This window comes from Eubalaena glacialis, chromosome X (assembly GCF_028564815.1).
Source record: "Eubalaena glacialis isolate mEubGla1 chromosome X, mEubGla1.1.hap2.+ XY, whole genome shotgun sequence".
NCBI lineage: Eukaryota > Metazoa > Chordata > Mammalia > Artiodactyla > Balaenidae > Eubalaena > Eubalaena glacialis.
Window position 1 is genome coordinate 100835820 of NC_083736.1, and position 144179 is coordinate 100979998.

Consider the following 144179-nt stretch of genomic DNA (forward strand, 5'->3'; position numbering starts at 1 on the left):
TCTTCTCCCCCCTCCTCTTCCCTATGCATTCCAGCCAACTGAGGTCACAGTGCACTGGGATTCAGATGTATGTTTGCTGGAAGATGTTTTTTCCTGGCACTAATCTCACAGTATCTGAGTTATAAATTGTGCTCATTAAATACTTTCTAGAGATTCAAACGAAATGAAAAAGAAAACAAAGTGCCTCCTACTTTTTTTCTGTGAAAATAGAGAGCTTCTTATCTTAGTCCAAATAGGGTCTCCTCTTTTAGAATGACTAAACTTGGAGGTGGTTCTCTGCCCTTCCTTAGGGTTCACATCCATGGTAGTATACATTCAAATGGCCTTTTGGTGATAGCTGTGTAGTGAGCAAAGCTTATTAAAGTTACTTCCCAGGGGCCCCCTCACAGTGGAATTAGGCTTGAATAACCCTAGACATTGGTCATCATCCTCAGAGGTATAGTCATTCACTAATTTCTTGCCCAGGCAGAACAGAGTGAGCTTTTCCATTGCCTCACCAAGAGAAGATGCCAATCTTGGAGCCCTTTGCTCCTGGGTGGGAGAAAGAGAAAACAGTAAGTATACCTTCTCCTTCCTAGGCCTTTCACAGGATTTCAATATGAATGATTCCAAGCCCTGCAACATCATGATACTCCACCAGCAGTTTGCAAATTGCTAAACTTTCCTGGGTCGTTGAACAAATAAACATTATTACATTTGTCAGGATTCCATAATTACAATTGCATAATGTTGCTATTTACGAGGTTTTTACAGATTTAACAAAAAAAGAGGAGGCACATTAATACATAGGTAATTCTCAACTTACTAATGAGATGTGTCCTAAACATTTATAAGTCAATGACTTGGAGTTTGGAATGCCTTGCTGCAGAGAAACTGTGTTACATATGCGGTGGTCAGGTTTCTAGGCCAGTACACAAAGGCTGATTTAACCCACATGAAGCAGAGTTATATTAGCGCTCTGGCTGAGGTCCTAGGTCCTGAGAGTGGAAGGAAAAGCATTCTTTCTTCCCATTCTTTAGGTCCAAGGAAAACCCAAAGCAAAAGTTTTAAAGTAGAGGAATCTAAACTGACTTTTCCACCCTCATACTTGTTTCACCCTTCACACATCTCCTAGGGATCCATTGCTCATGTCTTGTCCCAAGCCTTCCACTATAATCCTTCATTCTTCAAAACTGCCAACTCCTTCATTTCTCCTAGTCCTGATGAAAATGAAACTTCCCAGTCCTCCTGAGCATCTAGCTCAGTTCACCTTCATTATGATATTAGTGATGAATTGCCCCTTACCCTCCAAAATGTATACCTATGGTTGGAAGAGGAGGCTTGTCAACCCCAAATGAACCCCAGTTGGTGAAATTTAAGGGAAAGTAACAACCTCTAGGAAGTTTTAGGAAGTGGTAGATATTGGAGGACAGGAGGAAGGAGTTACTAGGTAGACAGCAGGGTGCAGCCTGAAAGGCAAGCCCTGCAGTCACTTCGCCACAGCTATACCCCCTTTCACAGCATCTTTCCTTCCTCCCTGTCTGACACCACAATGCTCTCTCAAGGTTTCAAGTGTCTCCTCAATGGCTCCCATGGTAGCAGCAGTGCGTGTGAGGCATTCCTAGATCTTGTGGGTATTTTATAAGTTGAGTCTATCTCACTAAGAGTCAGCCTGAAAATTCATAGAAAGTTGGAAACATTCTGGAATAGGTGGTGTTAGTCGGTGGCATCAACATAGGACATTTAATAAAAGGTAAGTGAGATGTCTGGGAGCTCTTGGATTTAGGTCAAGCCTTCTGAAATTTGTTAAGGGGGCTCTTTTTGAGGACTTTTGTGATTTGTACAGCCTGCCAAGGCCATTGTGGTCTATTAACACGCTGGTTAAAGCACAAGTGCTGATGAGGCCAGGATGAGAGGTCAAATCCACTTTGGGGCCAATTGGCTTCAATCTGTTTCACAGATGCACAGCCCATGGAATCTTGTCCTCTGTCAAGGGGATCCAGATGAGTGAGTGTAAATGGCCTCAGCTACATCCATCTCCAGTGCTGGGAAAGCGCTACCAAGCACACAGCCAATGACGGCGAGTCAGCTGCAGTGTTTTCTGCTGCAAACTCCAACACATTCTTAGGAATGGATAGGTTCTTGTGAGGTACCTCCAGTGCCTGTGCCACCCTTCCAGAGGGAAAACCCTTCAAGAGCTTCCAAACCCTTTCCTGCTGTGAGAGAGAGACAGAGGCAGAGGCAGAGGCAGAGACCGAGACTGACCGTGTGCTGTGTGTCTTGGGTGTTTCCTTCCCCACAGGAAAGAATGTCTTGGAGATTGGATGAATGTGTGTCCCAGTTGATTATCTGCTTGTATTGGTTAGGAGGAAAGAACAGAGCCGGGTCCCAGGTGGCAGGGTGGCAGAGGGTGGTGCAGGGGGCCGCAGGGCAGCCACATGCTCAGTACAGAAGCTTTCTGAAGCATAAATGTTATGACACATAGAGGGTACCTGTGATAGTCACAGAAATGAGGATGCATTGGGTTTTCTTAGGAGAAAAGCAGTCATCGAGAGCTGACAAAGTCAACAAAGGCTAGTGGAAATATAGGAAGAATGTGGATGCCTTTGGTAGCTGCTGTTGGAATTGTGATTATTCTGGAACATGTTAAAAAGACAAGGGAGCAGGAGTGTGTGGAGATGCCCTAATGTTTACTTTAGAATCGTGTGATTTCCAAGGATATGTGGAGAGAGCAATGGGTCTGAGGGTCAGTGTCTCCATGAAAGAGAGAATAAGAAAGCAAGATAAAGAAGAGAAGAGATACTGACAGGAGCCCAATAAAGCAATGGATTCCTCAGAGATAAATACATAGGGAGAATTCTTGATAATTAGGCTGTTGTTGCTGCTTCGGAATGATACCCTTCTAGTAGGTGAGGAGGGATGAGGGAAATTGTCCTGAATTCAAGCCAGGCAGTCAAGGAGTTGCCAGTCTTACTTTGGTTGGCAATACCAACCTCAGAAGCAATTGGGCGGGGCCTGCAGAGGAAATGACATAAGCATCCCCTCGAAGATGATCTTGCCAATAGATCCTGGGAAAAGGGGGTTGTTGCAATATTGCTGTGTGGCTTAAATAGAGGTGAGTCTCTGAAGACCAGAGGTGGCTCACCGTGAGGCCCAAGTGCTCGACAATGAGACAGATGGGTGCACCTGCCTGATAACTGGATAACAAGGCCAGCCTCATTAACATTCAAATACGTTATCAGTGAGGAGGCGAAGATCTCTCTAAGGCCGGGGCAGCTGACCTCCCTCAGATGCAGCTTGCTCTGCAACAGGCCTCCCCACAAGGTTTTTGCACAACTCAGTGGAGCTTGGAAATTCACCAACTCCATCACACTCTGCCAACAGAATGTAGGCTGAGACTGGCACCCATGCCAAAGGGAGCCCCAGCTTTGAATATTTGGCCAGTTCCTGGGCTCTGTTTTCCTGCTGGCCATTACCTTACGGCTTGTTTCTCACCAGCTGCTTTTCTGCTTTTCTTCTTTGGAAGGCTGCAATCTCCACTGGTTGCAGGCCATGGCCCACTTGCCTGCGGGGCAGGAGAGACACAAAAATAGTTAACGAAGAGAGTGTGGCAGAGAGGGGCATGGGAAGATGCTAACTAAGTGTGATCTCCACTTACCCATCTTTGCCCACTGATGGAGGCACGGGAAGGGGCTTCGTGAAGCCTTCTTTTCCAACCAGCCAGAAGGTCTCTTCTGTGTCTTTGCCCTTATTATAGAAAATACGGAAAATCTTAAACGTGCTATAACCAATCTTCCTAAAGAAGTCCTTGTGGTCAATAAGGTGCAAACATTCTGTTTGGCTCAGAAACTGCCTCTGCTTTCCCCTTATCACCACTCCCTGGAGTCTTCCTTCCTACACGGCTTCTTTGCCATATATACCTAAGGCTCAGACAAGCTCCATAAGCTGCCACAGTGGCCAGATGAAAAGCGAACAGCATTTCAAGCTGTCATCCAGATGTTTTGTCTACCCGCTGCCACGCAGCTCCATCTTTGGGAATACGTGGATGTTTTGCTTCATAGCAACCAAACATCTGTACGTTCAATCAAAGATTCCGTTTGTCATTTTTGCCATGATCTTTTGGAATTAGGCAGCCCATTGTCTTTTGTATCTAGAGTACATACGTTCAGAGTCCACCTCCATCCCCAACACTCCACCATCCAATGGCCCTCACAAAACCCAAAAAGGGAATAGAAATGGAAAGCACGCCATGCAACTTTGATCTTAAGCCCAGGGCATCCTGGCTGCTTTGAGAAGTCTGCATTTCTGCAATGTTCTTTTCTTCCTGCCAAGGGAGTCTTACAGAGAGAGACCCCGGGGAGGCCTCCACCTACAGCCCCATTAGTTGACTGTCAAGAACCACAGGTCTGAGAAGAGGAAGGGAATGTAAACTCAAGTTCATTGCCCCAGAGCCTGAGTGATGACCTCAGAAGAGTCAAATTTTCTGCCTCTGCCCTGTCCTCCCCTCTTTCCAATCAACCCTCCTCAACAATGTGGTTCTCTCTCCTCCTTTCAATTCTCTTTTCTCTGTCCTCTCGTTTTCCCCAATCCGTAAGGAAAAAATGTGTTTACTAAGACTGAGAAAAGTAATGGGATGTGTTTCCAACTCATTAATCTGAAATATGGTCTCACTCTTGGCAGATCTCATTTGGAACAGTTCTAAATAGTTTAACTTAGAAATTCCAATTAGGTTTGCCCCCTTTAAATATCAAATCCATTATTCTCTATTTTACATCACATATATACATCCCTTAACAATCACGACAACAACCATAATAATAATTAGCACATTTAATTGGAGAATCACAAAGCATTTCGCAAATATTTGGTTCAAGGCTCTGAACGAGCCCTCCATGAGGCGAGTAGGAAGAGAATAGCACAACAGCCCAACCTCCATGAACAGGCAACCAACCCACCATAAATCTAAACCTCAAATAATTGGACTGTTTGGGGCCACTCTGTTTCCAGAAGAAGTGAGCAACTTGAAAATATGCTCCCATCACTCATTCTTACATTGATTCCACCCTTGTTGTGTCAGGGCTGGGAATACAGAGATGGCTCTGTCCTTAAGGAGCTCACAGTGTAATTAAATAAAAACAATTATCAGGCCATGTCTTGGGCCCTAAACAGAAGCCCAACCTTTCTGCCTCCTCAGCTCTTTGTTTTCCTTACAGAACCTAGTACAGTGTCTCGTACAGAACAGGTGCTCAGTAAATAGACTGTTCCATTAACTGGCACTCTCATTCCTTGAGTACCTTGGAATACTCAAGGTGTCGTTGGACCTCATTTTGGTAAAACATACTCTCAAAACTTGACCCCAACCCCCAGCCATAGTTGACTGTTTTTCTTGAGCTCTAGGGGCTATCAGGACAGCTTGCCAATCCCCAAGGGAGATTTGCAGATGCCAGGATTGTCTAGATCTTTGGGTGAGTCCTGGGACATACTGGCATGCCAAAACTAATGGTTGCAAAATAGGATGGAAGTGTTATGGACTCAGGCAAGCTTCCAAATCAAAGAGTATGCTGGGGAGCTCCAGGGGCTCTCTGAGGTTTTGGAGCCCATCCAGGAGAATTCTTAGAATCCTAGCTCTCTGTTTACCCACCCTACTTTCAAAAGTCTGATGAAGGTGGGGGGGGGGAACAAGTATGCAACAACTGAAGCCTAAAGCGAACTCTCTGACTCAGTATCAATCCCTAGGCAGTCCCAGAGACCTCCCAAATAATAGCACCTTACTTTGGCCTGACACTTTTAAGATACTTTGGCACCTCCTGTCTTATTTAATCCTCACAAAAACTGTGGAAAGTAGGTTTATTATTAACCTCATTCTGCAAATGGGGTCCCTGAGGTTTATGGTGATAAAATGACTTGTCAATAAGCAGGCATAGCTGGGACTTGAACCCAACCCTACTAGACTACAAATTTTATTTATTTATTTTTTATTATGACTTTGCTATATTTTATTGAGGTAGAATTGACATACAACATTATATTAGTTTCATGTGTACAACATAATGATTCAATATTTGTATATATTGTGAAATGATCACAACAAGAAGTCTAGTTAACATCTTAGACTCCAAATTTTAAGTGTTCTTCCCTCTACACTGTATAGCTTTTCCAACACACTGGAGTCAAGGGGCAGGTCTAGAGGCCAAAAAGCAACTGCGGGGAATTTTAAAGCTTGTGATTAATGATCTTCCTGATAATCACAGGTCAGAAGAGGCCTCCATGTTGAGAAATGGAAGCACAGAGAAGATGAAGTTACTTGTCCAATGTCACACATTGAGTCATTGATGGGACAAGAATTACAGACCAGACCTTCTGACCTTCATGACTCTGTCAATCCAACTCATTACTTCTTAGCTCAGTTGCTGCTGTGTAAATGTCCACCTCTGGCAAGGACAACAGAAACCAGCTAAGAACAACCATTTGGGAAAATCTTTTCAGAATGTCAACCTACCTAAGAGGCCCTGGCAAATATATGTGATAAGCCTAGATACATACAAAGTCTCAGCAAGGAGCTTCAAACTTGTTAGGAAAACAGTAACTGAAACAAGACTCATTCATGTAAGAGAAGAGGTAATAAGATGACTTATCGCCAGGCCATTAGGAGAAAAATATTGAAAAAAGCAGAAATGGCCAGTTAAGCACTGATGATTCTGTGCCAGTATAGTACAAGAGGAGGTTGGAGTGGGCAGGGGAACAGCTTCCCAGAGAGTATGAGCTTCTTGTCTCCAAATGTGTCCTCCTCTAAGCTTCCTCATTTTGGTCTCTTTCTTTGTACCCCCCTCCCACCCAATTACTCAACTTCTCTGTGTTCTCCTCTCTCAGCCAATCCAATCCACATCTTTGATCCCACTAAAAGAAACAACTTAAAGCGTCATCACTCCAGTGAAGGAAATGGGATGGGGGGTAGAGGGGGGAAGAGTGTTGTTGTTACTGGATCCAAGCCTTGAGCTGAAGAGAAGAGGCTCTGATGGAGGAATTTTAAGCCTCAGCCAGCTGGAAGGAGAGGATGTTTTTGGCCATCAGCTTTGAAATCACACCTGGCTGGCCATCAAATGTAGTCCTTCTGACCCAGGCACTAGAGCGATTCTTGCTTTCCAGCAGCACAGTTTGGATGGGGGAGGGGGGGGGCGGGGGGTGATGGAAATGTTGAATCAGAATTTCTAAAGTGTGCTGGTGATGTGGTCTTATTGGGGATATATTGCATGCCCTCAAGGGACAAGGAATCTTCTGTCCCCAAGTCCCTACTAGGTAATAGCCAACACCTGCCTCTGGCGGGGAGGTAGAGGTACAGAGACAGAAAAGATCTCCCCTCCTCTCCCTTCCTTTCTGTGGGTCTTACTTCCTATCCTTATCCTTCTTTTCATTGGCCCTTCCTTTCCCCTGGGGCACCCTCTGTTCTTCTCTCTCAGTATCTCCCTCTCAATCTCTCTTCCTCAGGAGGCCCCTGCCACCCCAATAACCAAGGCCTGACATGGCCTTAGGGGAAGCCTCTCCCAGCCTCTTCCCCCAAATTCCCTGGGGTAGGGGAAACTGTGAAGTTGCAAAGGGCCCTTTTGAAGTAGTCCTGCTTTTGTATGTGAACCACCCAAAGATGTGATTGCTCCTGACTGGTATTTGGGGGGTAATAAAAACCATGGGGATGGGGGTGTATTTTTCCTTTTCAGTTTCAAAAGTGGCACCTCTTCAGCTCTTAAATTCTCTCTTAAATGAGGGAATCTGTGTCTAATAATACAGGCAGGTAAGTGCTTCAGGAAACCAAGCCACCTTTGTCCTCTTCTGCTGAGAAATGACCAAATATATAGAGGGATCACAAACGCCTTGGGTGATTTGATTCATTGCCTAAGTAATATCGTCACCCACATCCTATCTTTGCGTTCTCTGCAGAGGTGGGAAAGAAACCTCTGTCCCCTAATAAGTGACCCATCTCCCCTGCTAGAAGATATTAAGGATCTATTGGAAGGGACAAACTAGGACTAGCCATAAAGGGAATTAATTGATCAACTAGAACCAGGCCTTCTAATCTTTGACTTCTGAAATCCTTTTATATGTAAATTACCACTATTTGGGGTAGGCATGCAAATGACAGAAACAAATTGTGCATCATTCAGTGCCCGGATTTTGCTTTGCCCAAGAATAATCACTGAGGAAATAATTTTCATGGACAATGGTATCATAGAAAGACTACTGAATGGGAAGTCAGGCTTCCTGGGTTATGGCTTGACTCTGCTATCAACTGACTATATGACCCTGATCAAATTACTTCACCTTGGCAAATTACTTGGCCTTGGCTCTTCATCTGAAAATGGAGTTAAATTATCAAATCTCTAGAGTCTCTTACAGTTGGGACAACCAGGGGCCCTGGGGTACCCAGAGGAAGATGAAAAGAATCCAGTGGAAATGGTGAAAAAAGAAAAAGGAATATTACTATAATCCTGAATCCCAGATCGAGTGATAGTCTTAACAGAGAAAAGGCACTATAAAATGTTTGTCTTTCATCAGAACTGACTGGTCCTTGAGGAAAGACATAAAGCCTCTCTGTAAACAGGGGGTCAGTGTTGTGGATGAAAAATCAGAAAGGAGAGCCACCAAGCAGATGGATAGAAAACCCAAACTCCCCAATACTGTAGCACTGCCACATACTAAATGAAATGGAAGTTAGAAAATGTAAATAATAGTGCCGCTCACTGAAATGCCAAATTCTGGGCAATTTTTTAAGAGAGAAAAATGCAACTCCTAGTCAGAAAAATGCAGAGGGATTTTAACGATCCTTCTCACTGTAGCCATATTTTAAAGGAATGAAAAGTGAGGCAAAAAGGAACAATCTTTTGGGAACCAGAAATGGAGCTGGAAATTCTGCCCAAATTATAGTCAGACACCCAGGTAAACTCTTTCAGCAGACCATGACCTCTCCAGGAGCAGGTATGTCCAAGTGGTTTGACTCAAAAAACAAAAGGACATTATACCTTGAGCTCTGTCCTTCCTCGAAGCTCCACTTCATAGCCTTCACTCAGGGTTCGAAGAATTGTCACCGTGCTGTGACTGACGTGAATGCGATAAGCTGTAAAAGCAAGAGAGGCATGACTTTGGATCTTTTCAGGTAAAATCAGTGAGAAAAATATTAATGTAATAAATGCCCCCACTTCTAAATGAACTAGACCCTAAACAAAGTCCCTGAGAGAGAGAGAGAGAGCTTTAGTTAGAGTTTCACAGGAGGAGGGGAGGGAGATGGATGGCCTTCCTCACCAGGCCAAACACCAAATAAAACATTAGCTGTAGCACTTATCAGCCTCCTAGACACTATCTCAGATGAAAGACCATGAATAGAAAGGTGTTCATTCAACTTGAGGTTTGAGATGAAGAAAAAAGCAACCACTACTTTGCTCTCAGCTGAAGCGTGACCTCCTCTGAGGGAAGTTAAGCTTCAGCAGCCACTCTCACAGGCTGCTGCCGGGACTGAACCCCCAAGGTTTGCACATCCTACTTAAGAGGCAAAAGGGTGTCTCTTCCATATACATCCATCCAACTGTCTTTCAATATTGCTGAACTTAAAATAAAACATCAGTGAGAAATGTCCCAAGACCTCTGCCGACATTCTGTGGTGACTACATCTATAGCTGTCCTTTGGGTGGGTGCCTCTAGCTGTGTACACACATGAATGGATTATTTTACAACTAATAATCCCAACTTGGGATGAGAGCTTTATATGAGGAACTATGACTAAAACTTCTTTTTAGAAATTAAGTGTAATTCTTTGGTGAAGAACAATCATTTAACTGAGGTAGGATCCTTAGCTGTCCTGAAAACTGTCATCCTATGAAGTAAGACCTTGTTCAAGTTGTGTTCAATAAAAGTCCAAGACAGTCTCACACACACTTGAGAAAGTAATTCTTTTAGAATCTGTGTAGCAAGTCATGGCTGAAAAGAACTGCAAGAAATTTCTGCTGTGTTCTACAATGACTTTCCTCCTCTTGACAGCTCAGTATTGTTTGTATCTTCCTCACTACCTCATGGTCACCCAAAACCTCTGCTCCAAAAAGCTTGTCCCATCCTTAAAATTCACCTGGTGTGTCCCTAGCCAGCCCTATGTGTGACATTCCACTAGCATCTTGTTATGAGGGAACATTTCAGTAGAATAATCCTACTGATGGGGAACGCACAGCTCAATACAGAGAGATGGCTCATTCCAACCACCGTCCAGTTGTGTGGCAAGGAAGATCACTCCAGGGCTGGGTTACTAGTCACTTCCACTCCAGAATCAGTAGATTCAACTGAGCATAGAGGAGGTATTGATGAAATTGATTTTTTTAAAAAATAGACCTATGACACGTCCTAGTCTCACATCCAACATGAAGTTAGTCTACCTCTTTACAGATCTTCACTCAGGAGTGGCGCTTAATGTCGTATTTCAGTCACAGTCATTAGCTTCCAGAAAAGCTCTCTAACCAGTTCCTGTAGTGCAGAGACCACATATGTATGCTTCTTTGTATCCCTCACAATGCCTTCCTTGCATAGTCAGTGCTTAATATACACTGCTGTGCATGATTCACTCCATTTTCTCCTTCCTAGCTGATCACTGGACAAGGTGCTGCCTGAATCCGAAAATTCACTTTCTGCTCTCAACTCTGTATTTCCCACGTGAAATGTGTGGAGTGAGTTTCCCTGGTGAAGACCAGAATATGACTTCAGTGTTCTACAAGCTTACATCAGTCCAGAGTACTGTGCCAAATCTGCATTGCGTTTCCATGATCAATTTCACTTCATCTAGGATTGCACTTCCAGAGCAAAGTTATATGCGTGCAGCAGTTCCTGGATGACTCCTTCCATGGCCTCTGCCATATCTGTGGAGTTCGAAGACTTTCCCAGATGTCAGAAAATTTATTCTGACAACAGCTTCTAAGTTCCATGCTGCCTCCTTAATCATGGCTGCACAGGCTAGATTGACTAAGACTGGACCCATTGTGCAAGGCTGTTTCCACACATGAGTGATGAGGAGGGGGTCAGACAGGGCACCACCTACTGTGATATAGGCCACCATCATCAGGGACTTGTTTACGTATACTGCTGACGTTTGGGAAGAGCTTGTCTTGCTTAGTAGCTGCCAGAGCCAGCGCTGCTAAGGGCTTAAGTGTTTTTTTTAAAATGTAAAATCCATGAAAACTATATATAGAATCTATTGTGGTTCTTGATGCTTTTTTTATACTAGCTTGAACGAATCGCTTTGCTCAACCATAATATAGGTAAAGCACATTTTGATTCTGACATTGCCTTAATAGTAGCAGGAAATAACCAAGGAAGAGTTGCCAGCAGCGCACAAATGACATAATGGTTTGTACAGTTTTCTTCTCAAAGAGGTAGGGAGAAATGGTATCTTTGATACCATGCCTGTTTTGGTAGAAGCTAAGAGTTTTATATACAGGCAAGTTGAAATTAATTATTTCAGAATTCCAAGCTCCTCAGATTGAGGGATTATTGCTAGCTAAACTTGAGGGCGCTATTTGATGAAGCCAGGACTCCTGGGGTCGTAACGAGTTCAAAAAGAGGACTAGAGCAGCAAACAGCAGCTGGCTGGGAGACAGCTGGCTCTGGGTGTGTCTCCACAAACTAGCTGAAAAACTGAAAAATGTCAGTCCCTTACCTATTTCCTTTTTCAATATGACGCTCCCAAACCCACCGGGTTGGCCAATTTGTTCCTTTACCCAAAGGATTTTTTTGAGTTGTTTTGATCAAATTGTCTGGCTGTTTCAGCGTCACCTAGCTACAGCTTCACGTCTAGAACAACATCATGTTCAATCCAACATCACCCCCTGCTGGTTTGCCATTAGAGACCAAAATAATGTGTGTTAAATCTTCATCTTCTCAAGTTATCTTTGATTTTTCTTTGAAACATTAAAACATCTCTCTGCTCTCTTTCCCCTCTCTTTTTTAAGAAAATATTTATTTATTTATTTATTTTATTTGGCTGTGCCGGGTCTTAGTTGTGGCTTGGGCGGTTTTTAGTTGCGGCACGTGGGATCTTTAGTTGCGGCATGTGGGATCTAGTTCCCTGACCAGGGATCGAACCCGGGCCCCCTGCATTGGGAGCGCGGAGTCTTAATCACTGGACCACCAGGGAAGTCCCTCTTTCCCCTCTCTTGAGGAAGAATCACTTTGTCACTAACAGGAGGTTACCATCCCATCCATCCCTCTAGAAGTACTCACGTAACCCTGTTGATTCCATCCGAGAAGCTGTGTTCACAGTGTCTCCAAATAAGCAGTATCATCTGGGCATGGTGAGGCCCACCACTCCAGCAGCAACCGGCCCTGTAGAGTAGCAGGCAACTGGGAGTATAGTCAACAGGTATGCATCCAATGCTAATAGAGGAACACTGCCAAGGGAAGGAATGCAGCTGCATAAAAGAATAAAGTTGCCACTAAATAGCTCTGGGCATCTGAAGGAAGTCTTACAGTGAGTAATGAACTCTTTGCCCTACCAGAAAGCAAATTTATAACAATGAAGAAATGATTACCCTTCTGATTTATACCTTTGTTCCAAGTAACAGTTACACCCAAGATGCTTATATCTGTCAACAGGGACAAATAAGCATTAAACCCAATCAGAAAAGCCTGGGCAGGGATTCAGGATCCAAACATGTTTGTTGCAAGGGAAAAAATGTGACTCTTTCTTGTGCCTTAGGGTTGGAAGGAGGGATCTCATAGGGCTGTCTCCCAAATTGTGTCTATAAAGAGAATTATTGCTAAGACAGTTGGAAAATCTGAAAAGAAGTAGAGTTGACATTCAATCATTTGTGTTAGGGGCATGGAAGAGTAGTATATAAAGATAATCTGAGAATACTTTCTATTTGCCCTTAGAATGGTTTTTGTTCTTACATTTTAATACGATCATGTTAAGTGTTCAGACAGTGAACATTACTTGAAAAAAATCTCAGCAACCATACTGAAAACCTAGTTCAAGATGATCTAGACATTTCTCCACCTTCACCTTTCTGGTCTCTGTTCTGTTTCTATGTGAAAAGTGGTCAGCATTATCTTTTTGCTGTTTCCTGAATTAGAGAAAATAATTAAGTGTTTTTGCTTCAAAAAGTTCTTTCTGAACATTAATTTTTAAGAATAAAAGTAAATAAAAGTAAATAAAGTTATGTTTCTCATTTTAATTCATTTCTCACCCATTAAGAAGCATTCATTAAGCCCTGAGCTAGGCACCAAGGGGAATAAAAAGTGTAGCACATGGTCTCAGTTCTCCAGGAGTTTATAATCTAATTGAAGAGAAGAGACTACCAAACTGGAAGCAATTAAGCAAAAACCCAAGACAATGTATGGCTGAGGCAAGATAAATGGCACAGGCAGAAGTGCTCTAATAGTTTAGAAAATGGGGGAGGGGTTGCTTATTAAGACCTGGTTCAGTCAGAAATGGCCCAATGGAGAAGGTAAGATTTGATTTGGATCTTCATGGGGGGTAGGATTTGAGTAGGAGAAAAGGGACATAAATCAAAGGTTTGTGGTTGGGACTGAGCATGGAATTTTGGGAAGCTCTTAGAGAAAGCAGTCTGCTTAGTTCAGGTGCCTAAGGAGAAACTAGAGACAAGGTTGGCTATTGGGTTGTACAAGATGGCGGACCTTGAATCATTAGAGAATTTTGAGCAGGGAATTACATGATGAAAATCCTTTTTCTTTTTTTTTTTCTCAAGTCAGTGTATAGAACGCGTCGAAAGGGGAGAAAGTAAAACCAGGGAAAACCGTTAAGTGTAATAGCAGTAATTCAAGCACAAGGTTGTAAGTACTGGAAAGGAGGTGATGATGGACGGAGGGCAAAAAGGAGTGATAAAAGAGAGACATTATCAAAGGAGATGTGTTGACTGTCTGATTGACAACCATGAGGAAATTGGCATGGGCTTACGAGCTTACACTGGTTTGTGGGAAAAGATGACTTGAAGCTTTAGATATGCAGAATTTGAAGTAATGGTGAATCATCCAAGAAGAGATGTGCTGAGGGGGGTTGTTGATGTGAAACTGAAGCACAAATGGGAGAGGAAGGCTTTTCTTTAAAAGAAAAATACTGAAAACCTGCTATGTGCTATGCATTCAGGATACAAAAATGAGTAAGATCTGGTTCCTGCCATCAAGGAGCTTACAGTCTAATGGAAGGACAGGCAAGCAAACACAGATATGGTGATGACCATGAGAAGGATGTATAGAAAGAAGCAAGAATGGAAGCAAGAAGATGCTATTGCAGTGATCCAGGCAAGAGATGCTGGTGGCCTAGACTTAAGTAGTGAGAGTCAAGAAGAGAAAGACAGAATCAAGAAATACTGTAAAGGGGCTTCCCTGGTGGCGCAGTGGTTGAGAATCTGCCTGCTAATGCAGGGGACATGGGTTCGAGCCCTGGTCTGGGAAGATCCCACATGCCACGGAGCAACTAGGCCCGTGAGCCACAACTACTGAGCCTGCACATCTGGAGCCTGTGCTCCCAAGAGAGGCCGCGATAGTGAGAGGCCTGCGCACCGCGATGAAGAGTGGCCCCCACTTGCCACAACTAGAGAAAGCCCTCGCACAGAAACAAAGACCCAACACAGCCAAAAATAAATAAATTAATTAATTAATTAAAAAAAAAAAAAGAAATACTGAAAAGGTAAAACGTTTAAGACTGGAATAACTAGGTGAATGGTGGTGACACCAACTGAAATAGAAAATAAGTACAGGAAGAGGAAGCTGTTTATGCGGGAAGAAAATCATTCTGTTTTGGGTCTGTTGAGTCTGAGGTCTGTGTGGAACATTCAAGTGGAAATGTCAGTAGCAAGTCTGACATATAGGGCTGAAGCTTAAGGGAGAAGACCGGTGCTGAAGTTGTAGAGTTGGAAGTCATCAACACACAAGTGGTAGTTAAACCATAGACATGGATGAGATGATGCAGAAGAGCATATAAGGGGAGAGAAACAGTGGATGAAAGACAGAACCCTGAGGCATATCAATATTTAAGGGACAGATAAAGACAGAAGAGATTATCAGACAATGGTAGAAATGGAAGCCAGGTTGGAGTGGGTTGAGAAATGAATTCGAGGTCAGGACATACAGAGAGCAAGGAGATCACAGCTCAGAACTTTGCAGAAAATGTGGGAGCAGTTAGAGAACAGGGATTGCTAAGAGAGCCAGTAAATGAAATGGAGAAGAAGAATTCAGAGAGTGACGAGCAGGTCATAAAAGCCAATTGAGGGAGAATCGTCAAGAATATCAAATGCTGCAGGGATAAGGGCAGACTAGGACTGGGAAAAGTGGTGAGGGCTAAAGCCAGATTGCAAAGGGGCTAAAGAGGCAATGGATAGTGAAGAAATGGCATGATAAATGTCAATCATTCTTCTACAAAATTTGGTAGGAAAGGGAGGAAAATGATGGGAGAAGAAAAGGAACCTAGAAGAACAAAGCAAAGATAAAGAGGAGGGGAGTAAAGAGGGGAGCAAGAAGCTAGTAGGTGAGAGACCTGTGAAGATACCTGTGAATGTGAAGATAGGTGGAAAGGGTACAATGAAGGGGAGTCCTGAAGACGTTCAAGCAAGTGAAGAGGCGTGTGGGAGAAACATACTCCAGGAGTTGAGATTTTAACGAATTAAAAGAATTATCCTAAATACCACATGTGCAGGTTGGTCTTGTATCATAGTCAAACATGGAACTGTTGGCTCTAACAAGAAAGGTAGACTGGAAGGGTTTGGTACCTAGAACAAGGGCTGCTGCCCACTGGGGTAGGGCAGGTGCTGGGAAGAGAGTAAACTTGGGGAGACATAAAGGAATGATGTAGCACTAGACACCTGGATAATCCAGCTGCCAATAATCAGGGGAGAGCTACCCTCTTCCTCCCGTTTCTAGCCTTCCCTTGAGGTGCATGGGAATGTCTTCTCTTGCTTTAGCTGCTGGTTGTTACCTGAGTGCAGGCCTATTCGAATCCGGACTGGCACCTCTGGCATGTGCCGCATCTTGAAGGTACCCACGGAGCTGAGGATATCTAGGGACATGTTTGCAATCTCGGCTGCATGCCTCATGCCATTCCTCTTTGGGAGGCCTGAGGCCACCATGTAAGCATCTCCAATGGTCTCTACCTGGAAATCAGGGGAAATAGAATTAGCAAGTAAATAACGTGTGTGTGTGTGAGTGTGTGTGTGTGTGTGTGTGTTTTCACAGAGCTTAAAGGGTATGATGGAGGCCAAGTGTTCTTCTTGTAAAGTGAGAAAGCCAGAGAGAGGCTGTGCTTCACAGGCCTGCCTGTACATTAGAATCACTTAAGGAGCGTCACTTAAAAAAATACTGATGTCTCGGTCCCATACCTGTAGATTCTGCAGCTACTTCTCAGGTTCCTGTCTGACCCTAGAGAATTATCAGGCTCCAAATAATTCACCCTAGGAGAAGGTGCTTTCCCAGCAAGCATTTCTCTAGATGATTTCGGGTCAATAAGCTAGAACAGCCTTAAGGAAAGTATAGGGAAAAGGAAAAGAAGGAGGTGAAAGATTCTGTTCCTTCTGCTTTGCCTCGCTAATATGATGGAGTTAGTTTTGCAGTCTCCTTGCGTGTGAGAACTCAGTCTTTTCCCACCAGCTCCCTCCTCCTGTCCTAGTGCTACTTCTCAAAGAAGCAGCAATACTAGCCCTCAACTGCTTTGCAGGGGCAGTTAGAGCTGGACACCTGTAAATAAAGGCGAATGAATCTGTGCTCCTCGTCTTCCCCACAGAAGTGTACTCACTCTTTTAGGTGATTAGTAAGGTGAAACTTTTCAAGTAAATCCAAAAGATAAGTAAGCTGAGGGGACTTCTATGAAATGTGCCTGTCAGACTCTGCTAGTACAAGTCTGGATCCAGTTAAAATCTATGTTCTCCTAAAGAACTGAACTCACAGAGTGCCATAGTTAAGAGCATGAAATTCTGAAGTCATATAGCCTCGTTTAGAACTCCAGATGCACCATTTACAAACTGTGTGGCTTTAGTCACGTAATTTAACCTCTCTGTGCTTCAGTATCCTTACCTGTAAAATAGGGATAATGACAGCACCTACCTCCTAGAATTTTCTAAGTACTAAATAATATATGTCAAAGCACTTAAAACCTGTCTGGTGGATAATAAGTGCAAGCCATTAGCACCACCGCCATCATTATCACCACATCATCATCGTCAAACTGACGTGTCTTGAAACAAGTCATAGGATTGTGCCTATGACTCAGCTCCAGAGAAAATTTCGTAATTGGCAATAGGCCCCTCATCATGACTTCCTATGTAGCCAATAACAGTGATCCTTTGCACCTATGGTACTTTGTACCTCAGGATGCTTCCATTCAGGGCCTCCTATACCTGGTGCAATTTGAGAAAAGGATCCCTGCTCTCAGATAAGCATGCCTGCCTGCACAGAGGAAGGCAACAGTACAATGCAAATACTATATGGGAGGGAGAAACTCACTGGCTGGCCATTATCATTGACTGGTGGTTGACACTTCAGCTTTAATGAGTCGGTCATCCAGGAGCCCCCAGGAATATGGATGGGAAAGTTAGAAAGGCACGGAGCACGGGCACTGCTTGGCCTTGGTGTGAGACTGCTGTGGGGAACTGTGGGTTGTATAAACCAGCATAAGGACACAGAAAGGGAAGAGGAGGTATAGAAAGGGGTCTGGTTGAGATGGAGTGGTAGTAGGAGAACTGAAACTGAAAACCAATCACTAACTTCATAATTTTGCAGCAGCCTTCTTACTTCCATTTCAGATTATCAAGTGCCAGGGGAGGTGATTCCAATTTTACAGGTAAGGAAAATGAAAACACAAACGGTTTTGGTAACTCGCTGCTGGTTCAATTTTTATTTCCTTTGCACTGTGTTGTTTTTATTAAAAATGACTGAAAACTTAGATTCCATTTTTGGATTTATATAGCCCTACCCTGTCCTGAAAACAGCCCACTAGCTTCTTACTGCAGCCGTGAAGTATCAAAATACCTAACAACCTCATTCCCAAGACCCCCAACAATTGTCTGAACAGTATCAGTTGGACTGATTAAACCAGTGGCTGTGTTACTGCCCACGCCGAGTCATCTTTGATTTTAGTTTCAACTGAATTAGCTTTCAGTGATTTGTTTTTCTCTTCAGGCTGCTTGAGTTCAACAAGTTAAGACAGGTAGTCTGATTCCATGGATTTTTCCTCCACCGTGGTTTCCATGTGTGCTTCTTGATTAGTTTGCAGCTCCTGCTGATTGACAGGTATGATGTCTGTTTCTGAGCCCTATTTAGGCAGCTTGGCCTAGCCCCGAGGCTCTCTACTTGACCTGAAAGGGCCCTGTCTAATCTGAGATAAACACACTGCCCTGTGTGTGATTTGAGAGTTGGAACATTTCAGACTACTGTGAAGGATCCAATGAATGGAGCTACTCATTCTCCAGCTCTACCTGGGTTCCTGGGACAGAGGAGCTGTCTAAAGTGTGGGATGCCTGGGGCATCTTTCTCCATCAATAAAACAAGTAACCATGTTGCAGACGTGGAAATGTTCCTATGTAGCTATGAGATTTTTAGTCATTTTCTGCCTAGAGACAGGACGACACATACAATCAAGGGTAAAGAAGCATGGCACTGAAATGAGTGAATGTAGTCATCTGTTCTGTACTCATCTTCTGCAACCTTTGAAAGGAAGAGTGGAAATTGACAGGCTGGAGGGGTGGGGGGAAGTGGAAGCAGTGGGTTGCAACCTCACAATTAATCACTTCCCAAGACCTCAGACCACTAGGTGGGCTTTAGGTTACCCTATAGCAATCCCAGAGAGCCTCAGGTCCAATAGCTCTTTGACATGTATAATGCCAGAGTTCCCTCCTGTATAAAAACGGTACCTAAAGGAGGAAACCAAGTTTTAACAGCATGTATTAGATGTACACAAACTTTACCAGGATGAACTCTGTCATAGTCATCAACTATGGGCCAGACACCAGTACTTTCTGTATCCCCTTCCGTGTCTGCACTGTGGGTACTTGGAAACTGAAGTGCAATAATGCTTTTTGGCCCCAACCTCTTCTTAGTCCCAGTTCTAGAAAATAGCTCAAAAGAAATCTGACTGGCAATCTCTTGCCGGGTTGAGATTGTTGTTTTGGAAAGTGTGAAATTCTATGCATTCTATTTGGCCTTCATTTCCAATGGGAGACCAATGGAAGTAGTGTACTATTTACATTTTAATTCCTAAATAACAGCATTCAATACAATTGCATCCTTCCTTCCATTTTGGAGTACACATAGGTGAGCCTCATATCAAAATTTCTCTCTGGAATATATTGCTCTCCTAAGTAACGTACCTTGTAGACATCATGACTGCCAATGATGGCATCAAAGAGTGTGTACAGGTCATTGAGAAGATCCACCACCTCGATGGGCTCACTCATGGCTGAGATGGTGGTGAAGCCCACAATGTCGCTGAAGTACAAGGTGACCAAGTCAAAGCCCTCAGGTTCAACCGTGCAGCCCTTTTTGAGGGATTCAGCAACTGATCTGAAAACAGACACAGCTATTCCTCAGAGGACACAGGTCTCCCTCCAGGCCACACAAAACATCTGCTAGAACACAAGTTCTCCAAAAATCACTACCAAGTAAGTGATAAGGAAGAAAATGTCACCTGGATGCAAACACTCATTCTTTCATTTATTTTACAAATAGATATTGAGTGCTTACAATGTGCCAGGCACTGTGCCAGGTGCTGGAATGCAGCATTGAGCAGAGAGCCCTGATCTGTACCTTTGTGGAGTTCTTTTCAACTCTCTATCCTTCCTCAGTTCCCCTCCCCCACAACTCTACCCCACCTGAGGGGGAAATGTTCCCAGGCAGCTGCCTTTGCATGAGACTAGCTTCCCCAATTATCTCCTAGAAGATCATGTTACAACATGATAAGGTGCCTTGGAAATTTTGGAAATTGTAGCAACACATAAGGCTTTCACCTAAGGAAGGAAAAGCGTAGAAAAACAACCCTGCTACTTTCCTCTAGGAGCTAAAAAAACTGCCTCCTTTTAATTGGTCAACTTCCAGGCAAAGTCATGAAGTGACACATAGAAAAACTGAGGCATCAAAAACTTAAATGACTAGCATGACCCACAAGCAGTGGAAAATTAGGAAGTGTGCTCTGCTCCCTTGGCTTTCCAATTCTTCTTTGATTTGAAGGTGTGACTCAAACCTACTGGGAGTAGAGAGTGTACAGGACAGGGGGAGGGAGCAGTTAGTTGATGGGTAATTTTTTTCTATTTTTAATAGAACACATTGTTACAAGCATTCACACTCCTCAGGTGTTCACACATACGGTGGTAGCATCTGTGTTAGAAGCTTTTCCGTTTTCTGTTTTTCAATTTCCAGCTCTTCAGTCCGCTCCCGGATCAAATCTTCCAGGTTGCTAGAATATTGCTCCAGCATCCGAAGCATAGAGTCAATAATATTAGTCTTCTTCCCTTTATTGAAAGTTTTAAACTGGAAGTAAACAGAAAGAGGAGCCAGGGAATTCTTACTTCTTAAACTTAGAGATGATGGAACAGGACCCCCTTATCATAAATCCCTTCCTCTAAAATGAAAAGGCAGGAGAGGTGAACCCAAGTATAAATAGGAAAAGTCACTACCCACCTTTATTGTCACCCTGGCCCACTCACAGGGCTCTTTTTCCCTGAGTAGTTCTTCCCCTACCCTTCTGGTTCTTTCAAGTCTAAGCAAAGGTGCTCTCCAGGCAGGATCCTTCAGTTCTGAGATGCTAGCACATGAATAGTTAGCCACTTCAAAGGCAGCAGGATTTGGTCTTGAGCTCAGGCCAGTTGTGAGTGGGGTCAGGGGAAGAGGGCAGGGAGTGCTCTTTTACTCTTCTACATCATCAACCTATAAAATCATCCTTATCTTCTAATGCTACCATGTTGCCAGTTCTTGGACAGTGGGAGGTTCTTTGACCTCTTAAATATGACCCAAGATAGACATGGTAAGATCTACCCCTATTTCTTACCATGGGGTCCAAGAATAATGGTGTCTCCTAGCACTTGGCCTTCATGTCAGTCAGGGTCATGTAAAAATTCAACTGGTCTTGCCCCTGGTCCTTTAGAGGTGGCTGCATGCCACAGATTTTCAATAAGCCCTCCTGGGACCCTGTTCATTTACAGAGACAAGGAGCTTGGCATAGCGTTGGAATCACGAGGGGTAACCCCTCCTTATTGCTGTATTCAGCATGCAAAATGCTGGGTTGACAACAAGGGAAGACTGGTGGTAATTTTGCTCAGCAGATGCCTAGGAATCTGTCCCAATGAACCCTTTTATACAGCTGAGCCACACGTGCTCTTTGTAGCACTCAATGCCCCAAGGCTAACACTAGGAGTTTCCTTCTGAGCCTGGTCCACATCTACGTGTCCACCAAGGTCCTACAGGTAATCTCAGTAGCCAGCTCAGATGCTTTGGGCTCCCCCTATTGCCTAACCCAGGGAGCCTCCCTCTCTTCCTCTTCCCATTTCAGTTTTATTAGCTGCAGGGAGTTGGGAGGCTACCCTTGTCTTTCAGACAGTCCAAACTTCCACTGAAGCATTTCAGTGAGGGCAGCTCCAAGCAATCTTGTTTGAAGGTCGTATGATGTGCACTCCTTCTATCTATCACCAGCTTCTCTGCTGCCTTCTGAAATAACATCTCTAGCATCAACACCAGGGCAAATGCTTTTTCTCCTGCCTCATGGTAAGTTTTCAGAAATTTGACCTTCATGGTCCTTTGCCTTTTCCATACTATTGAATACCTGTTTGAGTGTCCTCAAAAAACTCAGCCGGGCTAATGGAGGCATTGTTACCTGGGGACACGGATGACTTCATATTCAGGGCCCCTCAGGCTTTCAGTCCAAGTCTTTCTTTTTTCCGCCTCAGATACCTGCCACTCACAAAGCATCTCAGTGCTGTACCCTAGCCAGGCTCAAAAGCCTCTCCGCCAGAGCTGACACAGCACTCCCAGAGAGCACCCTGAGCTTCGGTATCCTGTAGTTTGAACAAATCCCTCAACAGCATGCTCCAACAGAGGAACCACACCCTAGCAGGGCTCCCTTAGCAGGGCTCTCTCCGTCTGCTCCTCATTTTCCCCTTTTAATCCCCAACTCTAGGGAAAGCGTCAACCTCTTTAGAAACTCAGTATCTTAAGGAGAGAGCTTATCACTTTTCGTGCACTCCATTGCCTCAATTCGTTCCCTAGAAACCTAAGGAATCCCCTGCTTCTGTACTCCACATTTGCACTTCCTTCCATCTGGAACACCGTTTCAAACACCCCATATTTTCCCTGACCCTCCAAAAACAATCTGGCTTCACTTAAATGGGATACTCATCAGAGTTCTCTGGAATTTCCAAAGCAAAGGGGGCTCTACGAGGATCCCCATCTAGTCCAGGATACATCTATTCCATCTTCTAATGGTCTCAATGCCATTGTCTTGCAAGTGCCTAGTGGTTCAACTCCATCTTTGAAAGGTTAGTTAGATCGGATTGTGGATGGTCTGGAACAGAGGTTCAGATAAAGAGCACAAAACCCTATCCTTGTGCTCTTGGAGGATGTGCTGGGGATGCTCCAGCACCAAAGGCCTTCAAATAGCCGATTCCATGCTTCTTCCCCAAGACGAATGTCTTTTTCTCTTGCAAGAGGTTCCACAGTATGATGAGAACCCAAGGAGTTCATTTTAGGTAGGCTGGTTTCAGGATGGCGTCTGGGCTGTGAGTGTTAGGATTCACGGAGTCCTTACCTGGTTAAATATTTCATCGAAAGTTGGTCGCTGTTCTGCAGCCTCAGCCCAGCACTGCTTCATCAGCTGGAGACATTCTGGAGGGGCGTGCTCAGGAGGAACCGCTGGTCTGTAGACAGGAGGAGGCTTCTTAAGTCTGTCTATGATTTCTGTCCAGAAGCAAGAAGAAAAAGGTCTACAGACTGTGGGGAAAGCACCAAGATTTGGCAAAGATAATTGAGTTTTAGCCAAGAATAGCGTTGGTCAGGAGAAATTACAAAAAGGCCATGTCTTTTGCTTTCTCCTTAGGTGGCCTGAACATAAATTGTATCTGAACAAAAGCTACATCAATCAATTGAGGAAGGACTGAGAAACTAATCGATTGAGCTATTGGTATCATTTAAGCACAGCTTTATTCTGATTCTGCTAGATATTATTTATGTTTTCATTGAAGTATAGTTGATTTACAATGTGTTAATTTCTGGTGTGTGGCAAAATGATTCAGTTTATATATATATGTATATATATATATATACATATATATATTCTTTTTCATATTCTTTTTAATTATGGTTTATTACAGGATATTTAATATAGTTCCCTGTGCTATATATTAGGACCTTGTTGTTTATCCATTGTTTCAATGATCTGGCTCCTTTCACCCACCCCCAAATCATCTAAGCCTCTCAATCCCTACAGTAGACCCAATTAGCCCCCGCTGAAGGCCCAGGCCCAGCCCAGTTCCAGGCTATGGGTCCTGCCTGGCCCCTAAGGTAAGGGAATTAAGAACTCCAGTAAAGGGACTTCCCTGGTGGTGCAGTGGTTAAGAATCCACCTGCCAACACAGGGCACATGGGTTCGGTCCCTGGTCTGGGAAGATCCCACATGCCGTGGAGCAACTAAGCCCGTGCTCCACAACTACTGAGCCTGCACTCTAGAGCCCACGAGCCACAACTACTGAAGCCCGCACGCCTAAAGCCCACGCTCCGCAACAAGAGAAGCCACCGCAATGAGAAGCCCGCGCACCGCAACGAAGAGTAGCCCCCGCTTTCCGCAACTAGAGAAAACCTGCGCACAACAATGAGGACCAAACATAGCCAAAAATAAATAAATTAAAAAAAAAAAACTCCAGTAAATAGTTCAGGGCCTCATTGGGATCCTTCTGGCTGCTGGTACTTGAACCCCACTTTCACTGGAACATTAACTGTGTATCAGACTATGGGCTGAGCACTTTGCATGGTCTCTCTGCTTCCAGCCTCGCCTTCAACAAACCATTCTGAAAACATGGATTTGGCCATGTCACTTTTTTGCTTAAAATCCCTTCATGGATTTTTATTACCCACAGGATAAAATCCAAGCCCCGACTATCTCTTCAGCTTATTTTTTTTTTTTTTTTGGTTGAAGAAAGATTTTACTGCACATGGAAGTTGGAGCTTCCATTTTCAAATTTAATGTTCCACATTTCTCAGAATAGCTTTATTATTTATCAATTTTTTACTGGTGTATAGTTGCTTCAGCTCATTTCTTATCCCTAGCCCCCTCTCCACACCCTTGACTTTAATATCCTCATCATGAACCAAACCTTGCTTGCACCACCAGTGTGCCTTTCCCACCCCTGCCTTGGCTGTAACACTCCAACAGTACTGCTTTATACCATTATAAGTGTCCCCTTGCCTCCATGAAAGAATTTCAGTTGTTGCCTCTGACTTCTCAGCTCCTTGTGACACCACACCTTCTGCTCTGTTAACCCAGGTTGGCCCATACCAGTAATGGTTTCTTCATCACATCTCTCACCCTGCCCCCAGTGCAATAGATTCCACGGAAGTCGACCCCTTGGAGTGCAACTGCCCCATCCAACTCTCTGGTAGAGGGAGTCCCTTTCTCAGAATACCAACGAGTGACATAGGTCACCTCTCTGCTTAGGCCCAGCATGATTTATGTCCTCGAGGAGCTCACAGTTCAATTGGGAAGATAAACAATGACCAGCAAAATAAGTGCTCTAGCAGATATATGCACAGGAGAGCACAGAGGGGACACCTGACCCACACTGAAAAGGTCAGAGAAGGTTTCCCAGTGGAGGTGACACGAGTTGGATGAGGCAAGGTGGGGAGAAGGTAGGGGCAACACGTGTGGAGGCACAGAGGTGGGAGAGACTGTGGTGATTTCAGGGCACTGCCAGTCACATGGCTTAGCTGGAGTATGGGGAGTGACAGAAGATAAGCCTAGAGAGGTGGCTAGGGACCAGATTGTGAAGGGCCTTGTACCTCATGTGAGGAGACTGGGCTTCATTTAACTTGTGATGAGGAAATGTTGGGGAGTTTTAATAGAGGAGTGAACTAAAACTCCGAGTGGGGCAAAAGACAACTAAGTATTTTAGGTTTGATTTGGTTTGATTTTGCATTTTTTAAATCTTTTATTTCGAAATAAGTTTAGACTTCCAGAAAAGTTGTAAAAATAGTACAATAATTGCCTATATATCCTTCACTTGGTTTCCCCCTAATGTTAGCAACTTATTATTTTTTTTCTTTTTTGGCCATGCTATGCGGCATGTGGGATCTTAATTCCCCGACCAGGGACTGAACCCGCGCCCCCTTGCAGTGGAAGTGCGGAGTCTTAACCACTGGACCACCAGGGATGTCCCCGAATGTTAGCAACTTATAAAACTGCAGTACAAAGGAAGTTAATATTGGTACAATACTATTACTAATCTAGAGTCTTTATTTGAATTTCATCAATTTCCCCCTAATGTCCTTTTTCTGTTTCACAATCCAATTCAAGATCCCATATCGTACTTAATTGTTATGTCTCAGTCTCCTCCAATCTGTGATGGTTCCTCATTCCTTCTCCGTCTTTCAGGACTTTGACACTTCTGATGAGTACTGGCCAGTTATTTTGCAGAATGCCTCTCAGCTGGGGTGTGTCTGATGTTTTCTCATGGTTAGATTGAGGTTATGCATCTTGGGGCAAGAATACCACCAGGGTGGTATTGAGACCTTCTCAGTGCATCATGGCAGGGGTACATGATGTTGATGTACCTTGATCACTTGGTTAAGGTGGTGTCTGCAGGATCCTCCACTAATAAACTCACTCTTTTTCCATTTGTAATTAGTAAATATCTAGTGATTTCATACTTTTAGAATACGTAAACATCCTGCTTCCCCTCAAATTTTGCCTGGTCGCCAAAGATTCTGATGGGAGATAAGGATGAAAGACTATGGCGTGTCACAGGGAAAGAATGGGAGGACTTTGACATCCAGGAGCATCATTGAGGGGGCACTGAAATATCTGGCAGGGGGTGTCTCAAAGGAGTAGTAGGGGGCTGCTAAAAAAAAAAGGACTAACATAAGTCCTGTAGGCCCTTGGCTTATGTCACAGTTTGGAAAAAGACCAGCTTCTTGGGTGAGGGTTATTTCTTCCAAATGCCTAAAGCTGTCTGGCTCCAAGTCCCACCTGCACACAACAAGGGCTGCTTGCAGACCAGCCGGCAGTTAGCACAAACACGGAATCGTGTTCACTCTTCTGGCAAATCGCAGCAGCCTGGGTTGGCCTGATGATCTGGGTCATGGTGGGCTCCTGGTACCCTTTCCTCACCTCCCGCTTACCTTTGGCAGGCAGATCCATCATGCAGAATGGGGCGCCCCGGACCATCACTTCTTGCATGATGATGGCAAAGCTATAGACGTCTCCCGCAAAAGAACGTAACCTGCTGCCCCTCGGGGCTCTCAACAGTTCAGGGGCCATCCACAGCAACTCTGAAAAGAAAGCATTGTGTAATGAATACAGGGAGGATTAACCGACAGCGTTTGCAATGCCCTCGAGGGCTCCAAGGGTGCTGTTTCATTGACTGCTTTATATTTTTATTAAGACAGACTGGCATGCTAGTGCCTCCGTGCCCCCCCTCCCCCTGGAGTCTGAATTTATGAATCTAAGGAATTACTCTCAGAGAAAGCATACTACTTTCCCCACACCAGGACCACGCAGGCAGACAGAGCGGAGGTGTGGGGAAGGGCAGAGAAGCTCGAAATAAAAAAACTATCAGGTGCTGACATTCTTGCTCTCTTGAGCCTGCAAGTAGCAGTTGGCAGGCTTCCAGGGAAAGGCGAGTGCACTGCCCGACTGGTTGCCATGGATTTGCTGTGTGCTGAGATCTATATGTGTCTGATAATTTGACTGTGCTGGGGCTCGAGGAGTCACAAGTTGCTTTCTCCAGGTCTTATCTAAGAGGATTAGAGGATCCCCAAGTCTCCTCTGTTCCTTGCAGAGCAAAAGGGTGCAGCAATTCCCTCAACTCAGTTCTGCAAATATTTATTGAGGATTTACTATGTACCAGGCACTGTGCTAGGGACAGGGGCAGTGTCAGAGATGAATTAGACCTTGCCTTTGCCCTTGCAGAGTTCACAGACCAGTGGGCAAGACACACACGTGTACCCCTAACTGCAATACAACAGAGATAGTGATGAGGGCCACTATATAGTGTAAGGAAATGAATCTATTAAAAGCCAATATTGAGCACCCACTGTGTGCTCTGCTGCATTCCAGACCCCAACAGGGAAAAAAAAGATATTATCTCTGCTTTCAGAGAGTTATGGCAGAGACTGAGAAATTTGGGGCGAGGGCCCCTTAAGCAATATATAAAGAAATACCAGTTAATAATATAAATTGAGTAGTCAAAAGTTGGAGGGAATGCTTCATATTGAACCATATGAAATTCCATTTCTGTAGATCAAAAATGGTTCAATATTGGCAATTCCATGAGGTTCAAGCTAACAAAAACACTGAGCTGATCAAATTAATCCAGGAAGGCTTCCCGGAAAAGTTAAATCTTAAAGGAGTTTGTTAAGAAGGTCAAGGATGCAGTTTCCTAGAGCCGACGACAGGGTAAGGGCTTTGCAGGGAGAAAGAACAGTATGTGCAAAAGAACAAGAGGTAGAAAGGAGCAAATTGCGGATGGGGGTGCTGGTAAGCAGATTAGCTTGGCTGAAGAGAAGGGCTCTGTTAAGGAATAATGAGAAATGAGAAATGGGGTTGATGAAGTGGGGGAGGGAGGGTGGCTGGAAGAATGAGGGCAGAAGGTGAGAGGCCCTGAGAGCCAAATGAAGGCATTTGGAGCGAATACAAAAGGCAGTAGGGGTGCTGGAGCTGGAGAGGGATTTGATGAAAGCCGTGTTCGGGAAGATTAATCTGGCAACCTGCACAAACTGGATTGAAGAAGGAGAGAGGCTGGAATCAGGGAGACCGGCTAGGAAGTTATTACAGTAAGAGCCAGAGGCGAGGTGAAAGGGGCCTGAATGGGGGCAGGGGCGACAGCAGCAGGATGGGGAACGAGATACATAGGTAGGCTACAATGGACAGGGAAGGGACAGGGCTGGGGATAGGCTCAATAAGCTCTTCCGAGGGGAGAGAGGTGGAGTAAACAGCAGGTTGATGTCCAGATAGGGAGGCTGGAAAAGAGTGCCTCCTGAGGGTGAGGGAATCCCCAGCCTTTGTCTCCCAACTCGCCTGCCCCATCACCCCTGTGAGAGTCTCTGATACACTCACTATAGTGGTTTTGCCCTTCTATCTCCTCGCCTAGGAGAACTGATATTTGCAAATAAAGCCAAAAAGATTGAATAATACTTTAGTCAAAGGAATACGTTTCTGACCATGGGATTTCAGGCATACGGTTTTGGGGGGAGGGAAAATGGTATGCAGCTGCTTCTTCCTGGCATCCTCTCTCCCTGCACATTTAAAAGCACAAGAAGGAAAAAAAAAAGCACAAGAAGGGAAAAGAGGACATGACTCTCTGGTAAAAAGCTGGGTTATTAAATACAATCACTACCAAATAGTATTTTCAGAGAGCACTTACATGTATGTTGTTAATGGCTAAAATGAGGCTTTATCTGCACTATACTTATGTAATTGAGAGTGGGCAGTAATGAATACACTTACAACCTGCCCCCATTTCCCATTCCCACTCCAGAGCCAAGTAAGAGCCACTACCTACCATTAGACTTGAACTCTCAGGAAAAAAAAAAAAAAAAACAAACCTAGAAAAATCACTTTGGCTTGTTTTGTGTTTGCTGGAGCTACTACTAACTCTTGAGCCCTGCTATGGTGATAAAATCAACCTTGGAGAGCCAGTGTGGTGTGGTACAAGAGAACACAGGGTGGAAGTCAGGAGACCTGGGTTCACAATCTCAACTCGGTCACTAATCAGCTCACCTTTCTGGACCTCAGTTTCCCCATCCGTAAAATGGAAATTGAGCCAGATGATCTCCAAGGGCCTTCCAATTATAAGATTCTATTAGCCCTGTCGTCTAAGGTAGGGAGCAGCAAATTTCTTTATTTTATTTTATTTTATTTTATTTTATTTCATCCATTCATTGATTCAACAAACATTTACTCCACCAAGTATTGTGAAAGGCACCGAGGGAGGCAAACCTGTTTCTCACCTTCACAAAACTTACAGTTTGGGGAGGGAGAGAAGACAGCTAATTAAACATGTAATACCAACAAAATGTGGTATTACAACAAAGTTCAAAGCCTTAAAGGATCATAAAGAGGAGAATTTAGCCAAGCCTAAGGGGTCATGGAAAGTCTCTTGAATCAGTGGTATTTAAGTTGATCCCTGTGGGAGGAGGAGAATTTAGCCAGACTCAGATGAGGGGGTAACAGAGTAGGAAGGGAAGAGTGTCCCAAGCAATGGGCACAGCATGTGTGAAGTTCTGGAAGTAAGAGAGAGCCTGGTGCAAATAAACAACTGGAAGGCAGTCAGCATTGCTGGAGCATAGAGACAGAGGAGGGAGTGATTAAGCACAAGAGGTCCTCACGGCCCAGACCTCTGAAGGGCTTGTAAGCCACGTAAGAGAGTTTGAACTTTATCCTAAGAGCAATGGGAAGCCATTCAATGAACTTTGGCACAGTTGTAACATGATCAGATTTGCAGTTTAGGAAACTCCCTCTGGCTGCAGTGTGCGAAGAATGGATTGAGCATCCACATTGCCCTTGCAATTTGGAGAATGGAATGAAACGTGAAGAGGGAGAAACAGGGAAAGAGACAGACACAGTCCAGCAAAAAATAAAATAAAATAAAATAAAAATTAAAAACACCCACTGCAGCTATCCTTTCCTCACTCTAAAACCAGAGTTTCTTAAGTTTGAAAGTAGCCAACCTGTGAATTCAATGGAATTCTGGGAAGCTGGACATTGTGTTTTATCTTTGATAGATGAGTAATTTTGACAGGAAGCTAAGTACTTCCCACTCTACAGCTGTCGTCCCAACATCCTAGCGCTAACACCAGGCAACTACTCCAAGCTTTCAAATTGGGATTAGCCAAATAATAACCATACGACTAAGTCATCAACAAGAACAGGTCCACAGAGAGAAATAGAGGAAGAGAGAGACAGAGACGGAGAGAGAGAGACAGAGAAACAGAGACACAGAGGAAGACAATAGCACATGTTTCTATCGTGATTACCGGGAGCTTCAAGTCCTTCAAAGCATGGATGGGCAGAGAAAGAGGAAATTGTTATTAAATGTTTTAATTTAGCTGGGTGTAGGAGCTAGTCTTCAGAAGATCTGAACTGAATTCCTGGAACCGCTTGCTGCTAAGTAGCTGCACGATTTGGGCAAATCTTGAGACTCAGGTGTCTCATCTGTTAAATGAGCAAGTTGGACCAGATGACTCCCTAAAATTTCGTATTCCACTAGCTTTGTAAAGCTCAAAGATGATGCCACTGATGACTGGACTGTGTCTCTATCCGTGCATGTGTCTCTCTGTGTCCTCCACTCTTCATTTCTCCTATAAAGTCAGCAATTTTAAACTTATTACACCAAAGACCATTTTAAGAATATCAGTATATGTTGTCATTTTGCATCTCTCCCTCTCTGTGTCTCTTCTGGGTTGTCTGTTTCTCTGTGTTTTTGTGTCATTTCTCTTCTTCTCCCTTGCAACACCGGTTAAAACTTTTAATGTGCAAATTTCCTATATGTATTTAACCTTACTCATTTTCTCTCCTTACTCTTTCTCTTTCTTCCTCCCTCCCTTCCATCAATTCATTCCCTCATAGTTCTCAATCACCCACTCCCGAGCCCCATCTCAGATTTCTATTTCTTTGATCTGTTATGACCTCTACAGGCATTGTTTGGTGTTGCCACGGGTGCACTAAATAGAAGACAAAAACACAAAGTGGACATTACAGGCATGCCTACTGATTTACTAGAAGGCCATAGTTCGGTCTGAAGCCATCCCACACAACCCACAGAGCATTTACTTGCTGGCGACCCCCCCTCCTTGCTTCTTTCTCTCTGACAGAGACAGTGAGGGTAGGCTCTAGTGACATCCCATTCCAGAATGGGCTTTGTGGGAGTCCAGCTACCAAATTACCTTCCATTCAATCTGACAAGTATTTATTGAGCACCTACTGTGTGCCTAGCGCTCAGCAAGTTCCTCCAGGGACACCTGGGGTCTCCACACAATATAACCTAATCCTGCCACAGCAGGAACTCAACATTATTGCACTGGCTTTGTTCAGAAGGCTTGGCTGCGCTGAGATTACAGCCTGCAGACTTCATTCAACTCCTTTGGCTTGGAAATGAGGCTGCTTTTCAACAAAAGTGGGGAGTTGAATCAGCCTGAGGCTTTAATTCAGGGCATGTTCTCATTTGAACTTTGGAGTTACCTTGTGTGCATCAGAAGGGTACAATACATCACTTACCTTCCGCAGAAGGTTCCTCTTGGGAGAGTCTTAGCGTTTCCAAGATGTCATTAAAGCCATAATCTGTCACTTTGAGTACAAAACGCCCATCCACCACACAGTTCCGAGACTTCAGCCTCCCATGAGCAAACTCTCTGTGATGTAAGTACTTCATGCCCTGCAGATGATACAAACAGGATTTATTTAGCAACTTATTTAACTATTTTGTGCTTTTAGAGCCACTTTCTGAGATTGTTAATGGCATGAGCTATTATGATCTAGAATTCAGCCTTTTTCTCTTACACACAGGCAAAGCAAAACTTTGACAACAAGAATCGTTTCCAGGTCCCTTCTAGCGCTAAAATTTTACGTTTTGATGAAGAATCATATCTTGTGGGCATAAAGAACTGTGTGTTATTGGAAGATTTATTGACATTTCAAACACAGGACAGATCTATACATATAAAATTGCCAAGAATTTGAAGATTCTGATTTTCTCCCAAAAGGTCTAGCCAAACTCTCATCTACTACTGGCAGGAATGGAAATTGGTACAGCCTTTTGGGTGGGTAATTTGGAAATAGCTATCAAAATTTAAAGTATGCGTACCCTGTGACCTAGGGATTCTACTTCTCCAAAGAAATGCTTGAACATGTGCACATACACAAGAATGCTCCTTGCAGCTCTGCTTTATATTATATAATTGGATGTATAATAAATATCTATCAAGAAGGGACGTCCAAATTGTGGTACATCCAACCTATGGAATATTCTGCAACAATTAAAAATAATAAGATCGATTTGTATGTACTGATAGGGAACCATATCTAAGCCATAAAGTAAGTGAAAAGGAGTAAGTTGCAGAACTATGTGACAGTATGTATTTTAAACAACAAACAAAATCTATAATGTATGTAAATACACAAAAAATGAATTGCAAGGCTAATCACCAAATTGTCAACAGTGATTAATTTGGGGGGAAGATATGAAGGAGGATTGAGTAATTGTCAGTATTTTCCCAATATATTTATATCACTTGATTTCTAAATTTAATCGAATGCATTATTTTTATAATTAGAAATGTCTTATTTTTATAATTTATATAAAATATATTAAAATTATATAAAATATATACAATGTATTTTTTATATATTTTTAATTAAAAATAGACAATAAAAAAGAAAGCTGAAAGCAAGAAAGCTGATACTGACTGCTACAGTTTGCTTGGCAACCTTATATGACATTCAAATGTGATCTACCAGGACTTTACCAGATGGGTTTAATCATTCACATATAAATACATCCATTTTCTAGTGCAGTCATCTCGGGACTGTTTATGCTGAGTCCTTTTAAGTATCTGGCTCTATTTTGCAGCCTGACACCCCTTTGTATTTGTATGCTTTACATCTTGCACCCTAGGAAATTCTGTAGTCCCCAGTACTTCCAAGCAGAGTCTACAGTGGGGGAGATTTCTCCCTAGCTGTCTAATGCTTGGGTTTCATTCATCATGGGTCTGAGAGGACTCATTTAGAGGACTCTCTCTTAACTCACGGGACTTTGCTTACAGAGTGAGTGGAAAGAGTATTAGAATAGCAATTAGGAGATTTAGATTCTATTATTAGCTCTGCCACTTAATAGCCAGCTGGTAAATGTTTATTGAGTATCTACTATGTGTGGTAGACACTATATAACAAAAACCTCATTTAGTTTCTCTGAGCCTCTGTAAAAGGAGGATAATCACACTTCTTTTATGGAAAATTGGAATGAGATAATGTCTATAAAGCTACCTTGAAAAGAGTTAGGCCACAATACAAGGGTCAAGACTGTGATTAATATACAGGAAGCTCAATGACTATTTGCTATCCAAATCAGCCCACTACAAGTGCACATAGACACAATTTTCATATCACTCTAGGGAGTTCATGGACTCCACTGAAGCCCATCCATGGACCCATCTGTGAACCCTGTTGGCTGTTAATAGTCCTTGCCTCTGAGAATGGAGGTGCTGCCTGATAGAACCGATGGTCTTTTGGCTTTCTGGTCATGCTGAGTTCCACATCTATACCTATGGTATAGACCTATGCAAAGACCCATCACCTAGTCCTAGACTGAACCACCTTTTAGAATGTGAAAGCCAGGAGATGGGGCTAAGCAGAACCTAAGAGCCTGGGAATGAGCACTTTCCCACAACCAGAAGGCAGAGAAATGGGATGGAAGAAAAGATTGCTTAAGGCAGAAGAGTGCTCAATAGCTATAGGAAGTAAAGACAAATCTGGCCCTCAAACGGGGTGGGGGGCAGGTGAGGAGCAAGCAAATTCTTTCTGTATCAGGACCTTATAACATATGGACAAAGGGGCTATGAGAAGAAGTGAGGGCAGACACAGGGAAGGAAGGTGGAGGAGTGAGAGCATCACAATGACCCAAGGAAAGTGAAACATCCCAAAATATCGAAGTTCTAATCTACAGGGAAAACCTTGGATTTTCAGTCTTTCCATTAACCTTGATGAGATCCAGCAGGAGTGATGATTTAAACATCCAATCTAGTTTCACATCCTGATTTGTCAGTATGTCTTCCAGGCTCCTTCGGAAACAGAATTCTGTCACAATGGCAAACATCCCCGAATCATAGAAGAAGCCCACTAAAGGGTTAACATTCTCATGATGTAGGTCCTTCATCTGGAAACAGAGAGAGACAAGAGAGTCACAGCTGTTCTGTCTCAACTGGAGCTGGGGCCTTCTTCCTGATTCTTTAGGGACACTGTGGAGTGGAGCTCAGTGACCCAGGAATACTAAAGAGGTTAGTACAGTAAGAGGTGGAATAGATTGTCTTTCCGTGAATATTCATCTATGCAGCATCTATTAAAATAAATAGCTTACATAAACATCAGGCCAAAGCTTACAAAATTTGTTTCAGAAGAAACCCTTTGAATTTTGACTACATTTTACCTTTGTATCCACTCATTTTTTCCACTAATGTGAGAAGCATTTAGTGTGTCTCAACAATGTCCAAGGCATTGGACTGCATGCTAGTGATATAGAGATAAATAAAATGAAATCAATATCCTGAAAGAGCTCACATCCAAAGAAGGGTGATAGACAAACAAACTGACAGCTGTATTTCCCTGTGAAATGGTTTCTTATGGGAGAACGGGATGCTGGTAGAGTTCAGATGGTAAATACCTAATTCAGCCTGGGAGATCTGGCTTCCCTGAGGAGGTAATGTCTAGAAGATCATGAAGCGCAAGTAAGAGCTGACCAGTGAAGGTGACGTGGTGGGAGGGGTTGAGAGTGAGAGCATGTTATGCTGAGGAAATTGCAACAGGTTTAGGGTGGCCAGAACACAGTGCAAAGGAAAGAATATGAGACACAAGTCTGGAGAGAGAGGTTTCCCTGGTGGCGCAGTGGTTAAGAATCCGCCTGCCAATGCAGGAGACACGGGTTCGAGCCCTGGTCCGGGAAGATTCCACATGCTGTGGAGCAACTAAGCCCGTGCGCCACAACTACTAAGCCTGCGCTCTAGAGCCAACGTGCCACAACTATTGAGCCCACGTGCCACAACTACTGAAACCCGTGCACCTAGAGCCTGTGCTCTGGAACAAGAGAAGCCACCGCAGTGAGAAGTCTGTGCACCACAACAAAGAGTAGCCCCCGCTCGACACAACTAAAGAAAGCCTGTGTGCAGCAATGAAGACCCAACGCAGCCAAAAATAAATAAATAAATAAATTTATAAAAGGCTGGAGAGATAGACAGGAGCCACATCCTGTGCAGCTTTGAGAACCGTGCTATAGAATTCGAAATTAATATTACGGTCACTCAATAATTGTTATCTATTATTATTACTTTTTAATGGGGGATGAGAGAGAAAAGGGCCCCATTATTGCTTCTAGATTTCTACTTGGATTCCTGGGTAGATGGCAGTGATATACATCAATATAAGAAATTCAGGGATGTTTTAGTAGTGGATATGTTGGTGCCCCACCCATATCCCCTTTACAGTGCATCCTGTAGCTGCTGTAAATGTTGGCTGATAACTCACAGTTGCTCCATTCTCTGGAAAATTGTCCTAGAGGCTAAGCCAAAGGGGAGCTATCTTACTTGAAAGGTTAGGGCCCACCCACAGACCTCAGCTAATGATTGACTGACTGGGAAAGGTACAAAAGTTCAACTCCCTCACCTCAAAGTGGAACTCATGGTATAACTTGTGCTCCAGTATTTCTCCCATAAAATCATACTGAAGCTAGTCTCAAGCTGAGATCACATACTTGCCGAGCTTTTACTTCTGCCTTATCCTGCATCCTCACTCCTTTTCTCTTGAGAGCATTCTCTCAATGAGTAATTTGAACAAGAATCTCCATCTCAGGCTCAGCTTTTAGAGAATCTGACCTAAGACAGTGGGAAAGCAAATTTTGGGTGATGGGGACAGCTGATTAATTCAGTTTGAGACATATTAAGAATGAGGTGCCTGTGGAACATCAAGGTGGAACTATTCCAAGGAGATAGTGTGTTCTAGATAAATAGACTTGGGAATTGTAAACATGTAAATGGTAGATGAAATTAATGGGAGTGAATGAGATAACCCAAGGGAAGCATATAAAATAAAAAGAAAAGGGGGGGCGGGATATCAACATTTAAAAGATGGGAAAAAGAAGAACATCCTGCGTAAAGACTTAGAAATGAGGCTAGAGAAGTGGAGAAAGGCTTATTTAGAACAACATTATGAACACCACAGGAAGAGTTTCAGGGAAGTGAGATAAATGCCAGAAGGAATTTCAGGAAAATGTGATAAATACTAGAGAGGTCAGGTAAGATGAAGACAACTACACCTAGACACATCATAATTAAACTCCTAAAATCTAAAGATAAACTTTTGCAGGCAGTCAGAGAATATACAAAAACCTCTTCATGATTAAAAAAAATGCACAGAAAATCAGAAGTCAAAGGGACATGTGTGAAAAAACCTTCAGGTAACATCAAACCCAATAGTAAAACATTAAATTCTTTTCCTCTAGAGTCAAGAGCAAGACAAGGATGTCTTCCTTCACCATTTCTACTCAATATTGTATAATAGCATCAAAACATTGATGAGAAAAGTTAAAGAAAACTTAAATAAATGAAGATCTATACCACATTAATGGACTGGAAGATTCAGTATTGTTAAGATGTCTGTTTTCCCTAAATTGATTTATAAATTCATATAACCCCCTATGAAAAATTCCAGAAGGCTTTATTGAAGTAATGGACAAGTTTATTCAAGAACTTATTGAAAATTAAAATGAACTACCCTATCCAAAACAATCTTGAAAAAGAACAATTTGCGGGAGCTTACACCACTTAACTATAGGAGTTACTCTGGGGCTGTGATAATCAAGAGAGTGTGATATTGGCAGTAGGGTACACTAATGAGTTAGTGAAATAGAGTAGAGAGTCTAAAAATATACCCACACATATACAGTCAGTTAATTTTTCACCAAGTTGAAAAGTTAATTAAGTGGAGAAAGGAAAGCCTTTTTAAAATAATTGTTACTGGAACACTGGATATCGCTATGGAAAAAAAAATTAACCATGACCACTATCTCAGTCCATACACAAAAACTAATTCAAAATGGATCATAATCCTAAATCTAAAATCTTGGAATTGGCAAAGATTTTCGAGCCACAAAATAAAATCATAAATTAGATTTCCTCAAAATTAAAAATTTTGCTCATCAAAACCATTAAATAAACAAGCCACAGACTGAGAAAAAATATTGTAAAACATATATCTGACCAAAGGAAGGCTATATAAAGAACGTCTACATTTCAACAATTAAAAGGCAAAACTCTCAATTTTTTTAAATGGGCAAAAACGTGAACAGATAATTCACAAAAGAAGATATACAAATGAATTATAAACACATGAAAAGATGCTCAATAACATTAGTCATCAAGAAAATGCAAATTAAAACCACAATAAGATAACATTTTATACACCGTAGAAAGGCAAATATCAAAAAGACAAATGTTGCTGAGAATTTAAAGCAACTGGAACGTTTGTACATTTCTGACAGGAGTGTAAAATATTGTAACCAATTTGGAGACCTGTTTGGATGTTTCATATAAAGTTATACATACATCTACTCTATGACTCAGTTTGTCTATTCTTAAGCATTTACTGAAGAGAAGTGAAAATATATGTTCACAAAAATATCAATACTTGGACAAAAATGTTTATAGTTGCCTATGAAGAAATACTCAACATACTAATCATCAGAGAAATGCAAATCAAAATTACAAAGTGATATCATCTCCCACCCATTAGGGTGGTTACTATGAATTTAAAAAAAAACAGATAATAACAAGTGTTGGCAAGGATGTGGAGAAATTAGAACTCTTGTGTACTGTTGGTAGGATTGTAAAATGATGCAACTGGTATGGAAAACAGTATGGAGGTTCCTCAAAAAATTAAAAATAGAACTACAATATGATCCAGAAATTCCACTCCTGCGTATATATCCAAAGAATTGAAAGCAGGATCTCAGAGAGATATTTGCACACCCATATACATAGCAACCCAAATGTCCATCAAGAAATGAATGAATAACATAAAATGGAATATTATTCAGCCTTTAAAAGGAAAGAAATCTATTCACACTTTACCACATCGATGAACCTTGAAGACATTATGCTAAGTGAAATATGCCAGTCACAAAAAGACAAATACTATATTATTCCATTTATATAAGGTGTCTAAAGTAGTCATATTCATGGAAACAGAAAGTAGAGTGGTGGTTAACCCAGAATAGGGGGAGGGGAAAAAAGTGAGCTGCTATTTAATGGGTACAGAGTTTTATATTTGCAAATTGAAAAAGTTCTGGTGATGTGTTTAACAACAATGCAAGTATATTTAACACTGCTGAATTGTACATTTAAAAATAAAGATGGTAAATTTTATGTTATGTGTTTTTTCATAATTAAACAAATATTTATAGTTGTCTTATTCATAATGCCAAAAAACAGGAAACCCAGCCAAATGTTCATCAACAGGAAAATTATAAACAAATTGTGATATATTCATAAAATGAAATACTACTCAGAAATTTTTTTTAATGAACTGCTACTGATACCTGCAAAAACGTGGATTTAATCTTAAAAATACTATGTTGAGAGAAGAAAGTCAGGCACAAAAGAGTATATAGTCTATCATTCCACTTATATGAAATCCAAGAATAGAAAAAATATTAATTCATGATGATAGATATCAGAACAATGATTGCCTCTGGGATAAAAGAAATGACTGAGAAGAGAAACAAGAGAACTTTCTGGAGTGATAGACATATTCTGTATCTTGTTTTAGGGAGTGGTTACACAGATATATGCAATATATGCAATTATCAAAGTTCACTGAACAGATAATTCATTCATCAAATTATACATAAATAAAAAATGTCTTTCGAAACACAATGAGACATTATACTAAGTGAAATAAGCCAGTGACAAAAAGAGGTATCTAAAGTAGTCAAATTCATAGAAACAGAAAATAGAATAGTGGTTATCAGGCGTTGAGGGTGAGTGGGGAAAAGGAGAGTTTTGTTTAATGGGTACAGTTTCAGCTTTGCAAGAGAAAAGCTGTGACAATGTTGCCAAAAAATGTGAATATACTCAACACTTAGAGATGGTAATTTCTGTCATTTTATCATAATTTAAAATTAAAAAAACACAATGAGATACCCATAGAAACCCACTAGAATACTAAAACCAAAAAGACTGACAAGACTACATCATTGGTGATGATGTAAAGGGAGCTCTCATAACTTGCATGTAGGAAATTAAAATAGGAAAGGTTTGATAGTGTCTTATAAAGTTAAACATATACTATATTTTAACATAGAAATTCCACTCTTAGGTATTTACCCAAGAGAAATTAAAATATGTGTCCATAAAAAGACATAAAAAGCATATTCATATCAGTTTTATTCACAATAGCCAAAATTGGAACCAGCCTAAATGCCCATCAGCAGGAAAATAGATAATTACATTGTGTTATATTCATGCAATTGACTACTACTCAGCAATGAAAAGAACAAGCTATTTATACACACGATAACACGAATGAATCAGTCAGTATGCTGTATGATTCCACTTGTATGAGGTTATAGGATAAGCAAAATTAATGCAAGATAGACCAAAAACCCAGAACAGTGGTTTTCTTTGGTTGGTGGGGCGCGGGGGGGAGGGCGCAATAATTTACTAATGAACACAAGGGAACTTTCTTGAGAGAAAGAAATGTATTATATCAGGGGTCAGCAATCCTCTTCTGTACATATAGTAAATATTTTAGGCTTTGCCAATCATGTATAGTTTCTGTTGCATAATCTTTGTTTTCTTTTTTTACAACCCTTAAAAAAATGTAAAAAACATTCTTAGCTCCCAGGATGTAAAAAACAGGCCAGGATGTAAAAACTTTGCCGACCCCTATTCTATATCATAATAGAAGTCTAGATTATATGGGCATATCTCTTCATCAAAATTATACATCTATGATATGAGCATTTCAATGCGTGTAATTGTACCTCAGAAATACAGAACTGCAAAATAACAACAACAACAATAATAACCAAGTTAGAGATGTGAGAAGTGGGTGGAGGTAGAGATGAAATAATAATGGTAGAATGTTGATAATTGTTGAAGTTGGGTGACGGGCATATGGAGTTTGTTTATATCATTCTGTTTATTTTGTATGTGTTTGTTATTTTCCATAATAAAAGTTTTTTAAAAGAAAAAAAAACTTCCAGGATGTAGCTGAAGCAGTACTTAAAGGGAGTTTTCTAGCTTTAAGTGACTGTATTGGAAACTAAGAAAGGTTAAAATCAACTATAAAAACTTCCAGCTCAAAAAACTAGAAAAAGAACAACAAATTAAAAGCAAAGAAACTAGAAGGAAAGAAATAATCAGAATACAAATCAATGAAATAGAAAGCAGACGTACAATAGAGAAAAATCAACAAAGCCAAAAGTTGATTTCTGGAAAGGATTAATAAAATTGATAATCTTCCAGCGAAACTGATCAAGAAAGAGAAAACAGAAATTATCAATATCAGAAATGAAAATGGGAGCATCACTACAGATCCTAAGGCTACTTAAAAGATTGCATGAGCATATTATGTACAACTTTATGCCAGTAAGTTCAACAACATATATGGAATGGACAACTTCCTTTTAAGCCATAACTTACTGAGACAGGTATAAGAAGAAATAGAAAGTTTGAATAGTCCAATATCTATTCAAGAAATTGAATCTGTAATTTAAAATCTCCACACAAAGAGAAGAACAATAGGAATCTAATTAAAGAGATTCAAGCAGAGAACTGACAAGATCAGGTTTGATTTTGATTCAGATTGCAATGTGGAGAAAAGATTTGACAGTGGTAAAAGTGGATATGTGTAAAGACAATTGCCAGTGGTTGCCAGGGTTTAGGGGGAGGAAGGTGTGAATAGTCAGAGCATAGAGGATTTTTAGGGCATTGAAGCTATTCTGTATGTTACTATAATGGTAGATACATCATTATGCATTTGTCAAAATGCATAGGATGTACTACCCTCTGAACACTAATGTAAGCTATGGACTTTGGGTGATAATGATGTGTCAATGTGTGCTCATGGATTATAACAAATGTACCACTCTGGTTCAGGATGTTGATAGTGGGGGAGGCTCAATTTTGCTGTGAACCTAAAACTGCTCTAAAAACTAAACTGTCTCTTTAAAAAAAAAAAACAAACAGACAATTGCAGTAGCTCTAGTGGGTGATGATGGTGGCTTGGACCAGGATGGTAACAGTAAAAATAGAGGAAGAGAACATTGGACTTTTAAGGAAAATGGAGAAGCTCTGAAATACAGGTTGTAGAAAGTGAATTAACTAATGAAGTATTATAATGGACTTAAAGGACAATTTTAAGGGACATTTTAAGATGGAAACAATATACCTTGTTGTGTGACTTTCTGCCATAATACTCAGCTGTTCAGATGCAGGCACAAAGAAAGTTAAGAGTTAGGGTCATCCTGAATATGAGTTTTATAAGTGTGTCCAAAAAGGCAGAAATAAGAATGTGTTCAAACGGTCAATTATGAAATCTAAGGTGGGCATGAAAGAAGATAAAAGAAGGGCTTGTGGGATGGGAGAAAGTAGAGGGCAGTAGACAGGAAGACCCGATGTAAAATATAGGCACAGTTGAAAGAAGAGAAAGCTATAGTCAGAGAGTGTGATGTTTGAATCTATGATTTTGGAAGTGAAGCATTTTCAGTAGCAATTATAGATAATGACAAACCCCAAGGTATAACGATAGTAGTGGATGGCCAAAGTGAAATGGAAGAGAAGATGATTAGAGATTATATGGCAAGGAACTAAATAGCCAAGGTATTAGAACGTACAGGGAGTATGCCACTCAGTTCCAGATGATGGGAAAGAACATGAGACTGGGAGATAGATACAGCCTGATTTTCCTGCATACACCTTTGCAGAAGTTGGGACCCTAAAAGATGTTGGAAGTCATCAGTCCTTTGGCCTTCTGACTCCAGCTGTTTCCCTTTAAGGAATATCTATCTGACTGTACACGACTCCCTTCTATAGCTGGCTCACCAAGATGTGTTTTCCAGTCTGACCCCTGATACTCAGTCCCAAAATTTTAAAATTATGAAGGCACATAGTAGTCAAAGCAGTGCTGGACTCACAGTGATAGCATCGTCAGATCCACTTCCTGCTTCATAAAAGTACTAGAAAGGAATTAGGGCCTTTCACATGGTAAATTCTGGAAAATTGGCCTTCACCCTAGAATTGAGTTACTATCTGCACCTGACATAGTAACACAAGTTAGTAAGGGGACACAAAAAGATGTCATGAGGATAATGGGAGCCAGTTTTCTAACTGGCTGGAGAAAGGAGTTACAAATATGGAAAGGGAAAGGATAGAATGAACTCTGTGGCATTCAATTACAATTGGAGGTATTAGATGGATGATAGATAGATAGATAGATAGATATAAATGATAGATAATTGAATAAAATTAAAACCACTGGTATAAATGTATGAATAAATAAATAAACAGTAGAGAAGGTAAGGCTCCTTCTTACAATACAGAGCCAACAAATAAACATAGAAAGAATGCTAGAGTTAGAGAATCATCAATGGATGCTAAAATTAGTAGGTAAAAATTTGATTAGAAAAACAGGATATTTATACAGACTCAAAGTATCTCTCTACAAATTATGTATTAATTACAATGAGGAAAAAATAACAGTAGCTCTACAGTGGCAAAATCTGGTAGACACCACCTAAACCAAGCGATAAGAGTTAATATCACTAAAAATGGGACAATCAACATTATGTGCTTCCTAATACAAAGCACTGAAAAGAACACTGCATCACTTCTGTAGCATTCTGGCTGAAGATGCATAAACTAAATCTAACCATGAAGAACATGGAAAAAACCCAAATTGAGGGACCATCTACAAAATAACTCACCTGAATTCTTCAAATAATATCAAGATAAAGAAAAACAACAACAACAAAAAGCTGAGGCTCTGTTTCAGATTAAAGGCAACTAAAATGACATGACAACCAACTACAATGTGTGAACTTGCATTGGAAACTGGCCCAGGGAAAAATTAGCTATAATGTATTATGACTAATGATAAAATTAAAATATGAGCAGTAGTTTAGATAATATTACTGTATCAATGCTAAATTTTCTGATTTTGATGATTATACCACAGTTATATACAAGAATGTCTTTGTTTTTAGGAAATAAACACTGAAGTATTTAGAGGTAAAATGGCATGATATCTACACCTTACTCTCCAATGGTTGAGAAAAAAAGAATATATAGTCATCCCTCAGTATCCACTGGGGATTGATTCCAAACCCCTGAGGATACCAAAATCCATGGACGCTGAAGTCCCTTATATAAAATGATAGAGCAGTACTTCCCTTGAATTCTCCCTTGAAGTGGTTGTAATATCTTCCTGATTCCCTTATATATTTAATGATTTAAACAAAACCTTTGACATGTATTCATTTTGTATTTGTGTGAGAATCATGATTTTATCCTTTAAAAAAATGATAGTTAACACATAATATTGGTTGTTATCAAACAATGTAATAAATACTTGTCAACTTAAAAAAAACAAAAATAAAATAAAATAGTACAGTGGGCCCTCCATATCCGTGGGTTCTGCACCTGCGGATTCAACCAATCTGAAGTTGGTTAAATCAAGGGGTGCGGAACACATGGATTCTGAAGGCCGACTGTACATAAATTTATAAATAGAGAATGAAAAGCACTAGGCAAAATGTAAACAATTGCTGAATCTGGGTAGGATATACAGTAGTTCCTTGAATTATTCTTGCAGCTTTGCTGCAAGTTTGAAATTATGTCAAAATTTTAAATTACCCAAAAAAAGGTATCATGGACACACTCCACCTTGGGTCTTCTTATTTCCATACTTCTAGTTTATCAGCTCCCCCAGGTTTGGCCTTGTTTGGCTCCATACTTTGGATCTAGCTCTCTGTTTAGCATCCCAGATCATCAAACCAGTGTGGAACTGCTTATTCTAGCTCTGACCTTAGTCCCCCTTCTGGATTCATCTCTCATTATTTTTCCTTCAGCTCCAGGCATCAAAACCACATGTAAGGAAAATACCAAATCATAACATCTCATTCTGATCCATGGGGCACATTGGGTCCCTCATGGGCTGCACCTCTTCCATTTCCCCATTTCCCTTGTTTTCTCACTTGTACAGCAGTCTGGATGTAGCAGGTGTCTCATTCAAACCTATTGGGTTGATTTGAACTTGCCTGATTCATAAATGTGAAGAAATATATCATTATCTTCTAGAAATCCCACTTTCATGAGTCTGAAGGAACCAGAGACAGTCTCCATAAATCTTTTATGAACTCAAAGTTCAAGGAGGAGCCAATTTTAAATGGTTTGAGAGGAAACATCATCACCTCTGCCTTATGTACAGACTGCGTCCTTAAACAAACTATCCAAGGACTTTTTTAATATAATTGGTGGGATTGGGAAATCACCAATTTTCTTATGTAAATAGAAATTACCAGATGACTTTTCCAGGCCTGGCAAATGGAGATTTTGAATGATTATGGGATATGTACTTAATAATATTCAGATACCTACCATTTTACAAAGAAGATATATGTCAGGAAATGTGCAAGATGCTTTACATGTATTACCTCAACCCTGGGAGGTAGACATTAATATACTCCTTTTACAAATAAGGAGAGTAAAGCTCAGGGAGTTTAGGTGACTTTCCCAAGTTAATGTATCTCTTAAGTGGTAGAGCTGAGAAGTGAATCCTTCATGTCTTTCTGACTCCAGAGCCCATACTTTTGCCATTGCATCATATGGTCGTAACGAGTCAGTAGCCACCCTATAGTTTCCCTGCACTGACCTGTTAAAGGATCTTCCTAACAGCTGGTATTAGTTACTTTGGAGAAAGGATTGGTGGTTTCGGTGGGAATATATATAAGAGAGGGTTTCTCATACCATTTCAAACATATCACTTGCACTTGATTTGATGGATTTAATGTCTCCAAAATCTCCAGAGGGGAACTTTTTCAGCCACACCCAATCACCCTAGAAAGAAAAGGTAAAGATTGTTGGTGAGCCTTAGTTGTCAGCAGCTTTAGAGCAATGTCCCTTCCACATGAAGAGTTTATAGTTAGACCATCAGCCTAAACAAGCGTTGTTCCTCCTCTCTCACCCTCCACCCCATGGACATTCTGTATTCGGAGCTAAAAAGGAGGTCACATAGAGAAGTTAAAGTTTAAAATTCCAATTAACTAAAGCAGGGAAACAATTGCAGGGATGCAGATGCCAGAAAAGGAATGATACTGCTTTCTGCAACGACTTCCTTAACTAACTGCAGAAAGTGCTGGGTCATTTCACTCATTCATAGCTAAGTGATGTAGCACCAGGTTTCCTGCGATTAATGGTGATGGTTAGTGGTTGCAATTCTCACCGCCTTGAGGCGTCTATGTCGAGAGATGTAGGGCAGGAGATGTAGTGCAGCAAATGTTTCCTGCATTTACCTTGATCCATTTTTCTCCTGTGGGACAGGCCATTTTGGGGGCCTGTTATGCTTTAATCATAAACTGATTGGCTTAAACATCGATTAACCATTTTTTATTTGGATGTACAAATGTACTACCATAGTAATAGAGTAATCTAGACTCTTTCAGAAGTCTATTTCTGACTTTTTAAGCACAAAACAGCTATTTCTAAGGCTGCTGTCAAGTCAAAAACAACAATTATTTTACTGTCTTCACTTTAATACCAGTGCCTGATAGATAATTTTCTTCTACGTGCATAGCCTCAAGGATTCATCAGTCACCAAGCCCTGTTTAGTTCCTGTCCAACCCAAATCTGAAAAAAGCAATACATAGATTCCTTTTTCTCTGTAATAATAATAATAATGCCTTACATTTGCACAGCGCTCTCTCCTCTTCAAAGTGCTTTCACGTCTATTACCTATAGCCTGGAGATTCCATTTCAGGCTGCACCAATTTGTCATCAAGTAGAGATAATAAAGCAGAGAGCTCTGTACAGTCAAATTCCGAGAATAAGAGAGTGTAGCCACTCTCTTATTATGGAATATATCCAACTGTGGCACTACATCTGGAGACCAGCCGGAGGCAAAGGCTAATAATGGGAGCTGCAGGCATCTGAGTTACTCGCCGTACTGTGTGTTAGAGGGTATCTTCTGGCCAAGGAGCTCAAAACCCTTTAACTAGGAAATGGCTTCTAGAGGCCTTCAGCAGCTGAACAAAACTGTGCCAGCCAGGCTCATGCCCACAAAATTCAGAAAGGTAGTCCAGGACCAGTGCCTGCCTGTAGCAGAATGGTCAAAGTACCAAAGGCAGGTTTCCTGGTCTCTTGCCCAGCAATTCCCTGAGTGTGACCCTAGACCAGTTACATCATAGTCACTTAGGAACTGGTTAGAAAGGCCCATTGTAAGGCCCCACAAAATCTAAAGGATTTTGCCCTTTAGAGGGATCAAAGGCTGAGGCTTAATCTGAAAGAATAAACTCTAACTGGGAATTTACAAAGTCAGCCCATGTGTGGGTTATACACTGATGTGTATATAGTAAAGCCTTCCCAGCACCTTTGCAATTATATTACTTGGACCATGGTCACCGCTAGCCTCTATGGCACCTTTGTGCTAATTAGCAAAGGGTGCTTTCCCTCAAGTAAAAAAATGTGAGAATATTATTTTGCAGCCTGTGGCAGCCCTGTGATGTTGGGCAGCAGCCCCAGCTGTATATATCTGTGCATGTACCACACTCTCATTGACTCATACATCCTCCAGACACCAGGGAAAACACTCCACTAGCAGCTTCAGTATTCTGCGTACCACCAAGCCCTGCCTGCCAGGTAAAGCCTCTTTGTCAGGTCCGCCACCTCATTCCAGAACTAGGCTGAGAGGCCAGAATCTCTTTGCTCACTCCTGCACCACTCTCATATAAGTTACTATATGTCTACAATGTGAATAGTACCCTCTTAGAAGTGGTTCCCTTGTGCCGTGTACAGCCTGAATATCAGTACTGGCAGCCTTGACTCTGCCTATAGCCAGTGCCTAATACCTTCTTCCTGGAGTCCGCCCTATTGCAGATATGGGTCCGCTTTCTCTCTTGCTTATTAACTTTTACAAGTAGTTAAGCAGAGCTTTTTTTCCTCCCAAATCACCGAATTTGAGGGCTTCATATTTAAAGAAATTGAAGCCTGAAGAGATTAAATGACTTGCCCAAGGTCAGAAGGTTAGGTAGTAACAGAACCAAGGTCTTCCATCTCCCACTTTGTTGCTCTTTCCTCCCATGGTCTTTCTTTGGTTTGGGGGATTTGTGTGTGTTTGTTTAAAGATTTAAACAATTCTCATGAACTTTATAAGCAAATGTTTATTAAGTCTGTGTGTATCCTACTTTATGAGTAATGAGGAAAAGGGAGGATATGGGCAGGTTTTATCTTTACCGAGCATGCACTATTTGTTTTGTTTTTTCTTTTAAGAGAAAGAATGATAAAATATTTCACTCATCATTCACTTTTTAATTAAGAGGAAGAAACATCAAACTCTATCCACTAAAGTTTTTAGAAGTAATTTAAAGTCCATCAGTTTTGCACTAAGGCCATGTTGTATTAACTAAGAGTCAAGAAAATTAAGTCCTAGACCTGGCTTTGCCTCAAATTCAGGGGTGGTCTTAGGGTAGCTACCTCATTGGCCTGAGCCTCAGTTTCCTCACTGATAAAGCTGGACGACTTAGATGATTTCTAAGGTCCTTTTCAGCTTTGATGATCCGATTCTGTGATGAGAGAGAAAAGATGGTTGGTGCAAAGGAGAGGAGTGGAGAGAGAGCTATACGGGATATAGAAGGTGGGAAGATAGAAAAAAAGGCTCTGGAAAATAGAGATGAATGGGGAGGGTGTGCGGGGGAGAGACAGAAATGAGACAAAGAGAAAAACACAGGGAGAGGTTGAGAGACAGAAGGAGTCAGAGAATAAAGAGGGAGGATCAGTTCAGTGGGTTCTCTCTGAGTGTGTCAGGGTTGCACTACTGCCCACCTCACCCCTCTCCTCTAGACTGTGGCTATTAGAACAGATCCTGACACATCCCCATTGCATCAGCCAGTCATAGCTCTTTCTCCCCAGCAGTCTGCTCAGCTGGCTTTCCTTTTACATCTCACAGAGTATCTCTGAGATAAGGGCTGATTTTCCTGTACAGTTCCGAAGGCTATGCATCTGTGTGTCCCATCAAAGTGTGAATTTGTGTCAGTGTATACAATGTTATGGCATGTCCTAAAGAAGCCTGTCCTTTGTTATTAGGTATCTGCTACTCCAGGCACATTGTCTGGAACTTCCACACCTTCCAGTAAAAATTCTTATGAAAATCCGGTTTATTCTAAACAGAAACTAGATAATGAATCTTTAAAACACTCCTAATAGAGGGCTGTTTCAGAAGGCACACTGGACCTCTTTGTTTGGTCTGTTGATTCGATTGACTACCGCTCTCTCCTGGAGTCCTCTTTAGCTCTAGCTAGGCAGTTTTCTAGCTTCAACTGTCTTCCTTTGCACCCTGCCATCAGCCTAATCTTGACCTCATGGTGTGGTATTATTCTCACTAACACCTTCCTTTTGTGCAGATAAAGTCCCCCTTTGGCCCACACAATTCAGAAACACCCATGATCTGACTGACCAACAACAGTCATTATGGGAACTAACTCAACTGTCTGCTTCCTTCCAAAATGAGGAAATATCTGACAAATTCTTAAAGGCCAATTACATACAGATGTTTATTTTCTCCCTTCTTAATTCTACACTATCACCTTCCAGCTCCACCAAATAAAACATACCACAATTAAACACATAAATTCTTCTGCAGAATCAGAGAATCATAGCATATCTGAGCCAGAAGAGGCCTTACTCTTAGTTCAGCAATTCTCAACCCTGGCTGCTCATATAGGGGAACTTTTAAAAGAAATACCAATGCCTGGGCCCACCCCATACCAAATGAATCAGAGTTACTATGCCTGGGCATAGGTATTTTTTCGTTTCCCACAGAGATTCTAATGAACAGCCAAGATTAAGAATTTAGTTCAACCCCTCAATTTACAGATGAAAAACCAAGAGACTGCCTTAGGTATTGAGATTTACTTCAGAATCTTAGAGATGTCAATATATTTGTAAAGCCATCAGCCCCATTCCATTTGACATTCAGAAGATTATCTTGAGATTATCTTGCCTTTGGTCTCTGAGAGAGTAGAACTGTCAATTCCCCAATACCTCAAGTTTACATTTGAATCAAATCTCCTCTTTGATTAAATTAAGTTCAAGGCAAGATCCAGAGGTTTTCTGCTCCAAATTAAAGTCAACACACTTCAGGTACACTGAGAAAATATATGCCATGCTAATCTTGGCGTTTTTATGTAGTTATAAATTATTTATCCAATGAAGGAGAGCATTCACTTGGAAAATCCAACGGTGGACAACCTAAAAACTCATTCTGGCCTGTTTTGGACTTTCTTTGTAGTTACTATTGAAGTTGAGAGTGTTTGCTGCTTTTGGGAGTATCTTCAAACAAAACAAGGAAACCATACTGGGAAGGCCTTACTTAGGAGGGACAGAAAGGCAGTCTAGTTTCCCTTTTACCCCCTGCTTAACTCTTTCCTGCTGAGAAGAAACAGTTCGTCTCTCCAACTGATTCAAGATTTGTTCTGGTTGCCAAATTCCAGTATCTTAGAACAAGGGGTTGGGGGTGGTCTCTTAAAGCTCGAAAGACAGAAATTTAAGTGAAATAAAAAGGATTTCTATTTTAGACATCAGAAGGTAACCTTTTGCTGCAAGAGGAAGTACAGGCTGAGAAAAGGAAAGAAATAAATAATTTTTTAAAGATTTCAGTAATATCAGAGAATAACAGGTAAAGGAAGAACAAGCAGTATTTGAAGGGAAGAGCTTGCCCCAAGCCTTACTCTATATAAGCATGTCTCTAGACATCCCATCACAAACAGTTCACTCAGGAAGTCATCTCTTCTATTATTATATCTATGTCTTCTGGAATGAGTGACATGGTTAAGTGTTTGGGCCTCACGAACTGTTTTCCGCATTCATAGTAAATACATGGTGTTGAAAGATCAATGAAGTTGGAAGTAAGTAGATTAGTTGCCGAGGAAAATCATCGTCAAAAATGTCATCCAAACAAGTCTGTAAGGGGATAATGGACAAAAAAAACTTATCAAAAGGAAAGACTTACCAAAAGCCTCAATATTTTGGCACAAAGACTAAGTAAGTCCTACGTCACTGCCTCATTTTAAAACCCAAGAAGGCAGCAGATTAGATAGCTGTTGGATATCCTACCTCATAAATCGCTATGTTGGAGTTTTCATAGGTAGCTGGAGTTAGGCTCCCTGAAGAAAAGGAGAGCCTTGGGGACCTTCCACTTTGGACCTCCAATGTGATCTGGAAGCTTACACTGGCACGACTTCCTCTCTGTGAAAGGATTAGAAAAGAAAGTTTATGAACAAAATTACCGTGATTGAGGACAGAGCATTGAGCTATGGTATAGACACTGTGCTTACATGGTATTTTTTTCTTCTTTAATTCCTAAGAGAGTAGCTCTATGAGTTGAGCTCTATAAACATGAGATTGATTAATTTTTCCTATCCCCAGCATTTTTTTATGCTAGGATTCGTTCTGTGCTTCACCTCCGTATACCACAATTCACCTCCATATACCACAAAAGAAAGGCAAAGCTTTGCAGATATTTCCATCTCCTAGAGAAGATTAGAGCCGTGGATTTTGGGGGACAAGAAAGAACGCCTGTCATAATTTAATTTGGGACCCTCATTTTATAGACAAAAATGAGAAAAAGATGAGAATCTAACATTTTGAAAAAATCAATAGAAAAATTAGGACAGAATCCCACTGTTCTGGCTCTTAGGCCTAGCTCTTTATATTATACCATCTTGAATGGCATCCTTTTTTGTGCAGGCAAGATTAATGGCAGAAGATATCTCAGAAAGCTATAAGATGGTAGAGAGTGAGAAGATCATCTGCCCATGATTTATAAGTCTGATGTTTAAATAGGCCAAATTTCTTATTTCTTTATTTGTTAATTAGTACACATAAGCCTGGTAAGAGAGGGCTAGGAAGTGTACAGTTGAATGACAAAAGGAAGGGTTATCTCCAATCTGTGTTAACTTTTAAAATTGAACATCTTCAACTGAACTTAATATCTTCAACTGAACCAGCAGACGTACTTCATATGAAGAAATAATAAGTCAACAAGTTCCTCATATCCTTCTCCACGTCTCTAAATATGCCTTTCTTAAAATTATAGCAATTCAGAGTTAGCAGTTACATTTGGTATTGTCTAGTCCATTCCCCACCACCAACTCCAACACTCTCATTTTACAATGAAGAAACAGAGACCTAGAGAGGGACTTAGGGACTGGAAGAGGAATGTAGATGTTATATTTCCGGTCTTGTGTTCTTTGTACCACATCATGCTTTGTTTCACTCTTGCTTGCCAATAAAAATTAATCTTAAGTAGTTTCACACACTCTGCCCTTAACAATCTTTGATAAACTGAAGATCACCAGCTGATTTAGCCCCGAGTTCAGTTCATTCTACCAAGACAAGACTAACACAAAGCTCCAAGGCAATAGTAAACTATACTTAGCTCCTAATGTGTTGAAGTCCCAACAGCTCAAGATTCAGACAAAATGGAAAACTTGACTCTTCACATAACCCTTGCATCAACCTGAACTCTCCTCAACAGAGCAAGGCCAGAGAGGAATCCACTTCCCTTTCATTCTTTATTTTCATATCTCAGCAGGAGCACCTAGATCTGTATATTGAGATATAAACCTCTCCATGAAGGGCAAAGGAGAGAGCAAGAGAATCTGCCAAAATCCACATATATTTGGGCTTCAGCTTCACTTTCTTCTAAAAACTTCCTTTCCTGACCTGACTTCTACTGACCTGCCAATTTTTCTAGACTGAATTAATTTTTTATTCACCAAGAGTTTACACTTTCAGACATTCCATTTGGATGGAATTCTTGGCTTGGCTTCTTGACTGATTAGACACAGCCAGCTGCAAGTTTGTGACTACACAGCAGTTAAGGAAAATATATGCTCCCCTTATCTTCTTCCATCAGAACCCATGATACAAGCCAAGTGCCAAAAAGGATCTGGAGGCCAACGGCTATGTTCTTCTAGGTAATGCCATCCCTTTCCACCTGGGCCAATATAGTAAAGAAAAAAGGAGAAGAAGAAGAAGAAGAAGGAGAAGAAGGAGAAGCAGCCCTGTAAGGCTATCTATCCCTGTTGCTATTCATTTTTATCACTCATATGGTGAGAAGTGGTGATGATTGTATTTTTTAACTCTCATTATGTCAGAATTTATGTACAAGCGAAAGAAAAGATCTATTATCATGAACAAGATTTTAAAACCTTAGGCACTTTGCTCATCTGAAGGTAGCACTGTTCTGTTATTTATGGTGATTTTGTGAGAACTGGTATGAAACCCAAATATATTTAGTGTCTCAGTAGGAAAGAGAGAAGGCATAGGTGGAAGAGGTTTTATATTTACTGGACTACTACAAGGCCTATAAGAAGGAGAGGCTAATTCAGTCCAAAATTGAGCTATGTTTATTGTTTTGACACTTTAGACCCAAAACATCTAGTTATATTGAATATGACAAATCCAGACAAATTCCACCACTTGAGTTCCAGTGTCCTCTGGTGGCTTCAAAAATAGAGACTAACATCAATAAGTTTTGATGGCATAAGGGCAGAATGTAGCTTTCAGCCACAGTGATCATTTTGGCATTCAGCAATACATTTCCAGGAACATGATATCAACCTTACAAAAGGATCTGGTGATTTAAACAAGTAAGAGTTAGGGTTGTAATTGAGACTTAAAGCAAACAGCTGAACTTTTCATTTGATTCCAAATGCACAGGGTATTATCATGTAAATCCACTCTCACCCAGCCAACTAGTTAAAGCATACCTTTTAGTGTCACATTTAGGCAAGTGATCAGTTCTGTCACAGAGATAATTAATTCTCAGATCTGGTATGCTGGTGTAGCAAAAGTAAATAGCACATAAGAACAATGTGAGGTGTGGGAATCCTCTCCCTACACCCTGCCACCACCATACTAGAATTTGCAAAGACGAATGTCTTATTTTGACCACATATACTGGGCACAAAGAGGCACAGTCTCCTACTACTAGCTGCCTTGGACAAAACTCTTCCCTACACATTTTCTTTTCCCAGCTCTTGTTTGTGCTGTTTTCTCTGCCTAGGAGGCCTATAGGGGTGAGGCAGGTAATATAAATTGATGAAATAAGTTGAGTATAAGACAATAGAGAGTGATGGGAAATGTGTCAAACTGCAGACACCGTTTTTGCAAATTCTTCCGAAAATGGTGACTACTGAAGAGTTTCAGCCAGTTGCCACAATGATGCCCAAAGTTGATAGATCTTCCAACCTATAAAGAACATCCAGAAATCCAGGTTTTTATGTATAATCTCACAATCCCAAAATTCTGGCTACAATTTTTTAAAACCATAAAGGTCAGACAAAAGTGGTTACCAGTTTGTGACCTGGGACCTAGACAAATCCTCTCCCGCCTTCTTTAAGACCCAGATTCGGTGCTGGGTCTCTAAGAAGCCTTCCTCCACTGATCGATCTCCTCTTAAGTTCTACCATATTTCTAGTGTCCTCTGTGCAATATGGCATCTACCGACTCGTATGGTATGATTTGTCTCTCTGACTTGACTGTAATCTCCATGAAGGCAGGGACTACATGCCATCTCTTACAAAGCGTAGCCCAAGGCCAGGACATAGTGGCAGGCACTCAGTGAAAATAGCCAATTACAACACAATCACAATCAGAAGAGAGCCCCTGGTGACACTTAACTTTCTTTCACTAGTTGATTCATTCACCACTTTTAAGAACACCTATTACACTATCAGCACCGCATCAGGTGCTATGGGCTAACATTAAAACAAAAAAGATGTACCTCCACCCTTGAGAAACTAGCAATCACATGTTGAGTCCAAATGTACAAAAAAAGGGCTATATGACTTCAAAGCTACACTATTGCTCAAAGTGCGCTGCATCACTTTCTCAAAACTAAGACAGCACTATCCAATAGCAATGTAACATGAGCCACATATGTACTTTTAAGTTTTCTAGTAGTCACATTAAAAAACCTAAAAAGAAACAGGTGAGGTTAATTTTAGTAATATACTTTATTTAACCCAATATATCTAAAGTATTATCATTTTGACATGTCATTAATATTTTTTAAAATTTTAATGAGATATTTTACATTTATACTGTCTTCTAAGTCCAACGTGTATTTTACTCTTACAGCACATCTCAGTTCAGGCTAGCTACATGCCAAGTGCCCAATAGTCACTTGTGGCGTGTGGATACCAGCTTGGGCTGTGCAGTAAGAGAAAGGGATGCTCCTTACCTTACTGCCAAAGTGGGGATTGATAAACGTCACATCCTCCAAAGTCAGTAGAATTCTGTTGGGTCCTTTAATCAACTGGATTTTATTTATACGACGTCTGAAACAAGCATACAATCAGAAGGTCACAGGGGGCGGGATGTTTTGCAAACCAGGGGTAAATTTGCCCTATGATAGAAGTTAAAAAATATACAAGATAATTGAGAGAATAACCACACATAGATGTTTACCACAGTATCCACAGCAAAGAGAGAGAACAAGCCTGGTCCTCATAACTTGCAATGTTACAAAGACCAAAAGAGAAAAGTGAAAATGCTATTAAAGAGGTATCAAAAGGGAGAGTGCTGCATGGGGATGGTATCTCAGACTAATAAAACAGTGATTCCACATCGAGGGTACATTCAAAACAACACCTCTGAATACTTTTAAAGAACTCAACACCTTTTGTCATATGCCATAGTATATATTCTGATAATACCAAGGCCAAGAATCATTAATCTCCATTTTATAAATACAAAAAACACATTAAAGAGACAAAACAAAATTAAGCAAATTATGTGAGATCCCATAGCCTGAGGCAGAGCTGGGACTTGAATCCTTGGTGTCTGGCTGTGGGCCCAGATTTCTGCCCAAAAGACCACTTGTCTTGCAAAGTTGCATCTATACGTTGCCAAAGCAACAGGTTGAAAAGTGGAAAAATTCAATCAGTTGGTTGCTTTGTCTACATGATTCCAAACAAGTGGGCTGACTGAGTTTTTTTCCTTTGACTGAATTGGTCTCTTGTTTAAAGAGTCTTGTCTCACAGTTTAAACCTGATTCTCTCCAAACATGCCCATTAATTTGCGGTGAATGCAATTATTTCTTACAAATCAATTACTAGACACATAGGAGTTTATGATGTCTACCCACACAGCCAGGTGGGTCCTCAGTTGAGCTAACTGAGCAACCTGAGGACCTGAAGGGAACCTTGGATTAGTCCGTGTGGTTGTTTTGTTCTGTTTTGTCTTGGGGGCTCTGATAGCTACAGTTTGGCTTCACTTTTTCCATAACCCCTTAATGGTCATCCTGTGGAATGTATTAAAGCCGACAGCCAGAATGGGGAAAACAACCACTGAATGAAAATGCTTTGTCAAGTTGCTCTAAGAAGTCTACAGTGTCACTGTAGCTTTAAGTACCAGCAACCCAGACAGTTTTTCTCAGTGATTCTACTGATTTGTAAACAAACAATTAATGTGTTTCTAATTGTCTGCCAACAAATATGTCCCTTATCACTGTGGGAGCTGCTGCCCTGCAGAGAAAATTAAAAGAGCCCTGTAGTGAATTCTTGGGTAGAGCACATGAATCTTTTGGCAAAGTAAAGCATCACTCCCTAACTCATCTATTTCATATGTGCAGTGAATTGTCTTAAAACAGGCACACCTGTAAAAATAATCATGCTACAGAATACACTCTAGTAGAAAAAAAACTGGACTCTCAATCTAGAGACCTGGGGTGTAGTGCAGATTCTGTCATTAATTAGCCAGATTACCTTGGATAAATAATTTAACCTCTTCATGCCCCAGTGTCCTCATCTATCTAGCCAGATAATAGTCCTTGCATTACTCGCTTTATAGAGTTGTTTTGAAAATCAAATGAGATAATATATGTGAAAGTGCTTCGAAAAGCGCGAAGCACTATGAAAGTATAAGAGCTCATTATTTTCATTATCATCATTAGTATTACAAAGCACGGGAGAGCTTTATAGAAAGGCGAGGCAATCTGGTTCAGAGTAGGGAGAAAGGAGGAGTTCAAAGAATCCTTTGTTTTGGGTGGTTGGGTTCTTTGCACGTCTTTCTTTCGGAAGAAAAAAAAACTTAAACAATCAAAACACAGAGAAAAGGAAGGAACAGAGAGCCACTCTCCTGCAAGTAATCACCATCTATTACAGAAACTCATCAGCCGCTCAGCTCTTCTGATTGCAGCCACGGTGGGCAGAGAGAGGGAGGAAGGCAGCAGAGAGAGGGCATCTTTTGTGCTTTGTTAACTGAAGAACCAAGGCCCAAGTGACTCTGGGAAATGATGTGCCTCTCTCCCATCTCTGAGTTTTCTGTGACCACTTGAAGTACCAATTGTCTCAAACTCATTTTCCTCTCCAATCATCTTCCTCTCCAGTCTTCTTTGCCCTTCAGCCCACAAGATCCAAACAAACCCCCCCCCCCATTACTTTGTTTTCTTTTTTTCCTTCCCTTCCTGAGAATTGCAGGTTGGGCTCACTCTAAGCCCAAAAAACCAGTCAATTCCATGAGAAAGACCAGTGAGATCAGTCATTTGGGGGAGAGTGGGGGGGGGGATTGACAAATAAACAGCTAAGTGACTCCATTTTCCACCTTGCCATGGCATCTTTTGGCATTGGGGAGCCAGAGCCTATTACTCTTCAAATCTCCCTAGGGGGGAAGATTTTGATTGGAGGGCATTTATTTTCACTAAGTATCTCATGATGTTAATTAAATACTTTATTCTTTGGCAGCAGCTAAAGACATTAAATTTCTGTTCTGAGCAGAGATATGTCACAGTCATAGAAATTGAAAGAAAAACTTCCTTTGAACTACACTATTGTCTTTATCAAGTGTGCTTTAACAATGCATAAGCTACCTACTATTTTGTGTGGCTTTATCAAGTTTCTAATACTGGGGAGATGGATAATAGTGGTTTTTCACAGCGATGCTAACATTCTAACACTAAGAGTAACACCTGTTATAGTTTCAATCCAGGATTTTGCAGACTCATTAGAACATCAGAGCTGGAAGGGCTCTTAAAGATCATCTAATCCAATTCCTTCATTTTACAAATGAGAAAATTCTGGCCAAGAGAGGTTTAGTGTCTTGTCCAAATTTACACAGCTACTTAATACACTCTAGACATTTTTTTTCTTGGAATTTTCCAAAATAGCTCCACTCCATTCCCTACCAAGTTCTTGTCATATTGTTGTTAGGACCACCCACAAAGAGATAACAAAGGTGTGGTTTGCAGGGTGGAAAGGGTAAAGTGGGAGGGGTATGGCTGATTTCATTTTTCATTTTTCCCAAATCATCCTAATGTGGGGAGGATCCAACTGTTAAAATGCAAAGATTATAAGAAAGGGGTGTCATATTAAGCCATCTTCAGCCATTTATCCCTGATCCTGAATTAGTTCATCAGAGTAGTTGGTCATGTATTAAATGATCTGAGGGAGAAAAACAAGGACTTGATGATGTTGATGATCAGCTAGGATAGTTTTTGTCCAAGGAAGAAGGACAGTAAAAATCTGGAATATGATACCCTGGGCAAAAGAGATTACTGTCAAAGTGAGGATCCTGGGCTCCCAACAATCAGCAGGAGAGTCCCACGTGCTTGGGAAGGAGATGAGATTTACTGTTTCTTGAGCACCTACTGTGAGTCAGGTATTGTTCTAGGTACAATACTTGCTTCAGTTTATTTAATCCCCACTACAGTCCTGTGAATTAATACCATTATTCCCAAATCTTAGGTTCGAGCCAAAGTCTGCCTAATTCTTGGAACTTGTTAAAATATCCCAGTCCATACCTACCACTCCATACCATTTGAGGAAGGAAGTGGTTATAGGAGACTCTGCCAGTGGAAAAGGGAGCACAGCTAGGGAGTAGGCAGGCCCTAAAGTACTAGTTCTCTTATTTCACGATAGTGTTGAGAGCCAGATCTACTCACAGGCGACAACACTGACAACACAGCTGAGGAAGTTATTCTTGGCATCATGAAAACACTTCACTCTAAATGGGGCCGGTAGGGATGGTAAATCACTACGGAAAAAAGAAAATCAGTGGGTCATGTAATGAGGCAATTGTACTGAAACATGACTTCCCAGAAATCAATATTAACAAGGCTATAATGGGCTTGTGTTTTTATATACAAAAAGAAAAAAATGTACCTTATAAAGTAAGCAAATCCATTAATAGACAGCAGGGCTATAAGCAAGGCAAGGCAGACCATCACAGCGAAGGCAGGGTCGATGCCTGCAGAGAGGAAGAGGAGGGGGAAGAATGGCATCAGAAAGAGGCTGTAAATAAAGGGCACCACTGAGCGACTCCTCGTGCTTTCTGGTGACTCTAAAATCAAGCTACATCTACCTAACTTAATTCTATTTTTCTCCAGCACAGTCTGTCTTGTTGACTTTATGGACACAGAAAGCAATTTCACTGTTCTGAAGCAAAACCACTCACCACTCTGACAATAACAAATCACATGAATTAAGGCTGACCTGGGTGTTTCCTTGGAGAAAAAAAGTCCACGAATGGAAAACTTTGAGTACTTTAATTTAAGTTGGACAGCAATAGAGTTCTTGAGAATAAATATGTTATCTCACCTGCGAAGGGTATTATGTTGGCTTCATAAAATAAAAGACCTTTTTGATTCACCTGAGCCCATAGACCTCGTGAGTTATAGATGAAAAATGTAACACTTGTCCTTCAAGGGTGAGTCTGGTTTTGATAATTAGTGTTTTCACTAGGATGTAAATTGTCCTCTGTAAAATCTAAGTATTTGGATAGATTACTAAGATTTCAGAGGGAAATATATGATGAGGCAAGTAAAGAGGTACCTGGGTATGTCACGCTAAAACAAAGTAGAAGTTGAAGTCTATTTCAAATAGATGCATTTGGTTTTAGAAGGGTGTGGGGTACACTTGCATAGGAATAGTATAGATCCTTCCAAATTTCCCCTCTGGCTCTCAGAGATTGGATGGAGTTTCCCCTCTTCCACAAACTAGAGGAGTTCCATCAGTCAATCAAATGCAAGTATTCATGGGATGCCAACAGTGTTGGTTGGTTGGAGGGTATAAGAATTATTAGCTCTGGTCCCTGCCCTCAAGGAGCAGTCCATTTGGGAGGAAGAGACACAATCAATACACAAGAAACAACTGAAAAGCAATTTTGTGCTAAGCTGTGAGGTACAGACTTCTAGTTCAACGGGAGTTCAGAGAGGAGAGGGTGGAAAATGGTATTTCTGTGGTGGAACCTGATTGAAAGGATTTGGATACATCAAGGGAAGGACAGGTGAATTTTCTAGCAGGGCGAACAGTCACAGATCACAGCCTACAAAAGACCAAGAAAAAGCATCATGCCTTCCTCTTATTAGAAAAACCTCTTTGGGAGTGGGATCCTTTTAAAAACAGGTAGGGGGGGCTTTTAAATTGTGGATGGTTATTCAAGGCTACAAAGTACCTATCATGGTCCTTATTATTTTAAATTAACTATGTAGAGTGCCAAGATGTTTATGTCACCTAAATGCAAATGATTGATTCTATGAGTGTCCCAATATTAAAATATGCCTTCTCCTAAGAGGTTCCCTGTAACCCAAGCTGAGCCAAATTGACTACCATTGATTTTCTATTCCTTACCTCCTTGGCAGATCTTCCCTTCTGCAAACCAGCATTTTGCATCTGCTTGAGGTGGCCTGCCACCAGGGAAGTGAATTGGGGTCTCTCTGAATCGTAGCAGCTCTGTTTCCATGTCCACAGTGTAAGTACTGTGGAGTTCCCATTCTTTCCAGTTGGTGTCCAGGATTACATAGTCTGAAATTCCATTTCCATTTGAATCTGTCCTTATCAACTGGTTGAATCCATAGAACTGCATGTTTCTGGAATGCTGAACCAGACTGGCAGCACTGGCCCGTCCATTTTCTTTCATAGCATTATTCATGGCTTGTGCGATAAAGTAAATTGAATTGTAGATGGTTCCAAACAACGGTGAAACCTATTTTTAAAAATTACAATTATCTTGAGCCCTAGTCACCCTAGAGCAATCTCAGAGTGTATTCCAAGCCTGTGTTCATTATTAAGGGCTGCACGTCTGAGTGGAGGTGAGCTATGAAGACCCAGAGGAAAAAAAAAAAAACAATTGTTTCTCAGGACTTGCTTGGTTTCTCCCCTGAATTTTTCTATTTTTCTCCCCCAGGCCTTCACATCCTTCAATATATCAAATATGACAATTTTATGAGCAAACCAAGTCATACACAATATATTTTTATGCTCCTAAACTAAGATAGTGATTTAGAGTTATAAAGGGCACTAAAAAAAAAAGTATGAAATAGACAAGAGGCACGCAAAGGAAATTTACCAGGTTAATTACTAGTGCATTATGCACGGTAAAATCATTTGGTTGACACTACTAGAGTGGTAGGTGTATGTGGTAAGACTATAAATAATGTGTCTCCACAGTCCAGGTCTGTGTCCCGACTTAGTTCAAAATGGCTATTCTCCTAGACACGTGCTCCCCAGAGAAAGTGAACAAGTTCAAAATGGCTATTCTCCTAGACACGTGCTCCCCAGAGAAAGCGAACACTAGAAAACAGTTTTAAACATATACCCCAACTCATACACATGCAGACATGCACACTGACACACACACCCACAAATACAGAGCCAAATGTTTTTGTGTATGGAGAAAGTAGGTTTTAATCAAGAAATCCCATAATCTATTGCTGTGCAAAGTGGCAAAGCTTTGGTGAGAAGCCACTGTAAAGCAACAAGGCTGCTACAATGGACAGCATGACTCTTCCTCTCATATAAATATGGTAAAAGCAACAGCATTTGTGTCCTGTGTCTGATACCCTGCTCATTAACCTTGTAAGTTTATTTTTGGAACAAACCTTGTATCCTTTTTCCAAAAAGGTGGGGAAGAAGAGCAAATGATCCCTCCATGCTTCCTCCCACACTGGCCATGGCTTCGTGGCTTTTCACAACATTTCACTTCTAGGATGGAGTTCAAGAAAGCTATGGTCATGCCATTTTACTAAGCTTCAGGGAAAGCTGATACTTGCTACTTCAGTTTCACAAGGTCTAGAAAGCTATCCTCCTGTAACAATCTGCATCTGAATAAAAGGGTTTAAGATTGAGTGAATCATTTTTGTGCTAGAAATACAAGTCAAGATGCAGAGTAGTGTAGCAGCTAGCAAAACACTGCCATGCCTCGTAAATGTAGAGCAGAGGGTTTTCAACCCTGGCTGCACATTAGAATTACCTGAGGAATGTCAAAAATACTAATGCCAAACACAACCCAGCCAGCAAAATGAGACACTTTAGGTTAGGAACCCAGTAATCAGTATTATGAAAAGCTCCCCAGGGATTCTAATATTCATACAGGATTCAAGACCAACAGTATAGAAGAAGACACACTGGCCTGGGGTCTTTTCCTAATGCCGGTATGTTGGGCGAGTTACTTATTCCCTCTCTCTGGACTTCAGTTTCTTACTCTCTAAAATGAGGATATAGAATCATGAATGTCTAAACCTTGGGAGTCATCTGGTCTAGCTATCTTACTTCCTAGATATTAAAGAGAGACCCAAAGGAGTTAAGTGATTTGTCAAGGTCGATTAGCAAACACTTGGTCCTGTCCAAAATAGTCATAAGATTTTGGTCCATGCCAAAATGCCCTTGAGATTTGGTCATATTTAGTCCTATCCAAAATGTCCATAAGACATTTGGTCCACACCAAAAGGTCCTGGAAATTTGGTCCTACCCAAAATGTCCAGGAGCATATTTGGTCCATGCCAAATGGTTTTGGAGAGGACCAAATATCAAGGACCTTTTGGCATGGACCAAATGTCTTATGGACCAAATGTTGATGGACGTTTTGGTCAAGACCAAATATCAAGGACTTTTTGGTGTGGACCAAATGTCTTATGGATATTTGGGACAGGATCAGATGTCCTGCAATGGTCATGGTCACTCACCTAGGCATAAAATCAGGACTAGAACCCAAGTCTCTTGGTTCTTAGTTTATTTTAGCATTCTTGATTGAAATAGATGTTCTCTGTGGTCTCTTCTAGTTCTAAGCTCCTGTGAAACTTCCCAAATCTTGATCTAGTCCAGGGAGCAAACTTAGCTTGCAGACTTTTTTGTTTGGTTTGTTTATAGTTTCTTCTTAATTTCTCTGATCTTTTAACATTGGCGTGCCACACAACTCAGTCCTTGGTCCTCTTCTCTATCTACACTCACTCTCTTGGTGATCTCTTCTGCTCTCATGGCTTTAAGTACCACTCTATGCCATAAATGTCAGGTTTACACTTCCAGTTAAGACCTGTTTCCTAAATTCCAGAGTCATATAGTCAACTGCTTACTTGGTATCTCTACTTAAATATTAAGTTTCAGTGTACCCAAAATCAAACTCCTGATCTTTACCCCAAATCTTCATGCTCCATTTATGAGTCTTTCCCATTTTTGTTAAAAGCTACTCCATTCTTCCAGTTGTTCAGGCCAAAGACCTTGCCCCAGTAACAGAGCATCTAATAGCAGAGCAGAAATCAACATCTCAGTCTCCTGAGTTTTATTCCAATGATCTCCCTTCACCCTGCTTTAACACACACTATAGATATAGGCATGGTGAATGGGTGACATGTGCTGCCACCAAGGCATCCACAGTTAGTTGCCTAGCACACACTGAGGTCCCTTCAGGGGTTTTTACTAACTCCCACTCCTGACATTCTCAGATGATCCATTTAATTGTATTTAGGATTGCTGCAAGAGTCTGCCTGTTTTCTGGGGCTTTGGTAGGTTATGACAATAAGTGAAGGCTGGAAGGTAGAGTATAAAATCAATACTAGTAAAACAAATGAGTAAAAAACCCCAGGGCAGCAAGACCCTGAGAGCAGGGAGAATGCTAGTATTCTGTTTTGAAAGGCACAGAGCCTTCTGGGAAAGGGACTGCATCTAACCTACAACCAAAAGCAAAGATTAAAACTCTTAAAAACATCATCCTCACCTCTGAGCTGACCCATCGCACAGAGTTTTCAGCTGGCCAGCCTATGCTGCCCTTGGTGCTCTTGGATTGACCCCTGTTAGAGCTGACTGACAGCAACTCCCCAAGATGAACGAAAGCTGAAGCTTGTTCTTCAGGATTCTCCAGCCTCTACCACATACCACACACATACACACACATGCATGTGTACACACACACACATACACACACACACACACGCAGAGCCACAAAAGTATGGTAGGGGGACTTGAAGCTAGGAAAGAACATAGCTGTAGCAACAGCATTTGGTTGCAAAAGAGGGGCTGTCCCTATGCCTCACTCTCGTTGTGAGGCCTTAGATTTGTGTTCTAGCTGGTCTGTGTTGCCGTTTTACCTGCTGTGCTTTTCAGCAATGGTAATTGCCCCTTCCCATAAGCCAAAGGCATACTCTGTTAGCGTTGGTAACAAAAGTTCTGTAGTTGCAACTGCTGCAAATAATGAGAAAAAGAAGAGATAGAGGATGGGACAAGGAAAGTAAGGACACTCTTTACAACCCTCTGTCTTGGCTTCTGACTATAGTTCTAAAGAAGCAAGACAGGATTGGCAAGACCCTCTGTCAGGCAGATGGCCTTGTTATATCACAGGCCAGAATGGTGAAACCACTGATGACTCAGTCTATTGGTTTGGAGTGCTGTATAGACCTGAGCCTGAATGAATGAATGAACTGTGAATAAATGAATGATAATTGAAACTTATCTTTCATTGTTATTCAGTGACTTTAGCTAGCTCTACCCTAGGCTTTTTTGGAGCTTGTATTCAAGAGAACAAGGTCTGGGTCAGGAGCAGTGATATTTGAATTTGTTCAGTTTAATGGTTCATGGTGTCGTCAAGTTGACTATCATCAGTTCCGATTTACTGTGCTTAAAAGACACAAAACGGGTTTCCAAAGAATTTTGTCCTTGGAAGTATACATTAAAACACCTGGCTTGGAAAGCACCAGTTGAAGGACAAAATGGCAACATCACCTTTGAAGAAAAAGCCAGGTGCATACAGAGACCAAGAAACCAAAGGGTAATTGAATTCTTGTTATTAAAGGTGGTACCTCCAATAATGCATGATCTCAACCCTTGGACTTAGCCAAAAAATGTCTAATAGCCTAATCTGTTTGATATGATACTCATGAAGATAACACTCTTATTTTATATAGAATGCAGTACAAAGACAATTGTAGCCACTGTGAGCTGCAGGCAAGCTTTTCTGACAACCTGTCTAGTGGGCCCCATCCTGGAATGTTCCAGTCCTAACCACATTGCCTTCGGCCTAGCGTCCCCCTGCCAAGCACCCATATTTATAGTAATGGAAAACAATAGGTGTAGGAGCTTAAGGTCCCCCGGGCTGGCTGAGAAATCCAGAGGATTTCTTTTGCTTAGCCAAATAAGGCCACATTTGGAAAAAATATCCAAAATGTGTGTTCTAGCAATATGCATTTGTAGCCAATAGAATTTCATTGAAAACAAGCATTGGGAATACAATGAAAGAGAAGAATGCAGGAACTAAAACCTTATTTCAGAAGTCTTTTTGTGCCAACATATAAAGGTACAAAGTGATGATCTTTGCCCAATCATGCTGAGACCAAATTAGGAAGTTTTTCACTGATGTCCCACCCCCTCAATCTCTCCATTCTGATTTATTTTTCTCTTTTCACAGGTCCTCATAAAGCCCTATCACCTCCTATATCAGAGGAAAACAGTCCATTCAAATCAAATACCCATTCAAATCAAATACCCATTCAAATCAAAGTATTAGTCACTTAGCAATGTTACTTTGAGTAAAGCACTAGACATGGGACACGATGTAATTTTTTTAAAAGGCTAATGTGTGGTTAAATGGTCAGGTTATATTACTTCAGGTAGTAGACTTGGGTTGGAATCCCAGCTCTGCCACTTGCCAGCTGTATGACCTTGGACAAGTTACCTTGAGCCTCAGTTTCATCATCCATAAAATGGAGTTGATAATACCTAATTTGTAGGCTTGGTCTGAGGATTCAATGGAATCATTTATGTAAACTACCTGGTGCAGAATAATCACTGACTACATGATAGCTGCTATTGTTTGCATTTAAGAAGAGGAACACAGGGCTCTGGTAATATCATCATGGAAGTTAGTGTTCAAGACCCTTGTCTCAGTCTTGAATTTGTCACAAATATGTAATAGAGTCCCAGTTTTGGACCCAGTGTCCTTAGCACCCTGAAATGGTAAAACTGTTCCCCTTCACTGGAGGAAAGACCTTGCTTCTATTTTGTTTTCCATTATATCACCAACAGAGTGTTTAGAACATCATAATAATAAAAATAACAACATTAACAATAATAATGAAAAACATTTATTGAGGAATCATTAGGTGCCAGGCAAGCTCTTTATGTGTATTAACTTATTTAATTCTCACAACAACTCTGTGAGGTAGGTACTATTATTGTTCCCAATCTAAAAATAATGAAAAGAAGATACAGAGAGCTTAAGTAAATTTACAGCAGTCTGCCTTCAGAGCCCATGCTCTTAACTACCATGTTATATCTGAGCTTAATAAATAAATGCTAAGTTAATTCATGGACTGTCATTAAACCCACCAATAAAAGAATATCATATATACCTTTTGTAACATCTTTTTTTCCTTTCATGACTTCCCGATTAAAGACAGCAAAATCAAGATTTTTTTCCTTCACTCTCTTCCTCCTCTCAAACATCACTCCCAAACAACAAGGAGAACAAGAAACAGAAACAATAAACCTCCATATCTAACGGCACTAGAAGACAAGTATAATCTCGACCACAGAATATGAAGATAGAAAGCTGCTACAGGAGTGGTAACTGATTTAGCAGAGTGGAGGGTGATTAAATCTAAGTATCTGAAGAGGGGAATATTGGTAAGCAACAAGCAGATTTGCTCCCTGTGAATCCTGGAAAGGCTTAGGAATTAGAGGCACTATGTACAGAAGTGGAGGTTAGGCAGAGCACGAAAAGAGGGATAGCTTTGAATGTCTGTGTAAGGAACAGTTAGACTTCTGCCATCCCACTTCTACGAAGGAGAACCAGATCTCTGCAGGAAACAGGTTAAACTGATTCAGAGCAGCTCCAGAGCTGGGACACTTGACCCAAATGACAGTGAGAGTGAGGTTGGCCATAAAAAAAGAGTGATGAAGTTAAAGTCTTCATACTTAATGATGAGAATCCCAGCCTACTTCCCCCAACATGGCTCCTAGAATAGTGACAACCCGGATTACAACTCCCAGGAAGGAGATTGAAACATTCTTCTCTGAAGAAAGTGACTAGCTCAAGAGGCAAGATCTACAGGTATTGGGGAAAAAAAAAACAACAACAGCTCGCAAGCCAATTGCCCTATACTGAAGCCTACAGGTCAACATAACCACCATGTACATACACTTTCAAATCCTCCTTTTAAAGCTTCACTCTTAAAAACATACAGATAGCCAGGATCATCAGACATTTAAGGAAAGCTTCCAAGATTAAATAGAAAGACCAAAACAAAGAAGCATGAAAAATTAGGAACTGAGGAAAACACAAAGAGCAGAAGAAAACTTCAAATAAATTATAATGAATATCTTCAGAGAAATATAAGAAAATACCATATTCAAAAAAAGGATGCTATAAAAATAGAATAATCAAACAATAAGAATCAATTCTTGGAAATTAAAAATATGATAGCAAAAAATTTTTTTTAATCAGTAAAAGAGTCAGAACACAAAATTGAGGAATTCTTCCAGGAAGAAAAGCTAAAAACAAAGATATGGGTGATACAAGAGAACTAATAATACAATTAAAAAATCAACCCAGGCAATCTTATATCCAACTAATAATATTTTCAGAAAGAGCAAAGACAATGTTGTTGAGGAAATTATCAAAAAAAATAACATAAGAAAGTTTTCTAGGCAGAATGAGCTTCTAGATTGAAAGGTCCCACCAAATATACAGCATAATACATGTCAAAGACCCAGACATAATCATGAAATTTCATTACTTCAGGAATAAAGAGTTAACCTTAAAAGTTTCCAGGGGAGATAAGGAGGAGTGAAAACAGGTTGCTTCAAAGGATCAGGAATAAGAATGACGTTGGAGTTCTCAACACCTATGGTGGAAATAAGAAGACAATGTGCCATGTCTTCAAAGTGCTAACAGAAAATAATTTTTAACCTAGATTTATATATTTATCAAACTATCAATCAATAATGAAGCTAGAATAAAGACTCTCAGTGCAAAATTTCAAAAGTTTACCTCCAGTATACCTTTTTCAGAAGTTACTAAAGGATGCGCTCAACGAAAATGAGAGAGTAAACAAGAAAATGGGAGTCATGAGAGTCATGAATAGTGAATCCGGCACAGAAGAAAGAGAAAGCGAATTTCCAGGGTGATGAAAAGAGAGATCCTACCATAACAGCTGTATAGCAGCCTTAGGGAACAACAAGTTTAGATTGGAATAGGAGGACAGAGAGCCTCAGGATAAACAAATGAAATTGATAAGGGATTTAACAGATTTTACTGTGTATAAAATTGTTTTGAGAGGATTCTACAGCTTTATCAGACAGTACAGAAAGACTTAGAAATCCAAATTAAGGTAAACAAATTAAAAAATAAAGCAATTATTAACTCCAGTAAAAATCAAAAGTTATACTTGAAATGAATTATTACCATAGTATACCACATGGATCATCTATGAATGATATTTAGACAGGTATAGTGTTAAAAACACAAAATGTGAATTTAACTAAAAATTGTGACATAACTATATTGAAGGTCTGAAAGAGGGTAAGGAAGTATATAAGTGCTAACAATCCTCAACTATAATGGGAAGTCAACAAATAATGTCCAAAACTGAGTAATCAAGAAACCAGTAGCAGTATGGTATTTAGAAATATAAATACCACAATAAGGAACTAAAAGACATGAAAGTGGTTGTTTCTGATGAAGAGTGGGAAGAAGGCCTAGGAACTTCTTTGTTGTTGATACAAAACGTTTTAGCATTTCTTGACTTTTAAAATCGTGTGCATGCATCACTTTGATAGTTTTTTGTTTTTTATAATTTTTGAATAGGCAAGTATATAAACTAAAAGAGGATGCAAACCACTTCTATAAGCAATATAGCCTATATATAGAAATTTCAATTCCACTGGAAGTTATTGGGCAAGGGAGAAATACAGCCATCTTTCTCATACATTTGTTTACTCATTTACAATCTCTCTTTCATTAGAATTTAAGCCCCATAAGAGCAGGAACAAGTGATATGCTAGTAAATGTTGGCAACAGCTCTATGAAAGGGAAAAAGACTCTTATTTGTAGCATTTACCAATTTCTGTGGTGTAAATACTCTCAATGCCTGATTCGAGCTACCAACATGATGCCACTGAACACAGTGTTTGGCAAAGAGGCACACAATTGGCTTTTATGAACTGGCTCCAACACACTACTGACAAAAATCCTGTCTTGTTTACTGTTCTATCTGAAGTTCAGCATAGTGCATGGCACATGGCAGGTGCTTAATAAATAGTTGTTGATCTGTTGACTGAATAGGAAAAAACAACAGGAGCCAAGGGATAAGCAAACATTGAGCTACATAATTTGATCTGAGAAAATACCATTTGGAATTCTGAAAGTGAGACAATTTTGAAAGCTGGAACTATTGAACGATTCTGTGCCAGTAATCATAAAACTTCAAGAGAGTAGGAAGTTCAGGTCAGACTGTAACTTAGATGCTAGGTCACCATCAACCAATAAGGTCATCCTGGCCCCAAAAAGAAAAGGTGGAAAGGAAGTAGCTATAAGCCAGGCACTCTGCTAGTCACTTCACACGTATTACTTTGTTTAATCTTCACAATAATCCTAGAAGCTGTAGATCACTAACCCACTTTACAGATGGTAAAATTGAGACTCAAAAATCTAAGTAACTTGCCCAAGGACACGCAGCTAGTAAGAGTGAGAGCTGAGATTTAAACCTGTCTAACTTCTTATCATATGTTCTTTCTGCTATACTAGCTCCCTTCAAAAATACCTTTTAGCAAGGTAATTTAGGAAAAAAGGGGGTTTTGTTTATCAGAGATGTGAAAACAATTGTCTCACTCTTCTATCATTCTTTGGTTATGAAAGTAAAGCCAAGGCACCTGCAAAGTGGGGGTGGAAATGTATCCAAAAAAGCTTTTTTTTTTTTTTAATAAGCTTTAGAGTCTTTGTTTTCACTCCCTCTATTTCCTTGTCTAAAGTAGAGTACAGGCTGCCTAGCAACCACACTAATGGCGTCTTTTTTACCTTAATTACCTTATGTTTTCCACAAGCTCAAAGAGATTGGATCAAACATTAAGAGTAGAAGGTCTGAATTTTTTGTATCAAAATATCTGCTCATACATATGATACACACACGCACACACACACACACACACACCTTTCTATTTCCCTCAATCCTGTGATTAAAGTAAAAAGATGACTTAGTCTTGTAACTATGTGATGCCATATCATTGGATAAAAAGTACAAAAGTTCACCATATGATTGCTTGCCTATAAATACACCAAACAACTGGTTTGAGCAATCATTCTTAGCAGTTTGAGGGATTCTTGCCTTTCTTGACCAAATCAATGAATTGTTTTCAATTAAACATGTGTGTGTCTCCTAAAAGAAAGATTTATTACAAACATATCTGTGGCAATAAAGTTTAAATCCAACACTATTAATATCTCTGCTGGTCACTTTTTTTTATTAGAACAAGAATCTGCAAAATCTTTGCTATCAATACTCAGGACAGAAAGAGATTAAGAAAAACTAAGTTTCATCTGAATCATTTATTCAGGTAGAGAGGCAGTGCACAGGATAAAGGAATAAATAGTATACAAAAAGGAGAAGATCATGGAGAATGTGAGTGTTAGGCACAACCACCAGCCTACCTGATAGCCTTCTTCCTTGCTAATGGAATCTCAATTTTTTGCACACTTTTCCAGCAGCCATAGGGTCAGTCACGATGGTCTCATTCCTCTTTCTAAATTATTAGTTTGGGTATGGGTATGGGACACGATTGTGACCAGGAAAGTGTGGGGAGAAGTCTGCTTGAGGAGCATTTGGGAAAGATTTCCTCACTCTTAAAAAGAGACACAAGAGAGGGACATTCCCCATTTTTGTCTGTAGACAGTTGCACTTGGACATGATGTCTGGAACTGTGGCAGTCATCTTGGGACCAGGAGAAGAACCAGATCATGAGGGCAATCTAGCATGCTATGATTGTAAAGTGGAAAGATGAAAAGAACCTGGTTCACTGATAACATCATTGAGCAGCTGAATTAACTGACCCTAAAGCCCCCATATCTTCCAGTTTTGAAAAAGAAACCAATGACTTGGGCCATTTTGTGTTGAGCTGTCTCTTAGTTACAGCCAGAGCATTATAACTAATACATTGTAACTAATGTATTAGTTATAACAGAGCATTATAACTAATACAATATGTTAGCAAATGCTAGAATTTTTAAACTTATTGATGGGCCATTCTGAAAATGACTGCCGTCTACATCTGGCCTCTAACCTATAAAAACCCCCTCTGTATTTTTTCTAATCTATCTTTGGCCTTCCCATCTTCCTCTCATATTCCTTGTCTCTTTTGTATTTTTCCCTCTTTGTTTTTGTCTTTTGTCCATTTTTTGGTCCATTTTATTTTTGTCCATTCATTTCCTTGCTTTCATCCTGTCCCCACTGCTTTTCCTTCCACTAGCCCTCAAATGGCTGTGATTTGATCTGAAATATGTTTATACATATATTCATGTATACATACATAAATATTATTTCTTGTATATTATTAGGGAGGAATTCTTCCCCATTCCAAATGATTCCTTTCATATAGAGATAGCTCTACTAGCAAAAAACACCTGACCTCTTCAACCCCTTACTCATTCCTTCCCACAAAGGAGTGACTTAATCTGACTGGTTAGTTGGGAAGGAGAACTAAACATATGTAGCCCAAGCCCTCCTAACTTCTTTCTCTTGGGAGTAAGCTCCATTATGCTCTTTCAGGCTGTACATTTTACAAAAGGCATGCCCTCACGGGGCAGAAATATAGGGGTCCAGCAATGCTGGTAACTAGATGGAGAAGTCTGATCAACCCTCAGATTCAATACTGGGAAACTCAAATGCATATAGACAGAAGCCGCATTCTCCAGTACCAGCTTTATCAATAATAATGGTAATATCTTCCTATATACCAGCTCTCTTATTGTTGAATTGGTTCCAAACTTGGGTCAGAAACAAGATTTCTTTTTACTAGGCCCTCTTGAATGGCACTAGTATATATTAAAGTTTTGTTTCCCTGTTCTTAAACACATTTTATTTCTTCTTCATGGTTGTATATGTTATCATTGCAGGTTGCTTGAAGATAAAAAAAAAAAAAAAAACCTCCAATAATGTATCTTTGTTTTATAAATGTTTTCTGCAAACAAAAGGTGTTTTTAATTTGTGTGTGGTTGCCTGCTATTGACTGAGTTTCCTATGGAATAGAGGCACTTGATAGGAAAAATATTTACCTTCCTGATTTTTGAGGTTTTCTGTTCATGATTAACTTGTGAATCTGCACTTACTTGATCTGACTCCAGCTTCTCAGGAATTTCACCTCTAGCTGCTGCTTCCATAAAGGCTTGAGAGAAGGTCTTTTCTTGGGACTCCACTGTAATGGTCAACACAGCATCATAGGCTTCCCGGAGTTTTGGATTGTTCCTTAGAACCTGGTAGGGGGTATGCTTATAAGGTAAACTGTAGAGCAGGGCGTCATAGGGAACAAAGACATAGGTTCCATCAGTCATTTTCAGATCATGAGCCCATTCCAAGAGATGTGTCTGAGTCTCTCCCCCAATCAAGGTCGAATGCATACACATGATGATTACTGAAACCGACAAAGCAGGGAGGTTATGGTGGCAATATGTTAGTAAAATATAGTACCAAAAACTACAGATTGGGAGAAACAAATAATTGTATTATAACCAATTTTTAAATGATATCTATCTTATGTCTTTAAGATGAACAAGATGTTGAAACCCTGAGTTGAGGCTGAGGTATTTTCAGGGACGCTGATTAGGCAATAGGGAAAAATCAGACATGTCTACAGGCTGCAGAGCCTAGTACTAGACTGGAATAAACAAATATAGCAAGTGGGAGGTAGCATAATGAAGAGGCTTTGGAGTTGGAAAACCTAGGTTTATATCCTAACATCACCAGTTACTAGCTGTATACCCTTAGGTAAATTACTTAACCTCTCTCTGCCTCATTCATAAAATGGAGATAGTAAATAGGTACTTCATGGGGTGGTAGTGATGACTGAAGGGGGAATACATACAATGGGCTTAGCACACAGCGCTCAATAAATGGTAGCTATTAATATACCTAAGAATAAAAAGGCTAGAGGGAGAAGATGGGTGATATTCCCATAGCCACTGTTGCTTTTTATTGCCTACCTCCTACAGACATACATTCTAACAGATGTTGACCAACTGTTCCCACCCTTACCAAAGCCATTATAGACAATGAATGGCACTAACTCACACTCTGCTGTAAATGCTACTAATATTACGGGTGATTTGTTCAATTTTTAAAAATCCAACTTCCCTATAACTGGAATTACTTTGCACTCACTTTAATTCTCCCTAGACTTATGAAACTATGTTGTTTGGCAAGGCTATGCTAGAATAGAGTGGATTAGTGGAGGCCACGGTTGAAGAATGGCAGCTAGATCATGAGAGTGAAAGTCTTATATCCAATTTCGCCCTTGGCATGCTAAATGAGTTTAGTTTAAGCCCACTTGTGCTTCAGTGCCCACATCTTTAAAATGTAGAGTCCAATGCATTTCACAGGTACATTGAGTAGTTTAATTAGATAATGCCTGGCAAGTATTCTGAGCTCCTTGAAGAAAGGCAAAGACCCTACTGCCTTTGGTAAATATTAATTATACATACTTACATGGAACCTTTAATCTCAGGAACTGAGTATGCTTAAACTACGTTCAATGACTGGTCTTTGGTATTTACGTATTGCTTCATCTATTTTCAAAAACCTTCTTTGCACTTGTTAGATACCCTCAGAAAATTTCCCCTTTGAGCCAGAGCTGGTACCCTTTACTTTTTAAGGTGTACCTAGTAAGTTATGAAGTTGATTTAGATACCAAACACACACACACACACACACACACACACCATAACTTGAATTTTTAAATGACCATTAGCTCCTTCAATATAATTACCCTGAGAGGCTCTACATGTATTCTGATGCGCAAAGTATTCCTTTGAATACTCTAGGGAAATCTTTGGAGCTAGTTCTTGAGCCACACAAGGAATTCAGCCTCCCTTGTTCATAATCACGCATTGTATGATGGGAAAATGGAGTGACAGAGAGGTCCAACAAGGCAATGATTGGATTTAGAAAGAGAAACTAGAACCGAAGGCCCCTAACTCCCTAAGTTTGGCTACACCATTAAACATGAATCACTTTGGTCAAATTAATTCAGTAACATGTCCATTGAGGGGAAACACTGAGTTTAGTCAGGTGCTTCGGGTAGCTGGTCAGTTCTTCCAACAGTATCCTTGGCAAGCGGGTCAGTATTGGGATCTTCTACAAAAACAGAGATTAGATTATGAGACCAAGGTTACCCAATAGAGATAAAATTCATCTAATTAACTTACAGGAATATTAAAATTACTTCCCTGAATGGAAAATATTAAATAGAACTAAGTGCTTTGTGTTGGTTGAAATACAGCAAATATTTTAACATATACTACGTGTATTGGGCGCTGTGGTGTGCCAGTCAGATGCAACCCTCAAGAATGAAGCATTCATTCTCCTAGCTGCTGGGAATGTTTGGAGATAATAGCCAATACCTCTCAGGGAATTGCCCTCAGCTGAGGAGAACCTCTCCCAAGGTTGCATCCCCTCCGTAGTGTGTTGGAGCTGGCTTGTGCTGGTTCACAAGAGACTATGGTTAAATTTTCAGGGATATTATGAACTAGTAAATGTCATGTTGGTAGCTTGAAATTGGCCATGGTGGGTGTTATAACACCATGGAAATTAACAAATGCTACAAATCAGGGCTTTCCCCTCCTCCCCTGATAAACTGGCTATTAAACAATTATTATCACATTGCACCCCTTTCTCTGTATCTGCCTGTACCCAATGACTGGTCAATACGGAGGCATAAAGGCCAACACTCCTTAATTCTGGACAATACTGAAGGGCCACCCCAGCTCCAGAGCTCCCACTGGGACTGGCTGGGACCTTTGTTGTGACTGCATGACAGTTTAATTTTTCTCTTTTTCCTACTGCTGCCTCTCCGTCACAGGTGTTGTCCTTGAAAGCATTCCCCCAATAAGCTTCCTGCACACAGATCTCCATCTGCCATTCTTTTTACTAGGGTACCAACTTGTGACACTGGTTTAGAGCCCCACTCTACCCTGAACTGACTTCTGTCATGGCAGTTACAAGATTCATTGCCCTTATTTATTTATGTCAGCCTCTACTATGAAACCATGAGTTCCTTGAAGTCAAAAACTGTATTTTATTTCTGTATCCTGGTACATATTATATACCCAATGAACAAGGAATGTTTGAAACAATTTCAGAAAGAAGTTTTGTATCTGGGTATCTTTTGTGGGTTCCTTGAGATGTGAGACATGGGCATTTTGGATTGTTAGTATGGAGGAACGATTCGAAGGGATATTTGCTGGGCAGGTAGATAATAACATGCCTGTGTTTAGTAGATAATAACATGCCTGTGTTTAATGTTTAGTGTCATTAACTGTGCTCAAGACCTTACCCTCCCCTTAATTTTCCTTTCATTGGCCCACACAGAGGACATTTTGGGCAGAGTCAGAATTTTTATTACTGGAAAGACCCTTTGAGACCATCTAGCCTGTCTTACTCCCCCATTATTTTACAGATGATGAAATGGAAGCCTCAAGAGGGAATGATCACAAGCTACTCTATTTTTTGCAAGGTAAGACTTTGCCATCGAACACGATTAAAACAGAAAGCATAAATACTGAATTCAAACAGCACCATCTTAATTTAATAGATTGAGTGCTTTGTCAATAGGGATTTGTAGATGCATCTGTTCTACATGATTATTTTACTAAATAGCTTTATTATCTCAAAATGACATTCATTAAAATGGGATTTTACCTGTAAGTTGTCAGGAAAGGATTAGCGGACAGAAACCTTAAATCCTTGACAAGACCTGGGTCAACAGGTGATCACTGAGTAATATTAATTTGTAAGTTTCCATCCTGATTGTTCACAGTCAAGCCACTCTATAGCCTAAACAAGGACCAGGAGATACATCCTCCTGAGATCCCATCTCACTAGGATATGATATTAGCACTTTCTCTGAGCCACCTGAGCCCCACTTGAGTTGTCTAGTGGCTATGTCTTCATACTGTGGTACCCACTATGGCAGGCTGCTCAGGACCCTCTCTTTCACCCTCAATGCTAGCAGCAGGAAATGTCTAACTCTAGGAGAAGCCAATTCCTAAGTCACTCAATTCCTACCTCTCTTCCTATATTGAAATACTCTATCCAGTACTTCCTTGAGGTAGAGGAACTGTGTTTCTCCAAAAGCAAATTTTATTTCTCCCAGATTACTGGCTATGGAGCGCATGGTGGAGGAACCTGAGCCCAGTCTCACACCTTGTGAGATGAAAATGGTTTCACTAGCTATTGCTGAAGAAGTTCTTAGAAGTCATATTCATGTTGTGAGCCCACAATACTGCTCCCAATCCACAGAAACCCTCCATTCTATTGTCCTTAATTTTCATTTTAATCCTTTTGTGACATTTCCTACCACTAACCTTCATTTTAACCTATTTCGTGTTAACAAGTGTTGAGAGATGGGAGAGTAAGCAGGCCAGAGGAGGAGGGGGACATACAGTGTGATTTATCCCAGGTCTCACATTCCCCCAGGATTCAGCCCCATCTGGCCACACTCTGAAACAAGTAGATTCACACCTTCCTCCCCTCAGTTCTCCCCCATGCACTCTATAAAATGGATACATAAAAAGAGGGTGGGAGGCTCTGGAATCTGCATGTTTCCCAACCACAGCCCAAAGTGTGATTCAGTACAGGAGGCCCTCAAACCACACTTTAAGAACACTGTAGTACACGATGTGTGGCTATTTCTATCGACTGAGGACACTGCACACATTTTTGGCCTTAAGTCCTGAGACCACCACTTACTTACCTGCCACCAGTGTCAAACTGGTCCAAGTAGCTCAGCATGCTGTCAGACACATATTACATTCAATGGCCATTCTGTCTGCATCAGATCGTGTTTCTTCATACCCAGTAAAACTGTTATTACAAGTACTTTTATTGCTGCCCAGCTTATGTTTTTAATATTTCTCCATACTTTGCAACGTATGTTTTCTTCAGCTTTTCCTAAACTGCTATGCAGGTAAGGCCTCTTAAACGCAGGAAGCCTAGATGTTTAGAGATTTCCTCCTGGGCTGGGCCTTCAATAATTATATCATTACTGACAGTGGACCCATTCAAGAGAGCAAGTTGTCCTTTCACCATTTACATTTACTTACATTTATCTATACCAAACTGTATACCAAATTCCCTATCAGCACTAAGGCTCTTGGCCATAGTATTACAGTATCACTATTCTTATTACTGTAGGAAAACTGGGGCGATACTTACCTTGAGGCACTTAAAAGAATTTCATCAGTGGGCCCAAAAGTTAAGAGAGAAAAATGGAAGGGCTAAATTATACACCATGGGACACAGGATGTCAAGTGAGTATGCTTTAGGGGCATCCCTCAAGTGGACAGGAGGCAGGAGAGCATAAGTCTTTCATTAAACCAGTGATGCTCAAAGTATGATCCCTGGACCAGCAACATCAGCACCACCTTGAACTGGTTAGAAATGCAGATTCTGGTACCCTATCCCAGCCCTCCTGAGTCAGAAACTCTGGAGGAGGGACGCAAGCCCTCCAGGGGATTCCGGTCACACTTAGGTTTGAGAGGCACTGCTTTAGATCAACCTGAATACATATCCTAGTTTCCCCACTCACTAGCTGTGTGACCTTAAGCAAGTTATTTAACCTCTCTCAGCCTCCAAAGTCTCATTGGTGAAGTGCATTAAATAGTAATTGGCCTTACTTTACAGGGAGGTTGCAAGAATTGAATGAGATGGTCCATATAAAACCCTTGCAAAATGACTAGCATATACTAAATTCTCAATAAATATTAGCTATTATCATTGCTATTATTATTATTGGGTTTTTTTTTTATGTCAAGAATCTTCAATAGATGGAAGAGGCCAGCCAGGTCTCTGACAGTGAGGCAGTAATAAAGTATCTGATTTTGGAAGAACAAGAGAAGAACATTCTGACTGTGTCCTAGTTACCGAACATGATACTGTAATGAAGCATTCCCAATTTGGAAGGATTTAAAGGAATCCCCAAATGGTTCAACAACCTTGTAAACCCAAATTGAAAGGATTTCACAATCAGCCAAGCATTGATAGGCAAAAAGGTGAGGAGAAGGGAGGAGGGCTCGAAATAGCCATTTGAAAAGTTCTCTAAAGAGCTTTTTAGTGGGGCCTCCTGCTAGTCTTTGTGAGAATTAGCAAAAGAACTTCTGGGTAATTGCAGTCCCCCAGGTGCTCTGCCTGGTGAGTGATGCTCTTTTGTGCCATTGGATCCAAATCTCCAACAGGACTCATGGTTTAAGGGGCAGAGAGCGAACTGAATTGTGGCCCTCATGCCCACTCAGCTAGATTCCCTTGGGCAGGGAAAACCACATACAGCAGCCCTGCCTGTACGCTGAGGCCTTTGTCCTTGATTAATATCTCTCCTATATGACTTTGTCAGAAACAAAGATAATTGGTAATTGCCTCTGAAGCTTAAAGGAAGTGAGCTGACAATCTGGGAGAGGCTGAATCCTGAATCCCCCCTTCTCTGGGACTTCATTTACCCCATTCTTTGGTGTTAATAATGTATACAACTACCTACTTGTTATGTGAGATTCACAGCTGTTGTAAAACTTGGAAGAAAATACCTTGCTCCTGGATAACCCTGAGGATTAAATGACATTATCTATATGCAAATACCTTGTAAACTGTAGAGAGCTGTTCACATGTAAAGTGGTATTATGGTTGCTTTCATTGTCTCAATGGCAGCCTCTAGTAACACCCCTGCTGTTTCCCTTTCCAAGAGCCCACAACCATTATTATTGTTATGATCATCTTTACTATTAAATTTTATCATTGTCTTCCTGTTGTGTAAGCAAAATTTAGACCAGTTTCTGAGAAAGACATTCCTTCTGACTCCAGTAATGTGCCAGTGATCATTGGAAACATAAATTTACAAGGAAGAGAAGTGGCATAGCAGCTCTACCCTCCCTCCCCACCACTATCTCTCACTGCCGCCACCACTGCCACTGCCACATGGGGCTTTGGTCACTGTTATCGTGAGTAGGTCAGACAAAACCAGTCTTCCAGCTATTTCCATTACTTCCAAATATTGCCAGTCCTCTCCAAAGGAAGGGATCCCTTTCCACTATATTTTGTACATCATAAAAGGTCCTTCTCTGAAGGTTTACTTGGGGGTCCACAGTGTTAAGAAGTAGCCTCATACCCAGCAAAATAAGGAAGAGGCCAGGCACTGCCTTCCTCAGCCCTTCTCAGCTGAGGTCACCACAAAAACCTTAGTGCTTTTTCAGTCCCAATAGTCAACAGCTAGGAATACTTTCACAGGCTCAGTCCTACCAGTTGAAAGGGGCTAGAAAATCAGCTAGAGATTTGATCGAGTAGATGCTGGATCTGGTGTATTGTAACCATCCTCACTGCTCAGTTGGCCCAATCCATACTCATTAACTTCTAGCTCAGTTTCTCACCAGATCTCCCATTCTCTGATTGGACTGGAGATGTGCCCCGAACCCTAGGCCTCTCGGCTAAAGTCCTGATACTCGATTTATATTCATACTCTGGATCCTGCTTCTCATGCTCCTATTGGCTGGGGCACTAGTCTCAATGGATGATCAAGTGGACAACAGGCTTACCTCGCTTTAAGACTCACTCCCCTTCTGCAAGTCCTCCTGTCACATCCCACCCATCACTTGGAGTGCCCTCAGATACCAAAAACTAGCTGTGCCAAGTGTGGGTACCACACGCTTTTGGTCAGTGCACACTCAGGTGCCCGAGGTCCTACTCAGGTCGCAGCTCAGCCAATGGCTCAGTTTCCCTGCATCCGCCCCAACCTACCCACGTTCTGATTCATGACGCTGAGGTCCCAGCACGCCTCACCTGAGTCTGTCTATGTCTTGTCAGAAACCCGGGGCAAAATCTTGGAGAGCAGAGCTTTGTCTTCACTCCCTTTTATCTCCCTTTCTGAGTCCCTACTGCGTTTTCTACTGCTTTTCTCCCTACCCAGGGTCTTTCTTTGTTGCATAACCACATACCTCCCTCTCTAGGCTTCCAGGCTCCTACCCCCTCTCCCCCATCTTAAAATTTTCATTCTCTTAGCGAGCTGATCCACACTGCTATACAGAAAGCAATCTGATTAAACAAAGTCATATTAAGACAAAAAATTGTCTGGTAACTTAAAGTAGGGAACATTTATTTACATTTTCTTGAACTTGAAGCAGTGGTTCTTGACTCTGGCTACATTTTACAAGCACCTGGGAAGCTCTTTAAAATACCTTTGCTGGGGCCTCACCACAGACCATCATAATGTCTGGAGGTGGTACTCTGGCCGCAATCATTTTGAAAAGATGTCCAGGTATTTCCAGTGTGCGGCCAGAGTAAGAACCATTGACCTAAAGGAATGCATCTCTAATAGTACGGTGATAATCTGTACATTTGCTACCTCCCTGCCTCAAAAGAATTGTGGGTGGTAAACACTCAATCCTAACTTCTCTCAGTCTGACAACCCAAAGAGCTTCGGGGCCTGGATTTATTTAACATTTCATGGTAGAGGCCAAAATGTCATTTCAAAGAGTATACTATTTAGAATGGGTGGGATGTGAAACACTCATGGAATGTAAACTTGCAGGAGACACTGGGCTTCATGAAGATTTGTAACATATTATAAAGTTATGATATTAAATATGTTAGCCTGTTTCTGGCATGATTCCTCCCTGGAAATGGTTTTATACCTTTAAAAATAATTCTGTGCTCTGCTTTGAAAGTATCAAGCCCTATTATGAAGTAATCAGAGCCACACTGATTGCTTAACATTTATAGGATCTTGTAGACTGGAGCTGGAAGCAGACTACTATAGTTCCTGGAACTAAAAATTCTTGCCCTCATCCTCCCATAAGGATCATAATTAAGGTCCAATACTGGAGACACTTGAAACTTAAAATGGGCTTCTGGGTATAGGCCAGCCCTAAGCTGGACCATTCTCTAACAAGTCCATTGTTATGTTAAGGAAATGACTGGGACCAGGTCTAATCCTAGAAGTAATCAGTTTGACAAGTAGTTTCTGAGCTATCTGTCCTAAAGCGATGGAGTGACTGCAATAGAGGATGATCAGTGTTCCCACAAATCACTGCTACTTTCCAGAAAAAAGGTAAAGTGGAGATTAAAAAATTAGAATAGAAAAAAATCAAAACCAAGTGTCACAAAGGCTTGCAGTATGTATATGTAAAAGACTTCCATCTGATTTAAGAGGACCAGGAAGAGCCTTCCCCTTTCCCAAAATGCACCCAACTTGCCCTGGGTCAGTGGGTCAGTCCTTTGCTTTACACTTGGTTCATGGTCTCTGCAAGAATCATCTTTGAACATAAAACTTCTCTTGGGAGGGGAAAGGTTACAATTTAGGCAGGCTTCTCATTTTAATATGCTTTTATTTATCAGCTAGCTCCCTCCATATCGGCTCGTTGTGTGCTGCAGAGAGAGAAGCCCTGCTTTCAGGGAGTGGAAAGTGAGAAGGGGTGGGTGTGCATTTCTGAGTCCAGAGGAGACAGGTTCTAAGTGAGATGTGATGACACAAGGGCACTGGGCACCTATGAGGGAAAGTACCCAGAAGGGAATCAAAGGTAAATCTCCCTTCAGTGACTAGACCAGACAAAAATAGAGCTATAAGAACACCACTTCTTGGCTGATCTGAAACTGCTGGGGTCCTAAGGGCATGGAGGGTGTGTGACCACAGTTGCTCTTGATGCTAATCTTCCCCCCCACCAGGTGCTGAGAGCCAGCACTGGCACCCAAGGGCATTGTAACCACAGAGGTCTTTGTACTTTTATTCAGTTCATAAAATAGGCTCTGTTGAAGCAGGATAGTCTTGGGGCCCGAGTGTGATTGAAAGGGGGCAAATGCATGAAGAACTGGAGAGTGATGTGCTATCCTAGGGTGTGAGGATAGGAAAATTTTGGACATTGTCATATCCTTTCACTGAAGCCACATTTAAAGCTGAGCCAGGAGAAGGCACTCACTGAGAATTCTGTCTGCCTGGCGAATCCGCTGTAGAGCTTTCTGGATGCTTTGGCTGTCTTGTCCTGTGGTCAGGACGACCCCTACAGGTAGGCCGCGGCTCCGAAGAGCACTTGCAACTCGATGGGCTGTATGCACCCAAATGTCTTCATCTGAGGAAATGACTCCAGCGTGAGCCCACTGGAAATATTTCATGATGGTTACCAGCACCTGGATGGGAGAAGGGAGTGTCCGAGAAAAGGTCGGATGGCTATTTTTATTGTCTAATTCATAATTCACACAGGCCCAAGAGAAAATCCCTTTGTCCCAGCTGTTTCCCAGGAGTGAGGCTGCCTCGCAGTAGCCAGGGTTGGCAGGTCCAATAAATCCTGAGGCCATCTGGTGGTGGGAAATGAAACTGGATAGAGCCCTGGAAGCCTGGCAGTCTTCATTGAGAATCACGTATTCAAAAGAGTAACCCAGGTCAAACGATGGGTCCTTGTTGATCCGCTCAATGGCTAACCGAGCGGCAACCTCGGGCAGGGCCTTTGAGAACAATGGATCACAAGTCCAAGGGCCCACCACCCCTATCTTGTAGGGGGGTGCCCATACCCGCTGCGGGAGGGACGTAAGGGCCAGGAGGCACAAACACCACAGGAGCTTGAAGGATGCAAGGCCATGGTGCCCTCGCTGTCTTCCGGGAGCCGAAAACCAGAGCATAAGGTGAGAGAAAGGCCAGGGTCCCAAGAACAGAGCCGTCCTGCTTCCAGCAGGCTAATGAAGAAATACTGGAAGGTTAGGCTGCTGTCGCGAGATGGATACTGTTGTTTCCAAATGCCTGTCAATCAGAAGAAAAGGTATATTACTCACATTATTCCTGAAACTTCTGGAAATAACAGTTATGAAAGAATGGCCAAGGAATGGCAGTCCCTAACTAAAAGTTTCTCTCCCCTACCCTGACCAAAACTCCTCCCCTTCCTCTACTTCCTGTAATCCTTATCTCAGGAGATGGCGCCTCCATCTACTTGCTCTGGTCAGAAACCTGGTAGTCAGCTGAGACTCTTCCTTCTTCTCTGCCCCTCAGTCAATCCATCACCAAGTACTGTTGATTCAGCTTCAGTAATAGTTGCTCATCTCACAGTGTTGTAAGGATTACATGGATTAACATACAGCAAACACTTTTAACAGGGTTTGGCAGGTCATTAACTTTATATTAGTGATATTTTTATCATTATTATAGTTTCAAATATGTCAATTTTTCTCCACCACACTCCCCTCTTGGGGACAGACACAGATGTAAATAGATAATGGCAAAGCAGAGTAAGAAGTGCTATGATTGAAGTAGCCCAGACAGAGGAAAACAGAGAGGATCACCCAAACCCAAATTTCAGGGGAGGAGAAGAGGGAGGAGGAGCGACGTCTCTCTGAGTTAAGTATTGAAAGAAAAGTTAGCCAGGTGAATGGGGTTGCAAGGGGGTTGTTGCTAAGAGCCTTCTAGGCAGAAGGAACAATATACAGTAAGGCCCAGAGGTTATAAAAGGAAAAGGATATATTAGATTCTCACAGTTCCAAGGCATTTGTTCTGCTCAGGTCTGTGATGTCAACCAAGGCAGGGGCCAGGTCACCAAGAGTCCTATATGCCATTCATAAGTTTTTAGATTTAATCCTGTAGATAATAGTTTTAAGCAGAGAAATGATATAATAAGATTTTCATTTTCTAAAGATTACTCAAGTAGCAGTGTGGAGAATGGGTTGGAAGGGGGCAAGACTGGAGGCAGGGAGACCAGTTTGGAGGCTGTTGTAGTAATCCATATGAGAAATGATGGCAGACCAAGAGAGTGGTAGTAAAGACGTAGAAGAATGGAGATGAATTCCACCAAGATTAAAAACATCAAAGAGATTAAGAAGGTAAAGCCAATAATAACTTAGTGACTGACAAGATGTAGAAGGTAAGGGGGAAAAGGGAGGACTCCAAGATGATTTTGGGCTAGGCAACTGGTTAGAAAATGATATAAGTCTCTGAGATAGGGAACACTAAAGGAAGGGGCAACTGGTTAGAAAATGATATAAGTCTCTGAGATAGGGAACACTAAAGGAAGGAGTGGGAAATATAATGTATTCTATTAGACACGTTGAACTGATGATGCCTGTAGAATATCCAAGTAGCAAGATCCAGTTGACAATTTAACATACTGGATCTTGTAACAGAAAGCTGAGCCAGAGATATAAATTTGAATGTAATCAATTGATAGAGGGTAATTGAAGACATGGCAGTGTATAAGATCAACAAAAGAGAGTTGCAAAGTAGAGAAAGAAGTCAGAGGACAAAATCCTGAAAACCCACAACAATTAAAGGTCAGGCAGAGAGAAAGGAGGTTATAATGAAAACTTCCATGAAAAGTCCAGAGAAACAGCAAAATCCAGGAGACAGTGGTATCTTACAACACAAGGAAGATGACACTTTGAGGATGAAGATTGTTTATCACATCTCACACTCCATTGAGAAGTCAGGTGAGCTAAATATAGAAAGGTCTCTGTCCATTAGATTTGGATTCAGAGAGTAAGACTGCAAGTGGAAGGACCCACAATGAGTCAAAAATGAATGGGGATGAATGAAGTGGAGTCAGTAAATGTGGAGGGCTCTTTCAAGATGATGCATGCAAAGACTTTCTCCACTTGGCCCTTGTCTTTCTCTATACCCCCCATCTCCCTGTTCTCATCTGATGCTATAGTAAATTTTTTGCAGTTCTATAGACATATGTCACATAGTCTGCCAAGCATAGGATTTGGAAAGTGACATTCCTTCCGCCTGGAATGTCCTCCTCCTTCCTCCCCTACTCCACTTCCAGATTCTCCTGATGAACTCTACCTTCAAGACCCAAATAAAGTGTTCCCTCCTCTGTGCAGCCTTAATTAACACCCCCAGGTTGAGTTCATTGTTTTTCCACCTGTGCCTCATACTTATACCCATTAGGAAAGGCGTTCCTCTGATTTATAAACTGTCCCTATTTCTGGTCTGTGTTGTGACAAAGCTACCGAACTGTTTGCTATCTCTGTATTTACAGGACCTCATACTTTCAACTACAAGGGGTAGGCAACGAGGGCAACTCTCTATGGGGAACAGAGCCCACTGTACTGGGATTTCCTAAGGATCTTCTTCATCTCACTAATGCCTAGCCAACACATAGTAGGTACCAGATAAATGTTTGTGAAATGAATTAATAAAACACTAAAGTTGCTCCAAGGCCAAGAATAACCTCACTAGATATAATAAGAAGAATTAACTGCTTGGGGGAGATATTAATGAGGAAAATCCTTAGTGAATTTTTAATTCCAACCAAAGATCAAAATAATGGCATGGCTCTCTTCAGGGTTAATAATTGGCTCTTGTGTGACTGGGCTTGCCAGCAATAATTCTGTCTGGGCCGGGTCTGTTGGTTATCACCTTGACTTTCACCCCTAATTTTATGAGAAAGCCTGACTCTTCAAGAAACCAGTCAGGGGCACATCTGCTGGATCTTCCAGACATACCACAATAGTATGCCCCATCATTTGTACACAGGTTAAAATGGAGCACTACTCAGCCATAAAAAAGAACAAAATAATGCCATCTGCAGCAACATGGATGCAACTAGAGGTTGTCATACTAAGCGAAGTAAGTCAGAAAGAAAAAGACAAATACCATATGATATCACTTATATGTGGAATCTAAAATATGGCACCAATGAACCTATCTGCGAAACAGAAACAGACTCACAGACATAGAGAACAGACTTGTGGTTGCCGAGGGGGAGGGGGATGGGGGAGGGAAGGACTGGGAGTTTGGGATTAGCAGATGAAAACTATTATATATAGGATGGATAAACAACAAGGTCCTACTGTATAGCACAGGGAACTATATTCAGTCTCCTATGGTAAACCATAATGGAAAAGAATATTAAAAAAAGAATATCTATATGTGTATAACTGAGTCACTTTGCTGTACAGCAGAGATTGGTACAACACTGTCAATCAACTCTACTTCAATAAAAAAATAAAATAAAAGAAACTAATGATAGTAATAACTAAGTAAAATAAATAAATATAAATAAATAAATAAAATCGACTCGTCGCAGCCCTTTGAGGTAGATACTATTATTACCCTCATTTACAGATGATGAAACTGAGGCTCAGAAAGGATAAATAATTTGCCTGAGGGCACATAGTAGCAGGATGGGGATTTGTATCCCAGTTGATCAAGCACTGCCTGCCAACAGCCCCTAATCTATGAAGTCACTAAGACCATCCTTATTATACCTTCTATGCTACCCAGATAGAGCTTGAATGATTCATTGGTGGTTTTTTAAAAATCCCTTTGTTCCCCATGAAATAATAAATTAAGTAATGAGGGGGAGGGATGGAGTAAACTAGGAGGAGCAAACAGAAATTTATTATCCAACTAGAAGAAATTTGCCACCAGTGTTCCAGCCAAACCTGGGGACCCCTCACTGAGGGTGCAGTATTGCACAACTGGGGGTGCGGGCCTCCAATCACATTGTACTCTATATGAAGCTAATCCTAGTCTTTGAGAGCAGAAGTCTTGGGAGTACGACCTTTGGCACGTTAGTTCTGCTTCTTAACTGCTTCATCTGCAAGATGGAGGTAAATTTAATTTAACGCTTTTGAGGTAAGGGATTAAATAAGATAGAATGCTGAGCACGCAGTTGTCCTTCAGTAAATACTAGTTCTTCCTTGCTGTTTGGAAAGAGGACTGCTTTGGGAATCGGAAGGCCTGGATCTTGAACCCAGATCTGCCACTGACTCACCATGTGACACTGAAGATATTGTTCCCCCTTCTAGGTCTCTCTTTTTTCTCCCTCAGCTGAACTAGAGGATCTTCAAGTCCCTTTCTTCTCTGACGTACATTGATCCTGGGATTCTGTACTTCTTCCAAGCAGTGACTTTTCTAAACCTCTGTGCTATGAAACTGCTTTCTGAATTCATTCAACATTCCCTAGGCTCTGCTGTTCTAATTAGATTTTGCTGGAGTGGTTTGCACTTACTCCCATCTGGCAGATCCAGTTCCTGATCATTTTAAATTTTGGTCTAGAATCCTCTATCAAGTACCTACAATGTGAAGTGCCACCCCCATGCTGTAGTTATACTATACTGAAAATCTGGATTCCTACAACCATTCACTATCTTATCATTATGAGCAAGGATACATTGAGAACCTGGTCTGTGCTAGGCCTGTAGCTACAAAATAAAAAGTGGGGGACTATAGGGCCTGGCCAAGAAATCTTACCAGGAAAAGAAACTATGTACCTCAGGAGGAAGAGAGCAATAATATCCACCAACATGGCTCATATGTAAGGTCAAATTTGTAAGTTCCCTGCTTGCTTTTGCTCACCATGGTATCTCCAGGGCCCTGCACAGTGCCTGAAACATAATAGGTACTCAGCAAGTGTTTGTTGAATAAATAGTGAAGAGGAGACATGGAGCACAAGTGAAAGGTTTTATTACTATGTTCTTGAACAGGCTTTTGTTTTAGGCCTTGCACACTGTTGATGGGAATGTAAAATGGTGTAGCAGCTATGGAAAACAGTATGGACATTCCTCGAAACATTAAGAATAGAACTACCCTATAATCTAGTAATCCAACTTCTGGATATACATATCTAAAAGAATTGAAATCAGGCTCTCAAAGAGATATCTGCACTCCCATGTTCATTGCAGCATTATTCACGATAGCCAAGATATAGAAACAACATAAATGTCCGTCGATGGATGAATGGCAGAGAAAATGTGGTATATACATAAAATGGAATATTATTAAGCCTTTGAAAAGAAGAAAATCCTGCCATATGCAATTACATGGATGAACCTGGAGGATATCATGCTAAGTGAAAAAGCCAGGATAAATATTGTGTAATTCTGCTTATATGAGATGTCTAACATAGTCAAATGCATTGAAGCAGAGAATAGAATAGTGGCTGCTGAGGGCTATGGAGAGAGGGAAATGGCAAGTTCAATGAGCATAGAGTTTTAGTTCAGCAAGCTGAAAAAGATCTAGAGATTTACTGTACAACATAGTGCCTATAGTTAACAATATTGTATTTTGCACTTAAAAATTTGTTAAGAGGGCAAATCTCATGTTAAGTGTTCTTATCATAATAAAAAATTCAAATTCAAATTTTGCTCCTTTTGTGTAGCATTTTTCAAGTTTACACATTTACAACATGGTCCTTCCTCAAGCCACATGTCAGAGAGTACCTCTTGCTATTTGTCTAGGTTGTTGTTGCCCTTTGTTAAACAACTCCCAAGCTGAAGATTTGTCTCTCCATTCTTCCTGGGCTCTATTTCATGCATTGGGTGGTGTTTCTAACTCTGCTAGGACTCCCTTGAGAACCAGAAAGTTCTGTGTTGCTCTAAAATGTAGTCTTGATCCCTGATCCCAGGATTTTGCAGAAGGAAACTTAGTCTGAAAAAAAAAGTAAGGAGACAGAGAAGAGAGGAAGACGAAGGGAGGAAGGGAAGAAGGAAGGAAGGAAGGGAGGGAGGGAGGAAAGAAGGAAGGGAAAAAGGAAGGGAGAGTGAGGGAGGGAGTGAGGGAGGGAGGGCCTAAGCCTTCTTTTTTCCTGCTGATTTGGGTTTAAAAACAAAATTATAAAGCTCTTGTGTAAAAGACACTGTCTTCGCAACAAGCCTGCTGAAGCCTTCTTTGGGATTAATGGGAAATGTGGACATAACTAAAAGTTTGAAGATATGAAATTTTGAAAATAGAATACTACTGACCCACAGCTCTTCTGGAGCCGTTGCCTAGGTAACTCAGGTTTGAACACCTGCATGGAATCGGGCTTCCATGGAAAGGAGCATAGGGATGCGTCATTTTAGTTCAGGTAGCTTTCACAATGTGATGCGAAGCCTGATTTCACAAGGGAAACGACTGTTCTTTAAACATGTACGAAGAAAGACTATGACAAATAGCTCTGAGGAAAATGGTTCCTCATCCTAGCTTGTCAAGCTGAGGACTTCTATGGATGATAGATCTTTGCAGTTACAGCCTGAATCAAGTTAACAGCTTGTGTAAGACAACATCAGGATGAAATAAAAAAGAATCACGAGAGAAACTAAATGAAAGCTTGGATGAGAGCCTTTGAGCCCAAATCTTTTTTTAAAGTGCCTTGAAAGCTCTTTTTTCCCCCTTTCTCTCATTCTTTCTTTCTCTCTTTCATTTTTTATTTTGTTTCTTTTTTCCCGCCACATATTGCAGTAAAACTGACATATCTCCGTCAGAAGATTGAGCTCCCAAGTGGGCTATGTTTTTTCCCCACTACAATCTTTCTAATAAACAAGAGCTGTCAACTACTCACCATGTAATTCACCGCTCAAATGTCTTCAATTTACCGTCTGCGCATGCAAATCTCTGGCATGGCTACCCCGTGTGTCCATTTCAGGGCATCTTTTATGCGTTCATAATCCTGCCAAGGACTCCAGTCTGTTGATAAATTCCATTAATGGGGTAAATAATTGAGAGGGAGAGTAAACCTTTTTTTAAATCACTCTTCAGCATCCCCAGCCCAAGACCAGGATTAGGATTTAGAGAGACACTTCTAATCCTTTAAATTGATCCCACCTGTAGCAGAGTTAGTGCTGACCTAAATGCATTGACCCAGAGATTAACAAACAAGAGTCCTCTGGATAAATGCATCCTCCACGGACTACTGCCTACTTCTACCTTTCAAAGTTGGACTCACATACCCTCGGATTTTGCCTCTGTGTTCTTCCTTTTTCTCTTCTGTCCAATAATCACACATCACCCTTTTTCCAGGACGGCTTTAAATGCCAGAACATTCGTCAGTTGTGATTCCAGTCCAGGATATGAAAGATGATCCAGGCTGACTCCCTGCAAAATTCGAAGTAGGTGAAGTTTGTCTCCTTCTGTTCTCCTTAAATGCCTTCACTGCCTTTTCTTCCAAGAGAGACCCCCAACTCCCTCCCCCCAACTCTGCACACACGCCCATACTTTAAATCTATCCCCTTCCCCTTAGCAATCCTCTTTGTCGCGAGCATCATTCATTCAGGGACCTGTTCTGTATTCCTAAGGTGAGAGCTGAGGGGTTGGTGGCTAAAAATGATTTCTGTTAAATTATGGCTACCATATGGCAGACATTTAAAAAGCTAACAGCTTTATTGAGACATAATTCACATACCATAAAATTCACTCTTTTAAAGTGTACAATTTGGTGGGCTTTGATATATGTAATCACAAGGTTGTATAACCATCGCTACTATCCAATTCCAGAGCATTTTTATGACCTGCCACAAAGAAATCCTGTATCCATTTAGCTGTCATTCCCTATTCTTCCCCTCCTCCCAGCCCTTGTCATCCACCAATCTACTTTCTGTCTCTATGGATTTGCCTATTCTGGACATTTCATATAAATGCCCATGTACAATATGTAGTCATCTGTGACTTAGCACAATGTTTTCAAAGGTCATGTATCTTGTAGCATGCATCACTACTTCATTCCTTTTTATGGCTGAATAATTTTCTGCTTTATTGCATATGTCACATTTTGTTCACTCATTTATGAATGGATAGACATTTGGGTAATTTCCACTTTTTAGCTATTATGAATAATGCTTCTATGAACATTGTGTACAAGTTTTTGTGTGGACATACGTTTTCAATTCTTTGGGGTATATACCTAAACGTGGAATTGCTGGGACATGTGATAACTCTATGTTTAGCTTTTTGAGGAATTGTCAAACTGTTTTCCAAAGAGGCTGTACCATTTTACATTCCCACCATCAATATACGAGAGTTCTTGTTTCTCCACCTGTTCTTGCCAATGGTCATTATTTGGCTGCCTTTTTTTAGTATGGTAGGCATTTTTACATGTACATTATCTCATTTTATATTCAAAACAACCATGAAAGTAGCTATTATTCCCCCCATTTTGTAAATGAGGATACCAAGACTCAGATAAGTTAGGCAATAATAATATTTATTGAGTACTGATGATATGGTAGGCATTCTTGGAATCCCTATATCTCCTTTAATCTGCACAATGATCCCATAAGGTGGGTACTGTTTGAATTGCAGAAGTAAAGAGAGGTTAACGTGACTGACCCAAAGTCACACAGCCACTAATCAGTGGAGCCAGAATTTAAGCCCAGACAGTCTGATTCGGAATAAGTGGTGGAGTCAGAATTCAAACCCAAGGCCATTTGGCTCCAACAAAGCCCATTCTTATCCTTGCCACATTCCACTAATGCATCTCTTGTGCTATACGTCCAAGGCTGCTTGCATTTTAACAGGGGGTCCAGTTGTGGAATGTTAGGTGACGTGATAGAAATATTCATGCAAGTGAGGGCCCTCTAGCCTTCTCTGCCTACGGGGACAGCAAATTCTTCACAGGAGAGTTCTGATAAGGGCTAGGATGCTCAAGGGGCCACATTCAAGGAATGCTCCAAAATCCTGAAGAGACATGAGATTCCAAATTTATAGGTAGGAGTAGCTGGGAATTAACATATAAATAAAACTTCTAAAGTGATATTTTTTTATTGAGTTCCACAAACAGTTGTCTCTCTCTATGTTAATAATTATAGCTAACAGTTATTGAAGGTTCACTCTGTGTTAGTCACTGCTCTATGGGCTTTACATATACTAAATCATTGAATCATCACAATAGTCCTATAGGGTTTGTATTATTATCATCCACATTTTATAGATGAGGAAACGGAGGCAGAGAAAGGTCAAGTAACTTGCCCAAGGATACACAACTAGTATGTGGTGGAGCCAGATTGTGAAAACAAATGGTCTAGCTTTAGAGTCAAGGTCCTTAACGACTGCCTCTTAAAAGAAATTGTAGGGCTTCCTTGGTGGCACAGTGGTTGAGAATCCGCCTGCCAATGCCGGGGACACGGGTTCGAGCCCTGCTCCGGGAGGATCCCACATGCTGTGGAGCAACTAAGCCCATGCACAACTACTAAGCCTGTGCTCTAGAGCCCGCGAGCCACAACTACTGGGCCCAAGTGCTGCAACTGCTGAAGCCTGTGTGCCTGGAGTCCGTGCTCCGCGGCAGGAGAGGCCACCGCGGTGAGGGGCCCGTGCACCGCGGCGAGGAGTGGCCCCCGCTCGCCGCAACTAGAGAGGGCCCGCGCGCAGCAATGAAGACCCAACTCAGCCAAAAATTAATTAATTAATTAATTTTTTAAAAAAAAGAAAGAAATTGTAGGGTGGGGCCATTGGATTTATCCATAGGCTCAAAAATGCTCATTGGATCTCTAGACCTCAGTGACAGTGTAATTAATGATGATAAATGATAATGATTCAAAACCACTAGGGTTCCTTGTGAGTCTAAAAATTTACACAAACCTTAAGTTCATTCACGAGTACAATCTTAGGGATCATTCCTATGGACCTTTTAGAATCGCTGTGTCAGAAACATCAGCTACACTGTCTGGTTAAATATTGTCCCTCAGGGGTCTTGTTGGAGAATATTAGTGGGATTCTACTGGATTTTATTGAAACTTATATCAGTTCCCATTCTATGTTCCCTATATCAAAGCCTAACAATTTATAGAATTCAAGCATCTCTGGATGATCTTTACTTCTTAAGGAGCCATGGAACAAGGATCCAAAATGGCACCCTCTCTCCCCACAAGACTGATTGTGAAGCCAGACACATGTGTCCAGGTTCCCTCTTAACTTTAGCTGCAAAGACAGAAACACAGCCCTTTAATATTTAATAATTTTTTTTTTTACTACTAAACACTACAGGAAACCCCCAATTATATACATCATGGGAAAGTGGGAAAGGATTTCCATGACGTTAGCCTGGGATCTATGTATTCTTTTTGAGACTGAGGCACAGGATGAATAATTCTGCAGGGCTGGGGCATGGGCTATAAAAATAGGTCCAGAATGGTGTGTTCCTAGTTAATCATCCAGAACAAGGCTTGGACAAGTAGCTCCTTGCAGTCAGGAAGTCACGTGAGAACCTAGGGAGCAAGGGAGGTGGGGGAGGATGACAGAGAGTGGGAGAGGAAAACTACAAGACAGGATGTTAGACAAACGTCCACATTTTGCCACAAGGGCTGCCATGTCACATATAACCCTGCTGAAGATAAGGAGGAAAATAAAATTTAACAGTTGCTGTGAGCTCTACATGCCGGTCACTGTGCTACAAGCATGAAAGGCACTCTCTCGTTTCAATCATCACAAAAACTCTATGACGCATGTAATATTATTTTCTCCATCTTTGACAAATGAGGCTTAGACAGAGCAGGTACCTTGCAGGCTTAAGCCAGATTCAAAGTCAGATCTGCCTGATTCCAGTGCAAGCTCTGAAGTGCAATTTTCCACCTCTCTTTAAATGTTTCATATAAACCCTAACCCACTGAAAGTTCTTTTGTGAATTCAGTAGCAATAACAAAGTTCTCTCTGCTTATGATGCTCAACCAGATACATATTGGTTCTTAAAGGAAGGATAGCTTTGGGTAGCAGGCAATATAATAATTACCAATTATTAAGCACCCCCCAACTAACACTGTAAGTGTATTATTTCATTTATTTCTCTCAGAACCCTAAGATGTGGGAGACAATTCTTATCCTCACTTCAGAGATGGAGAAAAAGATAAGTCCAGAGAAGTTATGTGACTTGGCCAAGATCACATAGCTAGGAAATGGTGGAGTCAGGTCTCAAATTCAGGTAGCATGGCTCCAGGGCTGGGAGCTTAATAACTTTGCTATATTGCTTCAGGATACAGAGAAGCTATTAGAGGGTGTTTCATTTATCTATTTATTTATCCATCTATCTATTTCTTTATGAGTCAGTGGCAGCTCCGCTTCTTGTGGTCTTCTCTCCAGGACCCAGCTGGTGTAGCGGCCTGTCTGGAATATGCCAGATAAAGGCATTAGTGACCTTTTTCCTGCTGTGGACTCCTGGCAATTTTGTGAAGCTTACAGACCCTTCCCAGAATAATATTTTTAAATATAATAAAATTACATTAAACTATATTTAAGTACAATTGCCAAAAATGACATTATAAATGGGTTTATTTTTCTCCAGTTTTGAGAGGAAGGGTAGAATCCTGACCTAGTTTTCGGCCACATTCAGCCCAGAAATCTTGACCAGAAGGAAGCCCAGTGCTGCCCTCTAGTAGTCAGGTCCCAAACTGAAATTAAAGCTGAGACTGTAATGAACCCACACATAGCCACAGGATGTCACTATTATACAAGTATTCTCAAACTCCTCAATTTTTTTTTTTTTAATTAAAGTGTTGCATGACTTGTAAACATATTTTAGAAAATGCAGAACAGTAAAAATCAGAAAAATTTTGGTTTTAATGGATACTGTATTTTTTTCTAAAAATCACAATCAAACCACATACACAATTTTGTAAGCTCCTTTTTAAAAAAAAAAAAAATTGATACCATAACATACATAAATTTAAGGGCTCAGGATTTGGACTCAAGCCAACCTGTCTTCAAATTCCAGCTCTGACTTTCCTTGCCATGTGACCTTGGGCTACTTGCATAAGTTCCCTAAAGCCTAGGTTTCCTCCTATGAAAGAAACCATGATTAAACAGAGCTACAACCCAGCACTGCTGTGGGGATTAAAGATGATGCATATAAAGTGTCCGGAACACAGTAGGTACTCAAAACATGGCATTTCTTAGGCAGAGCATTTTAAGACCATGCTAAGCCCCGTGTACTCTTGCTTTAGGTGGCCTCACCCAAATCTTTCCATTTATACTTTAACATCTACCCACATCCTACATTAAATATATTTTTTGCTAAATTGAAGTAAATTTTTAAATTTTGCTTTTGAAATTTATTAGTTATGACTTCTTAGCAGAGATTATATATACTCAGGAACTCTTACAAACTGATGCAATCTAACCAACAATTTTTCCAATGTATTGAAATGTTTCTGAGTACAAAAAGAAGTAATTTATAAAGTCGATGCGTTACATTTTTTGACATTTACTTAAACATTTATTGACTTTAATTTTGCAGTTACCTACATATTTTGAAGCCAATAATATTCATCACATGTCAAACACCTTTGCAGGTCTTAGAAAAGTTCATAGACCTTAGACATTGTGCCTATAGTGCTTGATGGATTACAATAAAAGTTTCTGGCTAACATTATTATCATTACACTTACGCATTATTTTATGGCTGTGGAATATTTAATTTTGTGTACGATCCAAAATTCACTCAACCATTCCCCTATTATTGTGTATTTAGGTTGTTTCCAATTTTTTTCTATTATAAGTGATGTTATAATGAATATCTTATAATATAAACTTCTTTTCAGTATATTAGGATTATTACCTTAGAATAGATTCCCGGAAGTGAAATTACTGGGTCAGAGTATATGAATGTCAGTAATGATTTTTGACATGTATGGTATTCATTTTCCAAAATATTTGGGCCAATTTATGCTCTTTCTAACAGTGAATAAAATAAAAGTGTCCTTTTTATTGCTCTGTCATCAGCTCCAGCTCGTCTCAAATTTATATTTGTTAATTCCACAGGCCAAACAAAAAATCTAGTTTTAATATGCATTTTTGGATTACTGGTGAGTTGTTGAAACATTCTTTTGCCATAATTTTGTAAGTCATATGCATTTCCTGTTTTGTAAAGTGTCTCTTTGTATCTTCCCCCACTTCTAAGGTCCAGTGGTAGACAGAGAATAGCCCAAATTGGTGTCTTGCCCAGCATTATGCAGAATTGGGTAATTAGTAATGCTATATAATAACTACAGACTGTGGCTAACAGTATGCATTGGTTTACTCCACTTGCATTCCACCCCAGAGTCCCATCCAGCTAGGGCTTTGCATGTGAATTAGATATCACCCAGTAGATGCACTTTTGTGAAAGTCTGGCAGATGGAAATCGGCTGACAAGCTAGAAATTGCAGTCCTGCCTGTAGAAATGATTTTCTGCAGTGTTTCTTCTCCAGCTTCCTGGGTATCAAGAGGAACAGAGGGGTTACCCCCAGCAAAGGCAGCAACAGCAGTTTCTTGATGTGGTTTCTAATCACTGGATCGCAGTTATGGATGCTCTTCATCTAGCTCCCTGGGTGTTCAGAGAGAGCTGCAGCAGCTGCAGAGGTGACAATGGCAGGTCCTTGATTCTGGCAGGGCTCTAGAGGTGACATCAGAAGTAAGAGCTCCCTTGAGGTTTCAGTTCAGTATTTTTTTGGAACTATTCTTTTAAATCCAGCCTACACCCCACTCCTTTAGACCTTCCAGCAATTTTGTAAGTACCCAATCCTCTGTTTTAAATTCGTTGCTGTAAATTGTTATGAACTTTCTGGAATGTAGTCTAACTATCTATTATAGTTTTAAAATATTTGTACCCTTTGACCCAGCAGTCTTATTTGGAAAATTCTATTGTACAGAAGTAAGAACATCAGGGTCCATTGCCACAAAGACATTTATTGCAGTGTTATTTTTAGTGGCAAAAAAAAAAAATCCTGGTGACAACCTGAATTTCCATCAATAGGGGAATGGCTAAATTCATACAGTACATCTCACTATGAGATATTTTAGAGCAAACTGAAAAAAATGTTGTGTGTGTATTGACATGTGTATGTATGTCATGATATATGATGTATTTAATAAAACAGGTTGTATAATTCTATTTTTGTAATAAAGAGGTAGGGACATCTCTTCCTGCTTAAACTTCTTAGAGTGGCTTCTGTTTCCTGCACTAAAATCTGACTGATACACACACTGTAACATTGTCACCATCACTAAACATTACATATTTAAGGTGTTGTAAACATCTGGTTTCCAATTCAGTTATGGGCCACATAAATGAGATAAATATACAAGAAATTTCTTGGAGGCCCAATACTTATTAAAATATTGTACCATACAAGGGACTTCTGCTTCAAGATGGAGTAACTTGTAGCAGACCAATGTTGTTGCTGAGAGTAACTAGAAAAATCAGGTAAAATTCCAAAAAACAAAATCCTTTTTGAAAATATCAGAGAACCAGGACTTGAGAAGGGAGATTCCAGAAAGAAGGGAAACTCATCAAAGCAAGCCCAACTTCCTACATGTTGTTTTTTCCCTTAGGATATATGTCAATTCTTGGCCCAGACACTGGGTAGAGGGTGACTCTGAAGAGGCAGAGAGGCCACCAGAGCTTTAGGTAATATCACAGGACTGAAGCGACAAAAATTGGAGTTTAAGTTCTGCCAAAGCCAACTAGGATTTGAGTGGCCACAATCTGGAGGGAGGAGAAGCACAGAAAAGTGAGCGTGACACTCAGCCCAGGTTTTTCCTTTCAGGAAATTGCCAATTAAGTTGCGCAGGGCAAAAAGTTAGAAGTCAAGCAGAGTGGCCAAAAAGTAGAGTGGAGTTTGGGGAAGTTTCAGAGAGCTGAGGAAATAAAGGTCGGAGTCCAGGACTTCTCACGGAGGAAGGTCCCTAGGAAACATCCACCCCCTGGATCTCATTTGGGACCCCTTAAAGAGCTATATCCTTGGAATGGGGCAAACTAGAGGTAGGCTGGGTCTAGTAAACGCTGTAAAACAGCCTCAAGTCACTTCAGTGGCTGATTGGATTAAGGTAATTTGCCCTTCTGCTGCCTCACAGAAAATGGGGTGAAACCTCTTTGGAGGGACACACGATCATCTAGAGCCTGTATACCTTTGCAGGCACAAAGTCTTGCAGTCAGTAAAAAGTTAACTGACATACCAAGAAATGAGCCCAAGAAGAGAAAAAAAACCCAAGCAATAGAAACAGACTCATAGTGATCCAGTTATTGCAGTTGTATGACAGGGACTATAAATACTCAAGAAAATAAATGACAACATAGTGAATTTCACCTGAAAGCTAGAATCTATAAAAAATAATCAAATGAAAAATCTGAAATTGAAAAATACAATAAATGAAATTAAGAATTCTCCATGGACCACATAAAGACTAATGTTTACTGCTACTTTTCAGGACATTACAAGCGCCAGCTATGTTATTCCCTTTGGAAGACTCCCTTCCCCCATTGTGTGTAGCATTTGAAGGATGGCCAACCAATATATCCCGCACTTCTCTGGTCAAGAGGTGGGCATGAGGTCCAAGCCAAATCAATTGGATCCTGCTAGGAATTTAAATTTTGAGCTGAGCAATGTAAAGATGGGAAAGAGTTGGAGCTGATTCATAGTGCCAGTGGTGCCTAGAAAAGTGGTCCATTAATTCCCTCTATCTAGATCCTGCAAGATGCCTTGTTTCTGAGACCTGGTTGTTTACTTTTTCCTTCTGTGAGCTAAATCATTGCCTTCCAGGTATACTCCTTGATTAACCAGTATATTCATTTGGGTAAGTAATAAATAAACTCCTAAATCTTTGTGGCTTAAAAAAATGTCTATTTCTTATTCATGTCCAATCCAAAGTGGGTTAGCAGGAGGACTATTCTCCATGCTACTCAGGGACCTAGGCTCCTTCCATTCTTTGGTTCTGCTCTCCTCTAGGTCTTAGGAGTTGCTATGACTGAATTGTTGTGTCTCCCCCAAAAATCATGTGTTGAAGCCCTAATCCTCAATGTGATGGTATTTGGAGTAGGGGCCTTTGGGAGGTAATTAGGTCATGAAGGCGGAACCCTCATGAATGGGATTAGTTCCCTTATAAGAAGAGACACAAAAGAGATGATCTCTCTCCACCATGTGAGAATACAGCAAGAAGGTGGCCATCTGCAGACCAGGAAGAGGGACCTCACCAGGAACTGAATCAGCCAGCACCTTGATCTTGGACTTCCCAGCTCCAGAACTGTGCAAAATAAATTTCTGTTGTTTACATCACTCAGTTTATGGTATTTTGTTATAGCAGCTTGAGTTGACTAAAATAGGCATCCTGTGCATTCAGCTGGCAGGATCAAATGTGGGAGGTTTTTATGGAAAATAGCACATGTCAATTCTGTTCATATTCCGTTGGCCAGAACTCAGTTACATGGCCACACTTCACTGCAAGGTGGGCTGGGAAATGTAATCTAGATGGACATCCAGAAAGAAAAGAACACTGATATTGATGAGCACCTGCAGTCTATACCACAGCCAAAGTTAGTTCTAATGCTTGCAAAGGACCCTAATCAATACAGATACATAGGGCTTTAACAGACAGAGCTTGAAGAGGGGGGCAAGTAAGATAGAGGAACTAGTGTAAACAAAGAGAACAGAGCATCATCTGGTTTGGCTGGAGTGCTAAATGTGTGATTGGTGTTGGAGGAGGCCATGGAGAGGATGTGACCACCAGTTGACCTGCAAGCTGGACTCGGGTAACTGGAGGCTCCTCACCCCCGCCCCATCCTTGGAATGTGCATTCTTCTTGCTTTCCCCACGCTACAAGCTATCCCAAGGACACAGCCTTGAGATAGTAATGTGTTGAGACCATCTGGAGCGTATACGTGACTAAACCCAGTTAAGGCCTGTATATAAACTTTTAAGATTCTGGAGGATGGATGCAGAGATCTACTCATCTTGCAGACCACCCCCCCCACACACACACACAAAGATAAACCTAGTATGTAAGTTCCCTTGCTCATTAAATCTGTCACCTACCAATCTGGAGTGCTCTGCCGCTTTTTTGATGTCTTTTTGCCCTCTGTGTACAGGGGGCAGTCTGGGAACCAACAATTGAGAGCAAGTGGGAGGCAAGGTTGAAAGAGGCAGGTAGGGACCTGAATGCCAAATTAATTCTGTAGGCCAAGGGTTGACAAACTCTGGCCTGTGGGCCAAATCGAGCCCTCCCCAGGCTTGGCTTTGTAAGCAAAGTTTTATTGGAACACATCCACGCACATTGTATTATGTACTTTCTATGAATGCTTTCACTATACAATGGCAGGGATAAGTAGTGGCAATGGAGAACGCATAGCCCACAAAGCCTAAGAATACTTACTATCTGGCCTTTTACATAAAACATTAGCCTACCCCTGCTGTAAGTCCAAATACCAGTTTTACCATTTGCTTTCTATATGACCTTGGGCAAGTTACTTAACTTCTCTGTGCCTCAGTTTGCTTTTTAGTAAAATGATGGTGAGATCAAAATGATACCCTCTAGGGTTCTGGCAAGGATTGAATGGATTACTGTACATAATGCACTTAGGACAGTGCCTGGCATTTAGTAAAGACCATAAACACATTTGCTCTTCTTTTTGCAAACCTCCAAATCTTGGCATGCCCCAGAGCTTAGTCCAAGAGCCTCTTCTCTTTTCTAGCCACACTTCCCTTATGACTCTAAGATTTCTTCCTCCTATGACACTTATTTTCTATTACCCTGTTTTGTTTTCATCAGGGTACAATCTGAAATTATTTTTTTTATTGTTTTGTTCATGTATTTATAATCTGCCTCCCACACTGGAATGTAAGCTTCAGGAAAGCAGGAGTTAGTCTTATTCATTGCTGAATCCCTAGGGTCTAGAACAGTACCTGGCACAAAGTCGATGCTCAGTAAATATTTACTGAATGAGGGAATGAACTCATCCAAGAAAGTGGCAGATATAGAATTCAAACCCAGGTCTGACTGAGGCCAATGTCCATGCTCTTCATCACCATGCTGCACACTATAATAGCCAGGAGACTAGAGAGGGGAGAGTGGATGGAAGAAACATTTAAGAGGTAAAATAGACGTAACAGCAACTGATTTGGTAGCAGTGGAGGTAGGAGTGGGACAGAGTTGTCAGTCAGATATGGCTTTGAGATTGAGGCCTGGATGACACTGAGCTATAGATTTGGGTGTCATCTGCTTACAGGAAATAGCTGAAATTATAGTAAATACCTACAATTAAGGGAATTGGAGAAGGAAAGGACAAGACAGAGAGAGGGAGGAAACAAGGAGAAGGGACATATTAGGGTCCCAATACGAAATGGATGACACATTCAAAATAGGAAAATTTAAGGATGGTTTAATAAAAGGATTGTTTACAAAGATATAGGCAAGGGTGTAGCAAAACCACAAGGGATAACATTATATGTTGGAGCTGTTAAAACCCCTAGGTTGGAAGGAATGAGGGAAGTGATTACCAGAACTCAAAAAGATTAATGTAGAAGGACCACTCTGAAAAGAATTGTGACCTTTGGTAGATTGAAAGAACTAGCTCTAGGTGATCCTACAGGAAGGAGCTGAGAGTAATAAATAGCCTAACCTCACTCCTCCATCTCTTTATGGTATCCTGCCATGGACTTCCAATGGACATATCTAACTAGAAATTAACTAAAGGACAGGGATCCTGTTGATGTAATCCATAAAGGTCAGCCTCCCAGGGATTAGAGCAGAGTGAAGAAAAGTAGAGGAGTGGATCTGGAGGAGCAAGTGGAAGCTATCCAACACAGTCCACTCCTCATGCCCCCCAGTATCCACTCATCATCCTTCATCTAGGTGAAGATTTTGTTTCACAAGCACAGGATCAGACAAAGTCCCACCAGCTACTGTATGACCACAGGGTGATGTGAATCCAGTCAAATTTCCACCTGAAACCTAAAACAATGGTCACCACTACTGCTCTTCACATAAGGTAGTGGGGATCAAAATAGGGTTAAATAAAGTAACATAAAACATAGCAGCTGCAATCTCTGTTTTTTGTAGTTTGCTTAAGGTAATAATCAAAGCTACCTTCTTCCACCACCCATTCTGTATTCCCCTTTCCCTCTGCCATCATCCAGGCTAGACCAGGTTCTTAAATTCATGGGAAAACCAAGTTATTTATGTCTATAGGATATGAGTTCGTTATGGTATTATCTATATTATTGGGTTGCTTCAGTTTCCATTTGTCCAATACAATTGGGCAAAGGAGTGTAATAAAAACTCAGTGAATCATCTGGGTTCCAAAAATAGTCCTCCTTTCTCCCATTGTGTGTCAGTCTCAAGTACTTGAGTCCCATCACATTCAATCCTGAATCCTGGGAGAGTACACCTCTGTCAATGTATTTGCCTTGACCAAACTTACATTTCCTTCCCTTTGATCTAATAAATTTAGAAAGTGGTAAATATATGAGTAAGCCAAAATAAACATTGAATGCATAAAACAATAATAATGTCTAATTTATAGGGTCAAAATATAGAACAAAAACGCTGGTCAATAAATACCTATAAGTCAGAGCAGGGCAATCTGAGTTAAAGTGTTCTGTGGTCCTTGCATTGTTTGGGAGAATGGCAAATACATTGATTTACTTTAAACTTTATTAAATATGCTTGTTAACATTTCTAAGTAACCACTAAAAGAATAAAAACATAGCATATAACTTCCAAATAGAAAAAGAAAAAGTAGTTGAGATAAACAGACACATTTTAAAGTATCAATCCAAATGGAAGCGAGAAGTAAGGTAGCGGAAGAGAAACAAGAGTAGCAGGACAATGAGAAATATCAAAGTAAGAGGTTAGAATGTATAATTAAATCCAAATATATCAGTAGCCATAATAAACATAATAGACTAACCTCTTCAGTTGAAGTCAAAAGCTGGATGGGAAAAAAGACTTCCAATTACAGCAGTAAGGGAGTAGCTTTTAGCAGACTAACTTTCCCACTGGAAATAATTATAAAAATTGCACAAAATACATATTTTTAAAAGTGCTTGGAGATGTTGACAAGCAAACAATACAAGCAGGACCTTATATGCTACACTCCTTAAATACGGGATGCACATATGGTTGAAAGAAAACATACCAAAACTTATGGGATGCAGCAAAAGCAGAGCTACAACATGGATGAACCTCAAAAACATTATACTGAGTGAAAGAAGTCAGACACAAAAAGTCCTGTATAATATTATATGATTTTATTTGTACGAAATATCCAGAATAGGTAAATCCATAGAGACAGAAAGCAGATTGGTGGTTACTTGGGGCTGGGAACAGGGGGAAATTAGGAGTAACTACTTAATGGGTACAAGGTTTCTTTTGGGAGTGATGAAAATGTTTTGAAATCTGATAGAAGTGGTGGTTGCACAACATCGTGAATATACTAAATGCCACTAAATTGTTCACTTTTCCCCTCAGCTTTATTGAGATATATTGACATATTACATTGCATAAGTTTACAGTGTACAATGTGATGACTCCATACAGGTGTATATTGTGAAATGTTTACCACAATAAGGTTAGCTAACACATCCTTTACTTCATGTAATTACTATTTTGTTGTGGTGGTGCTGGTGGTGAAAACATTAAAGCTCTCCTCTCACAGCAACTTTTAAGAATATAATACAGTATTGTTAACACTAGTGACCGTACTGCTCACTTTTAAATGGTTAATTTTATGTTAAAAGAATTTCACCTCAATAAAAAAGAGAGATTTTCAAATAAAAGTTGATATTTTGCCAGCAGATGCACACTACAAGAAATATGAAAGGAGACACTTCAGGTGGAATGAAAATGATCACAGATGGAAGCATGAAACTTCAGGAAGGTGCAAAGAGCACGAACTGTTTAAAACAATGATAATAATGTCCTGTAGGGAGTTTTGTATTGTGATAAAATATACATAACGTAAAAATTAACTCACATAGGGTTTTTACATACATAGAAATGAAATATATAACAAAGATAGCACAAAGGATGAGAGGTCAATAAATGGAGTGAAACTGTTATATGGTTCTTACGTGTTCAGCAGATGGTAAAAATACTAATTTAAGATGGACTGGAATAAGTCAAGGATGCATATTATAATCTGCAGGGTAACCACGAAAGGAATTATAAAAGAATATACAACTAAAAAGTAATAAAGGATAAAATAGGGTAACAAAAATATTTTAATAATAAAAAGGCAAGAAAGAAAAACTAAATAAAGAATAGATAGAACAGGGGCTTCCCTGGTGGTGCAGTGGTTGAGAATCTGCCTGTCAGTGCAGGGGACATGGGTTCGAGCCCTGGTCTGGGAAGATCCCACATGCTGCGGAGCGACTAGGCCCGTGAGCCACAACTACTGAGCCTGCGCGTCTGGAGCCTGTGCTCCGCAACAAGAGAGGCTGCGATAGTGAGAGGCCCGCACACCGCGATGAAGAGTGGCCCCCGCTTGCCACAACTAGAGAAAGCCCTCGCACAGAAACGAAGACCCAACACAGCCATAAATAAATAAATAAATTAAATTTAATTTAAAAAAAAAAGGATAGAACAAATAAAAAACAAATAACATGATGGTAGCTATAAGCCCAACTATCTTCAATAATTACTTTAAATGTAAATAGACTAAACACTTCAATTAAAATACAAAGATTATCAGACTGCTTTTTCTTTTATAGAAAAAATGCAACTACATGCTGCTTAAAAGAGACTCAGATTAAATAACAGATACAGAAAAGTTAAAAGTAAAAAGGGTGGGAATATATACAATGCAAACACCAAAAGAGAAAGCCAAAGCAGTTGTATTTAAGAGGCCAGCAGAACACTGATACCAAAACCTAACAAGGATACAACAAGAATGGAAAAATGCAGGCCAATATCTGTCATGAAGATAGATGCAAAAATCCTAAACAAAATATTAACAAAAGGAATCCAGCAATGTATGAAATGAATCATGACTAAGTGAGGTGTATCTCAATAATGAATCTTGCTTAAGTATTTGAAAGTCAACCAATGCAATTTATTATATTAGCTGAATAAAGGAGAAAGCTGCCAATACTTGCAGGACAGGTATTTGATAAAACTCAACACCTGATCATTATTTTAAGGAAAAAAAAATACACACCAAACTAGGAATAGAAAGGGACTTCTCTAAATCAGGGGCATTTTTTAAAAGCTAGCGTATTATTTAATGATGAAATATTGAACTCTTTTCCTCTCAGATCAGCTTACTTGTCCATTCTCCCATTGATTGACATTTGTGTTGTTTCCATTTTGAAGTTGTTATAAATAACGAATGAACTACTACTAAAATGCAAGAACTTGGATGCTCTCACACTAATGTTGAGTGAAAGAAGCCAGATGTTAAAGAGTACATGCTATATAAATCAATTTATATGAAGTTAAATAACTGAAAAAATGATCTATAATCATAAAAGTCATTACAGTGGTTACCTTTGGGGAATATTGACTGAGAGGGGACAAAAAGGAGCCTTCTGGGACACTGGAAATATTCTGTTTTGATGTAGTTAGTGGTTAGTTATATGGGGGGATACTTTTGTAAAATCCATTAAGCAGTACACTTAAACTTCATGAACATTACTGTAGGTAAATTATACATCATTTTAAAAGGCAGATTATCAAGCCAAAAAAAAATCTAGCTATATGCAGTTTACAAAAGACACACCTCAACATAATGACTCAAAAGGTTGAAAAGAAAATGATGAGAAAAAGTTTTGTCAAGCAAATGCTAACAAAAATTTTTGTAGATCTATGTTGATATCAGGAAAACATATACTTAAAGGTAAAAAGAATAGAGAAAAATTGAGTGACTACATTAAGCCCCTAGCAACACTTTCTTTCCTTTCCTTTTTTCTGCGGCAGGGAGAGAACTTTTTGTTTTGTTTATTTTTACTGAATACATGAGAGCAGAAAAAAGGTTGGAACTAGATGGGAGGGAGAAGGTAAGAAAAAAAACATAGGTGTTTAGTATGAAGGAGACTTCTCAGATAGAGCCAAGTAAGATAAGAAAACTTGCAGATCTTAGTTTCTCATCTTGTTAATTAAACGTGTGCCCCTGTCTGAAGCTTACATTATGATGTCTTGACAATGATAATTCACATTTTTCTAAGAAATTTTCAGACTGATTGAGCCAGAATGATAGTGGGACTTCCCAAAACCTGAGAGCTCAACCAATACAAAAGCCTTATTGTACGTTTTGCTTCTGAAAATAATGACTTGAAGAAAAAGAAGTTTTCAGCAGAGTTGAAAGACTTGTTCTCTCCTGAAGATAAGACTTGTGACTATCCCATAAAGGAAGCAACTGAAAAGTAATGAGGTGAAAATGGATTATTCTCTCACTTCTATCATGACAGGAAGAAAAAGTTCCCTTTATAAGAAATTAGGTCACATCTTCACTTCCTTCAGAATGGATTCAGAATGGGGATAAAAAAGGATGAAATTTCATTTGGTCATTCACTTTTTACCACCTACTCCATGGAAGGTTTTTACTCAATACCAGTGGTATGAGTGAGTGTTTAATGTATGAAAAACACATAAGGTTAGCCACAGGAACTTAAAATCTTGTAAAGAATATAAATATATAAATAATGAAAGGCAGACTTTTTATTATTTATTTATTTATTATTTATTATTAATGTCTTCAAAAAGATATGCATAAGGGCTATCTAGGCAGGGTTTCTGGAATGGCAGTGTGAAGACCTCCGTAAGTCCACCCCTCCATAAAAGCAATAAAAACACTAGCAAAAATTGTCAAAATTAATTTTTCAGAACTCTAGAAATTAAGCAAACACTTGCAATATCTGAGGAATACTTATTCAAGAAAACCTGCTGAACATCCATAAAGACAGCAGGGTTTGTAGTGTTATAACTTGACCTACTCACCTATTCCCATACCCCTCTCTACAGCTCCACAGTAGTGAAAAGACAATCCACAGAATGAGAAAAAATACTTGCAAATCGTATATATGATCAGGGACTTGTATCTAGAATATTTAAAGATATTTAAAACTCAATAATAAAAAGACAAATAACCTAATTTTTAAAATAGACAAAGGATCTGAATGTACAGATTCCAAAGAAGATACACTAATGACCAATAAGCTCATGAAAAGATGCTCAACATCATTAGGCGTCAGGGAGATGCAAATCAAAACCACAGTGAGATACCACTTCGAACTCACTAGGATGTCTATAATTAAAAAGATAGACAATAACAAGTGTTGGTGAGGATGTGGAGAAATTGGAACCCTCATGAGTTGCTGGCGGGATTGTAAAATGATTCAGCCACTGTGGAAAACAATCTGGCAGTTCCTTAAAACGTTAAACATATGTTTAAAAATGAGACAACAGGACCAAAATGGAGTTGCTTATGTTAAGCCTCATGTCACCAGACCAAGACTTAATTACAGTTTGGGCTCTCCCAAAAATGGAATATTAAACCAATCAATCAAGAATCACCTGATCATCACTAGTTAGGTAATCTGCCTGATAGACCTCTACCATCCCCTAAAGGAAAGTAACCTTGCAATAACCAACTCGTTTTTTTGCCTAGTATAACTTCCTTATTCCTGCTCCCTTCCGACTATAAAAGTCTTTCATTTCATATAGCTCTTCAGAATTTGTTTCTATCTGCTAGATTGGATGCTGCACAATTCATGAATTGTTGAATAAAGCCAGCAAGATCTTCAAAATTTTACTCAGTTGAATTTAGTTTTCTAACATATAAATTACAATATGATCCAGAAAGTCCACACCTAGGTATATACCCAAGAGAATTGAAAACATGTCCACACAAAATGTTTATGGAAGAATTATTCTTAATATCCCAAAAATGGAAACCACCCAAATGCCCATCAATGGATTAATGAATAAATAAAATGTGTTATAGTCAAACAGTGGAATATTATTCTGCAATTAAAAGGAATGGCATGGACATATATACACTACCAAACGTAAAATAGATAGCTAGTGAGAAGCAACCGCATAGCACAGGGAGATCAGCTCTGTGCTTTGTGACCACCTAGAGGGGTGGGATAGGGAGGGTGGGAGGGAGGGAGATGCAAGAGGGAAGAGATATGGGAACATATGTATATGTATAACTGATTCACTTTGTTATAAAGCAGAAACTAACACACATTGTAAAGCAATTATACTCCAATAAAGATGTTTAAAAAAAAAGGAATGGAGTACTGATACATGCTACAACATGGATGAACTTTGAAAACATTATGCTGACACACAAAGAACCACATATTGTATGATTCCATTTATACGAAATGTCAAGAATAGGCAAATCTATTGAAGTAAAAAGTACATTGGTGGTGCCAGGAGCTAGGGTGAAAGAGGAATGGGAAATGACTGCTAATGGGAAAGTGATATATTTTCAGGGCATTGAAAATGTTCTAAAATTTCATGGCGATGCTTGTACAATTCTGTGAATATACTAAAAACCACCAAATTCTACACCTTAAATGGTCGATATGCATTGTATCTCGATAAAGTTGTTTTTAAAAGCACTATTTAATGTGAACAGGCCAAAGGCTAACCTGGCTAACTTAGTCGGTAGAGCAGGAGACTTAATGTGAACAGTCTGGTTGCCAGTTAGAGACCTGAGAAGAAGAGACTGACTGCTCAGATCACTTCCCTGATTGGTCTAGACTAGTCCTTCTCAAGTCAAGAGCAAGGTGAAGGTTGAGATAGGGATATTGGTAACTCCAAAGAGGTTTATTTCCATTAGGTCTACACTTGACGAGGAGAAATGGTTGCACAGAATAGCCACAGCAATCCTAATCAACCCAATTTATTGCTCCTACAGTCTGCTATTCCAGACCCCCCAACCATCTCCTGAACTGTACTGATGCCTCTCAACACACCAAAATGTATCTAATCTGTCCCAACTTCGTACTCTCAAATAGGGGGCTGGCTGCATAATCTCTGCCATGGGTAGGAAAATAATATTCCTCAAGCAGGGACTGTACACCAGGCACTGACTCATCTAATTCTCACAACAATGTTATGAAATATGTATTAATATTATTATTTCCATTTTATAGATTGGGAGACTGAGGTTAAGTAATTTGGTCAAGGTCACAGAGCTGCTCAGTGGCATGGCCAGGATCTAAACCCAACTGGTGCCAACAACAATTTACTTAACCAAGATGCCATTCTATGTTCCAAGAAAAGCCCTTTCACACCTTTCCTAATCACTCTCCCCACTTTTTGCACATGTGCAGTTATTTAGTGAAGATCAATTCTGTGTCTTATTCACCTGGTTCCCATTTGTCCCCCCAAACATAGTTTTCATATGGTTTAAATTCATTGCTCTGACCAACCAGAGCCCAACAGTGCGTTTTGTGTTTGTTACCAAACCAAACATGGGTCCATTTGCCCGACATGCAGCAAAGTCAATCTACTGACACCAGGTTGTGGTGAAGGAAAGTACAGTGTTTACTGCAGGGTCAAGCAGGAATGGGTAGCTCATGCTCAAAAGACCTGAACTGCCCGATAGCTTTCAGGGAAGGGTTTTTAAAGGCAAGGTCAGGGAGAGGGTCTCAGGGTGCCCGATCAGTTCATGGACGTTCTTCTGATTGGTTGGTGGTGAGGTAACTCGGTGGTATTTTGGAAGTCAACACCAACATCATCAAACTTCTGGTTCCAGCTGGTCTGGGGTCTACATGTTGGTGGTCAGCAGTTAACTTCTTCTACCTGATGGGGGTTTTAGTATCGGCAAAACAACTCAGGATATTATCTATAGCCCCTAAGGGGGAACTAAAGGCCTTTGACTTTGTTTTATGGCTACATTCTTATTATTTTGTCTTACTTGACTGTTTTCCTTTGTTTCTTTACTTCTCTGATTAAATTTGTTCTTTAGAACACAGGGAAGGGGGACTTCCCTGGTGGCCCAGTGGTAAAGAATCCGCCTTCCAATGCAGAGGACGCAGATTTGATCCCTGGTCGGGGAACTAAGATCCCACATGCTGCAGGGCAACTAAGCCCATGCGCCACAAAGAGTGAGCTCGCACACCTCAACGAGAGAGCCTGCCTGCCGCAGACTACAGAGCCCATGCGCTCTGGAGCCCATGTACCACAACTACAGAGCCCACGTGCCCTGGAGCCCGCACGCCACAACTAGAGTGAGAAAACCTACATGCCACAACTAGAGAGAAGCCCACGTGCCGCAACTAAGACCCGATGTGGCCAAATAAATAAATAAATATTTTTAAAAAATAACTCAGGGAAGGCCTAGGATGCTAAAGCTTTTCTACAAACAAGAGGCAGGAGACATAGGATGTTCTGTCCCCAGGAAAGCCCCTCAGGGACCTGCTTGGTTTCATGTTATCAGTTTACCCAACCTCCCATCCTTGTAGCACATCAATAAAAGTGCACAAAATTCTGTGCAAACATTCAGTGCAAAACTCTAAGCCTTCCCTTTACCTCTAGCTCAGTTGTCCCTTTTCAGTACTACCAACGCTCCTCTAGTCCCCAGCACTATTGCCCCACACCAATAGCCACTCCTCATAGCCAAAGGACAGGTCACATCTTCTGGGGTTCTGGGGACATGAAATGAGGGAAGGCTTCATGGAGGAGGCTGTACCTGCCCTGGTCCCTGAAAGGCAGTTGTAAATGGAAGGAATAAACATTCCAAAATAAGCATAGTATAAGCAAATGCATGAATAGCAAAGTGTCTAAGAACAAAGATTCTGGGATCAGACAGTTGTGAGTTAAAATCCCAGCTCCACTAGCTGCGTCATCTTGGCCAACTTACTTAACCTCTGTGAACTTCAGTTTAAATTCTTAAAAATGTAGATAATATTTCCCTCTCCAGGGGTTGTGAGGATTGAATGAAATCATAATAAATCCAGACACATTCTAAGCTCTCAATCAAGAAAGGCAATCACCTGTAAAGTGTAAACATGAGTCACTTTTGGTAAACAGTAGTTTAACAGCAATTAACTTTGCCAGTGTTGGTGAATAATGGGAGAGAAGTCTGGAAGGGTAAACTGAGACCAGCCCAAGATAGGTCTTTAGAAGATTAGGAGAATTTTGGAAAAATGAGAATAGAGCAATCAAAGTCAAAGTTTGTGTATAGAGGAGAGAGAGAAAGAGGGAAGTGAGAGAGAGAATTTCTTTAAAGAATGGGCAGAATTGGGCAAGTTACTTGGAACTCCTCTGTAATTCATTGTTTTGTTTATTGTCTATGACTCCCAATTACACTGTGAGCTTCATGAGGGTATAGATCATGTCTATTTTGCTCACCACTGTATATCCAGAACCTTGCACAATGCCTGGCCCATAGTATGCTTTCAATAAATATTTGTTGAATGAAGGAATGAATTATGATGATGGGGGGGGAGACACCAAAAAAAAATTCCAAGAATTCAAGCATAGATGACTGAAAGAATACAGAAGATTGCAAGTGCAGGGGAAATAATGCGTTTAAATTTTGGACTCCCCGAGTTTGAGAAGCCTGTAGTGCGTTCCAGTGTTCATGCTTAGGGAAATTCAATACTTTGAATTGGAGCCCAGAGAAGAGGTGGCGGGCAGTGCTGGCGATGTATTGAAACTCAGTAGCAAACAAGTAGCGACTGAGACCACCTCAGAGGAGTGAGGTTTTAAGTGGGAGACACCACCGGAAGTGACGCAAGTAAAAGGGGCGCAGAGCAGCACGTAGGGCATGCTGGGAAGTTGCAGCCGTTAGAATCGGACGAAGCGGAGGAGAGGCCGGGGAAAATTCAGATTCAAGTATGAGAAGATTCAGGAGGGACCAGCCTCAAGAAGACAGAGGAGGACTCCAAGAAAGGAGTGATCATGTTTCTGAGGAGCCACACACCAGCCACGGGTGGTAAGGCCATCGAGATATCGGATTTGTTGGGGACTTTGAGATGACCGGTTTTGAAGGACGCTGGGGAGTAGAGTCCGGTTGTAGTGGTAGTTAAATTGCTTGAGCTTGAATCCCAGTTAGTTTGTGACCCTAAGCAGGTTACTTAATCACTCTGTGTCTTAACTGTGTAACAGAGATGATTACCTCATAGCGTTATTGTAAGAAGTGAATACGGGGTTCAAATGCTTAGAAAAGTACCTTGCTTGCGGTCACCACTCAGTAAAATTTTGAATATTTTTCGAGGGTGCGTTGTGGAAGGTGGTGAATGGCCCTAGAGACTAATCTTCATTTGAGGTCTGCAAGACCTTTCAGAATAGAACTAAACGAACCTTTTCCACAGAATAGTGCCAAATCAAAATAGTGAATGATTTTAGGACTACTACTGAGATGCTGGGGTTTAATTCGGTGAAGATTTTACCAGAAGGTTCCAGAACTCTAAGCCGTTTGTCTACCAGTCATGCGCAGTACGCTTGCACGCTTTTCCCCAAGCTCCACCCTTTTTTCCGGTTAGCTACAGGTCAGGTAGGTCTCCTAGCGTTCCTCGCTGGCCCCACCTCCTGGAGCAAAGAAGTCTCCCCATTGGACGCCTTAAATAGGTCTTTTTTTGCTGTCCTTGGGCACGTTGGAGAAATGGATACTTCTGTTAAAATTGTCCAGCTACAAAAGCGGAGTGTTTTTTTCTTCCAAACTAAGTTAATAAATATCAGATGAGTGAATACATAAGGCGGATGGGAGGGTACGGTCGGAACTGAAGAGAATTGAACTTAAGGTTGGTACATCGGGGTGCTTTTAACAGCGGACCGAGTTGCTTCCGGGAGAGAATGGGCGGGCAGAGAATTCTGTGGGTTTGGCGGGTTTCTCTGTCTTCCTAAGTATTTGATCATCCCGCAGCCAAGGGAGCAGGACGCGACAGAGCGTAGCGAAGCCGTCAGTGCCGGAAAAGCCTTTTTTCTGCTGCCCGATGGCCATGCCCATGGTGAGTGCCCCGGCCGCGGCAGGGTGCCCGGCCGCGGGCGGCTGAGGGGAGGGGTTCTGGGGCGGGCTGACTGCTGGTCACGTGGTCAAGCGGCGAATCAGTGTCCGGCCCGCCAGGCGCCGGGGGCGGGGCCCGCTCTCTGCAGCCCCCACTATCCCCCCGACCCCCCACCTCCAGGGCCGTGCAGTCGCTTTTCCGAGCCTGGAAAGGACCCTGAGATGGGAACTAGCGAGAGTCCGGAATGTTGGGGTCTGTTGATTATGGCTTGTAATCTTTTCTCGATCTAAATAACTTGCAGTTGCCTGAGACAGAAACGAAACTAGTTCTTAATTCAAATAATAGGCTGGGCTGGTAAATGGCTGGGGAAGAAAGTACTTAATCTTCCTGAAGGAGAAAACCGCAACAGCATTTCTTTGCTTCGGTTTTAAAATCCTTTACAAACGCCGGTGAATTTTTACGTAATGTGAGGACGTTTCCTAAGTACCTAGCTTTTCAAACAAGTTCATTGAACTTATCCAATTTTTTTTCCCATTCAACTACTTTCGAATAACTTCTCGCTTGTTTCCTAATTTATTCAATGGCAATCCGCGCCCGCCCCCCGCCCCGTCTTTTTTTTTTTTTTTTTTTTAAGGTTCAGACCGCATAATTTTTATTAAGGTGAATGTTTTGTAAAATACTGGAAGCCTAAAGTACCAGTTGCCAAGCAAAGATTTTAAATTTATATTTAAGGTAAGAAAAAAAGTGAAATTGACTAATCAAGGATGAATATGTTCTAAAGATAACGTCCTTAAAAATAATGAAAATTGGAAACTTGAGCCCTAACGTTAAAAATGTCCAAATTTATGTGGAAGAATGTGGACTGTGTATGGAGCTACAAAGTGATTGAAATAAATCATCAGCTTTTGTTGGTGATTTTGTGTTTGTGAGGGGTTGGAGGGGTGGTCATGTACACTTTAATGAAATTTTTCTTGTAGGATTTTAAAACTTACGTAGATCAGGCATGCAAAGCTGCTGAGGAATTTGTCAATATTTACTATGAGACAATGGACAAAAGAAGACGGGTGAGTGTTATAGACTACTTCTCTTTATTAAATACCAGTTCTTTCTTTCTTCTTCTTCTTTTTTTTTTTCCTGAGCCAGCCATTCATCTGACTTGCATAAGTGATTGCTGTGTTCTTTAAAAGCACATTGCTTAAGGAAGGGTTGGTATCGCATTATGGAAGTGTGGACTCTGGAATCATACCCCAGCTTTGTGTTTGCCAAGCTCTGTGACCTTGGGCAAGTTGCTAACCTCTCTTAACCTCATTTTATTTTTAGGGTGGTAAATGGGAATTTAACTACTGCACTTATCATGGGACCCAACGTATATTTACTGAAATATGTTGCATTTTCTTCCTTCCATTGTATAACCAATATGGTTAAAATAGTATTAATGCTAGTGAAGGGGGTCTGCATTACAGGGACTGTTCCCTGATTTGCCCCTTTAAATTCATATATTAATTGATAATTTTCAATTAAAGCGCACAGCTGTAGCTGGCACTCACAAACAGAATCTGCATGGCTTGGATACTTTTAGTCTTCAGCAGAGCAAGTTCTGACTTCATCAGCTTTTTTCATTGTGATTTATCCCTGAGCCATATCTTCTAAGTAACTATTTCAGTATGTGCTCGAGAGTCTTGCCTAGGTCTCTTATTGGAATAAGACTATGTTTTAGAGAACTTTGTCTACGCTGTAGGTACAGAAGTTAGTATCTTAAAAACTATTTTGTTAAGGCAGAAGATTAAAAAGTTCTTGATACTGACGTTTGATGACAAGGGACAGGGGCAAGCGATGTAACAATGGACGTTTATTGTGCCTTGGTGCCTTCAAAGACAAAGTGGCCCAAAAAAAAAAAAAAAAGGAAACATAGTTCATTTCCAGAGTCCAGATGTGTGTTGGCCCTTTAATCCAAGTTAAATTTTAGAGCTAAGCAAATGTGTCCTGTGACACACTAAATTCCTGTGACTGACTCCTGGGACTAAAACGTTAATTAACTCTTGAATTCTGCCTTATTTGAGCTTTAACTTACTTGACTTATCCAAGACTCTGCTTTAGCAAGTACTCCTGATTCTTTTGAACTAAATATGCTATTTCCATAGTGGTAAAAGGAATGAATGCTTCCTAACACATACAACATTAAATGGTTCAAACATTAAATAACTCACATGTATATAAACACTAGGATTGAAGTGTACAGGTAGGGCCTGATTGACAAGTTTGTTAATTCACAGAATTAGAAAAGGGAGGGAGATTAAAACTAGTTCGGGGCTGCATGGGCTTGAAACCTGTGATCATTTAATTTATTTTAATACAGAGAGCAAAACTTAAAAAAAAAACTCTCTTCCAGTTTGATACAGTTTTCTCAGTGTGGCTAAAGTGAAATATGAAAAAAAAAAGTATTTAGCTAGCTGCCTAGTTTATTAAAAGCAGGATAATGTCTATTTAAGGCCAACGTTATAAGGCACATACCTTGTTGACACTGTCTTCCCATGAGAGGGGGCAAGGGAAGGAGAGATGGAGGAAGAACAATAAAAATGTTTAGATACTACCTGTAACCTTTCAAGCCATTTCTATAAAATACTTACCCAGAAACAAAAAACTTTCCCTTTTTTTTCTTTTTTCTTTCTTTTTAGGCACTAACCAGGCTGTATCTGGACAAGGCCACTTTAATATGGAATGGAAATGTTGTAACAGGGCTGGAAGCCCTAACTAATTTTTTTGACACGTTGCCTTCTAGTGAGTTTCAGGTCAACATGCTAGATTGCCAGCCAGTTCATGGTAAGATCATGGTCTTTTAAGATACTTCCTTTGTTTTCCTTTAGTGAGCAGTGAACTTTAACACCAAAAGCAGCTAGCGACTTTCAGTGGTAGAAATAATTACTTTTTTGAGCAAATTAAATACGAAGAATTTAGCTGTCAAATCAAACTTTTGGTCTTCCTTTAGGTGTATCTCTCTCCAGAGGACCACTAGTAGGTTTTGGTGGATTGAGTGATTATGGCTTAGTAAAAGTCATGTGACAAATTGAGCCTTAATATGATTTTTGTCAATGGAGAGGAACGACTATTTTCCCTAAGTAAATTGTTGCCTTCTGTACCTTGAAATGTCTCCAGAGAAAAATTATACCTTATCTCTTATTAATTAATGTGTTTTATTATCTTACAACCTATTAAAATTTCACAGAAATTCACTCTGTTATGTGAAAGGATGACTTTTGGCAAGACAGAATTTGATTCAAGGTAGTAGATTGATGCAGTTTCTAAGGTTAACCTCTAGGTGGGGTCCTAAGCATCTTAAGTAGTAGTTGAGTGTGATTATTTTTTTCCTTTATGGTTCTTGAAAAGAAAGCTTAAGAAGCAAAATACGACAAAACTCTTTTAGAAACCCAATGAAATATTAATAAATACAGCAACCAAATGGTCCTATTCTAGATATAAGCTTTTTATTTTTAAACTTTAGAGCACCCAAAATCTTTCTGGACTGAAAATAATGTTAGTATCTTTGAAATGATTATTGAGTTTTCTGGCTTTGGGTGCACATGCTCAAGATAATGTGCAAAGTAAAGAAAGTTTATGAAGCTTTTTTTAGTGTTAAATTTTAGGCAGTGTAGTTTAAACCTGAAAATCTGCTTACTTAGAGAGAGCATCCAACCTCTTCTCTATTTTTGTGTGGGTGAAGAGCAAGCTACTCAGGCCCAGACTACAGTTCTCGTGGTGACCAGTGGAACTGTGAAGTTTGATGGAAACAGACAACACTACTTCAACCAGAACTTCCTGCTGACCGCTCAGTCTACTCCTAACAATACCGTGTGGAAGATTGCAAGCGACTGCTTCCGTTTTCAAGATTGGGCTAGTAGTTAAAGGGGGCAAAAGTCCATTCTCTTTTGGTCCATTAGTTCCAGCAGTAGAAACTTATAAGAAATAGTTCATTGCATTGTAGAAGCACTAAAAACTAGTATGTGCTGAAACTAAATTTCTTTAATATTTTTTATTCCTAGCAGCACCTTTTCTAGCAGCTGCCAGTTTAGATCATTGCCCTTAAGAGCTTTAATGTTAGTTTTCTACATGCCTTATATACGTTTCACTAATGACATTGTTACAGTAACATTAAACCCATGGTCTCTGTACTAATATACTCACTGTGAGCCCAGTGTATTGCAAAAATAAAATCCTTTTATAGTACTGTCTATGGGATATCAGCACAATGTAACTCTCTGGGAGGAAGTGGAGTGTTTTTTTTGTTATTAGGTTAATTTTGTAGTACAGCATGTACCTATTTTTGGTAAACACTGGTAATGCAGTTTAAATATGAGGCTTTTTCAAATCAGTTCAGTGAACACATTACTAATTTAGGTTTACATAACTACTCTGACATACTAGAATGGCATGTAGAGATGTTCAGTAGTCTTTTTATGTTAAGTAATGTAGGTGTTTTTTTTTTTTATGTTGCCATGTTTTCTTAAGTGAATTAATCTACTAGAGAGGCGTAAAATGTTCTCGATTGATACCTGAATGTTAGATACACTCAGTGGCTTAAAAGCAAAACTTCTTAAGAAAGCTTTTTCTTGGCAGCTCCAGGTCTGTAACTTTAGATAGTGAATCGTAGTAGTACTAAGAGCTTTAATGGGAGAATGAGTAGTGAGAAGTGTAGAGATCCGAGGTTGGCCAAAAGCAAGGCGGGGTGGCCAAATGGTACACTTTTGGTACTTGTTTTCTACCTCCTAAAAATGTAGCCTAATTTTAGGATTTGAGTCATTAAAGTAATAAGTATCGTAACCAAATGGTCATGAAGGCCACTTTTGTTCTAAGAATTATTTTTAAAGGTTTTTCCAGTTCACCTCATACTCATCACTAGTATATGTCTCAGTTTATTCAAAAACTTATGGGGGTAAAATGTCAGCAATAAGCCTGACCCTGCAACAGGGTCTGACAGGAAAGTTGGAAACAAAGCCATCACTCCCTCTTTGGGACCCTTAACTTCTAAGTCTTCCATGTGAACTTCAGGCCAAAAGTCTCCTATGTACTACCCACCCCCAAAGTGAGTGATTTGTTCTCTGTGTTTACACTGTCAACTGCATGGTCTTTTTACTACTTAAAGTTAAAATTATTTAATCTCATGATTTGTTCTTTCATATGGCATTGAGCAAATCTGTTACAAAACATGTTCCTGTTATGTGGCTAACACTTTGTGTTTTTAGAGAAAACAGAGAACCGCAGATCTTCATAAGCCCATAAACTTCAGAAGAACCAATTGATTTATTTTATGTCTCAACATCTAAAGAGAAAGAAATCTAGCTTTGGTTTTTGGTTAAGCTTTAAATGTTTCTCCCTTCTTGAATTTATTGTTTTCATGTTTTTACACTAGGTGTGCCAGCTTTGTTTCTACATTGCAACTCAAAGTTAATGTTTCTTGTCATTTAATTTGAAAATTGGTGATTCATTTACTCTTGTCTCAAACTACACATTACATTTCTGATATATTAGCAAAATAGAATTAAGTAGGAGAAGGGGATGGAACTAAAATTTAGACCACACCTTCCTACCCTCTTTTAGTACTGACTAAAATTTACACATTATATTTTACTCAAAGTAAGTTTATTCTAATTTTGTATTGGCTTTTTAAAACCACAGCTTTAGCAGCAACAGTCAGATTGCCCAAATATTGCCCTTTCCCTTAAGAGGAACAGTTTCAAGTAAAAGCTGCGTATAACAAGCAATAACTGAATTGAGTGGTTGTATACTGTTCATGAATTCAGTGTTTTAAGACTTGTAAATTAATTGCTTTTTCCAAACTCTATATAACTTTTAAATGGCTGGAACTACTCTTATATGGACTAGACTGTATTTTTGACATGGACATATTTTTGTAACTTGAAAAAAATAAAATAAAATTTGCCCTGTAAGAGTTTTCTCAAGCCTGGTTTAAGGTCTCTTGATTTTTTTAAGGCTCCAGAACAGTTGGTTGTTCCTTTTTACAATATAACGTTTTAAAAAAAAATTTAAGTTAGAATGTTGAAAACAATGGTTGACAACTTAGACTTTGTCTTTTCTCTAGTCTACCTCGTTCTTCCTCTTTTCCTACCAAATATTCACATTTCTGAGATCACCTGTTTGTTTGAAGTAACAGCGACGTTTTTGGTAAAATGTTGGAAATTTTAACCTTGAAAAACTAGCCAAAATACTATATCCAGAAGGCAGTGAAACCAAAAGTTCATTTTCAGAAAAAAAAAATGGTCCCATTAACTTTAATTCTACATTAAAAATATGTCAACAGACACTTGAGGAGTGAGAAGAGGCAACAGCCTTTAAAATCAGCTCCTGTATTTCATCTCTTCAATGAGGCACGTATTTTTCACAATTTAATATCCCTGAAATTGGTGTATTTTAAACTGATGCTAAAGCATACTTTAATTGGCCTTTTTTCTTTTCTCAGTGGTACGTAAAATACTGATGAGTCTTACAATTGATGGCATCTTAGATTGATGAAATACAGTCATGAATTTTGCCTAGATGAAAATGGTTAGGAATCTACTTACGTGTAAATCTGTAGGCATTAGTGGAAGTAAAAGACTGTAAGCTTAAGAGGCTAATGACTCATGACAAACTCTGTCACCAAGTTATTTGCATGTCATGTCTAGCTCATAAGGCTGGAAGAGCTGCAGACCTTATTTAAGCATGTAAGTGCTTTGGTGAATTGGAATCAGCATTTTCCTAGTTTTTGGAAATTTCCTAGTAATGTATGTAGTGTGTCTAAAAAGATACTCCCAATGAGGTTAAAGGGTAAATGCAGTGTTTGTTTGGGAAAGGAGCAAGAAGTCAAATAAAAGCCAAGAAGGTACCGTGAGTTCTTTTATTCTGGAATGTTGCTGGATTGACTTGCCCGAAATTACTAATGTAGGAAATTTGTTAGGGGACTTCATTTGCTGATTTTGGTTATAATTTGATTTAATATAGGATAGAAAAGATAAGCATGGATGTGCTTTAACATAACCTTACATATTTAGGGGGAGTTGGTAGGGCATATTTAGCTTATTTACTTAACAGTTGTCTCTACAATAAAAATATTTCATCAAAACACTTGCTACCAAACTCTGCTGTATTCTATTAAATATTTGCCCTTCTTTGTCAAATGCATCTTTCTGTATAAAAAATTGCTCGGTGACTATCATCAGTGGGCTCTATACATCAGTCTTGCTTCCTAGAGAAGCACTAAAAAACTGTAGAATATTGTTGGAATAATGTGTCAGATGGAGGGTCTTAGGATACAGACTACATCTGGGGTTGAAGTATATATACCCTCTAGATCAGTGGTTTTCAAAGTTTTGCTCTAACCCACAGTAAGAAGCATAAAATGTCGCAACCCAGTATACAAATACAAATACATGTACATATAACAAACTAATAAAAATTATATATCAAAAATAAAACTCATGCTTACTACTTGCAATGTGTTTCTACCATTTTCTACTTCATTTTATTAATTTTTAAAAATGCTGTTCATAGCCTGCTGAATTGATTTTTACAACTTCCTAATAGATTGTACCAGCAGTTTGGAAAGCATGAAAATAGAGGAAGCATAATATTTTCACCATCACTTTCTAGTGGGTGGGGCGGGTAGGGTCAGCTTCTAAAAAGTAGTGTCGTGTCAGTGATGTCACCTTGGCTTAGAAAAGATCAAAAAATTCCTCTCAGGCATGTCGTATTTGTGGAGGACCATGAAGGGCAGCCCTGTTTTCCTCCCATTCCTTATCTTGTACCCGAAGTTCAAAGCTAAGAAAGCAACTGTTTAGGCTAGTCTTTAGGCAGAATCTGGGAATAGGATGTGTGGCAATGAAGTTGAAACAGGAAGGAGGCTGCCCTATTTCAGATGTGCAAGCAGAGAACTGAGAAGGCATTCCAGCAGAACCATTTTTGAATATGGTTTCATACCACGTGCACTGTATTTTAGCCTATTTTAAGTGAATTTCATATGTTTTTTTCTCTTTCCCTCCCTCCTTGGACACCCCAAACATCTGTATTCAACCCTCCCGGTAGGGAATCCCCTGGCGGTCCAGTGGTTAGGACTCCGAGCTTTCACTGCCGAGGGCATGGGTTCAATCCCTGGTCGGGGAACTAAGCTTCAGCAAGCCGCACAGCATGGCCAAAAAAAAAAAAAAAGGCTATGGTGGGCTCTAAGGTGTAAATCCTGGTCCTGATCCCAAAGGAGACCTGTATTCTAAGGCTGTTGTGTCCCTGATGTTGCTTTGTGACCCTAGGTGAGTCACGCACTCTGGGCCTCTGTCTTCTGCTGTTGAATGGAGATTTGCCCAATCTGGCCCACCAGGAGGTTGTGAGGATCAAATAAGACAACAAATGGGAGAATATTTTGAAAAGTGCTAAGTGCTACACAAATACAATGGTTCTATTTTTTTTTTTTTTTTTTTTTTTTTTGCTTGGCGATTGGCTTCTCCCTCTCCCCAAATTCTGTTTCTTTTAGGTGAAAATCAATTGATCCAGACTGCTGTCCACAACCAGACACTTATTTTAAATCTCGCCACTGCCTTTGCAGGACTTAACCAGCTCCACAAAAAGCCTAAGATTAGATCGATACAGATAGAGATGGCTTTAAAAAAAAGAAACAAAACTGTAAAAGGAGATTCAGGGTATTTAAAAAAAAAAAAAGGATAGCAATTCACAGATGTATTTTTGAGAGGTCTTTCTGTAAAGGGAAAAAAAAATGGGCCTGAACATTATTGATTCCAGTTCTCTTACTCAAGGGCAGGATATCAGCAAGAGGAATCTGCAACATTTACCAAGTGCAGGTGCTGCAGTCCGCCTTGGAGCCCCGAGCTGCCTGACGTGGCCAGCCTGCTCTTTTCCCCACCATTTTGTGTCAATTCTGAAAGTGCCTTTGGGAACGATTTCTCTAATAAGCTCATCTGTCCATCAGTGGCACCCAGGACTCCCAGTGGTCCAGGTCCAACCTCATTCATTGGCTCTGGATGTGGCTTGTGCAAAAGGCAAGCCCGGGAGAAGGGACCAGAAGAGAAATTAGCTGGGGGGAGGCGGAGGGGCAGTTGCATAAATTTTGCCTTCCAAACAACTGAAAGTAAAAGGGGAGGAAGTGGGAGAGAGAAACCAGAAAATTTAGCCTCCCTTGGATAGGAAATTTATAATCACTGCACGGCAGTTAAGGAAGCCCTTACATCTTAGAATGAGAACTGCAGCTAAAATATACATATATACATATGTATGTGTGTGTGTACACACACACACACACACACACACACACACACACACACATATACTTACAAATCCCTGGGAGACCAGTGGCAAAACTAGTAATGGGGGGCCTCCTTCTTCCATGTGCCCCTTTCTCCCAACCTTCTGGGGCCCTACGTTGTTATGCTTCCCAAGATCCCCCAGTTTCAAACTCTGGCCCTATCCTGCCATCCCCTCAAATCCCCCTTCCCATCCCACCCAAACTACTTGCCCTAAGAACCATTCTCGCAGTCCCCACCCTCTGCTTTCAAGTTAAGTTTGTTAACTCATAAACTCACCATGGAGATGTTTGGCTTTTGTCTCTTGGGGTTGTATTTTGTCTGGAAGCAGCTGGAACAATACCATAACTCAAAGGAATGGCTTACTAATCTTGACTCTTCAGACATGTATTTTGTGTGTGAGGGATGGGAGAAGTTTGATTTGAAGATCAGAGGGACTTCTGGTGCCCCTCAAACTATACTTTGCAGAAGCCGAACTCATATATATCATTTATCATGGAATATAAATTAGCCCAGCATACAACCACCCAAATAGCTTACTGATTATATGTTTTTTTGACTCCTGTTCACTGTGATAAATGGTTTTCATTCCACTACTGCTCTCTCACCTAGTTGTCAGTGGGCTGAGAACACTCCCAAACCCCATTTCTGCCCCATGCTGCTTATGAGCCTGCAGAGGCCCTTTGGCAGTAGCCAAAGAAAACTCTAGAAGGTAGTTTGGTGTGAGCTAATGGGTCTGGACTCTAGAGTCAGAGACCCGGAGGTGAATTGCAGACTTGCCAATTGCTAGTTGTGTGATCCTTCAGCAAGTTTCTAATCCTCCACCAGAGCCTCCGCTTCCTCATCTATAAAAGGGAGATAATAATACTTACATTGCAAGGTTATTGTGAGACCCGAATTAGATACAGCTGTACTGTGCCTGGTACACAGTAATAATATAGCCGACCATCATTAAGCACTTAAATGTGTCCAGCTATGCTGAGCACCTCACATGCATTATTATCTCATTTGACCTCAAATTAGCCTTATGAGATAAGTATTATTGTCATGACCATTTCGCAAATGAGGAAATTGAAGCTTGGAGAGATAGTCACTTGTCCAAGGCCACTCAGTGGCAAAGACAGACTCAAAACCAGGCCTTTATGATTCTTAACCATCATGATATCAGAATTACAGGCACTTCACCAACAGTAGCGATTGCTATAATTGCTGTGCTGTACATTCTTAGAGCCAAGCCTGAGGGAGACTTAGCTGCCCATACACTCGGTGTATATATGGCCCACTCATCATACGTCTTGTCAACATCTTATTCCTTACCTCCTGGACGGAAGGCTCCTAGAGCCAAAGGTAAACATGGAGAAGCATATTCACTATATATATCTCAATTGAGGGTGAAGCTTGGGCTAATATCTGGAGAGGAAAATACAGCAGTACAAGATGGGACCCCCTTTCACCCCCACTCCTTGTAAGGTAGAGGAAACCAGTCCAGGTTGCAAGCCCTGTCTTGGAAGTGTCACAAGGTGTTACCTCAAATTATCTAGGCTGATCTGCCTAGATAGGACCATGCTGGCTGTTTTCTTGGTGGTTAGAAAAGGTTAGAGGTTGTGGCAGCTAGGGACGTGGCTCAATTCACCCTTCAAGAAAAAATTTCCCGGGATTTCCCTGGTGGCGCAGTGGTTTAGAATCCGCCTGCCAATGCAGGGGACGTGGGTTCGAGCCCTGGTCCGGGAAGATCCCACGTACCATGGAGCAACTAAGCCTGTGCGCCACAACTATTGAGCCTGCACTCTAGAGCCCGTGAGCCACAACTACTGAAGCCCGCGCACCTAGAGCCAGTGTTCTGCAACAAGAGAAGCCACTGCAATGAGAAGCCCACGCATAGCAACGAAGAGTAGCCCCCGCTTGCTGCTACTAGAGAAAGCCCACGCGCAGCAACGAAGACCCAACGCGGCCAAAAATAAAATAATAATAATAATAAATAAATTTATTTAAAAAAAAAAAAAGGAAAGAATTTGCCTTTCAGCTGTGAGGAAGACAGTTACCTGACAGACCCCAGCTACAGTGCCTGCAGGATCTGCTGCAGTATTTGAGCTGAGGCCATGCTCTTCTGGGGCAGCCTCTAGCCAATGACTGAACACAGCGAGGATGCTAAAGCCTGGCCATTTCAACCCTTTGCAGAACTTCTCTAATGGACTATCTTTCCTCTGCAGCTCTCCCCTAGATTGGCCGAGACTTTCAGATCCACATCACAGGCCTGCCCAACTCTGCTTTTTTCCTTCTTTCCTCTCACGAGGGTCAGATACATATCAATATCTGGAGACTTCCCTGCCCAACGCTGTTTCCTCCCTCTTTATCTTTCACAAGTGTTAACCCCCAATAAACCTCTTTTATTCCTATCACCCTCTCAGCATCTGCTTCTTGGAGAACCCAAACTGACCCAGGGAGTTTTGTTGCCTGTCCTTTGCCGAACTGAAGCACTGATCAATCTTGAGAGTGAGCGTCTGGTGGCTTCTCAGGCAAATATCCTAGTAGCCTGCTTGACCGTTGCCATGGAAACTTCCACAGGCAAGGGGGAAAAAGAAGGAGACGAGGACTCATTGCAAAGCCCCACACCCAGCCTGTGGTGGGAGAGGCTCCACAGCCACTTGGGCAGAAGGCTTGGGGTCCTGGCCAATCACATTTGGCCTTGTGAGGGTTGGAGTTGAAGAGGAGATGGAGAGATACTTAGGCTGCCCAGGCCTAGAATGCAGAGGCAGGGAGATGGAGGATGGGGAGGAGAAGGCTGGGGATTGGGAGTGTATGGCCCAGATAGCATTGTTAGTATCTATCTATCCATCTATTTATCTACCTATCCATTTATCTATTTATCTATCGAGAGGACATAAGGAATTGGCTTACACAGTTATGGAGGCTGAGAAGTCCCAAGGTCTGCAGTAGGCAAGCTGGAGCCCCAGGAGACCCAATGGTATCGTTCCAGTCCAAGTCAGAAAGTCTGAGAACCAGGAGAGCTCATGGTATAAGTTCCAGTCCAAAGGCCAGCAAGCTCAAGACCCAAGAAGAGCCAACATTTCAGTTTGAGTTCAAATGCAGGAAAAGACCAATGTCCAGCTCAAACAGCTAGCAGGAGGAGTTCCCTCTTACTCAACGTTTTTGTCTTATTCAGGCCTTCAACTGATTGGATGATGCCCACCTACATTAGGGAGGGCAATCTGGTCTACTAGTCTACCAGTTCAAATGCTAATCTCATCCAAAAGACCTTCACATACACACCCAGAATAATGTTTGACCAAATATAAGGGCACCACATGGCCTAGTAAAGTTGACATATAAAATTAACCATCACACCATCCTTTCTAAAAAAGCACTTCCCACATCACTCTCTATCACCCTTCACCACTTAATTTTGTTTCAGGGCATTTTTCACCACTGATACATTATATATCTCAGTTTTTACTCTTTGACTCCACTCATTGGAATGTAAGTTCCAAGAAGGCAGAGACTTTGTATATTTTGTTCACTGCTGAATCTCCAGAAGCTATTACAGTGCTTAGCATGTAGTAGCTTCTCACTAAACATTTGTTCAATAAATGAACAGTCAAGGTTAAGCATTAGTGAGTATGACAATTTATAGTGCTTGATCTGTGAACTGCCACTTCATGTCCTTTGCCTGTTTTTCCACTGAAGTTTTTTTTTCTTTTTCTTGTTGATTTTTATAGGAGTCCTTTAGAGAAAGTGGATATTAACCCTTTGTTACATGCGTGACAAATGTTTTCTCCTTTCTGTCACTTACCTTTTTACTTTGTTTATACCTTTGGCCATGCGGACGTTTTATGTTTTTTATCTGGTCAAACATGGTACTCTTTTCTTTTTATTTATTTATTTATTTATTTATTTATTTAGTTTTGGCTGTGTTGGGTCTTCTTTTCTGTGCGAGGGCTTTCTCCAGTTGCAGCAAGTGGGGGCCACTCTTCATCACGGTGCGTGGGCCTCTCACTATCGCGGCCTCTCTTGTTGCGGAGCACAGGCTCCAGACGCGCAGGCTCAGTAGTTGTGGCTCACGGGCCTAGTTGCTCCGCGGCATGTGGGATCTTCCCAGACCAGGGATCGAACCCGTGTCCCCTGCATTGGCAGGCAGATTCTCAACCACTGTGCCACCAGGGAAGCCCCTCTTTTCTTTTTTAACTTCTGATGTTCATACTTAAGACAGTATTCCCTACCCCCAAATTATAAATGTAGCCTCTCATATTTTCTTCAAGTGCTTACATAGGTTTGGGGATATCTGTTTTCCTTGGGCTTTTATAAAGTTTAGATTCATCTGATTTTTTTAAACTTTTTTCACTAGGTATATGCTGTAAGGTAGAGATCTATTTTTGTATTCCTACTTTAGGAGAATGCATGTAAGGATCAAAGACATAACTGGGCAGCAAGCACTGAGTTCATGATTCCCATAATGGACCTTCCTGCCAATCTGTGCCCTGGGGAGAAGTGAGCTATCTTCACCCACCACCACTTTTTTCTGAAGTTAGGTTAGAAACCAAATGATTAGGAAGCAAAGGCACCAGTTTTCCTTCATTCTCCGACGATGCTGAAAAGCTTTGGAATACAACTCTGGACAGAGGAAGGGCAGATGTTTCATTAGCATAATATATGCTGTCCACTCCCAAGTACCTGTCTTTCCCTTACACCTGTCCTCTGAGCTCCAGTCTCATATATTGAATTGTCGATTGGCATCCCTTCTTGGGTGGATAATCACCATATCTAACTTATCATGTTCAAAATTAAACTCACCATCTCCTTACAAACCTGCCCCTCCCCTGTGCATGGTACCACTGTTGACTTAGTTGCTCATTCAGAAGCCTAGGAGTCCACCTTGACACCACTCTCACTTCCTACATTCAATCCACCATGAAGTCCCGTCAGTTTCCCTCTATAACAGGCGTCCTCAACCCCCGGGCCACAGACCGATACCGGTCCGTGGCCTGTTAGGAACTGGGCCACACAGCAGGAGGTGAGCGGTGGGCGAGTGAGCAAAGCTTCATCTGTATTTACAGCCACTCCCCATCGCTCGCATTACCACCTAAGCTCCACCTCCTGTCAGATCAGTGGCGGCATTAGATTCTCATAGGAGCGCGAACCCTACTGTGAACTGCACATGCGAGGGATCTAGGTTGCACACTCCTTATGAGAATCTAATGCCTGATGATCTGAGGTGGAGCTGAGGCGGTGATGCTAGCGCTGGGGAGCAGCTGCAAATACAGATTATCATTAGCAGAGAGGTTTGACTGCACAGAGACTATAATAAATCAGTTGTTTGCAGACTCATATCAAAACCCTATCAGTGAGTGGCAAGTGACAATTAAGCTGCATCTTACAGAATAGACTGGACATAAGCAACACACGTCGGGTGTCACTGTCTCCCATCACCCCAGATGGGACCATCTAGTTGCAGGAAAACAAGCTCAGGGCTCCCACTGACTCTGCATTATGGTGAGTAGTATAATTATTTCATTATATATTACAATGTAACAATAATAGAAATAAAGTGCACAATAGATGTAATGTGCTTGAATAATTCCAAAACCATCCCCCGCCTCCGGTCTGTGGAAAAATTGTCTTCCACAAAACCGGTCCCTGGAACCAAAAAGGTTGGGGACCGCTGCTCTATAGAATGTATCTCAAAAACATGTGTAGCTGATCCTCACTATTCACAGATTTCATATTTGTGGATTTGCCTACTTGCTAAAATGCATTTGTAACCCCCAACTTAATACTAGCATAGAACGGGGACTTCCCTGGTGGTCCAGTAGTAAAGAATCTGCCTTCCAATGCAGGGGACACGAGTTCGATCCCTGGTCAGGGAGCTGAGATCTCACATGCCGCAGGGCAACTAAACCTGCTCGCCACAACTACTGAGCTCGTGTGTCTCAACGAGAGAGCCCATGCGCCACAAACTACAGAAGCCATTCACCACAACTAGAGAGAGAAAACCCGCATGCCACAACTAGAGAGAAGCCCGCGCACCACAGCGAAGAGCATGTGCCACAAGGAAAGATCCTGCATGCCTCAACTGAGATCCGACGCAGCCAAAAAATTAAATAACTAAAATAAATAAAATATTTTTAAAAATACTAGCATAGAATGGTGAAATTGTAGTTCAATCAATGTGCACATTCCCAGCTGAGGTCAAACAAGACAATGCTCTGCCTTCCTTTTTTAAGTTCTCATTCTGTAGACAGAATGAAATGTCCTTTTCATGGTCTATTTTAGTGCCACACTTTCACATTTTTGTGCTTTTTGCTGATAATTTCTGTTTGAACTGGCCCCCAAGTGTAGTGCTGAAGTGCTTTCTAGTGTTGCTAAGTGCAAGAAGGCTGTGATGTGCCTTTCAGAGAAAATACAGTGTTATGTAAGCTTTGTTCTGCCATGAGCTATAACTCATGTGCTGTTGGCCATGAGTTCAATGTGAATGAACCAATAATATAATATATGCTAAACAAGGTCTCTTTAAACAAAACACACACAAAGTTATGTATTCATCAGTTGACAAAAATGTTATGACCAAAGGCTTGCCGGAACCTAACCCTGCATTTCCTTTAGGAGCAAGAGTTCAATCTTTATTAATGCGTGTTCATAGCAACTTTATAGAACATAACTATTATGAATAATGGGAATCAACTGTACTTTACTCAGTTTCCACAGCCTTCACCCTAGACCAAGCCACCATGCCACCATCTCTTGCCTGACCCGTTTCAGTATCTTCTAGAGTGGTATTCTTGCTTCTACTCTTGCCTCACTAGAGCCCATTCTACACACAGCAGCCAGAGTGATCTTCTGGAACAGAAAATCAGATTATATTACTTCCCCCAAAAAACCATTGGTGGGGGGGTGACTTCCTGTTGCCCTTATAATAAACTCCAAATTCTTTGCCATGGCCTGCAAGGCCCTGCAAGATCTGGCCCCAACCTGTCTTTCCGTAATTATCCTCCTACCACTCTCCCTTTTACTCTGCTACAGCTGCTGGCCTTATTGCTCTTCCTTGAATATGCCAAGCTCATTCCTTCCTCAGGGCCTTTGCATTTTCTCCACCCTCTTCCTAAACCCTTCAGCCCGCAATCTGAATGGGTTGACTTCTCAAAGTTCAGAGCTTAGCTAAAATTGGCACCTCCTCAGAGAGGACTTCGCTGACCACTCTGGCTAAAGTATGCCCCCCAAGTATTCACGATCATACCACTCTGTTTCTTTCTTGATAAGAAATATCACACTTTGTGGTTACATATGTGTTTACTCATGTGACCCTACTGTTGCACTCCATAACAACACTCCTGCCAGACTGCTCAGTTCATGACTGTGAAGATTCTGCTCTTCCTCAGAGGCTTGAATACCCTCAGATCCCAGAGGATGATGAGATACTTTACTTTGGTGCTTTCATTAAGCTGCCTTCTGACCAGTACCATGTTCACAGCACATGGCCCCTAGAAGTCCCTCCTCTTTATTTCCCACTTGTCTTCATTTTTTACCACCTCCCCTCTCATTTCATCCTGAAGTTGTCTCTTGTGTTTAGGGTGGTCAGTTCCATTTATACCTCCCTCTTTAAGCTCTGTAGAAGGGTAATTTTTTTTGAGGTAGGAACTTATATTTTTATTTTCTCCCTGTTTTCCTTATTTCCCTTCTCTCTTCATTTAAGCAAGTAATTGGCCCTGTTCTCCTTGACTCAGAGGAGGGATGTGTCAGAGTGCTTTCTCTGGCTCCCGGTGTTATGTTGGACTGCCAGGGCCATCGCAATCTGCAACTTAGAACCTACCTTTCAAGGTAGCTGCCTACACGTGACGCCCTCACCTCACATCTAGCTCCTTCTGAAACAAGGCAATTTGGTCTTCCCCCTGAATGTAAAGAAATAGTGAGTGAAGCTGGTGTCATCTCTCTTGCTAGTATGAGGAGTAGGGATTCCACCAGCGTGTTGCCTAGGATCCTCTGGGTCCCTCCTGAATGGGCTCCTTGGTGAGCAACATTTTCCACCGATTGCATCCAGTCTACTTGTCAACTTTTTCTTGGATATTCTTGATCATTTTGGTTCAAACAGCAACCCCTTAATTAGTTCTAGCATTTCTCCATCCCCCAAAACACTTCCCTCAGCACTCTGGGGCTTTCTTTCTTAGGCTATAATATCTACTTCCATTATCCGTCTAAGGGACAGTATAGTACCCTACAAATGGACCATCCATTAGTGATAGTTCTTCTCATTCCCACGAGAAGAACTCTTATGTCTGGGGAGTAAACGCATATCTTCCCCACCAGCAAGGCTCTTTCTTTTCCTCCCACCACTGACTATTGCTCTAACACTACCCATTGATCTCTGTGCCAATCCTCCATCCCCATCCAATGGAACAATGATCAGTTTAGGATTAATTCATGGCTGACACTGTTATCATAGTCTTTCCAGGATAGTATCTGTGTGTAATATAAAGGGCATATTAGAATCCCAAAAAGTCTAAAATAGTCATTGACTAGTTTGTCCACTGGCATCATATATGCTTGCTTGCAGTCTGCCCACAACCTGAAATCTTAACGCCTCTGCAAATCAGTTGTACACAGACCCCAGTGTAACATGGCAGAAACTGATAGTTGATCCCCAATATATACTCTTCACTTATTTAAATAATAGAAACCTCAAGTTTTAGCTAGGTACTTGGCTTCCCAGCTGAAAACTACATTTCCCAACTTCCCTTGCAGCTAAGTTGAGGTCATGTGACTGGAGTAAAAGCAGAGGTGATACTGTAAGCTTCTGAGAAATACCTTTAAAGGGAAGGAACATATGGATATGATGGTAAGAGCTGGAGAAGCCATCTTAGATTATGAGATGGAAGCTGGGTATTAGAACATTTTACCTCCACTTCCCATTCCTCTGACTTTGTTATTGTCATCATGTACTTAAATTATTTCTACATATTATTTTGAATTCTACAAGATATTATTTTTATTGTTTGATAAGTTGCTGTTTATTTAGATTTATCCTTTCCACTGCTATTCATTCCTTCCTGCATTCCTATGGTTTCCTTTGGGATCATTTTGTTTCTACCAAAGAATGGCTTTTATTTCTTTTAGTGTGGCTCTGCTTGCAACAAGTTCTCTCAGGTTTTGTTTGTTTGGAAAAGTCTTCATTTTGCCTTCATTTTTGAATATATTTTTACCATGTATAGAAGTCAAGATTGGCAGTTATTTTCTTTCAGTACTACAGCCAGCACTTTGTCTTCTGGCTTTCATTATTTCTGTTGAGAAGTCAGCTAATAACTTATTGCTCCTTTGAACATAATGATGTCTCTTTTTTTCCCCTCTGGCTGGTTTTAAGATTTTCTCTTTAGTTTCGTTTTCAGAAATTTGAATATGATGTGTCTAAGTGTGGCTTTCTATGTATACTTGGTGTTTGTAGTGCTCTTGAGTCTGTGGTTTTATATCTTTAAACAGTTTTGGAAAATTCTCAATCATTATCTCTTCAAATATTGCTTTTGCATCAGTTCCTCTCCCCCCATTCCCTCCTGGGACTTCAACTACACATGTGTTACACTTCTTCACCATGTTCTATATTTTTCAATCCTTTTTTTTCTGCTTTCCAAATTTCAACCTGAGTATTTCAACTGATCTGATCCTTAAGTTCATCCATCTCCTCTGTGTCCAATCTGCTATTAACCCATCAATTGATTCCTTGTTTTTATATATTGTATTTTTTAGTTCTAGAATAGCCACGTGATTCTTCTTTGTGGATCCTAGTTCTCTGGTGATGCTCTCCACATTTTCACCTGTTTTCTTAGACATAGTAATCACACTTATTTTCAAAGTCCATGTCAGACAACTCCCATGTCTGGGTCACTGAGTCTGTTTCTATTGTCTTTTTTTTTCCTTTTGGTCCTGTTTCTCAGTATACCTGCTAATTTCTTATTCAAATCCTGGAAATTGTATTTGAAAAGTTGTATACATAATTATGCTATCTTTCTCTAGAGAGGGTCACCCTCTCCTCTAATAGTCGCTGTGGGAGGACAGAACTCATGTTAACTCAATCAGGGACTAAGCTGACTTGAGGCTGAGTCTCAGTGTTTGCAAGGCTCAGTCTTCCCCTGGTTCCCTCTCATTTGTATGGTGTAGCCCTTTAGTAACTTAGAGCTTGAAGGGTCTACTATGGCTCTCCCTCCTTGGCAAGTACTGAACTTAAATGGTTTCCGCTTCAGTATCATGGAACTTCTGAAAACTCCAGTCTACATTTCAGTGGCTTTCTACTTAATTCCTTAGCTTCTTGGCCTCTGCAGCTCAGGAGTTTGGCAAATATCTTGAGTCAAAAAAGCACTGAGTGACAGGCTAAGATGTGCTTCACCTCAGTCTGGGATATTGGTCCCTTGGCAGCTCCAAATCAATTTTTATCTCCTCAGCTCCATGAGGTTTCTGAAATCTCCGCTGCTTTTTCTGCTTTTTGACAGAGAACAAGGTCCAGATTCTAAATTTCTTGCCCGCACTGAGTCAACAAACTCCCTAGGAGTTAAAGCAGTGGCTTACCTCCCTGTGGTCTCCTTCTCTCCAAGATCTCAGATTCTCAAGTTCTGCCTTTCTGGCAGCTCTTTATGTCTTCAAATAGATGGCTTTTCCAAGTTCCTCTCATGTGTTGTTCTGCAACAAAATGTTCCATCATAGCTAGAGGCTGAGATCCCTAATTAATACATACAGATATAAAGCATTAATAAAAAGTTCTCTAATATGTTTCTGATGTATGACAGTCATCGTCCTAGAATGTTCACTAAAATATCAAATGATCTGGGATGTTGTCCAGGGCTACTCTCTTTTCACACATCGCATATGCCACTTATGACAAACTAATTTTTCCTCTTAGTGCTTTGCTTCCCTTTCAACCTCTTTTCAGTCCTTAGCACAATAGAGGAATCTCCACATTTATAATTCTCTCAAATTTGTTCCTGGGCTCCTTTCTCCACGTAGCCTTTGATGAGATTTGTCAGAGACTTTCCCCTGGTATGTCCTGCTTTCTATGTGATGGTTGCCTTAGCACCCTTGGCAGGAGTGAAGAGACTAGAAGATACTGCCCCTGGTCAGTTGCTAAGCCATACCTAGTCCATACCTGAAAGAGACGAGAGTTGGTTGCAATGAACTCGTGTATTAAAATCAAACCTGCTGGGTCTGAACACATCAGTACCCACCACTTCACTGATGCCCCACCTCCCTGTGTCCCATACTCCCCATCTTTGCCTTCTCTCTTGATCTTCAGGAACTCCAGGCTCCACACAATTTACACTAGGTATGAGAAACTCTGCACCCAGACTACAAGACCTAACCCTGTCTGGTCTTCTAAGTGACCATGAGCCAGATACTATTCATAAAATAACCAAAATATAATAGCTATTTGAGACTCACTCTATAATAGTTCATCTTGGCATAAACTTTCCACCATTTCACTGCATCAGTAGTTCTCAACCCTGGCTGCACATTAGTATCATCCGTAGAGCTTTTAAAATATGTCAGTGGCAGGCCCTTTCTCGAAGATTCTGATTTAATTGGTCTGGAGGAAGCATCTTCACCTGTAGTCCCACTAGCCTTATGGAGAAAGACTGAAGTTGCAAGGTGAGAAATCTGGTGGGAAGAAGTTGGACTGCACCTGAAGAATTGAGCCGATTATTTCTTGGAACCCAGCTAGCTCCAGCCTGAGACCCCCAAGCCTATTTATTCCCAGACCACTCTAAACATTCATTAATATTTTTCCAGCTTTAGGGAAGCATTCCCTCTCCTGCTACATGCAATTTGCTAACATATACATCTCCTTACTTCTTTGCCAGGGGGGTGGGCAGTGCACAGGGGAGATGGCAAAATGATGAGCTTCCAGGCATTACCTCCTGACTTTCCAAATCTCATGAAGATTTTTCTGAATCTAATTCTTTTTCCAATTTTTTATTTTATATTGGAGCATAGTTGATTCACACTGTTATGTTAGTTTCAGGTGTACAGCAAAGTGATTTAGTTATATTCATATACTGTATCTATTCTTTTTCAGATTCTTTTCCATATAGGTTATTATAGAGTGTTGAGTAGAGTTCCCTGTGCTATACTGTAGGTCCTTGTTAATTATCTATTTTACATATAGTAATGTGTATATGTTAATCCCAAACTCCTAATTTATCCCTCCCCCACCCCACCTTTCCCCCTTGTCAACCACAAGCCCACCCTCTAAGTCTGTGGGTCTGTTTCTGTTCTGTAAACAAGTTCACCTGCATCATTTTTTTAGTGAATCTATTTCTTTTCCATGCAGCTGCCAACACCTTAAAGTGCCACTCTACCATTAGTCCTGCCTGGCCTACTAGGAATGGGTGCAGCGCTCAAAGTTCTCACGATCCTACCTTTTTTTTCTCTCAAAATTTTCAGCGTTCCCCCTTCCCACACTCCACATCCCTCTCTACCTTCCCAATTTGATGACAAAAACAGAAAAATGGAGGGAAGCACGTACTCCAAGTCCTCTTCATGAGCCCCAGGTTGGCTGGCAGACCCTGGCTGTACTCTGTTCCCTGGCACTTTTTTGATCCTCACCTGCTCACATGATTCCATCCCACAGTCCCCCTCTCCAAATCTCCACAGAAAAATGGTAACAGTTCTCTAACCTTATCACATGTTTCTCCTCTCTCTGCAAGAGGGTCAAGAACTTACCATGCCTTTCTCAGCATTCTCCACCCTGAGAAGCCAGAGGCTGTCTTTTACTCCCCATAATTCAATCCTCTTCCCCGGAAACTTTTTAAACCCCCATACGAATCCTGAGCTTTCCTCCTCTGGCATCATCTACCATAAACCCCATTGCTTGTCCCAACAAGTCAGCCCAAGGACCCAGCAGTGTGAGAAGAGCTAGATCCAGTGATAACGTCAATTTGGCTCAGGAGAGCCAATTGTGCACATCTCCTCCCAACTCCATGTTCAGTGACGTCACTTTGGTAACTTGAAATCAACCATGGCAGGAGTACTTACATCATAAAACCTGGAAAATGCAACAAACCAGTGCTTTTCTTCCCTTAAAGAGTCAGTTGTTAGACTTTTACTAACAACCAACAGAGCTTGGCCCTGATGCCCCCATCACTGCTTCTATTCAATACTGTACTGGAGGACTAAGCCTGTGAAGTGAAAGAAGAAAAACAAGTTAACAGTGTATGGAATTAACAGTGTATGAAAATTAACAGTGTATTTTCCTCCTTTCTGAAAAGGAAGAAACAAAGACATCATTATTTGTAGATTAATACAATCATCTTCTTACAAATCTACAAGTGATTATAAATGATAAGAGATTTAGCAAAGTGACCTACTATAAGATCAATATTCAAAAATCATCTGCATCTCTATATTAGCAACAAAGGGCTAGAAATTTTTCTAATAAAAAACACCATTTACAATAGCAATGAAAACTATAAGGCACTTGGAATTAAGTTTAACAAAAGATTGCAAGACCTAATCAAGAATATTATACAACTTTATAAAAAGACATGGAAGACACTCTAAATAAACAAAGATATGTACCATGTTCATAACTAGTCACACTCAATAATCATAAAGATAACAATTCCTCCCAAATTAATCTCTAGATTCAATGAAATTCCAATCAAAATTCCAACAGAATTTTTCACTGAATTTGGCAACTGATTCTCAAATTTGTATAACAAAGTACCAAAAATAGCCAAAACAACTTCTAGAGAAGCAGAATAAAGTGGGGAGATTTGCTTGGACAAATATTGAGACTTACTAAAAAGGTATAGTAATTAAGACAATATGCTACTGTTCCAATTGACCAATGGAACTAAATGGGGGTTCAAAAATAGACCCACACGTAAATGGAACTGTGATATATGAGAGAGGTGGCACTACAAATTATTGAGGAAGAAGTGAATGAAATAGTTACACTAAATAATACAGATGGATTTTAGTAGCATTATGTTCAGGACAAAAGAAAGTCCAAGAAAAAGACTATATACAGGAGGATGTGATTTATATACCTAAAAAAATTCTTTAGGCATGCATAAATATGTAATAAAACTATTCTTTAAAGCAAGAGTAAGGAAAACATAGAATTCAGGATACTGGTTATCTCTGGGTCTAGGGAAAGAGTGGGATGGTATATATAGATATTAATTATTAATAATGTTCAATTTTTAGTTGGGTGGTGAATTAATGGGTACTTATTATATTGTTATGAATTTTAATACACATATATGTATATTTTAATACACAAGTAGTATACTTAAAGAGATAGAGGAACATTAAGTGTGAGGAATAATTCGTATTTCAGTATGTACATACTTGGTTATGATTTCACAAAGGAAATATTGAAGTATTCAGTTGTTTACACCTTTATGTTGAAGCAACAATGACCACAACACCAGACTGATAAAGATTTGTGGTATTGTCAACTCAAATAGCATGACTGATCAGTGTTGTGGTTTTCCAAAATGGTAAATAATTCTTCACAAAGTTCCAAAGAAAACAAAGCACAGTTTTCTCTCAATTTGTGTAGTAGTAACAACCTTGGAAAATTCAATATATATCGAAAGCTTTTAAAAGCTCCTTTGTGTTTGTATTTAACATCGTGTTAGATTCTGGACTCGATAATTATAATCAGGTTTTGCACCCACTTGATTCTCCAGCAGAACGTTCTGCTGTGTGAGAATGTGCTGAGCATTAGTAAAGTTAAGCATCCTCAGCCCTCATCCATTTAATGCTAATAATGTCCCACAACCATTGTGAGAACCAAAAACGCCCCTACAGATCTCTCAATTGCCCCCTAGGAGGAGCAGTATCACCAGAACCGCTGCCCTCGTGGAAGGGGGTGAGGGTAGGAAACCACCAGCTTCTCCGTGACTTGGGCTCTTACTTGAAGAAGCCAATTAGCTCATCAGAGAAGCTTCCACACCTGGCCATCCAGAAGTGATGTGAATAACCATTTTTTCTTTTTAGATTCCATATATATGTGTTAGCATACGGTATTTGTTTTTCTCTTTCTGACTTACTTCACTCTGTATGACAGACTCTAGGTCCATCCCCCTAGGGGCAGGACAGGAATAAAGACTGCAGACGTAGAGAATGGACTTGAGGACACGGGGAGGGGGAATGGTAACCTGGGACAAAGTGAGAGAGTGACATGGACATATATACACTACCAAACGTAAAACAGATAGCTAGTGGGAAGCAGCTGCATAGCACAGGGAGATCAGCTCGGTGCTTTGTGACCACCTAGAGGGGTGGGATAGGGAGGGTGGGAGGGAGACGCAAGAGGGAGGAGATATGGGGATACATGTATATGTATAGCTGATTCACTTTGTTATAAAGCAGAAACTAACACACCATTGTAAAGCAATTGTACTCCAATAAAGATGTTAAATAAAATAAAATAAAAAGGTGATGTGAAGTGAGAGAGAGTGTTTAGTTTGAAAGATAAAGTGGGCAGGGGCCGGAACAGAAGAAGGCAGAGAAAGAAGACTGAATGCCAGTTCCCGAAACTGGGAAAGTTAGTAAAGAGAGTTGCCGCAAATCTTCGATCTAACACTGTAAAGTGCGTGTCCTATCTACCAGGACCACTTTAAGACCTAAGGGGACCTTAGGGGCACCTAATGGGGTGGAGAGGAAGAATCTGTACCTGTGTGGGAGTTGGGGGGTGCAGAATTTGATCCAGTCTGCATCAGGGGAAAATGGACCTCACCGTTACAGAACTTCACTAAACGTGTGGGGATGTTGTGCCCTGAGCAAAGGAAGCAATGAATCCAACATGTGTCTTTCCTGGCAATGCCCACGGATGACACCAGGAAGGACTCCACCAGCTTTACTCCCCCTTCACTCATATTTGCACAGGAGCCCCAGCTGTCCACTGACCTCAGCTTCGGGAAAGGGGGCAGGGTGAAGAAGGAAACAGGCTTAACAGATATGCAATTGAGCTGAAGCATAAGGTGGCCCAGAATAACCTAGCAAGACAAATAAAGCACTTGATATACAGGTGTGATGCCAGGAGTCAAGGACCGGAGATTGGGTCCAGCTGCGGAAACTGGGCATCCTGAGTCTGTCTAAGATAGCTGAGCATTGGAAGGGCACACAGTATGTGGTAGGGAAAAACAAGGATGACTGCCAACATATAAAGTCCAGCCTGGGGGCAGCCAGGAATGGGGGGAAGCAGCTGTCAAGGTGATATATTGTAATAATCATCTGACCATTAGGCAGCTGGAAGGGAGAGGTCAGGTGAATACAGTACGAGGCCATGGTTACTGGATCACAAGAAATAAGTTATGTTATGTTAAAAGGAGAAATATGAATCTCTCTTGCAAACAAGATTAGGGGATGGGTTGTCAAGAAGGAAATTCATCCTTGTAGAATCCACAGTCTAGAGTGGAAGGTTTCCTCCCCACACATTAGAGTTCATTCAACCCCACCACTCACACAATCAAAAGACAATGAGTTGACATACTGTTTGGAGGGGTAAGTTGCAGAGCAGTGTATAGGGTAAAATCTCATTTAAATATTTCACCTACCGTGGGGAAAACAAACACATGCACACATACACATTTGTAAGAATGTAGAGAAAGGTGTGAAAGGACATACACCAAACTCTTAACACTGGCTACTTTAGGGGGTGTGATTGGTGATGGGGATGGATAAAGAGGTCTATATTTTTCTTTACACACCTCTATATCACTTGACTTGTTCAACTATCACGTGAAGAAAAAAATTTTTTAATTAAATCTGGTAGATTTGAGCTTACCCCTCCCCTTTGCAAATTCAGCAGAAATTGGGCAAGGGAGGAAAGTCGTTGACATGCAACAAACACCGGAGGCAGCAGAGACATGGGACATGATCACTTCTGTAGGGAGGGGTGGGGCATGCTCCCGGAAAAGGGGAGGTAGGGACATGGGGGAAGAAAAGGGTAAAAGGGAGAGGACTTAAGGAGGGGATGAAGAAAGGGGTAAATCAGTGAAGGAAGGCCATCCTCTGGAGGCCTGGGAAGCTTCTGCATGTGATGCCCCCAAGGACCAAGGCAGTGAGGCCTTGTACCTTTGTAAAGGAATGAGGTAGCTAGGCTAAGGGCATAATGCCTGCCCTCATCCTCAACTTGTTGTGGCTTTGGATCAATCACCTGAGCTCTGAGAACTGCTTAAACCTCCTTCAGGGTTCAAGGTATATGGTATACTTTAGAGAAAGGCAAATGTGGCAGCAGAAGAGGGAGCCAAAGAGGGAAATAGCTGCTTACTCCCCTCCATGGATATTGACAGCACCCTCACTGTGGACTGTGGGGTAGCAAGGAGTACCTACCTGCAAACGACTGTGGGCGACAGGGTTTCAAGGATTATCCACCCGTGGATGGCGATCCAGCTGGAGAGACAGTAAGGTCCATTTCCCCTACTCCCCCCACCGGTGGTAGCTAGAGACTCAGCTTGAGGGCCAGAAAACAGAAGGAACCACCACCCACATGCAGCTGCATCCCGAAGCAGACCAGATTCTTAAGGGCCTTCTGCATCATCAATGAAAGAATGATCTGTTTGGGTATGGTTCCAATGTTGTTTTTTGTTTTTGGAAATTATTAATGCCATGTATCAGCTCAACAATTCTCCCCAAGTGAAGGGTGTTCAGATTATCTGAGAGCATGGGGGAGTGCTTTTTAAAACCAGATACACTGGTTCCCAGCCCTAGGTGAGAATCCCTGCTTTTGTGAGCCATTGCTATCATAGGATTATGTCATAACACTCAGATGTGTCAGGACAGAAATGAACAAACGAAAAGGTGAGAATCGCTCTTCTAGCCCTATAGTTCTCAAAGTGTGATTCCCAGGCCAGCAGCATTGGCATCACCTGGGAACTAGGTAGAAATGCAAATTATTGGGCCCCACTGCAGACCATACTGAATCGGAAACCCTGGGGTGGGACCCAGCAATCTGTTTAACAAAACCTCCAGGTGATCCTGCTGCATGCTCAAGTTTGAGAATCACTGCTCTAGCCAAATTCAAAGTCTTTAAATATTATCACTCTCCTTGGCTGACCATTGATCTTCATACCCCCTGTAATAATGGAAACCATCAACCACCTCCTTTTGCTTAAATATCTCGTCCTTCAGTTTTTCTGATTGCTCCTGTCCTTTATTTCTCCTTCAATGTCTCTTTTTCCTCTTCTCTTTCACAAAATGTGAATGTATGTCCAATGCTCAGTCATCTGCTGTTACATCCCTCCTTCTCCATTCTTTTCCCTTCATCCACAGTTATGATTTCAATGATCGTTTCTATGTTGATGCAGCTTGACATCTAAGCCCTCTATGACCAAATACCTACAGTCTAATACTAAACAGTATTTTCCACCAAGTGAATTATCTAGTCACTGCTTCAAATTCAACATGCCTAACCTTCCCCACTCTCCATGGTAGCCTCTCCAAACTAAAAAATCTCATGTTTACCTTTGATGGCTCCTTCTTCTCTCTTCTCACCCAATCCATTCAAACATCCTATTTAATGTTTCTTCACAATGTCTCCTGGATATGTCACTCTCTATTCCTTTCCCCTACCCAAGTCTAAATTCTCAACATCTCCCAATTGAACCTCCTAAAGACCTTCAAAACCATTTTCAGTCTCCCTTCCTTCAATCCTTCCAAACTACTGTTCATAATAATATTGTTTGCATCATACTACCTCCCTGTTCAAAAATCTATTGATAGCTTCCTATTATTCACTGCTGCAAATCTAAACTTCTTTGTACGGTTTTAAGACCCAGCACAGGGACTTCCCTGGTGGTTCAGTGGTTAAGACTCTGTGCTTCCAACACAAGGGGCACGGGTTAGATCCTTGGTCGGGGAACTAAGATCCCACATGCTGAGTGGTGTGGTGTAGCCAAAAAAAAAAAAGCCAGCACGGTAAGACCCAGCACAATATGGCTTTTTTCTTCCCACCCACCATTCCCTCATTTAGTGAGCATGTCCATATTGTAGGTGCCATATTGTAGCAGGCACCTAAACGTTAGCCATGACTATGACAAGCAATCTCTCTGGACTATTCCTGGTTTTTCTTAATCAGCAGCCTCTTATCTCCCTGCATCTCCAGTCCCTGACCCTTTCTCAGTGTCTTCTTTCAGCTCCTTGGTTTTGATGAATTGGTCCAAATCTCCTCTCTGCCTTACTAGACTCAGCTCCCTACTTGACCCTTGGTTCTGTGTACTGCTCTGACTTCAACATCACTCTCCAACAACTTGGGGAAAGTTTGTTCCACCAGCATTGGTCCTAAGGAATCCTTCCAGCCATATGACTCATCCTCCATCTCCCACTCCTTTCCCATTAGAGGACCTTCTTGGACATTGTCTCTATATTAAACCTTCTATTCCAGTAAATCTGGCTACTCACTGAGCAGCCCACACACACACACTTGCACACACCACTCTCATCCTAAGGTGAGCTCTTTGATCTTTCTGTTCTTCTCATATCCTATCCATCTTTAAAGACCCATCATGTCCAACCTGCCTGAATTCCTCACACTCATAAGGTAGACTGGTTTGGGTACTAGCTGGCAGACCAGAGTCTGAGGTTGGGTTCCCAGGGGTCACAAAGGCAGGTATACTCTTCCAGGTTGCCCATATCAGGAGGAGAGAGAGAGAGAGTAGTAGGTCCAATCCAAGCCCAAGTCTTTGAAAGGGAGAAAAAATGTTAAGAACTAGTGAGACAAGACACAAACATCCAGTTCCAAGGACTAGAGCAGGGTCATAAATAAGACATTGATTTTCTTAACTGGATTGTTACATGTTGCAAATAAACAGCAGGTCAGAAAAAAATGAAAGAATATCTTGGAGCAAGGGGAGTGGTGGAATATTTGCCAGGAAAATTGTTGGACATTCATGGCTCATTCTATAGGATGGCAGAAGCATGAGAATGACATGTTGGCTTAAAGGTTCAAGGTTGAGACAGATACCAGTTCCACATCCTTCTTGCCTTCCAGTTTACGGCGTAGAACTTCTTTTTTCCTGCCCACTGGAAGTTCTTTTGTACTTGCAGTCTGCATTTAATAGTCAGCATCTTTATTTTTTCATTCTGTCCCTCTCTCTAAATATCACTTCATTTTTTCTTCATAGTCTTAATAACTTTATTGGATTTTATTATAAAGCTAATGATAAATACAATTTATATGTACTAGATTTAAATAGAGGACATTTTAAAAAGTAACTGAAGATTAAATTATTGCCAACTTCAAACTTCAGTAGAGACATGATCTCTGCTGAAAACAAAATTAGTTTTCCAGAGGATGAACTGGAGAAATAACCCACAATATTAGAGCAAAAGCACAGGAAAATTGAAATTATGACTGAAAATATAAGAGATAGATAGAGATAGAGACATATCCAGAAAACCTGTTATATAAAAAATGAACAGGTATAAAAATGATAATCAAGAAAATGATAGAAGAAAACATCCCTGCACTTACAAATTCCACAGATAAAAAGAAAAATCTTACAAGCTTTCAGACAAAGAGGTTTCTTTTCATTTGATTTTGTATTTACCAAGGAAAGAAGCAGTCTATAATCAGAGCTCTCACCTTCCTCAGTGAAAGCAAAAAAAAAAAAAAAAAAAAAAGATGGAATAATATCTATAGACAACTGAGAGAAGAGGACTATCGTTCAGTAATTTTATACTCATTCAAGATATTATTCATCTGTGTGGGCAAAAGACATTCTCAGACACTCAAAGACAAAAAATTACTGAAGAAATTCCTCTAATCAAATTAGAATGATATCAAAACAAAGATTTCAAGATAAGTAAAGATTTAGGGATTTAATGTCTAAGAAACAGTGGTTATAATATTTACAGCTAAGTATAAAAGATGATGAAATATGACAGTGTAGTATGTGTTAAGTAAGAGTACTTGAAATGAAAAATACTGCGCGCACACACACACACACACACACACACTCCAAGGAAAAATTTCTTATCTGAACTATAGCAATTACTGCCTAATTGGTCTCCTCACTTCCTGTTGAATTCTCTCTAATCAATTCACCTAGCAGTAGCCATTGATCTTTGTAAAATGTGTGGCAGAGTGAGGAGAACATGTTTATTATTAAATGTTGATATATCTAAAGAGAAAAATAGCTTAAATATGATTGTTAAAATAGGAATGTAACCACTAGCAAAATAGAGCTATATTTAGAGAATTTCTAAATTCCTTGGGGAAAGGGAAAGGGTAAAGAAAGATTTTTTTTAACTTGATAAATCTAGCAAAAGTAAGGAAAGAAGAAAAGAAGAAACAACAAGTATAAAAACAAACCATGAAAGAAGAAATAGATCAAATATATTTGTTATTGCAATAAGTGAGGATGGCTTAAATTATTCTTTCTTCAAAAAAATAAAAAGGACTCTCAGTTTTTGTTTTTAAAAAAAAGCAATGATATGGTATTTATAATGAATACTCCTGAAAAAAAATAACAAAGAAATACTAAATATAAAGCAAGAGGAAGACTGTATGAGATGAGTGCAAGCAAAAATAAAGCAATATTAAAATCAGATAAAGTGAAATTCGAAGCCAAAAGAATTAAACAGAACAAGAATATGTTCATTTAATGATAAAAGACACACAGAGAATTTATAAGTCATAAACTTCATGCACTAAACAATGTAGCAGTGAATACATAAGGAGAAAAACTGGAAACACAAGGACAACTTAATAGAAAGCCATAGTTATAGTGAGAAAATCTATATACTTCTTTAAATATTTAACAAATAAATGAGACAAAAAATAAGCAAGGATATATAGAATCTGAGTAAGACAATCAACAGTTCAATTTAATATAAAATAGAACCTTACAAAGAATACACATTCTTAACATATATCCATAGAACATTTCTAAAAATCAGTCATGTGCTTGGCTACAAAGAAAGTCTAATACATTTCAAAAGGGAGAAATGTATATGCTGCATTCTCTGACTAAAATAAAATAAAACAAGAAATTCACAAAAAAGATAACTCCAAAATTTAATATTTGGAGATGAAGAAATCCTCTTCTGAACAGTCACTGGATCAAACTGGAAATCAAAATTGAAGTTACAAGTTATCTAGAAATTATTTAAAGAAGAACACTTCATAAAAGGAAATCTGTAAGATGTGGCTAGAGTTAAACTTTGAGGAAAATTTATAGCCTCACATATTTTTGTTATTAAAAAATAAGCATGAAAATAAATGAAGAATTTAACTTACAAATTAAAGAAAAAATAATAACATTAACTTAAAGAATGTGGAAAGAGAGAATTAATCAAGGCAGAAGCTAAAATTAAAGAAGTAGAAACTACTACCACTACACAGCCCCACCCATCCCCCACAGACACAAAGGAGAATGGATAAATAAAGCCAAATCAACAGACCTATAAAATAAACCACTTCCTTTAGCAACCTAATTTAAAAAAGAAAAAGGGCAAAGATTAAAATGTACTATTAGGGGGCTTCCCTGGTGGTGCAGTGGTTGAGAATCCGCCTGCCAATGCAGGGGACACGGGTTCGAGCCCTGGTCTGGGAGGATCCCGCATGCCACGGAGCGGCTGGGCCCGTGAGCCACAACTGCTGAGCCTGCGCGTCTGGAGCCTGTGCTCCGCAACAAGAGAGGCCGCGATAGTGAGAGGCCCGCGCACCGCGATGAAGAGTGGCCCCCGCTCGCCACAACTAGAGAAAGCCCTCGCACAGAAACGAAGACCCAACACAGCCAAAAATAAATAAATAAATAAATAAATTTATTTTTAAAAAATGTACTATTAGGAATGAAAAATGAGATATAACCACTTAAATAAAACATTGACATAATTATAAGACAAAATTATAAGCAATTTTGTCAACAATGAAAATCTAAAGC

The 144179-nt window shown here is 40.7% G+C and overlaps 2 protein-coding genes across 3 annotated transcripts; one reads left to right on the forward strand and one right to left on the reverse strand.

The window, feature by feature from the left end:
* Nucleotides 1-3456: 3456 nt before the first annotated feature.
* Nucleotides 3457-95650, reverse strand: GUCY2F (guanylate cyclase 2F, retinal). Its single transcript, XM_061178197.1, is given in 19 exon segments — nt 3457-3544; nt 3638-3726; nt 8991-9085; nt 12226-12327; nt 15938-16112; nt 19320-19512; nt 20312-20475; nt 22745-22893; nt 26326-26475; nt 31421-31577; nt 33897-34073; nt 44932-45021; nt 50290-50421; nt 54425-54521; nt 58344-58428; nt 59811-60165; nt 71767-72068; nt 81604-82354; nt 95576-95650. Coding segments are annotated over 19 exon segments (3426 nt in total).
* Nucleotides 95651-111672: 16022 nt separating this feature from the next.
* NXT2 (nuclear transport factor 2 like export factor 2) lies at nt 111673-117883 on the forward strand. Of its 2 annotated transcripts, XM_061178404.1 has the most exons (5): nt 111673-111808; nt 111931-112015; nt 112990-113076; nt 114688-114832; nt 115731-117883. In XM_061178404.1, the coding sequence occupies exons 2-5, from the start codon at nt 112001-112003 to the stop codon at nt 115910-115912; spliced, it is 429 nt and encodes a 142-aa protein (XP_061034387.1). In that variant the 5' UTR covers nt 111673-111808; nt 111931-112000; the 3' UTR covers nt 115913-117883. The 2 variants fall into 2 exon arrangements, with proteins under 2 accessions (XP_061034387.1, XP_061034388.1); XM_061178405.1 differs by lacking the exons at nt 111673-111808; nt 111931-112015 and adding an exon at nt 112275-112744.
* Nucleotides 117884-144179: the final 26296 nt, after the last annotated feature.

Coding starts and splice junctions, on each gene's coding strand:
- NXT2 (XM_061178404.1), top strand. Junction 113,077..114,687: donor CAATGGACAAAAGAAGACGG/GTGAGTGTTATA, acceptor CTTTCTTTTTAG/GCACTAACCAGGCTGTATCT. Junction 114,833..115,730: donor AGATTGCCAGCCAGTTCATG/GTAAGATCATGG, acceptor GTGTGGGTGAAG/AGCAAGCTACTCAGGCCCAG.